This window comes from Pollicipes pollicipes, unplaced genomic scaffold (assembly GCF_011947565.3).
Source record: "Pollicipes pollicipes isolate AB1234 unplaced genomic scaffold, Ppol_2.1 Scaffold_5724;HRSCAF=6776_pilon_pilon_pilon, whole genome shotgun sequence".
Classification (NCBI taxonomy): Eukaryota; Metazoa; Arthropoda; class Thecostraca; order Pollicipedomorpha; family Pollicipedidae; genus Pollicipes; species Pollicipes pollicipes.
Genome location: NW_023596746.1, coordinates 49,038,834 through 49,144,916, shown reverse-complemented (window position 1 = coordinate 49,144,916; position 106,083 = coordinate 49,038,834). Strand labels below are relative to the sequence as shown.

Sequence of the window (106,083 nt, the reverse complement as noted above, 5' to 3'; positions counted from 1 at the left end):
TACCGAGATACAGAGAGCTTTAACCTTTTTCTCTTTTAAGCTGCCCCCCAGGCACTTGCGGCGGCGAAATTCCCCGGACACCACCGGGTTAATTAAGGCCGTAGTGGTTACATGCGTCGTAGACTAACCGAAAATTACCATTTATCAACGGCGGTGTGTGCACACCGACACCTATTGCGGCCGCCGCCGCGGTCGGGGGGACGCGGGCATGCTGCGTCTTGGCGGCTGGCGTCGCAGGCTCTGGGTCCCAGACGAGGTGCACCGGGGGACCCGACTCGCGCGCGGAGATCCCTATAGCACGAGACGGTTGTGTTGAGCAGCGCATGCACGGCACGGTGAAGTGGTTCCGTATAGCTGTCCAGCTGGGAGACCGAAGCATAAGAAGTCGGTTGAGCTGGGCGTGTATCGACTGCTTTGTCGTCTGTTGCTAACATGGAGAGTCAATTTTACCAGCGTGATACCAGCAACCAATAGTTTGCTAAGATCTGACCAGGTAGCGATGCTGGTCTTATCTTAAAACGATATGGCAAGTCCGTTATCACCTGTTTCTCCATGAGTGAGCTCTATGGGATGGTTGTAATGATCAAAGCAATACCACAGCTAAGCAAAAGACGGAGATGATGCGGATGTACTAGCTCGTGGATGGCCAGGTTACCATGGCGTCACACCAATGATGTGCACTCAACCGTTCCAGAAGACTTCTTGTATCCTGGATCTAGGTCTCTCGGCATTCATAGCGCACAACAAAAATCGTGCACCGGTCAGTGACGGATGAGCACGCAACCTCTTGTCCGGACCTCGCGCCGTTGAGCTCGGATTCCGGGAACGGTAGCACGCTCGGTAGTGAATTACAGCAAGCGCGTGCGATGGGTTTTGCCTCCTCCGACATCAGGTGGCGGTGCCAGTGTATGCCGCCTGGAGTCGGACGGATATGGAGCGGCTGGGCTCGCAGGACTGCGGTGCGCTGCGCTGCTACATCTGTTTCTCCGAGCCGCGCTCAGCCTGACGAGGGCTGGATCGACCCCTTCCCGGCCCCGTCCTGCCTCGCGCTGAGGTGGGCCCAGAGCCGGCAGTGGTGCAGACCGACGGTCGATACACGCAGCTCGGAAGTTCACGTGCTACCAACCGATACTTGTTATACATTTGTGGGGCCCTCACAAAGGCCGTGCATTGTACATGTTCTGCTGCCAGTTGGTCACCAAGGCAACCATCGAGCCCAACGATATTTGTTAACCGGCTTTGGAAGCTGCTATTTGATTGAAGTGACAGCTCACAGTGTAAACTAAGATCGCCACGGATAAGTGCTGTGCTCGTATTGTTTCCTTGTCGGTGTGATCGATTCTCCTTTGTTTGCTGCCCGACAACGGGACCTGCAAAGAGCAGAGCCAAACCCAGACGGAACGCTGGCCTCATGCATAGCCTCGGAGCTCTCTGGCGCCCCCTGCGATGCTAGCGAAATGCTCACTGACGTGGGAGTGACTGCAGCGGTCGTGGTGATAGATGACTTAAATGCCACGTAGAGCTGACAACCGTGATGTTCGCCTGCAAACTTATGCTAGCCTGCGTTACCCGCTTTCGTAAATAGTGATAGCGGAATGTCCCGTCAAGTTCCGTGTTCCGTGATGGCATGCACGTGCCCTGCTCCGGAGTCACATCTGATCCGTCACATCAGCACACCGTGACTTTGTTTGACGCGTCACCCTGATCCATGACAAACCAACCTTGACACTACTTGTATATCACTTCTAATCTGTCACTCAGCGATGCAACAGAGTCTGTGGGACGAGAGGGGCTCCTCCGGCTTTAACCCACCCGAAAGTTGTAGCATATGCCAAGTCGACTATATATATATATATATATTATATATATATATATATAATATACATAGATATATTATATATTATACAATGTTTTTTTATGTGTCGGGATATATAGGTCATACATAATATATGTCAGGGACCGATATGTCCCACCAGCTCCCGGGCAGTCTTATAACTGGGCCTTTTGTTCATGCTCCATTCTTCTCAGCATGTTTCCTGTAGGAACTTAGTGCTGTGATTTGCCAGCGCCAGTTCCAATGGTGTACAATCGGGCTATTGTTGTCAGGGTCGGTGCCTGTTTTCTTTGTGCGTACGTGTGCAGCCAAGATTCTAAACGTGGGGAGCACGTCAAGGTCATGTTGGGCACACATTTCCATTGAGACATCAGAAGTCTTGAGCATGGCTGCACAACGCGGGATATCAGCCGTTCGGCATTGAGGTCATCCATAAATTACTTTTCGCATTTAGGGGAGGGTTTGGAGTAGTGAGTCTGTGATGTAGGGGTAACGAAACCAGTAACAAGAAGGGGAGCGTTTGGACAGCATAGCGTCACGCTCAGGTAAGGCTACTAATCAAATACATGTAAACACAATTGAACTCTCAAAATCGGATACCGTGGTTTGGCTTCCTGACGACGAGAAGTAGCGTCCGACTTGACTACCTGATGAGAAATGCGGCCGTCATTTTTGTTCGCATCTCTAGCTCAATGGAGGGGCCAAACGGACATAACTTTTTGCGTCGTTACGTGTAACGCAGCGTAACCAGGGTTGTTTGTTTATACTTCTATACTTCGCCAAACGTTCTGGGGACGTGATGGGCAAGACTGCGTGCCGTGAGGCCTATCTGAATAATTCAGCTCTTCACGGAAGGGAGTGTGCCCCGGACGCGTGCGTATGCTGCCAACAATCTCAGCAGCCGTGTCGCACACAGCGGTGTTTGTCAGGATTTCGCCAAGGAGAGAGCCACCTTGGGTCAATTGGTACACGCCTAGCCAGGTAGCCCTTCTGGTGGTCGCTGGGGCCCCTGTTGCTGGATTCGGGGGGCTTTTCAGGCTGTGGTCCTATTTCAACGACTGGGAGCCTGTTTTATGCTTTAGAAGGCCTTCGAGCGACTTGAACTGTCAAAAAGGTACCAGGGCCTCCGGCTGTAGGTCGCCTTCTCCCCCTTGAGAAGGGGGGGGGAGGGAAGGACATGGCCTCAACCTCTCACCCTTGCGTAGGCCACGCAGCAGGGCATACATGACGTGCCGTTTGGTACGCAGCTATTTTTAATAAAAAATTGGCGTGTTGCAAAGAGGACCATTTTCAGCGGTGACAGCGCGGAGATGTCGACCTACTCCCACCTACTTGCCGATATCGGGGTGCGCCTGTGCGATGGTGTAAGGGCGTGTGCGTCGCACGGCGCAGTGCGAACATTCCATTTACCACTTACGTAGACTTCCAATGTCCACGAGATCCATCTGTTCAAAAAATAGGTGTTTTTGTTAGCTTCACAAATTTGTGAGAAAGGCAGATATGTTGGGTTGACTTCGATCGCAGTGAACTTCACTTCAGGAGTATATAGTTTTTGTCGTCTGTTCTTCCTCGGCTGAGGACAGAATACATTGACTTTCGGCTGGTTTTGAACAAATCTGGCGTTGGTCGGCAGCCCGGCCAAATACGGGCTCGCTGTGAGACAGGCAACTGTAAGCTCGCGCAGTATGTGTCCACAGCGCAGTCGGCTACACCACGCGGTTGGTTGGCGTCGCGTCTTTATTTGCTTTGATCGCCGATGCCTGACAACAGCCGTCAAGAAGTGCCCGGACCCCCGGGGATGTATGGCTTGCCCTCGAGTGACGTGGCTCATCCCACGCTCTGCCGAGGCGATAGATTGTCCTCTACATCCAAACACGGTGCTGCTCTCCCACCACTGCACCTCCAGGCTATTGAGATATGGGCACGCTCTCGCTCCCATGTTGGCGGCTTCCCGCACTTGGCAGATTCGTGATCTTGCCGGTGGTAATGGACTGTGGATGTTGCATTGTGGTGCGGCGGCACTGAAATTTCCAGGAAAAGCACGACTATCCAGACAGCTTAAGCGTTAATACTTCGAAGCTATTACAACACAACTTTCAAAGAATTGTCTCACCTGTTGCTGTGTAATGCTTCGCGGTGCCACTAATTTGCCCGCATTTGACAGATTTGTGGTATGTGAGGGGTTCACAAAATGATTTGTGGTCTGTAAGGGTTTCACAGAAAGATGTGTGGTATGGGGGTTTTGCAGAAAGATTTGTTGTCTGTGAAGGGTTCACAGAAAGGTGTATGGTCTGAGAGTTCCACAGAATATGTGTGGTCTGCGAGTGGTTCACAGAAAGATTTGTGGTGTGTGAGGGGTCCACAGAAAGCCGCCGGACCACTTCATCTTACGCCTCTCGACCTCCATTATTTGTGTGAGGCGCTCAGCAGTCTCCAATTTTGAAAGCGCCTTGGTCATGGGAGGTCAATGAGCCCATGTACGTCCCCGTCGAGCCCCATAGGCAGTTGTTTGTGTGTGCATGTTTACATTTTATGTTATCACTTCGACACCGATCGTCCACGTATAGCTGATATTGAATTGAGCTGGAGGGTACCGTTTGAAATTAAGCACGATTTGACGGCTCCTTTATCGAAGATAGGTACTGTTATGTTCAAAGTATCTAACGCTGTTGGAATCCTATTTTAAAGCATTGTGTATGTGCTCCCATTGTGTAACTATATTCACACACTGTGGAAAAGTCCAAGACATAAATAACGTCTGATCCCCCTCCCGAGTAAACAAGAGAACTTTGATGCAATGCCTCCAAAACGCTAAATGCTTTTCGTATGGGCTGCTTCCACACCTGTTTGGACTTCTCAAAGGCGGTTCCGAATTCCATGATAATTCGGATTTTACAAAAATGGCGTCCAAACCGAGCACGCTGTCGAAGACATCTTCAATTGAAGCCCTCAGTGAATCCACAGAGCGGGATGAACTTTACTGACATGACGGTATTGAGCACCTTCGTGCAATATGTGGCATGCGTGGCTAGCTTAACGCGAACCATTTGGAGCCGGATCTGGTTTGAGCGGAGCTCGCGGTGGTGAGCTCGCCACGGCGAATGTTACTGAGCGGGCGGTACGCCACGGGGCGTGTCACGGCCTTATGTTGAGCTGAGTAAGGCATGGCTCTACTGCTGTTACCAGGTCATGTTTTAAAGGTGTTACAGTTTGTTTTTAATTTGTGATGTTATAGCATATGATGGATAGTATATTACATATTATAAATATAATACTATATTACAAATCAGGAAGACCCAGCCCATGGACTGGGTTCTGCACTGTTCGCCGTTACCTGACGCCCTTCTCATGTTTGACATTTGTGCTCTGATCCGTCACTGTCCTGCGTGCCTCTGCCATGTGGCGTCTGTCGCCTGGCCTGTACTCAGCGACCGAAGCCCGCTGACCTGTGGCCTGACCAGTGCCTTGTGTGTACGTTACAGGCCAGTTCTTCGGGGGCGGCACGTGCCGGCCGTGCCACCACACGTGCGTCGCCTGCAGCGGCCCCATGTCGGTGGAGTGCAGCCGCTGCCAGCCGGCCACCTATCTGCACAACGTGAGCTCCAGGCCGCGGCCGGCACCACGCCGCCGACCGGGGCCGCTGGGGACGCGTACCCCCGCCGCTGACAGGCCTGACTGAACCCCGCGCTGGGATTGCTCTGGCTCCGGCGCGCCACCGTCGACCGACTCAAACACGCCACACGTGCGCGCGGGTGGCGTGTCCTAGTTTTTTAGTTGTCACTATTAATTTAACTAGCCTTTACTGTCCCTTGTAATTCTACTAGCTTTTACTCTTGCTGTTGTTCTTACTAGTTTTTAGCTGTTTCTTCTTTTTATTCATTATTGACTACACACGCTCCGGCTGAGCTTCGTCCGTTCATGGCACAAAACCCCGCGGCTTCTCCGGGTTCCCAGCCTGGCACCAGCTCTCTGGGTTCCCAGCCCGTCACTAAACCCGTCGTCGTGGGGCCTCACGGTCACCCGCGGAGAGCCCCAGGCTCGTGGTCGAGCTCTGCTCCTCCCCGTATGGACCCGACTCTTCCCACTCTGAGCAGCTGACCGGGCTGTCGCTGCACTCCCGGGAGCCCCAGGCTCGTGGTCGGGCTCTGCCCCTCCCCGTATGGACCCGACCCTTCCCACTCTTGAGCAGTTGATCGGGCCGTCGCTGCATCCCGGACGGTGGCGAGAGCCGGCGGCTGTTCCACGCGGCGGCTCTGCTCTGGCCCCTTCCAACTCGGACCATGGGATCGCCGCAGCGTGGCAATACATCAGAGCATTTACTTAAACGCAGGATCAGCGGCGCAACTTTATATCTTGAGCGAGCCGTGGCCAGCGTGTTATATCACGCTACCGCGGCCGGGCTGCGGCGGCAAACTTGGCGGTGGGCATGCGATGCCTTGATCCTGCTGGCTGTCTGACCCGAGCGCGACTGTTTGTGGATGCATCGGCTGACGACACGGCGCGGCTGCGTGGCTCGTGACACACAGCGAAGCGCCGTGGTCAAATGGAGTTTCGTACCTACGTCCGGCCGATAAGCGCGCTGCGACGGTAGGTGGGCTGCACTGCGGACAACTTTCGCCATTGCGTAGCCATTCAGATCGGGGTCTTTAAACTCTATCGCCATCGGGCCATCGGCGCACCGGCCCGATGCTTTTAGCGGGTGCTTTGTGGCGATGCGCCTCCTGAGAGCCGGCGGGTCGGTGCGCCGGCCGCTGTGCCGCGTGTTGCGACCCTCAGGTCGACCCGGTATTGATCTCCACTTACACCCCCAGCCGCGAACACTGGATGTCGATTACCACGCGCTGTGTGGGAGCGCAGGTGCGGATGGGGGTTGGCTCGCCGCGCGGCGGGGTCGGTCGGCTATTCACGCTTACGTGGGGAATCACCGGGTCATCCAGACGCTGCTAGCGCCGTGGACCCCCCACAGACTCGGCGGCCGCGGGGTGATCTCTGCTCAACACTGGCGCGAGGCCTCGCCGCTCAGGCCCGGCCGAGGTGACACGCCGACCGGCCGCGGGCAGCGCCAGCGTGTCGATCCTGGCCGCTGTCATGGCGTCCGGCCGCCCACGTCCGTCCGTCCGGTGCCGCCGCTGCCGGCAGCGCCCCACTCGCCCGTCGCACCGGCGCGCCGCCGCCATGATAAATGCATGCGGTTTTGCCCCCACCTCGGCTCCGGTCTATGAATTCTGTATCATACAATTAGCCCATGGCATGGAGACCGGCCTCGACTTACTATAATTGAGCGTGGCCCTGTCGTTCTGTCGGCCGGCCGCCATCCGCGCCGCGCTGAAATGACGAAACGTACAATTTGTCGGGAGTTGGGTAGGGTGCATCGGCGATGGAAACACGAGTGGCGGGGTGCCGACAAGTGTTGGGATCTGGAGTGAACGCGCACGTGCACTTCCATGAACGTGCTGATGTTTTACGCATGTTTGAGAAGCTAGTTTTGATTGTGTGAACGTTGAAATGACGCGTTCTGTTATCAAGGTGAGATTTTACTGACTTTTTCTTGGTTTTGTGCCGGACGGCAAACCATGCACAGTCTGTGCAACGAGTGAGACCGGCTGAAATGTACTGCATTGCAGGTCATGGCGTGGGTAATGCCCCAGAAACTTCCTTCTTGTCACTCAGTTTCCGCCCGTTTGCTACCACTCGTCCGTTGCGGTAGTTCCCTCTCCGTCCGTTTGTTCTACCCTTCTTGAGCCGTCGTTCCACCTCCGATCGTTGGTTTCCACTCGTCCGTAGCCATCGCTCCGTTTCTGTCCGTTCGTTTCCACTCGTCCGAATCCATCGCTCCGTTTCCGTCCGTTCGTTTCTTATCGACGCTCCATCCTATAGCAGTCTGCCACTGTGCGTGCTTCGGACCACATCTGTAATTTGATTTGCATGCCATATGGTGTGATACATTGCTGCTGATTGCGGCGTTGATGATTTCGCGCTTCCCAAATTGGGCTGGATTGTGGGTTAATAGCGATGTGAATGTCTAGGCCGGTGCTGACCTTCAATAACTAGGAGCGGACGGTAACGAACCACCAGAATAGACTATGGCAAGCTGGCCCATCCCAGCAGATGGGATTTGTGTAAATTTAGTTGTCAATGAGGCTGACTGTGGTGACCAAATTATTGGTTCGAGTTAGCTCGAGTGAGCTCGCTCTACAGCTCATCGGGCTTGCAAAATCTCCGAGAATGTTAACAAGACAGCCTCTCGTCGCAAACTGGTACCCGTTCTGCACGTTGCATGTTACAGTTATGATGGGGCGTTGTTGGATCGGCGCGTAGCTCGTGATTTTTGGCGGAGCTCGGACATCGCCAGCGTGCCAGCTGCGACATACTCACCACAGTGGCATCGCTAGCCATATCAGTGGCGAGGGTCGACGGGCCATGACCCATTGGCAGGCATTGGATGAACGTAATGTAGAACGAATTTATCCCTCGCTCCGATTCGCGCTTTTGCATAACGTGCACTGGTATGGGAAGTGGGCAGTGCGCGCCCCTCGTCCATGCTGTTTCCAAACTAAAATAGAGTCTCGCAAAAAGTTCACAGTGGATGATCTTAACGAGATCTAGTGATTGTTTAAAGCATATCTTGCTGGGTCATTAATGGACCCCTTTGTACACAGTCAAAGGTCAATTTGTCCTGAAAATTGCGCTGTTCCATCTTGCCACTATTTTGTCAATAGTTACAAAAATACGGCTGGTAGTAGTATAGCATGCATACAGACATGTTCCATGTTGAACTCTGAGCTCATTGATGTGTGGTTTTGTGTGTTTTGAGCATATTTTCATGATGCAGGACCCTGCTTATGTGAACGCGTCAGTCCGCCGCGGTCGGCGTATTCGTTGGCTGCCGCCCGCCGCCATTGATCTCGGTGCAATGGTCCTAAGAACCGTCACTTCTTGGAAACCAGGAATGCTGGAGACACATTTTTGGTGCCAAGACACACGGAATGAATGTCTCATAGGCCACCACAAATTTGGGCGTGATCACACCACATGGCGAAGAGCTATCCTCAGAAAACCTTAGAGGCAAGCGACCGCCCTCATCATGGCGAGGTTTGAAGTTTTGAAGAACATATGCTCATTTTTAGGTTACCCTGTTGTTTCTTTGACATGGCGTGGTTTTAGCGCGGTTCACCAGTTCCTCTCACGAGCACCTCGTCCGTGTGTCTGTTTCGTTGTCAGATCCTGTAACCACGTGGCCGCGGGATGGTTCACGACACGCCACCGACGTCAGGCATGCGTTTGTTCCGTTGTCAGGTCCGTGACCACGTGGCCGCGGATGGTTCACGACACGCCACCGACGTCAGGCATGCGTTTGTTCCGTTGTCAGGTCCGTGACCACTTGGCCGCGGGATGGTTCACGACACGCCACCGACGTCAGACATGCGTTTGTTCCGTTGTCAGGTCCGTGACCGCGTGGCTGCGGATGGTTCACGACACGCCAACTGTATCAGGCTTGTCGGGGGACTTTGCGACACCGCCCGAGCCCAAGGGCCAGATGGTATTGCATGCTAGAATGTCGCTTGTATGCCGATACCGAGTACAAACCCAGGGCGGCCCCAGATGCCGTGCTTGGGAAAGCAGACGCGCGATTCGTTATGGCCAGCTTTCTTGAAGTTTCGCACATCTCTTCGCCTAAATGTATCACTGTAGGTATCAGAGAATTTCACTGAAGCTGGTGGATTGGGTTTCTTCAGCCCTCAATGCGTCATCCCCAGCTCTTAAAGAAATTTCACCGCAAAATTTAGATCACGGTAAGAATTCTTACAAGGCCCATAAAACAGTGGTCCGTCAGAGCCGTCGCGAGCGGCCATTGGTGCGTGCCGACCGTCGCCAGTCCGGCCTAGGACCGACAACGTGCCTCGGCAGCCGCTCGGTGACCCCCTTCGTCTGGCGTCCAGGACGAGGTCAGCCAGGCCACTACTCTCGTGCGTATGGCAGCCCGTATGACTGTGATATTGTCCCCACATGTCCCTGATAGCGTGCCACATGTCGCCAACGGGGGGCAATGGAGGCACGGGTTCGTGCTTTGGTCGCGGGGACGTTCTCAGATCCAGAATTGTGGCAGCGAAGTAGCGTGGTGCAGTTCAGAAGACGGACTGCCTGCGTCAGAATATGCGTCTTTAGCCAAAGGACCAGACGTTGTGTAATGCTCTCCACACATATTGCATTTCCCTTATCGGTCAACATTTGTGATAAACCTGATCTACATGTTCTGTACGACCTATGGTGGCCCATTTGCGGTCCCATTTCCGGCCTGCGTGCACTCTGTTTGGGGACTTCCGGGGTTGATTATGAATTAATTCTGCCCCAGTCTTGCTCGCCCCCCCCCCTCCCCCTCCCCCTGCGCGTGGGGTCTGTGTTACGGGTACTAGTACTACCAGGAAGATCATTGCCAGCTGCGATTTCCGTCTCACACCGCCGCCTGTGCAGGGCCTGTATTACCGGGACTGTCGGGAGAGGGCCGTGGCTCCTCCCGTCCCCGTCTCACACCGCCGTCTGTGCAGGGCCTGTGTTACCGGGACTGTCCGGAGGGCTTCTCTGCGGTGGCTGGCGTCTGTCAGCCGTGCCTGCACACCTGCCAGGATTGCCGCTCGCAGGAGAGCTGCAGCTCGTGCCGGCCTGGCCTGCTCATGAACAACGGCACCTGCGTGGCCGCCTGTCCCCAAAGGTCAGTCGCCGTCGCCGCACCCCGCCTGTGTCACCAGGCCGTTCGAGTCGTCTTATGGAACGAGGACGGCGAGATGATAGGTAGCCGATCAAGATGTGCCATGGGGGCCACCCAACGGCCGGGTGGGAAACAAACTGCGTATATTGATACGGACGCACGGCATGCACATGGACAGGAAACGTGGAGGTCCTCTCCTCGTAGTTCCTTCCTTCCGTTGCAACACTCGCCGTCATGGCGCGTTCTCACCCTTTCTGTCCGGTGTCTGCTCCTCCCCGGTACCCCTCCTGCCCTGGCGACTGTTCCTCCCCGGTCCCGCTCCTCCTGCTTTGGTCCTGCCCCTCCTCCGCAGTCCCGCCCCTCCTGCATCGATGCCTGCTCCACTGTGTAACCCCCTCCCCCTGTCCCTGTCTGTCTGCGTTTCCCGCTCTTCCTTCACGGTCCCGGATCTCCTGCCTCGGTGCCGTCTCCTCTGCGGTACCCCTCCTGTCCCGGTGTCTCTCTCCTGTTTTGGTACCTGCCCCTCCCCCAGTGCCGCCGCCCGCTCTCCCGGCGCCCGCCCCTCGGCGGTGGAGCCCGCCCGCCCTCCCGGCGCTCGCCGCGCGGCGGTGGAGCCCGTCCGTGACGGCCGGCCCGGACGGCGTTGACAGTGTGACTGGCGAGCTGACGCCGTCGGCTAATGGCCGGGCCGGCAGCGGCGCTAATGCCAGCCGAGGCTGCCGCCGGTGGCCCGCTTTATCACGGGCTCTCTAAAAAGGCTCGGCGCTGCCGGCGGCCGGCGCCGCACCGCCACCCCGCCAACAGCCGGTGTTGCAGCGGCCTCCCCGCCAACAGCCGGTGTCGGAGCGGCCGCCCCGCCAACAGCCGGTGTTGTAGCGGCCTCCCCGCCAACAGCCGGTGTTGGAGCGGCCTCCCGCCAACAACCGGTGTTGGAGCGGCCTCCCCTCCAACAACCGGTGTTGGAGCGGCCTCCCCTCCAACAGCTGGTGTCGGGGCGGCCAACAGCCGGTGTTGGAGCGGCCGCCCCGCCTACAGCCGGTGTCGGAGCGGCCGCCGGCCGAGCGGCGAATGGCGCGAGTGCTGGACGTGGCCTGACCGGACGGTGAAAGGCACCACCCCATTGAGAGGTGAATGGGAGCGGGCTGGTGCCGGCAACCATTGCGGATGTACCGTCGGCGGGGGACGGCAGTAACCCGGTCGACGGCGCCGTGCCTCCCGACGGGTCATCGTTGCCCGCAACGGTGACACTGCGGGGTATGCTGGGAAGGGGGGGGGGGGGGTCAGAGCGCTCTGCCGGGTTCCAGCACAAATAGCAGTATGCGTGTGACGTGTTCGGGAAGTCGACTGGAAAACCCGTACATGAAGGGTTTGTTTTGCTGTACTGGAGGTATGTATTTATTCTAAGTGCTTCTAAGTGCCGGTGGCTGGTTATCCAGCGAGCGCTTATTGATATGTTCTGTTTTGGAAACGTTAATGTCATTCTCAGGAAACTAGCTGCTTGCCTATTTATCTCGTGATTTCGGTTTCACGTGTATCCATGACAAGCAGCAGATTGCTTGCTTACGTATGATTCACCACAAGTATCCGTCTGTTATGTTGACTCAAGCAATTTGAGTGTGCAGTAGCACATCATTCATGTATGCGGCACGAGACGTCCGCATATGACGTATCTCATCTATTATGTATTGCCAGGAAAGCGTAGTTGGCCTGTGATGACACACTCTAAGGAGATTAGGGTCTACCGTCTTTGGCATTGACTGCATAAAGCTCAGTGTATAGCATGTTCATTACCATACTGGAATCAGTAGGGTGCGTGGAATGGCGACGATACCGCATATTGAAGGGCAAACTCGCCATGTGCGCCAGCGCCCACGCCTTGATTATGACGCAAGCGATGGAATGTGAACACTACTTCTCCGAAAAGGTCTTGGTGCGCCCTTCAGAGGGCGCTGAAGTGCCTGGTCGGCTGCCAGTCTCCATTCCGGGGTGGTGTGGCGGAAAGGCCAGCGGCGCTCCAGGCGATGCCGTGGCCCACTAGCTCGCCGGTTACGAGATCAAAACCGAGGCCTGCGCCCTCCTGGCGATAAACCGGTGTTATACTGCCTCGGCTCCGGCTGGCCAAGGGTTTGAAACGCCAGTGGAACACGCCTGCGAAGTTCCCAGCGAGCTTTGATGCTGGCACCGCTATCTGCAGCAAAGCCGGGTGGTTAGCTGGGCCGTAAAGCCGGCCTGCTGGCGCTGCCATTTACCCGCCGCTCGCACCCCGGGCCTGGTCCGCAACAGGGGCTGGCGGTGCGGCCGGGCCGCCGGGCCCCAGCGGTCAGCGGGTACCGAGGCGAGTGACACCTGCCGCTGCCGTTGTCAGCCTCCATCGTCCGATCCCGCGCCGCCAGCTGACCGTGCTCCGTGCCCGGCCATGGTCCGCCAACTGACCCGACCAGTGCTAGGCAGCCAATCTTGTGAAAGCCGTCCCTCTGTGGTGCTGTGAGTACAGGTGTGGGAACAAATGGCCCGGGGCACTTCCCGCTCCCCCGCCCACACTCTGGTATTGTCCTGTCCTTGGAGTCTGGCTGGTCGCCCGTTCCGTCGCTCGCTCTCCTGTTCGCTGTCCCTGAGCGCGTTCTGTCCGTTGACTCGGAACCCCACCCACTCCCGGGGGTCGGGCGTCGTGCTGAGACATGATGGAGGCGTTCGTGCTGGTAGTTTTCCCGTTATTCAGATGGTCAGTTCAGCCAGCGCAGCGACACACCATGCTGTAATTCGTGCCTGGCTGTGCGCCGCGTCTCACGCCCCTCTCAATCGCCGGGAGCTGGGCCGGTTGTAATCACCCTCTTCCGTGCATCTTCAAACGCCTCTCTGCCAGTCGGCAGAGCCATCGAATCATTCGGGCATAAGTCAGGCTTAAAATGCGTTGGTCGTTATCACGGGTCGATGGACGTTGAAGGATGTGTTTCTCACTACCGCCCATTAAGCGGGGCATATTTCATCCTACTGATTGCTTTTAAGTCATTATTTCAGCTTTACGCCGTCAAACGAGGAGTCTATCTCACCTTCTCACGAAAATGTCAGTCACGATCCATACGGTGGGACGGTCTAATTTGTGTGCCGGGCGCTGCGTGTCCATCACGCGGGCTGGCTGACAAAGTGCCACCTAACGAGGTGTGGGCCAGCCGTCGCGGAGCCGCCGGGCCCCGTGGCGTGCCACACGGCCATCGCTGCCGGCACCGGCGCCCCCACCCCTCCCCGTCGACAGGCAGCGACGCCGGCTTCTTTTGCAGAGAATGACAGGCGACTGTGGTCCGATGCGGTCCGCCGTGTGGTATGATGAGCTGTCACGCATCTCCAACTCGCCGGCACTGTCGCGACATGCACTGTCGTCCTTGCAACGGTGGGGTTGGGGGGGGGGGGGGACGCCAGTGCGTGAGCTTAATGACAGACAGCAGAATACCATTTTTGATTGGCTTCATATTGATCCTCGTCTGTTATGAGACATTGGCAAGACTTACGAGAAGGCGTTCTATATCCGTGCGTACTTTAAGGGAAGTGATATCTGCGTATGCTGTATGGATACTTTCATCCCAAATGAGCGAAGCCGTGGCAAATGGAACACATAAAGACAATGTTGCTTTGCGTCGTTGCCATCCGGGATAGAGTGATTTTTATGTCGCCAGGCAACACGCCCATACAGGGGTGTGGGAACATTTCAAAAAGTGGATGGGTTAAACCAGGCCCTTGTCGCTCAATGCATTGTGTATCTTTTGAATGGAGGACGGCTGACACCGGGGTCCCCCCTCAGCGCCCCACCCGCTGTCGCCGTTTGCATTTTCATTTAAGGCCGAGGCACTGTGATAATCTGACGCTGTTGAATCTGATGCAGTTTTACGCGCGTTATCTCGTGCAGCTCTTCCCTGGGGTCCACCATTTCTAAGTTTCCAAGATAGCCAGGTACGTGTGAGGCCACCGGATCGGCGGTGGCGAGGAGCACGCCCGACATGCGTGAGCAGTACTAGGCGTGGTTGTTCGGCGTATCACTGAAAGTGTTTGACTAGATGATGCATGAAAATGGCATTGCTTTACGCATATGCAAACCAAACAGAAAGCATTGATCGAAAATCTGTCGAAATCGGTGTCTGGCACGGAGCCCCCTCTCGCTCCACCGATGTTGTCCACGTGCTTTTTGTTGTCAACGTTCGTTGTCAACGTTCAGTCGGCCCACAAAATATTTATTTATTCACTTTCCTCCCCCCCCCGTACTCCGTTTCCTTGACCTCGTTGCCTCGCTTCCATACATGACCCAATGACTGTGTGCGACTGACCTCATAGCATCAGATGGCCTCGATGACCTGACGGGTAATGCGTCTGCTGGTCTGTTCGTCCAAGGACTCGATGACTTGTTGACTTTGGTTGGAAAGCTCTCGACTGGAGTTATTGTGAGCTGAAACATCGCCCGTGAAAGGTCAACGCCCTTGCTAGCTTTGCTGGGTTACGTTGATGAAGGGAACGTGTCGCTTACGGCACTTACATAATGCGTAGGTGTGCTGGAAGTAGTGTGCCACTATGCCAAGGGTTCTTTGGCTGGGAAGAGCACAAGACCGTGTGGATCGGTCATGTCAATGGACTGTTAACACCTAACAGGAAATTTGTGCCGACCACATTGTGATGGTATTTTACCAAACTTACCCGGTCTTGAATCGATTGTTCCTGATGTTTATCGCCGTGGGTTGATCTTCCAACTCCTGGAGAAACGCGGTTGTGCTGTTGGCTGGCTCGGCTCGTTCGTCCTCCGCCGTCAGTCCGCTCTCACGTGGGACCGGCTCAGGACCGCCCCCCCCCAGGAGCTTGCTGTGCGCCTTGGCTCGGCTCGCCCGTCCTCCGCAGTCAGTCCGCTCACATGGGACCTGCTCAGGACGCCCCAGGAGCAGCTGTGGCTGGCTCGGGCTTCGCCGTCCCCGCCGTCAGTCCGCTCACACTGGGAGCGACTCAGGGACGCCCCAGGAGCTGCTGTGGCTTAGCTCGGGCTCGTCGTCCTCCGCCGTCAGCCCGCATCACATGGACCGGCTCAGGGAAGCCCCAGGAGCTGCTGTGGCTGGTTCGGCTCGTTCGCCCTCCGCCGTCAGTCCGCTCCACATGGGACCGGCTTTCCGGACGCCCCAGGAGCTGCTGTGGCTGGCTCGGCTCGCCGTCCTCCCGCCGTCAGTCCGCTCACATGGGACCGGCTCAGGACGCCCCAGGAGCTGCTGTGGGCTGGCTCGGCTCGCCCCGTCCTCCGCCGTCAGTCCGGCTATCGGTGGGACCGGCTTCAGGAAGGCCCCGGAGCTGCTGTGGCTTGGCTCGGCTCGGCCCGTCCTCCTCCGTCAGGTCCACTCACATGGACCGGCTCAGGACGCCCCCCAGGAGCTGCTTGTGGCTGGGCCCCCCCCCGGGCTCGCCGTCCTCCGCCGTCAGTCCGCTCACATGGGACCGGCTCAAGGACGCCCCAGGAGCTGCTGTGGCTGGCTCGGCTCGTCGTCTCCGCCGGTCAGTTCACTCACACGGGACCGGCTCAGGACCGCCCCAGGAGCTGCTGTGGCTGGCTTCGGCCTCGCCGTCCTCCGCCGTCAGTCCGCTCACATGGGAACGCGCTCAGGACGCCCCAGGAGCAGCTGCTGTGGCTGGCTCGCTCGCCGTCCTCCGGCCGTCATTCCGCTCACATGGGACCGGCTCAGACGGCCCCAGGAACTGCTGTGGCTGGCTCGGGCTCGTCGTCCTCCGCCGTCAGTCCGCTCACATGGGATCCGGCTCAGGACGCGCCCCAGGAGGGCCTTTACTGTGGCTGGCTCGGCTCGCCGGTCCTCCGCCGTCAGTCCACTCACATTGGGACGGCTCAGGACGCCCGAGGAACGTGCTCTGGCTGGGGACATGATAATTAACCGGGACCATGTCGGAAGTTGACGAAGGATGCCATCCACTGCAGTAATGTGGGCTTCTGCGGGCTGATTGATTGCTGGGATTTAGTCGTGGGCCTTGGTAATTTCAAATGTTCATTTTCGCGTGTGTGGATTATGCTCCATTGAGTTTGTTCTTTAAAAAAGGCCGAACCATGCGCTCGACTTGTGTGGGTATTGAATGCTTCTGGAGAGCGTTGATAGTTTTGTGGCGGTTGCAACGTGGCACATATTTTCTGTGTGGATATATCGGGTACACTTCGCCTCTCTTCGGTGACATGTGAACCGAATTTGGGTTAAGCGTCCTTCTATTTGGTACCGACGCCGTTTGTGTGACGCTTCCCCACAGCAGATCAAGCATTGTATCTGCGTAGGTGTATGCGTGCGTGCGTGCGCTGGAGCGCGCATGGTTGTGTGCGCGCGTGGGTGAGTGCGTGCATGCATACGTGGTGGATACGAATTTCAGTGGCTTCAATCAATTGTAAGACCCGTCCGTCGGCATCAGCACCGTTTTTACCCTCGAAAATGTCACTTTCCTTGCCCTGGATTCGTCTAAAAAGAGTGCGTATTCGGCGCTTCGCGGCGCGGTTTTATTTGAGTTTTAATATCCATCCACTTGAGCGTCGGCAAAAACCGACTTTAAAGGTTTTGCGAGAGCAGGCTTAATCGAAAGATCTAGAGTCTCTGCGACCGTCGTGCTTTTTATGCTAGGAGTCGACAGGGCGGTGGAGGAGGCTCAGCGGGGTCTCTGGCCTCCATTGTCGCCCGCGGGCCAGGCGACGCCATAACCACGGTGTTGGAGCGGCGCAGGGTCGCACCCAACGTACGATGGCGTCTCCCCCCCCCCCCCCAACTCCAGCCGGGGCCGTGTGGTTCCCTCGTCCCGCGCGAGGCGTTCCTGGCCGGGGCCATGTGGCTCCTTTCGTCCCGCGCGAGGCATCCCCGACCGAGGCCGTGCGGTTCTCCTCGTCGTTCGCTGGCCGTGCCCCGGCGCTGCACGCTGCTCTCCTACTGCCGCCGGGGGGGCGCCGGAGACAAATGTCGCCATCAGTCTGCGTCGCCGCTGACCATTCAGCGTGCTGCGTGAGAAGCAGCCGTGGCCGCAGCCGGCGGTGGCGGCTGCCGGCCTTGCCCCTCCCCCTCCCCCTCCTTCCTCGCATGCCGATCGTCGCCGCTGGCCAGGCGGAATTCGGCCTTCGTTGGGTCGGGCCCATAGACACTGGTGGGCCCCGCAATAGTGCACGGCAGATTGTGTTTTGGTTGATTTACACGCCCGTTTGCTGTTGGCACTTGACATCAGTTTCGGGACGTGCCTTTTAAATTATGTTCTCGCTCGGGTACCCACGCATTGCTAAGGTTGTCGTGTTTTCTGTGGTGTGGGATAAGGGGTCGTGATGCGGCGCACACTAAAATATAAACTTAAAGTGTCGAATTGCAAGTTGTATACATTTTAAGACTTCATTGGAGGGAAGTAGCCCGCCGGATTGTTACTGAGATCGAAGGGGAATCCAGCCCGCCTTAGGAGAATGGGTCTGATTGGGTCTGATTCAAATTATGATTCAGCTCGCAATGATATTGAGCCAGCATTTATTGGAATTCCCCCAAGTAGAACTAAGCTCGAGCTTGTCCGCAACCAATTCTGTGGCATTTCCAAAGCGCTTATTTCGCTTTCAAGACTCGAAGGAATCACGCGAGCAAGATCGGCGTCAGCCATTAGTCTCTGGTATCTCAGTCGTTGCTCATTCCCGATGCGACCGGCCCAATGCAGCGGCGGCCTCCGCTGTCAGCGGCCGTCGCCGCCTGCGCCCCGAGGCCTGTCGTCGACCCGGTCGCGCCGCGTCCCGTCCTTGAGGCGGCCGCTGCGCCTCGCCAGCTGCGGCTGCTCGCCGTGCCCCCCCGGCCCTCGCTCGATCCACCTGCCCCGGTCCGGCACCGGCTCCACTTGTCACGTGTGTGCGCTGGGCGGCGTCCGGCCCGGCCTGCGCGACGTCGCTGTGCGCTGGGCGGCGTCCGGCCCGGCCTGCGCGACGTCGCTGCTCCGGCACGGACGTGCGTGCCCCGAGCATCGGTCGGGTGTGAGCGACGCCACGGGAGGCGCCTGCTGTGGGCGGGTCGGGGCGCTCCCAATGTCGGCGGCGCAACAGGCAGGGCGTCGCCGACGCAGGTCTGTTACAGCGCTGCCGCAGGCCGAATGTCCCGCTTCAGAGGTAAGCTGCAGCGGCCGCGCCGTGGCTGCGCCGCTCCAGGGACGTGGGCCGCGGCCGGCGCCGCTCCGGGGCGTCGGCCGCGGCCGGCGCCGCTCCGGTGACGTCGGCCGCGGCCGGCGCCGCTCCGGGGACGTGGGCCGCGGCCGCGCCGCTCCGGCGACGTCGGCCGCGGCCGGCGCCGCTCCGGGGACGTGGGCTGCGGCCGGCGCCGCTCCGGGGACGTGGCCCGCCGCCGGCGGTGCGTGCGGGTGTCGTGCGGGGCTGCCGGACGCCGCGGGTGGCCGTCACCAGCGTGGCGGACTGGCCGCGCTCGGCGGATGGTCGGCACACCTGCGTCTGGCCGCCGGCGGGCGAGCTTCGGTCGTCGCCGCCGACGCGTCGGTCGTCGCCGCCGGCGCGTCGATCGTCGCCGTCGACAGGCGGCGGACAGCGGTGGCTTTGTGACCGGCGGCGGCGGCACCTCAGAAGGGCCTCGGCGCCGCGCGATGGTCGAGCCGGCGGACGTTACGTGACCGGGTGACGTGCGCGGTGCAGTCGATTGGACGCGGTCGGACGGCGTCCGGACTCGCGCCGCGGACGGCGACGCCGGCGCAGGCATCCGCCCTGCCCTGCCCCGTCTTGCTGGCATGCCCGTCCTGTTGAGCTGGGCCTCTTTGCTGATATGTTGCGTCCTGCTGGCGCGTCTGGCCCTGATGAGATGTCCCTCCCCGCTGAGATGTTCCTCCCGGCAGAGATGCACCTACCTGCTGTGATATCCCCTGCTGAGATATCCCCCTGCTGAGGTGTCCCTACGTTGAGATTCCCTCGCCCGGCAGAGGTGTCTCTCCCTACTGGATCTCCCTTCCCACTGAAAAATCCCTTTTCGCCTAGTCTGGCATACTTGTTTGCGTTGTTTTAACGACGCCTTTGGGTCGGCTGAGCGCAAACGTGACTCTCGTTTCCCCGTCGTTTCCTGCTCGTCTTTTCTATTTCTCTCCCCGCTCGGCGACGGTGATGGCGTCAGAGCGAAAGAAAACAGAAAGGGGATTTGGTGATGAAAAGGCAACAGATGAGCTGTAACGAATCACGAATAAATGGATTACCCTTGATTGATCTCCAAATTCGCGAGGATAACAAAGTGAGGAAACCGGAGCGCCACATCCACAAATGCGGGAGAATCGCGCACGTCCGAGTGTATAATGCTGGTGCGAGATCGGGCTGGGAGCGGCCATTTACTTAGCGCCAAAGCCAACATCCCGATGATATATCTGATATGCTCGGCTTGCGGATCTGCCCAGCTGCCTATCGGCGCCGCAACGCGCCGGCCTGTGCCCAGCTGCTTATCGGCGCCGGAATACGCCGGCCTGTGCCCAGCTGCCTATCGGCGCCGCAATGCGCCGGCCTGTGCCCAGCTGTCTATCGGCGCCGGAATACGCCGGCCCATGCCGACGCGCCGGCGCGGTGTGGTGTCGGCTCGTCACCCCCCACGGACCGGTCAGCCGTAGTCATGCTTCCGCTGTGAGCAACTCCCTGCCGCGACTGCCAGGGCAGGTGTGAAATGTCGACTGCCCGCTTAACTTTCCCTTCCAACGCGCGGAGTTGTGGCATATTCGGGCGCCGGCGATGCGTTGCCCCTTACAGCATGGTGGTCGCAAGAGACTTGAGCTTCACCGAACCACTGATGAAATGGTCATCGACAACTTGTATTTTCCTGCGTGCTCAGTAATGCTGGTAACATACGTATGCGTGTCACAGATGACGTTTTCCCGGACAGTTTTTGGCATGTGCGTGGGAACGGGGTTGCTGCGTGCAGTCCGTCTGAGCAGATATCACACGCCGCGCCCAAATGCACCGAATAACGTGCCGCCCAGTGACAACTAGTTTGCCCTGTGCGGTGGCTCAGTTGGTTAGAGCACTGGTCTTTGGGCCCATCCGTCCGTGTTGGGGCGGGTTCGAGATGCTTCGGACACTCGCTGTTTGCCCTGGCCGGGCTGCGGACTTCGGCCGGTGGTAGCGGCCGCGCTAAAGGTCAGGCAACGTCAGAGCACAGGACGGACCCAGCCGAGCATGGCTGCACATGAAGCTTTCGCCGATTCTGCCACATATCTACAATTTCAGGACCGGGCGGTGACCCCCGAGGTCACGCAACAAACACTGCTTAGTGTTGCGCTGATCCCAGAAATCCATCCAACCAAAAAGTTGTGGTTAAATATAAAAAACAATATACCACGTTACCCTGCTGGCGAAAGGTCGGCAGCGAGGAAAGGGCTCAAGCACCCTAAGATAAAACTAGAGAGCAGGTTGTGCAAGCCTTGTGCTTTCGGCAGCGATAATATGCATATGGCTGATGTCCCAATGCAGGAAGTGACGGTTGTTTCTGTCGATACGCATGCTCCTAAGAAAATGAGAGTGGAGGAACAGTAATAAGTGGGCGCACTGCAGGTAAAATCAAAACCGGGACGGACATATTAAGAAAGAGCAGGAAGGAAGAAGTGAGATAGGGCGAGGGGTATTGGAGGGGGTATATGCGATCGGAGAGTGGAGTGCTACCGGAGTGAGTGAGGAGTGAGGCAAGGCGGCTTAGTGAGAGATAAAAGTTAAGTAACGGAGGATGGCTGCGTAAGGCTTAGAGTGGGTGAGAGTGAGAAAGCAGTTGGAAAAAGAACAGCGGTAGCGGAAGATGGAAGTGAATGACAGAAGACAAAGGCGAATTAGCGGATGCAGTTATGAAGCGCTATACTGCGTGGATGTGGGGGGGGGGGGGGGGAGATGATGAGATAGGCCGAGAATTGAGACGAGCGAGTTTGAAATAGGCTGCATATCCCTGGACGGCCCAGGGGTGCCAGAACTAGGGGGGGGGGGACAGAAAGGCTGAGCTTCTGGACTTCCTGAAGATTTGAAAAAGGCTCTATATCAAATATGCGAGTGAACTGGAAAGAAATTACCAAAAAGGCGTATCCTCCAACTTGGGAACCTTTGTTGCACCTGGGAGAACCACTTCTGCGAAAGGTAATTCACGCCAGGCTTGGCACGCTCGGTGGTGTTGTGTGAAAGGTAGCTGACAATACTCGTAACGTCCAGAACCATAAGCACCTCATGTTGGAAAGGCCTGAATCCAATATTCTCAGCCGCATTGAACACGTACTTCGTCATACTTCACTGGTTATTGAAGTGTTTCGGCGAAATCCCGTAGTCAAAACAGAGAAGCATAGAACAAAAAACGTGTCGGATTCGTCGTGGCTTACCGCCATATGTGTTGCCCACTTCTCACAGAAGATGCCGTCGAATGATGTGTATTACAATGCAGCTGGAAGAAAGCGTGCTGTCCATTATCCACCGAATATCCAAGAATAGTTTTTCGTAACGCTCCATGTTAAAGAGGGACTAACCCAATATTTTCAGTGGCATTTGACAGTTCATTGGTCGCTTGTTTCTTGGGCAAAAGTCCGCTGGTGAACTATGAAGGAAAAACCGAAAATGCAGCAGGATGAAAAACTTGTTCGAGCTGCTCTGTTGAATCTGCCTTAAAGGAGCAATGCAATCAACAGGGCACGGCGATCGCGCTCGGCAGAGCTCGCCCGATGTCACGCTTTATAAAAGCAGAGGGGCAATGGCATACCTTTTTATAGGAAGTATTCCAGTAGTTGATTTGTATGCGCATGCAATGCACTTGGCAAGACTCCCGCCGTCGAATATCCACAGCCTCCCAAGTCGCCGTAGTGCTTACAAATCTGGTGTATCTGACATCTGACATCATCTGACAGCTTACATCTGACAGCTTACAGACCTCTTAATGGGATTGGGCGCAACCAATATTTGTCATATTTGTAACGAGTGTGCCATTATGCTTTCTGCTGTCTGTTTTTTTAGCCGACTTAACTCGAACACGTGAAGTATTTCAGCTTCCCGCACTGTTGCCGACAGAAACACTGTGGTACAAAACGTATTAGAAATGTTCCGTACGTGTAAACAGGGCCTTGGGCTGCTATTTTACCGGTGTTTGAGCTCTTACGCCGAAAATAACAGACCTTTGATATTCGGGGAGTTGCCAGTTAGAATAATATGTCAAGCTATCATTGGAACATGTTATCAAAGTAATCAACCTTTCAGCGGCGTCAGTTATCACGAATGGCAACGGACTTTGTCGGAAACGTCTGACTCTTGTGAATGCATTTCAACAATTGCCTGCTATTGTCTTTTAATCAGTGTTCGTCTGCCGTTGCGCCTGTGGTATGACAAAGACGTTGCAGTCACTGAGGCATAACGAGAAAGCTCGGCGAAAACAAGAGATACTGTATGCATCATACGAGCATACAGATTTTTCCACAAGTGTCCATGACGAGTACTTTTTGTGGGCTCAGCGCCTTAAATTCTTTAGCGAAAATCCATGGACAAAGCTCCAGTAAGAAATAACAATATCGTGTTGTTTAGCTACATTGTGAATGAGATATTAGACCCCCTGCGAGATACTCCTTGTAAACAGTGATATCGCACGATTCGATGTTCATTCGATGGCATGTCTCACAGGACGCACAGCAATGCCCCATAACTAAGCTGATCACGCGATATTTGTCACTCTGCCGCATTCTTTCTTTGCCCGTGTATTTCCCTGAGTAAATGAAGCGGCCAATGACCCGTCCCACATGTGCGACAATATTGGGTTAGTGCCTCTTCCGCATGGCTGGCTACGGATATTAGGGGTCGTAATGGCCGAGTGGTTAGCGCCATCGGCCCCACATGGGGACGCCTCGCTCAAACCCCGGTTGCGCCAGGGCCCCTGGGCGCCAATATGGCCCCAGCGGTCGCTGGCGCTCCATAACAAAAGGCGCGGGACGATGCGTGCCATGTTCCGTAAGCAAGGGGCTGCGGATACCGGGCAGCGCTAGCCCCGTCCGGCGCTCCCTGAGCTGACCGCTGCTGACCTGAGCTGACCGCTGCTGACCTGAGCTGACCGCTGCTGACCTGAGCTGACCGCTACTGACCTGAGATGACCGCTGCTGACCTGAGCTGACCGCTAGAGAAACGTAGGCAGGTGTAACTTGTGTGTTTTTTTCCATTCTGATAAACAATGCGTTCTATGAATTCGTTGATTTGACGTGCCTGTTAGCGATGTAGGCTTTCGCTCGCCAAGCTAATTGTTTCGGTAAGCTAGAGGGAGCATGCACAGTTAGTGTACCGCAGATGTTTGAAATCACAGAGACTAGTACTGTCAGCTTTTTAAAACGTTTCAAACCGGTCTGCGCTGAGTGCGTTCTTGCTCGATGCACGTGACCGGACCCAGTGTGCGTTTCCGGCGATTTCCCTGGTTCCCTACCTGACTGGTGCCGTCTCCCCATCTGACTGGCGCCATCTTCCCTCCTCACGTTTTATCAAATAAGCTGAAAGGGACGGTCTTCGCAGACATGCACGGTTATTTTGGTACAAACAATATCTCTCCTCCCTCGATGAAAATACCGTTGCAATTTTCATGAGCTGTTTAGGGCACATCTTTCATTGGTGTTTTGTGTGGTCTCGTAAATCAATGTTTCAAATAAGGCTGAGAAGTCAGAATGAATAATCTGGCAGAGGTAATATCATGTCAGAAATATTGCACAGAAACCTTACCATGAAAAGAAAGCGTTAGGTCCCAATAGGATGAACATAAAATCGTTCATTTAAGCCGGCCAGAGAACGAAAAGCATGTTTTTGGATTTGACCGGAATCCTAACCAATTGTGATCCATCTCAATGGCATGCAGATGGAGCAATCGCTGCAGTAACCGGGCGAGAAAAAAGCTACGAGTGGACACAACATTTAATATGCTCACGTGTGCTGCCGACGTCACAACATGCACATCTAACTAATGCATTTGAGTAATTTTGGTGGCTATGCGTCCCGACCCTCCTTGTTTATCGTATCGACCCCCCGCGCCGCGCCGCATTGTTGCACGCAGTCAGCCGCGGCGCGGGCCCGCCACCAGCTCGAGCCGCTGTCTCTCTGACTGTCCGACTCTGGCCTTCAGTAGTTCTCGGGTTGTCCGGCTCTGCCCTTCAGCAGTTCCCGGGCTGTCCGACTCTGGCCGTCAGCGGTTTCCGGGCTGTCCGACTCTGGCCTTCGGCAGTTCCCGGGCTGTCCGGCTCTGCTCTTCAGTAGTTCCCGAGCTGTCCGGCTCTGCCCTTCAGCAGTTCCCGGACTGTCCGACTCTGGCCTTCGGCAGTTCCCGGGCTGTCCGGCTCTGCTCTTCAGTAGTTCCCGAGCTGTCCGGTTCTGCCCTTCAGCAGTTCCCGGGCTGTCCGACTGTGGCCGTCAGCAGTTCCCGGGCTGTCCGATTCCGGCCGTCAGCTGCCGGACAGTCCGGCCGGCCGGGCTGTCCGGCTCTGCTCTTCAGCAGTTCTCGGGCTGTCCGGCTCTGCTCTTCAGCAGTTCTCGGGCTGTCCGACTCTGGCCGCCAGCGGTCCCCTGGGTGTGCGGCGCACGGTCTGAGCACCTGCCGCGGCTCGGAGAAGCCGCACCGGCCGGCTGTCTGTCTGGGCGCCGAGCGCGTGCCGCTCGGCGCCTAAACGTATTAGCCGCTGCGATCGGCCGGCGGCGTCCGCCCGTCAGAATCAGCCGTCACAGCGCTGCTGCCAGCCGCTGCACGCCCGCCCGACCGCTGACAGGGCCCGGATCGCTGGCGCGGCGATCCCGCCGCCCTCACTGACGCCTCCCGGCGCGGCTGGTCACCGTCCCGCAGCAGGACTGGTCCTGGGCGGGCGCTGGCTGCTGACACCTCCCGGCGCGGCTGGTCACCGTCCCGCAGCAGGACTGGTCGTGGGCGGGCGCGGCCATTCTGCACTTAGATGTCGCCTTTCTAAAACACGATGCGGCTCCAAGCCAGTGGGGAATGCTCCGCAAACAAAAGTATTGGAAATGATTTGTGCGTCTCCTCGCCATCCAGTTGCCGCAGTGGATTTGTCCTCGGATGAAAGTACCCGGAATTAATGCTGGGGCTGGTGGGAGCGTGTTTTGGCCTGTCAGACCGCGTTGTGCGACACCCATAGCGCACGTGTGGGTGCCTGAAGACTACGTTGCTGCTGCGTATGATCTTCAGCTGGAGGAGCTACAGCCCCTCCACCCAGCTTTCGGTCGAGCCCTCCTAACTTGATATCGAGACTTCCCGATCTAGACAGCATGCCCGCGGAAGGCTCCAAGAAATGCAAGAAGCAAAGAAATTCAGTATTACCTGTGAGGTTTCCTGTCTTCTGCTTCAGATGTCTTCCTATAGGCATCAAGTGAATATACGTTTAAGAATGCAGAACTTACGTTGTAAAGCAGTATTTGCTTTTCTCCCAACTGCAAGACGAAGTGAATCGAATCTGGTGAGAGCTTGACGTTTATGTCGACTGAGATCCGCCCGCGCTCCAGGATGTGTGTGAGGACACTCGTCTGACGTCACTGAGATCCGGTACGGTGGTGGCCTGTCCGCGAGCTGAACTCTAGTTGACCTATTACCCACACTTCGCCGTCCTGGTAATAAGTTTGATCGTTGCCATTCACAAACTTGCGAAAATTGTATGCTAATAAGCGCCGTAGAATATCAAAACAGTGCATAAATTACAGCGATCTCGCAAGCGGGTTTGAACTATGGCTTCGACAGTCACCTCATTTGTAAACGGAGCGGCAGCGGCTTGCTCCTGTCTGGGTGGTGGCAGCACTTTTAGCATGATTTTCTGACCAGTGGTTCATGTCTCCGTACTGGCATATGTTCGCCCTGGTCACTAATTGCGGTCTGGTTATCATCGCTGACCCCTGTCTTCCCGGGGCCGCCGGCTGACTCCCCAGCTAGCTGAGCTGGGTCCGTGTTGCTGAGCCGGCTGACCCCTGTCTCCTCGGCGCCGCAGACTGACTCCCCAGCGAGATGACCTGGGTCCTTGTGGCTGAGCCGTCTGACCCCTGTCTCCCCGACACCGCCGACTGACTCCCCAGCGGTGGACCTGGGTCCTTGTGGCTGAGCCGGCTGACCCCTGTCTCCCCGGCGCCGCCGACTGACTCCCCAGCGAGATGACCTGGGTCCTTGTGGCTGAGCCGGCTGGCCCCTGTCTCCCCGGCGCCGCCGACTGACTCCCCAACGGTGTGACCTGGGTCCGTGTGGCTCAGCCGGCTGACCCCTGTCTCCCCGAAGACGCCGAGTGACTCCCCAGCGGTGTGACCTGGGTCCGTGTGGCTCAGCCGGCTGACACGCTCGCGCCTCCCCCAGCACGTACCGCTCCCTGGACGACTGCCTGCCGTGCGCGCCCACATGCCTGACCTGCTTCGGGCCGCGGCCGGACGAGTGTGTGTCGTGCCACGCCAGCTGGCTGCTGGTGGCCGGCAGCTGCCACACCAGCTGTCCGAGCGGCTACTTCCAGACGCCTGCCGGCTGCCGCCGCTGCCACCGCACGTGTCGCACGTGCACAGGTCAGTCAGGGACGATACGTGCGCACATGTGAACACCGGGTGCCAGCGCCGATCCGCCTGTCCGGGAATTGACCTGATAATTGGCGGGAATTTTGGCGAATTGGGAGCGGACATGATGCTGACTTTAATAACGTGGCACGTGTTGCACCGAGGCACCATCCAAGCGGTAACTGTTCAGGTTCCGGTCCGTTGGTGATGTCGCACGAGGAGTCACCCGTGTACGACGGCCGGGTATGTAGCGATAGATATCTATTCCTCACGAGAAAGCCGAAAGTATGCAGTGTAACACACAGTTTCATTGTCAACGAATTGGTAAAGTATTGAGAGCGGCGCGGCAGGTGACATCCGGTGGCGGCGGTTCTGGGCCGCATCGCCACGATAGAACCGCTGGCGCTGCGGCCCGGCCAGCTGGGACGGTAGCAGTTTGCCGCCTTCAGTGGCGCTTCCCTGGTCTCCCACTGGTGCACTTGGGCTCTGGTGGTAAGGAGCGCTGGAAAAGATCCTGGGAATCGCTACTATTTATAGTTGTGTCAACAATGGGGCCGTCTCACTGGAGGATGAGGCGCCACGCGCCGCGCCTGCCTGGCTGCGCCGCCGAGGTGAGATGCCCACACGGGCCGGCCGTAGGTCAGCCGTGCTGCGATATATGGCGCCCTTTGAGCGCGCCATAATGAGGTGCCGAGACACGGTCCCCGGCTGCGATGTGGTGCAGTTTATGAGAGAAAACAGGAAATTTGAACCGGAAAACAGGAATCTATTGCGATTGAGGCTCCAGGCTGATCGAGTCTTGCATCAACACGTGATAAAGTATTCAACGTGGACGGGCCCGGCATCCACCGATCGCAGCTTAATACGGCTGTTTGTGGTAGGAAGCGTAATTCTTCATAAATGCGCTGTGCAGGCTTTAATATACGCGCCTGCGGTCGTATGTCCGGGCGCCGTTTACCGCCAACACTACAGCGTGACGAAAAATGTTCTTCCCATTCGTTCAACATCGGAGAGGTAAGCTTTGTTAACTACAAAAAACAATCCGTACGGATGAAACCGGACCCAGACATTGGCGTCGACAGCGACACGTGAACACCGTTGGCGCGGCGGGAAACTGACAATCGCTTTGTTCAGCGTGCATCGAGAGGTGCAGGCGGTCACGCTCGCTCGAAGCAGGCCATGGGTCCGCCCGTTTTGGGGGAGGGGCCTTCTTTAATGTTGATAACGGATATCAGCCACCAGAGCAATCAAAGACATGCCGTTCACAGTTGCCAAATGATCCTGATCTGACCCGACCTGAATGATCTTGAACTGACCCTACCGGACCCATCATAGCACAAACTGATGAATGGTATCAACACTACCTGACCCATCCTGGCACAGATTGTGAAATGATCTCAACACTACCTGACTCATCGTGGCACAGATTGCCAGATGATCTCAACACTACCGGACCCATCGTGATACCAGCAATGGACCGGAAGGCGGCCAGTGCCGCCCTTTTCAAAACCGTTCTCAAGCACAACGCGTTGCAGTCAAAACTGAGGGGGATCTCGATCTGAGTTGAGATCTCACAAACTTCAGACGTGCAGCCAACTTCACTGTGAGTTGTGACTGATATCCACCCAAAATGATCTCATGACCATGCATGGTGTTGACAAGGAAATGCTCTTTAGCTTCAATGGTATCAGTCTCCGCTTTATCCAAAGAACATTTAGGGTTATACCAACCCTAATTTGTAAGTGACGTTGGAATAGGCTAGTTAATGATGCTGTGGTGTAAATGGTGTATCGTGGCAATGGTATGGGCTGTCAGTTATCAATCTGCGCTGACTACATTCACTTATCTTTCCGTGTTTACGTAACACCTCCACTACCTACATGATAATGGTTACTAAAGAGGAAATGCTATTGTGTCTGTGTTATGTGCCATTTGCTTATCTAGCGCCCGTCACAGGGCTAGGAGAGAGAAATGGACTTCGAAGCTGTCGCTTCCTGATATGCTTGACCGTTTTTGCTGTAACTAGGTGGTCTCTAGATGTGCGTTTTAATTGCGGTTGCCAAGACACTGGCAGAACAAATCGGCCCCCTATATTAGCCCGCTCACGTGGGGTGTTTTAGGAGCGGACAAGAGCGCTGGTGGGCAGTGCCCAGCTCGCGCCAACGCTCCACGTACCCCTGCATGATCGGCCAGCGCTGTCGTCGGGCACATTAGGTCTCAGAGGAGAGGTTCAAGTTGAGCGGTCGTCTAATCCCAAGGGCGGTTGACTTCGGAAAGCGCGCCTGGCTGTTCCGGCAGCAAAAGCAGCATGTTGCTGCAGAGGTCTTACGCGTGGCCAGTGCTTTCCTGGCTGAACTGACAAGGGTGCTGACTCGAAAATGTCGCGTAATTGGCCATTGTGATGCAGATCTAACCGTTTGGCGAGAATGGAAGGTGACAGGGAGGGTGCTCGTAGCCTGAACTTAGTTGATGTGACGGGATCAAATCCACCAGAAACGCTGTCGGAATCAAGGCGTTCCGAAAACGTCTATATTTCAACAGATTTTGGTTGCATTTGCTAAACCACCGTCCGCCCAAATCAGGAATTTGTACGATGCTTCACGGACAAATGAAAAAAATACATAAAAACCAAGCTGTCATCATGTTGCAACGGAGAGATACCGAACTCAATTAGTGGAGGCTCAAAATTGGACGCAGCAATCAGGATAACAGAACATCACGTATTCAACAGTATTACGGCACTGTGGATCATACGTCAGTATCGCACTAACCCAAGTTCGTTATGGAGTTATCCTGTTCGTCTCCGCGTTTATAGCCATGAATGTTCCTACGTTTGTGGGTATAATGCAAAGTACAATCGTATAAAATCTGCAACAATCAACAGGAAATATCCGAAGAGCACGTGAATATACTATTCATGTTTCTTATATAACCCGCTGCTCGTCGGTATAGCGAGTGGCCAGCACAGTGCATATGGCGGTGCAAACGACACATTTGGCACCAGATCCTGGTTAGACGTGGGCAAGGGGAGAAAATACAGCGTGGCAGGTGTGGAAGTGGTCACACTACCTGCCCTGGCGAGCAAAGTATTGGAGATAATATGCACAAACGGATGACTGATTATCTGGTCACTTTACCGAAGCAATTCAACACCCGAACCACAGACCGAGCCATAAACGTCCTCAAATAGTGTATTGGCTCGCGCAGAGCATGGAACAGCAGTACGTTTATTTTTTCGTGGTTGCGAGCAACGTTTGGGCCGTGCTAGTCGTCAAATTGTTTTTGAGAAGCTGCTCAGGATGGGGCTGGCTGAATATGTGGTGCGCATGTCGACATTGACATTCGCGTGAGACCACGTCTGTGAACTGAGACTCGGTACTCCCAGATCGTTTTCTGTCTGGATGGAGTCAAGTGAGGAGGCACAGTGCCGCCATATCTGTTTAAGTTGTGTATGCGTGATATGAGCACACTGAGGATTTTGGTCGTACACAATATGTTTCAGTGTTTGTTGCTGCCGCTATACTTAAGAGCACGGGTACGGGTGAAGTACGCTCGATTTGCTCTGTACCTACTTGTGCCACTGTAATTCGAAATATGTGTAATTGCTTTATGTGACGTCCTCATCTTTCCAAAGCCAATTTGATATGTTCCATCCCACAATCCAGTCAGTTATGCACTTCTCGAATCTGATGGCTTTTGGGCTTCCAGAGCCGGAGAGTTTCAAGCCAAAACCCAAATCAAAACCAACCAAACTTAGATCATTACATAGAGCATATTTGTGAATCTAACTTTAAAGGGTATCAATGCTAATGATGTCTGAAATGGCCGAAGCCACAGGCCAAACAAATTAGCGGACGATATGGTCATTATGGGGGAATGATTCCAGACAGGCATTCAACGTATGGCATGTGGTGACAGTCGTGAACTGTCGAATGCTATACTGTATAAGAACTCATGTTCGTTCTATATACCTATGTATTTGACCGCGCTCTTCGTGTGATGTGTTTGTTGGCATACAATCACACCAGCTTATGGAATGCGCGGTGTCCATTAGCACTGCATGACTGTAGTAAAGAGGTGGTCGTTGTTGTCGCCTTGGACAACAGCCTTATCGAAGCAAGTCACTATAGAAAGATCCCTGTTTGTGTATTTCTGTCACGCAACTCATCTCAGCATTCTCCACGCGCGGACGTAGTGCTTCGCTTCAAGGATAAAGCTTCTCTGCCAAACATTGGCAACATCGAAGCAAATCCGACTTCTGAATATTTGAATAAATGCTTTTTAAAGATGGCTCGTGAGCGACGAAAAAAGCATGACGAATCTGTTATCCATAAATGGGCCGCCGGATTCACCAGCGTACGGGCTATTTTGTGAGCAATGCTGTTTTGCCGTATCAAGGCAGTTCAGCGTACTTTTTTACCAACTGCGAGAGTCCATGGGGTTTCTAAGTAAAGTCATGGCCTATGCGTACTTTTGATTTAGGAAAATGTTTCAGCAGTCGTTTTTACGATGGATTAATGCACTGAAAAGTTTCAAAAGTTTTTGAAATGTTTCGATGAAGGTTTAGTTAGTACATACTGCACACCCCGCCAAGGAAGATAGTTTTAATGCCATTGCATTAGCATGCAACAGGTAAACCACGTAAGTTGTTAAGTGCATTTGCGAGGAGCATAATTCACGTAGATAAGACAGTAGTAATAGCCGCATGCCTCGGAGAAAAACAAGTAGAATGGAGGTACAGATGTTATTTTGAATGATACCCTTCATGGACATTTCTTCAGCCCATACCGTAAGGTTACCCAAACTCTAGGAAAATACTAAGCCTGGTAAACAGCAATATGCGTCGGTCAAAGGCGATGGATGCCGACAACGCAGCAACAACCCTAAAGTCATCAGAGTATGATGTGTCCGTCGCTTTAATCGGCGCATCCGCACTCTGTGTTCGAGACCGTTGTGATATGACAACAGCCATTTTCACGTGGGAAGCACTGAAGCGTTTCGATGGACTGAAAACTTTTCATAACGTGCTTCAGCTGTTGCTAGAAAATGTTAGCATATACTCAACAGTCTGATAAAGAAAATATTATTTTCGTGTGATTTATCCAACATGCAATGGTTTAGCCGTGTGTATCCAGCAGATAAATGTTGTATATATTAAATGAGACCGATTATAGATATTCCTTCAGCCGATGCCTTTAGCTCATCCAAGTTCTAGGAAAATACTACACCTGGCAATCAGTGATATGAATCAGTCAAGGGTGTTCGATGCTGGCTGCGTCATTATTGTTTACATGGGTGCTGTGTGGAGCAAGGCGGGCTATGAGGATGATTTCATTTGAGGATCATTCACCTTGGACTATGTTAAGGTGTAACCCATGTAGGCCTTGTAGGTACTGTAAGTAAGCTCTGTAGGCACTGCATGCCTGTGAACGGGGGCGATGCAAGGTTATAGGAGCTCGTTTTGTCGCGTTCGCGCCAGACATGCTACCAAACGTTTTTTAATGAGATGAAAAGTTTCGGTACGAAGAGATCTGGCATCATATCCGTCTATAAAAGCGTGATCTTGCTTATAGCCAGCTAACCGCAATTGTATATTATGCGTCTTTGCAAACATTGTTTTGAAATATAGCCTACGCATTTCAATCGCTGGCAAAAGGTGCGCGATAGATTTTGCACCGTGATCATTCGTGAAAATTGCTACTTACAATTGCCGAACGCGTTTCACGCGCGCTAGAGGAATCGACGCATGGCTTCATCACGCACCCGGCAACCATTTCAACAGTGGACAGTGGTGCCGTTAAACAGGGCCAAGCTAACGCTGAGGTACTCAATGTCGCACGCACGCACGCACGCACGCACGCACGCACGCACGCACGCACGCACGCACACACACACGCGCGCGCGCGCACGCACGCCCACGCACGCACGCACGCACGCACGCACGCACACACGCACACACGCACACACGCACACACGCACACACCACACACACACACACACACACACACACACACACACACACACACACACACACACACACACACACACACACACACACACACACACACACACACACACACACACACACACACACACACACACGCTAGGCTCAAACTCGGTCCGCACCATATACTTTACCGCACCATGACTGGACCGATTCCGCCGACGCCGACCGCTGGCCGGAAGTGCACCGCCAGTCTGTGAAATATTTTCCGAGCGTTGAAGGTCGGCTCGAAGTGCTAATCGATGGCCTCCGTAGGCCGATCAGTGCCGGTTTTTGTGAGCTGGCATTGAAATAAAGGAGCGCTCAGGCGTCGTTGTGCGTGAGGACAACCTAAGCTTACGGGTTCGATTGGGTATGAAGGAAGCGTATTGCGATAATGCCGTTTCCAGTCTTGCTTCAGCCGTGCGTGGCCTGTGTAAGGGCGGCGGGTGCCGTGTCAGCATGCGCTTGACGCATCCCATCGAAGCCCAGCCAGGCCGCTTCCGTCCGGGGAGGATGGGACTCGGGCCACTGGAATATTGGTAACAATTGCTGTTAGGTACTCCAAGTGTTGTTCCCTTTTGTATTTCAGCGGTTTTGACATCGCCCTGACATATGTAACCAAAATAATTGTCTTGAATGCTTCTTTTACATATAACACTTTCGGTTCTTTCTACGACATGTTCCCACTACTCGCGCAAAAGCCAGTGATTCTCACTATGCATGTGTCGCAAGACAGCCTATTCTAAAAGGATTAGGTTTCGTTGAAACCCATCATCGCGCAGTCACCGGGCGGGGTCACCTTGTTTGAACTGTACCGCTGGTAAATTAGCTAGACATTGACTCCTTGAAGGCTCACAGCCTGATTAGACATGTTTTCTTTTCAAGCCTTTCCATAAACTGGTTAGGACATGGGTGAAGTTAAGGATGAAGAAGTGCGCTGTGTTCATACGGAACTCCGTTATTCGAAAATGCGTATAAACTCGACCTTTAAAGCTCATAAAGAGGTGGAACAGCCATAAGTTGGCCTTCAGATCTGAATTCTGAACAAGCCAGAATCCGCACGGCGATTTTGCAACCGTTTGTCGGCTTTGTTCTACGCAAGCTATGCTGTATGCATGCAATTAACTGGTGAAACCGTGCGTTATAACACGCGACATTGTGCGGACGAATAACAATGTCTCCAACATGTTAGTGAAAGAAAACTTGCCCGAGCTGCTTGGCGACATTCTGAGCATTAAGTCTAGTCACGGCTGTTTTTGTACTTCATCATAGTGATCGTCAAGGCTTAAGGAATTGGCTCGCCTGCATTTGCTTTCATTTATTTTGACCCGGCTGGCAGAAGAATTGAAGCTTGCAATTAACGCTGTGGTTCTTAGATTATAAAGCAATTTATAGAAGGTCATACGGCTCTTTGTGTTTCACACCAGGACAAGGCTGTTATTTCTTGTTGGTGCTGAATAATTGATGAAGCTATCAAACGGCGAAAATTACCCAATTCGCTCCTGTCGTGCTGCCCAACATGTTGTAGCAATTGAACAACCACTCATGGAACCATGACGTCAGAGTACCTGACTGGGAACCCTGGTAACACAGCAGCTTGAAAGATCAGCATGACATTGTGTTCCACTGTCGCGGAAGGGATCCAGATGCGTGCAAGCTTGACTTGCGACAGGCTGCGCTTAATTCGTGCGGGGGTCTCGAATGGCGACTCAAAAGCGCATACGGTATGCAATACATGTTAGCGTCCCTGCGGTTTGAGAATTCCACACGACGTGCCTGCTGGCTTCCACGTCACATTGCTTTGCGTATTTCCACCCCTCCATCCAAGACGTGAAGTCCCATTCAACATGTTAGGCAAGACGGACCAGATCGATGCTGGGAGTCGCTCAGCCCCCTCCTCTCTGCTTCAGGAATTGAGCTGACCAGCTGCAGTTCCTGCCACGAGGGGTACCAGCTACTAAGCGGTGCCAACACATGCGTTCCATGCGGCGGCCGCGAGTATTTTGAACCGCGCGCTAAGGTGTGCCGGCCGTGCTACGAGACGTGCGGCACGTGCCAGGGACCCGGCCCGCGCAACTGCACGTCGTGCGCTGGTGAGTGCTGGTGTCCTTCTCCCGGCCGTTCGTCCTTCTCCCGGCTGTTGGCCCTTCTCCCGGCTGTTGGTACTTATCCCGGCCGTTCGTCCCTCTCCCGGCCATTCGTCCCTCTCCCGGCTGTTGGTCCTTATCCCGGCCGTTCGTACTTTTCCCGGCTGTTGGCCCTTCTCCCGGCCGTTGGTCCTTATCCCGGCCATTCGTCCCTCTCCCGGCTGTTGGTCCTTATCCCGGCCGTTCGTCCCTCTCCCGGCTGTTGATCCTTCTCCCGGCGGTTCGTCCCTCTCCCGGGCATTCGTCCCCCTCCCGGCTGTTGGTCCATCTGCCGGCCGTTCGTACTTCTCCCGGCTGTTGGTCCTTCTCCCGGCCGTTCGTCCCTCTCCCGGCTATTGGTCCCTCTCTTGGCTGTTCGTCCCTCTCTCGGCTGTTCGTCCGGCGCCGAGTGTCGTGTCGCCGCTAATTGGCCCGAGATGGCGGCGTAAGCAGTGGGTTCGGTCGGAGCCGTGCTGCTGCGTCGCCGCCGCGGCCCCTTGCCCTGTGAGGCGAGCTGAGCAGGCGGCGCGTCTGCCGAGAGCGCTGCTAATCACAATGCTTTGTTTGCTGTGCGCCGCATGTGGCGGCTGTAATCATTAGGGTAGTCAGCTGGAACAAGCGGCCGACAGCAGGCCTCAGCCGCACACCGTGGCGTGTGGAGACCGAGCGTGTCAGTGGGGCCGCTGACCGGGCTCAACGCGTGTGCGGCAGGTGAGCTGCGACTCCAGCTGCCCCAGCACCGGTGTCTGCGCTGCTGCGACCAGCAGCGCCCGAGGACGGCGACGCCGGCCTCCTGCTGCCCGTGCGACCCCAGCCGCGGTTAGTGCCACTACAGCCATGGGCACAGGGGCCCCCACCCATAACTGTTGCAACACTAGCCATGGTCAGTGTGACACTGGACGGCACGGTCATTGCGACGGCAGACACCTTCACTGTATATCCACCTTCAGCTAGCGTGACTCAGTCCACAGTCGCTGCGAGTCCGGCTACGGCCGTTGGCTGACGGACTTGGTGGTCGCCTGCTGGCGACTCGCAGCCCTCGCAGCCCTGTGCGCACCACGTGGCCACACAAATGTAGAATCGCGTGCTCGTGCAATTGTGATTGCGTGGCCATCACTTTAAAAGCCCACACGAACTGTCGCTGCCGCTCCAGCCGTCGCGCCCGGTGGTTAAGTAGTGACTTAAAATCTACGCGAATCTCAGAAAACACCTGAGTGACATTTTCCCATGCAAATGACTGGCGGCGTCCCACTGGATGCTGCTGATGTCTGAACGGTGACGCGCCGTCAGACTACCCCGTCCCAAATGACCGCCGCAGTCGGCGCGCCCCTAAACTCCAGACTACCCCGTCGCAGCTCGTCGTCCGTTTAATTAGATCTCGGTATGGCCACAGGGGCGTTTTTCGGTTGGAGCCTCTGTGTGGCAATCCCACTCGTGTTTTGCTGCCGGGGAAGGGGAGGAGGCGAAGAAGCGAAGTTACGACCCGAAACCAGTTCGATGATTACAGAGCGTACTGCCACCCCGATTGTTGGTGTTGAGGTGTCTCGGGAAGTTTTCCAATTCGGATGTCTTGCCGCACCTGGCTGTCAGCCAGCTAGAGTTGCGTTCTGAGGCACGCTGCGCGCCTCGCGTGCCTCAGAACTTGGCGCACACTGCTGGCGGCGAATGGCTGCGGCGGCTGTAACTGCTGACCGGACCGAGCGCTCGGGTCGTGTCTGGGGCATTACCATGCATGGGCCGGGGCGAAAGGTCAGCACCCCTCCGCCGGTGACGGAGGGGGACCAGCCGCCGTCTGGAGACGTGACCGGACGCCGCTCGACGCTCGTGTTCGAGTCTGTTCTCCGGTGCTGCGCGGGGCGCACGCTGGCCGATGGTCGATGCCGCAGTCCCGCGCCACTTCTTGGCCCTCCTTTTTGCCGCACCGACTGGAGACGTGCGCGGCTGATCAGACGGAAGGTCACTGCAAATTGTGTACGTTTCGTGGGGGCTAGCTGGTCGTGCTGGCCAGCTAGCCCCGTTGTGTTGTTTAGTTGATTTACTGATCGATCAGGGGTCTTATGTGATTTTTTCTGGTTTTTTTTTGCCTCTGAGGGTGCACTCAGATGCGTGAAAAAAGCTAGTAGTCCCTTGACATGCTGCGATTCGCGAGCTGCCGGGCCTCATTTAAGGGCACGCGGCGACGCGAGCGTCTATGACCATCGTGCTTCTCGTATTGCTGCCCAGAACTCAGGCTGCGCCCGACATGACTGCTAAGAAGACCCAACCGGCGTCGCTAGCTGCGTGCTCGCCGACCACACGTTCCACTGCCGCAGGAAGCACCTGGACGGCGGCATGCTAGATGGTCCGTAAGCAGTGCATACCCACTGCTGGCATGAAACAGCCGGGCGTACAATGGACCTCCGGCACGCCACGTCCGCTCCGTCCCATGCGTTGTCTGACGTGGCCACCGCGAGCGTTGCCGGCGGTCACACCCGCTCGGCCACGGCCGCGACCCGCTGCGTGGCCGGTGACCTGTGGCCTGTGATCGACAGAGCACTGCGTGCGCGGCACCCGCCGGCGCACCGCAGACAGCTACTTCCTGGCGCCGGAGCCGGCCACCTCCTCTTTCAACTGGTTCTACGTGCAGGGCGCCGTCTGGTGCGTCGCCTCGCTCCTCCTGTTCGGCGTCGTGTTCACCGTGCTGCAGGTACGGGTGGCTGCGGGTCCGGGCCGGTGAGCTCGAACCGAGTCGGGCGCCGCTGAGCTAGCTCAGGTCAAGGCCGGTCAGCTCGAGCCGAGTAAGGACTCGAGTCGGGCGCCGCTGAGCTGGCTCAGGTCAAGGCCAGTCAGCTCGAGCCGAGTGTGGACCCGCGTCGGGCGCCGCTGAGCTGGCTCAGGTCAAGGTCGGTCAGCTCGAGCCGAGTAAGGACTCGAGTCGGGCGCCGCTGAGCTAGCTCAGGTCAAGGCCGGTCAGCTCGAGCCGAGTGTGGACCCGCGTCGGGCGCCGCTGAGCTGGCTCAGGTCAAGGCCGGTCAGCTCGAGTCGAGTATGGGTTCAAGTCTAGTTCCGAGCTCTTGCTCTAGCTCAGTTTCGCTGAGTCCGACTCGAGTCCGAGCCAGAGCTGACACGGACTCGGCGGAGTCGGAGCTGGCTCAGGCTGAAGCTGTGGGACATTGGTGGTCATTGCTCACCGCGCTAGTGACAGACTCTTTTGTGGTTAAGCGGCGGGCGGAAATTTATCGTCACAGTTTGACACTGCCGTATTAAAGCCGGTGTTTTTTCGGAGACAAGCTGCGAGCCATCCGACACGCTCAGCTGATCAAGTCAGCGACAGAAATTTATCGGTAGAAAGTTAGCAGTGGCTTTTAGCTGAGTTTAGAACGAAATTGTGATAATAAATATACTGATAACGATAGAAATGGTTCTAGCCAGTTTTGCTGAGAACCATTCTATTTTTAAAAGGTTTGCTGAAATTCAGTGTGTTGGAGGAGGAGGAAGGTCAAAGCCCCCTTTTTAGCTGAGTTGTCTCTGTGCTTTACTGCAGAGCTAGCCGTGTTTAATTTTTGACCTTGGAACGTCTCGAGAAGAAAAGACCAAACCCGCTTTTCAAGTCAATCCATGAACATTAGACGTAAATTGGAAGGATTATCATTTCTGTGCATCAACAAAGGGCCAGTGCTAAACTATCGTCCACGAGTGGAGACCCATTGGTCCCTCAGCCCCAACGCTTTGTCCGCCCTCAATAAAATTCCCCAATTCATCACTACAGTTGTGGCATATAGACCTGCCTGATATTTTCGTTCTGAGGGATCATTAAATAATACTACAAATTTGAGAGATGTTTGGGTCCCAGCAAAGTTTGGCGACTCGGGCAGCCACTTTGTTTTCCCAAACATGCTGTTTATGTGGTGCCGTTGCTGACATCCGCATGAAGACTTTCCGTTTTGTGTCCTTTTGACGTCCTAAGATAATACCCTCATTACCTCATACAATACCCATGGGCTCATTGGCGCTGCATTTTGACCCACATTATTTTGAGCTGGTTTTGTGCGGTTTGCATGGGTTGTCCTGGCTCCACAGCACTTGTTGAGCAGAGTTTATTGCGTGTGCCCTGCACCCACCACCCAGGGGAGGGCCGACTCTGTCCATCGGATCAGCTAGTCTCCGACCTTTTGGCTATAGGGCTCAGTGTAGCGTTACACGGGCCGTGCAGTGCCACAGCATGGCCTTCGTGGCTCAGCTGGGCTCTCTTTGGCCAATTAACTGCCTACCTTTCAGGCGGCCGGAGAGAGAGAGAGAGAGAGAGAGAGAGAGAGAGAGAGAGAGAGAGAGAGAGAGAGAGAGAGAGAGAGAGAGAGAGAGAGAGAGAGAGAGGAGAGAGAGAGAGAGAGAGAGAGAGATAGAGAGAGAGAGAGAGAGAGAGAGAGAGAGAGAGAAGAGAGAGAGAGAGATAGAGGGAGAGGAGAGAGAGAGAGAGAGAGAGGAGAGGAGAGAGAGAGAGAGAGAGAGAGAGAGAGAGAGAGAGAGGAGAGAGAGGAGAGAGGAGAGAGAGGAGAGAGAGAGAGAGAAAGAGAGAGACAGAGACAGGGAAAGAAAGAAAGAGGGGGAGCCCAAGGCTCTACTGTTTTACTTGAACTTGAGCCCGTATTACCACCTCAACTGCACCAGGCGTTTGGACTCGTCTTTTTTAAGAACAGTTCAAATGAGGTGCGCCTTAATTATGCATATCAATCAATGCCATGGCGTCAAAAGCGGCGTATTCTGCCTGTTTGAAGGGGACCGGTGTTTGCGATGCCTTAGTTCCGCATGCTGGATGCAGGCTGCTGCGCGAAGCACGTTATCGATTTGGGGTGGCTTATAAGGCCGTGTTGAACTCGGCGACCATGTTGAAGGCGCCAGTCACCATACGCCCCACAGGCCAGACTGTGATGGCTAGGCGCCGTATGTTTCGTGGTCCGTTGCTTTGCAATGCCGCCACAAAGAATGCGATGCCTACATGTTCGGTCATGTTTCATGGCTGACAGGTGTCACATGTCAGGTGCGGACATTGCAGTATGTTGGTCTCAGCTGTCACAGGAGGCACATGTTGACATGTCATTTGTTTCTGTCGTTGGTTGGTGGGAATGCTGACATTTGGTCGGTCCGCGGCATGGTTGCCGTTGCCGGACATATCATTTGCTAATGATCCTGATGACCACTCATTCTATGCGTCGTGAAATCATCTAATCGAATCATGCTGCCATGCAGCCTTGCACGCGATAGTAATGTTCGCGAGGACAATGACTTCCGTAATGAGTTGTGACAGATGTGACAATGGGGGACCGCGAACTGTCGGTGGGGGCCGGTCACGATTGCTGATAGTTGACCGCGTTAATGGATCGTCACAGTCGATGGCAGAGGTAAAGGGTGGCAGCGTAAGCGCCATGCCTTTCCAATGGTACTGGGCACGGTTAGCACCGCGTCGTTGGCTTCACCTGTGTCGGCGGACTTTACGAGCAGAATGGCGCATGGTGCGCGACGTTTATTCTGATGGATACGAAATCGTCCATCTTACTTGATTCATAGCCTGCTGGTGTGTTATCAGTGACGACGCTTCAGTGCTTTTTGGGCTTTAAGGTCGTACAGTTTGATGAAAATCCAACATTGTGCGCAAACCCGGTTGAAGCCGCATGCAGTTCCAGGAAAGAGCGCGATAGGTCAAGGCGGTCTGCCTTAGTGGGGGTCTTAGTGATGCTCTAGATCGATAATTATTGGTGGAACATTGTCATGGGATCTTGCATTATTGGCCCACCTCTTGTTTGGGACGTGGCGACCGAGCCCTGGCGAACAATATTGCTTTTTATCAATAAAAGTTCTTACGTAAGTTATTCAATTCTTTTGCGAGAAATGTTCCACACTTACATAAGACAGTAGTTTTAGCCTTATTCCTCGTCGAGTGACCAGGAGAGGTGAGAGATAGATGTGCTAATACTTCAGCTACACGTCTCTATCAAAACGGTTACGAGCAAAACATTCAAACTTGAAATTTGCCAGGCGATCCCACTCGAATTTGGATGTCTTTTAACAGCGAGTCACAGTCGTTGAGTTGTGAAAAGTGTGGCTCGCCTTTAAATAAACAAAAATTTGAAACATTGAGTATGATTGGTGGGCAATTTTGAGCTTTTACTTTGCTTTTCGTAGCTGTTTGATATAGACATGCATGTAGAAATATTAACGCATCTATCTCTTTTTTCTCCTGGTTATTCGACGAAGAATAAGCCGAAAAGTACTCTTTTATGTAATAAAAGGTCTTTACAGAAGGTCTTTACAGATTTTCGGGTACTTTAAAGCTGAAAACGTTGATCATGTCGTTATGCCCTTTGTTTTGGTTCTTGCTTTGCTTTGGCGACGAGTTACTCTTTGAATAATGTAAATGGTTCCTGCACAGCTCATTGCGGCTGAACACATTACGGCGAGTTCGACTTTAAAGCAGAAGCTTCTTGATATTATGCTTCAGGCGTCATACCACCTGCATTGTCATAGAGCGTACATAATCTGCGAAATGAAAGCCCGGGTGCATGCCGACCTATTATGAAGTGGTTTAGTTATATTATTAATTTAATATTGACTTGATTTCATTTGCATCGCGCGTAGTTAAACTATTGCATCGTGTTGGAAGAGGCGTGTAGTCCGCTTCCCGCGTTCCACTCTCGTGTCCGCCGCAAGACTTTGAAAATGTGTTGAACAATCCTGACAGGACGTGAGGGTGGTTAGGTTCCCCCCACCCCACCCTCACCCCCAACCCCCGTCAGGGGCTCCCAGGCGTCGTCGAGCACTCAGCTCATCCAACGTCATTTACACAACACCAGCAACCTCTTACTAAAGCCAAACTAATGCCACAAGTAATGATACCATTGACGAAGAGCCCCCAAGTCCAGCCTCCTGCTCATCCGTTATCGAGTCGGCTGCGGCGGGCGCGCCAATCGAGCCGAACGGAAGCGAAGCCGGACTGGCCGAAGCCGTGCTGTGACCGGGCGCCGGCTGATTAGCCCAGCTGCTCGCTGCGGAGCTCGCCACACCAAAAACGGCGGCGCCCGGTTCGACTGCACCTCGTGAGAGCTGTCCGACTGCACCTCGCCGCTCGGTCCGACTGCACCTCGCCGCCCGGTCCGACTGCACCTCGCCGTCCGGTCCGACCGCACCTCGCCGTCCGGTCCGACTGCACCTCGCCGCTCGGTCCGACTGCACCTCGCCGCCCGGTCCGACTGCACCTCGCCGTCCGGTCCGACTGCACCTCACCGCTCGGTCCGACTGCACCTCGCCGCCTGGTCAAACTGCATCTCGCCGCTCAGTCCGACTGCACCTCGCCGCCCGGTCAGACTGGATCTCGCCGCTCGGTCCGACTGCGCCTCGCCGTCCGCGGTCCGACTGCATATCGCCGACCGGACGGACTGCATATTTCCGCCCAGTCAGACTGCATATTGCCGACCGGACGGACTGCGCCTCGCCGCCGGGTCAGATTGCACCTCGCCACCCGGTCCGACTGCATGTCGCCACCCGACCAGACTGCATATTGCCGTCAGTCAGACTGTGTATCGTCACCCGGTCAGACTGCCCCTCGCCGCCGGGTCAGATTGCACCTCACCGTGTTATCGGACTGCATCTCACCGCCCGGTCAGGTCACAAGACTGTGAGCCCGGTCTGGGTGCACCTCGTGACCCCTGTCCGACAGCACCTCGTAATCCGCGTCAGACTGCACCTCGCCGTCTTGCCAGACCGCACCTCGTCGTGTTATCGGACTGCATCTAGTTGCCCCGTCCGACTGCACCTCGTGGTTTTGTTCCGACCGCACCTCGTGACCGCGAGGTGCGCCGACGCGGCCGCCGTCGCGGCGAGGCCTCCCAGCTCGCGGCGGTGCAGTCAGTGCTGCCGGTGAGACCTCCCAGCTGGCGGCAGTGTAGTCAGTACTGCCGGCGAGACCTCCCAGCTGGCGGCAGTGCAGTCAGCGCTGCCGGCGAGACCTCCCAGCTGGCGGCGGTGCAGTCAGTACTGCCGGCGTGGCCCAGCTGGCGGCAGTGCAGTCAATACTGCCGGCGAGACCTCCCAGCTGGCGGCGGTGCAGGCAGTACTGCCGGCGTGGCATTGGCCGGGGATTTGCGCCGACATACCCAGCCGGGACGTGGACCGGAGAGTGAAAGGCAGCGTGTCTGTTTGTGGCACAGCTGTCCCTTACGCCCAGGTGGTCACGCGGCTTCTGGTTAGCCGACTATCACGAACGCGCTGCGCGTGGTTTTACGGTGGCGGCGGTGATCCAGCTACCCGGGACGCAGTGGTGTCCAGTATCGCATCGCTGCGTTTGGGTCATGGCTGAATGTGATTTAGTCTTGTGCGTCTCAAGGCGCATTTGTCGGCGGTTATGGGAGGGATGCCCCGAGTCTTCTTAGTGTCTTCACAACAATGCTATATGTATATTGGTGCGGGTGCGGATGAGCGTGCGTGCGTGCGTATGTGCCTGCGGGCGGGCGGGTTCGGGTGTGTGTGCGTGCGTGCGTGTGTGTGTGCGCGAACACAAATACACATGCGCGTGCGCGCGCGCGAGCATGTGCGCTTGTGTTCGCGTTTCGTTAGGGAAGGGACTTTGGAGCGTCCCTTAGGATATGCGAACGTTTTACGTTGACAGCTCTCATCCTGTATGTATTTGGACGCAGTATGTTTTGTCGTTTTTCTCTGGCTTCTTCCTTTGCTTTTATTTGGCTTTTGGATGATATTTACGTCGGTGCTGACCAATTAGCTGGGTGACATGGAAACATCGGAGAAACGTCGCTGAACGTCCTCGCCTCTGTAACGTCCTCGCCTCTGTAACGTCCCCTTACGGAAGGAACTCGTCATGGGGCAGGTGGCGCGACGGTTGTGGTATTGTACTCCCGCCTGATAGTTGTATTATTTTTCGCGTTAGTCGTACATTGATGTTTTTCATGTTACGCGAATGCAGCCCCATGGCCGCGTTTTTGGATGCTGCCGGGCGGCTGTTGTTTGCGCCATCATTGCCGGTTCTGTAACCTTCGGCCTTCGTAGTTCCTGTGTTCTCGAGCACGTCGTGCTTGTACTGGCCTGACCTCGATGAGGCCCTCCGCCGCTGGCGAATCTGTCCCCTGACCCGAGCGAGACCGAAGGGCCTGCCGCGGCAGCCCACCACGCGCAGCGCCCACCGCGGATCACCCGAGGTGCGAGGTGCTCTGGTTCGTCAATGAACGTGATATTGCGATCTGTTGTCACGGCTGGTAGGTCGCCCACCAGATTTTATGTAATATTAAATGCCGGATATTTTTACGTACTGAGCGCTTTCCTGGCCATTTGTTGATTGCGTGCCCTAAGTTTAGTTGCAGCCACTCCCTTCCGGATTTGAAAACTTCGCCACGTTGAGGCATCAGTGGTTTAGTGCGGACGGCAGGTTTGGGTTTCTTCCTTCCGCCTCCCCCTGGCCTCAAACATGCCGCAGTCGACGCGCCGTTGACCCGCCGCGGCCCGCTCTCTGAAGATCCGTATGAAGTCACAGGGGAGTACGTGGCTCATCCGGGAAACCCGGCCGGCCGCCGCCTGTGAATGGCACCCCCCCCCCCCCCCTCCCTCTCCTCCCCCTCCCCTCCCCTCCCGGTGGTTGCGGTCGCCGGCCATGGGTCGGCAGGGGCTGCTGGACCGAGCAGTCGGCTGAATGACTGGACGCGTTCGTGCTGACCACAGCCGCGCGCGCGCGCGCGTGTGTGGGTGGGTGTAGGTGTGGGTGTGTGCTTGTGCGTGTGCGTGTGCGTCGGCTTCTTCAGTCGCCGACCGGTCTGCCTATATCCCTCTATCTCACGGTGCGGCGTGCTGAGCGGGTGGCAACACACCCCGGTGCTGGAGCTTACCTCCGACTTGACCTGACCTGACCTGACCCCTCTGGCCCTCAGTGTCGTGTGCTGAGTGGACGGCGTCACACCCCAGTGCTGGAGCTGGCCGATGGCGACGAGCATCTGGCGCTCACCGACTACCAGAACGAGGACCACATGGATGAGCTGAGCGACACGGACGAGGACCATCTGGTGGTGTTCGACTCGCGGACTTAGCGGCCGGCGGGCCGGGCGGAGCGCAGGCCGGCACCCGGCCCACCGCCGCCATCTATTTTTGTATCGATGGCATTATACGTGTGATCACAGTGATGTGGAGTCTGGTGATGATATGTGATGTTCTGACCACCGACGGCCGCTGATGTCGTCGGAGGTTGAGGCTTTCATTTCGATTTCCATCGCGTAAGGACGGGCCAATTTTACTTAGCACTGTCGGAGACGGGTGGGAACGGACACAAACAGAATGCAAGGGCTAGTGCGATTTCCTTGCTATAACGTCCGAACAGTTAACGACAAGGTGTACATCCACTGGCAGGCGCAGCCCATTATGAAGAGAGCACTGCGCCTCCGACAACTCACGCGGCTCGCGGCCACGACGGACCCCTACTTACCTAGGCCTGGTGGCGCCGCGGGGTGGCCCCGCCCGCCACCGCCGCCGCCGCCGGAGCCTGTAATTGTCGGCTCGCCGCTGACGGGCGGATGCGTGTGGACCAAGTTTGTCGTCGGCAGGGACTGGCGGTGGCGTTGCTGCCCGGTGGGACCGCTCGCGCTGCCTCCGGCGCCTTTCCTTGGGGGGGGGGGGGGGGAGCAACAGGGACGCGAGCGGTCGGGCTGCCCACTCGAGCCCGCGGCCAAACTGGCGTCAACGGCAGCGGTGAGCTGACTGGTTTCTGAGAGCGTCATACTGACGCCGACGTCGAAAGGCGAGAGACCGATGACCGCATTTTCGACGATCTAAATCGCCCTTTACACCCCGGATGGCGGTGTCGGCGCTGTGCCTGATGGCGCCGCAATGAATCTCACAGTGCGCTGGGGAGGGTTTGATGACAACGCTCAGAAGTCGTTTGTACTGCAGATAACTTGGTATGTCACTTTGCGTTGATATTAGACAGGCGTGGACAGGTGCTGTGATTGGTGCGCTGTGTTAATGCCCATCTGCTACCTGCGCCGTATCATGCTGGCATGCCTCTGGCAATGACTTGTGAAGCATTTACACTGCTCCGACAATACACCGTTGGCGTCGAACCCCCTTGCGTTTTCCGTATGTGTTTATGGCGTGTGCCCGCAAGGGACACGCAAGGGACTTGTCCCTTGATTATGCTTCCTCTTGACCCTCCCCAACCGATGTTTTCCGTCTCGTCGAAAATGGTTCTGTGCCGTGTCCATGCGGTCGTAGTCGCATGCATCACGCCACAGTGCTTTTTAAAACGTGTATGATAACGCCCTGCGGCGCTCAGAACGCCATTGCGAGGTCGTAAACGATGTTTGACGGTTTTGTATATGTATCATCCTTTAGGTTCATGCGTCATTGCTGCCGAACAAATAGGAATAAATCATAGATAATAATCCCTAAGCTGTGCCTTACAACAGCCCGTCCCTCACAATGACTGTTTTACGACCTCTCCAGCCATCCTGGCACAGGCTATGCGAAGGGCGCCGACCTGCTAGTCAATGTTGCCACCAGTGACGCAGACGTCAACCGCTTGCCCCACCGCAGCGTCTAAGATTACCGACGCTGCCCCAACGGGCATACACAGCACCGCACCGCTGTTGCTCGTTTTTCCGCGCCGGCGATCAGCGCCAAGCCCTGCTGTTTACGGCTCGTCTGTCGACGACCGGGTTTTTGCCGTGCTCCGGATATGCGCGGTCGGTGGGGCGGCCGGCCGGCGGCGCCGCCCCCGTGTTGACACGGCCCAAACGCGGCTCCGGCCACCGGTCGATCGCCGCCCGGATCCGCCGCCGGTAGACAATGCGCTAAGAAGATCGCAGCTAATAAGGCGGCGCAGCAGAGCGGAAGCGTGCAGGGTATACGGTTGTCAGCACTTTGTGATTGCCCGACCCGGACGGGCACCGGCGGTGGCCCAGCGGGGCTCGGGTGTCGCCCCGGTCGTCACCGCCAAGCGGCGGTAACCCAGCGGGGCTCGGGTGTCGCCCCTGTCGTCACCGCCCAGCGGCGGTGGCCCAGCGGGGCTCGGGTGTCGCCCCGGTCGTCACCGCCAAGCGGCGGTGGCCCAGCGGGGCTCGGGTGTCACCTCAGTCGTCACCGCCAAGCGGCGGTGGCCCAGCGGGGCTCGGGTGTCGCCCCGGTCGTCACCGCCAAGCGGCGGTGGCCTGGCGGGACTCTGGTACCGCCCTGGTCGGCGCCGTTCACCGGAGGTGGCCCCGGGTACCGCCCCGGTTGGCGCCAGTGACCGGGGGGGCCTCATAAAAATGACACTTCACCACGAGAGTTCCTCAGCTGTTCGTTGGAATGAATCTCACAATACGTGAATTCATTACAAATATTTACCGATAGGTCCAAGGGCTCAGCAAGAACGGGTTAAGCATTTGTTTGCGGTGATCACACCGCAGGTCTCTGCCTCCCGGCTCAAATGTCAGTTTTTTTCCTCAGATCTGTTTGTTGTTGTAGCAGCGCTTCAGTACCTTACTTGTCGCCCTGAAAGGGATGCAGTCATTTTGACCGACTCACTTAGTGCACTTTATCATTAGATCCGACGGCGATGTCGCGTGCCCTCTCATTTCTGATCCGCTCAATTTGGGAGAAACTAAAATGGTTGGGTAATATTTCCTCCCGTATCACATTTATGTGGATCCCCAGCCACATAGGGATAAAGGGAGATGAGAAAGCAGACACCGCAGCTAAAGCCGCGGCGTGTGAGAGGAAACCATACCAATTTATGTACCCGCTCGAGATCCGAAGTCGTTCATTTCCAAATGCGTCCGCAATATGTGGCAGAACAAATTCGACCAACATCCTCACGTTTTCAGAGAAATCAAGCCCCAACTGGGTGATTGGGAATCTTCCCATCGCCGAGGCCGCTTCCAAGAAGTCGCTCGTTGTAGTCCTCGGTTGGGTCATACATATGCAACACACCCGTTTTACTTGACGCGTGAGGATGTGCCACGGTGTGACAGATGCGGGGACCGGTTATCTGTAGAACATGTCCTCGTCTCATGCCGGCGCCTTGAGACGGAAAGGCGACGATTTTTTTCCTACAGCGCCCCTATCGGTTACTCGGCCGAGACGCATGTGGTGAACTTGGAGATATACTCGCATTTTTAGCACACATTGACTGACATTACTTTCACTCACCCCTCAGTGTAAGTATGCCAGTGATGCTGCCTGTTATTAGTTGACAACACACTTATCGCGCCGTCGCAGAGGTAGATAACCGTCATCGAGTGGGCGCAAAGTGGCCCCGATGCCGACGCGCACTTAAACACCAAGTCACCACCACCACTGGACCGGCGGAGCTCGGTTGCCCCTCCCCTCCCCTCCCCGGTCGGCACTGGTCAGGGCAGGAGCGGTGCAACTGTAGGGCCTTGAATCACAGTGCGCGTGCTCTCACGAGGAAAATGGCCCTGCGGAGACAAATCAACTTGGTTCGGTAGTTCACCTCAGAAATTCACTAGGTATATCAGCTCGTTTAGCGTGCACTGGCCTCTTGGCGTTCTACTGTGCTGTGTCGCTGCCATGTGTACGCTGGGGTGCGCTCTGAAGTTTTTGGTGGTAGCCTAGGAATAGCACCTGCTAAGATTCCCGTCGCTAGACCACACCGTTTTTTTTCCAAATGTCCGTATAATCAGGCGAAAGCTTAACGTGGAAACCTCCGTTCGGAGCTTCCCTCACTTGCCGTGCGCGGGCCGCATGCCTCTTTGGTATTTGAGGGCTGGTTCTCAAGCCCATATGCTAGTCATGACGGGGTCTGAGCGCTCATTTTCAAAGACAAAATTATTAACAAGTATCCGCTCCGTACCCTACGTGTGCTGGCGATTGGCAGACGGAAGCTGCCCTGCAGCCGGACTATGAATGAAGTCCGGGCTCGGAGTATGCAAGTGACACGGCTCACAGTCATTGGCCGAAGCGAATGTAGACTCGCTCAGTTGATTCCGAATCAAACCTAGGGTCGGAATAATCTTGATAGCAGGGGGCGGCTGCTATCGCGGCACATGCATCCGTACATGAAAAATGCGAGACGAACTAATCTGCCTAAGTTGTGGTCATGTTGGCTCGCTGTTTATGCTCTTACTATCCTGTTCTTGGCATGCCAAACGGAATGAAAGGCGGAAAAATCCCTGCGAAATTTTGGATGCTGAAGATAATGTGGAACTGTCGCGCGCCTCGGGTGACCAAAGCACTCGATATATCAAATTCAGATTAATTCAGTCGTTGGAGTGGCCGAGGCGCCCAGAGCCGGTTGTCGCGGCAGTCCTGTTCAATGTCACCAGCCGATGTCGTGCAGGAGTCAGCCATGCAAGACGGCCGAAGTTTTCAGACATGATGCTCAGGACGATCCCGGCGCCCGAGATGGTCTTCGTGCGGTTGGTCTCATCACGTGCGCTTTTTAACAACCCGTTCTCGGAAACATGCCATTCGAAAGTGGAGCTCGAGTCAACTTTGATGCCGGCTCTGAATGGAGGGTCGCAGATTCAGCGTGGAAATGGGGCCTAAATTTCAGCCCCCAGGTGGGCGGCGGTTAGCGGCGAGCCTGGAACAATAAACGGCGCAGCCGTGGGACTTCAACAAGGGACGCAACCCCTCGTTGCCCTATGATTGCTAAAGAAGCAGCCCTCACACACGCGTTCGCACGCGTACATACCCACAGCAGTGGCATTGGTGCTCGTATATTGCTGTATGCCTACAGACCAGACCACCCTCACAACAACAGGTGCAACTGCAACACCGCGTGAACTGCGCCATCTCGTGGCACGGTGCTGACGACGTACTCGCATGCCCTCGTCTCCGCCGGTGGCCGAGCCTGTGCAGCGGGATCCGGGGAACACTCGGAGGGTCCCGTCGCGTCACGAGCTCTCGATTCAGCCTCAGGCTCGGACAGCAGCACGGTTCCTGGTCAGGCAGAGCCGGTCCGCGCTCACTGCCGCCCCGACAGACGGCGTGGGCAGCGAGCCGGGCGTCACGGCTAGCCCAGCCCACACCAGTCGCAGGCGGCGGTCGGCCGCCGAGACAGACACCCGCGCCTCAGGACAAGCGTCGGCGCGACACAGCTCACGCCTGGGTGTCGGAGTGATCAGTCGTGGGCTCGGAGCAGTCGGGGTGCGTTGGTGGTAGTCAACGAAGCGCCAGGGTCAGACGGCTGGGTATCCGGTCAGACCGTGCGGTGTTGCGTGCTGTGGCGGAGTGGCGTCCGCGGCCGCTGGCCGGGCGCCCTGAGTGGCAGACGGGCGCTGGGGCCAGACAGCGCGGCGCGCGGTCCAGACAGCGCGGCGCCGGGCTGGCGGCGGCCGCTCCGGAGCGAGGCGCACCCCCACGCCGAGACGGCCGCTCGCCGGCTGATAGGCGTCGATCGATCAGCGGCGGACGGACGAGCGGCGCGGCGCGGCCGGCTCGGGCGCTCGTCCTCACAAGAACGAGCTGACGCCGGCGCAACAGCACGACGAGCCGGCCACCTTGTGCTCGCGCCGCCAGCGAGGCTTGCCCGGCAGCAGCGAACCCTCCACCGCCCACATGGTGTCGCGCGCTGCAACAGGTCATGGGGGTCAGAGCAGGCACGGCCAAGGGAGGCCGGGCTCATAGCCTGGAGAGGCCGGACTCACGACCAGGGGAGGCCGGGCTCACGGCCTGAAGGGCCGGGCTCACGGCCTGGAGAGGCCGAGCTCATGGCCTGAAGGGGCGGGCTCATAGCCTGGAGAGGCCGGGCTCACGGCCTGGAGAGGCCGGGTTCATGGCCTGAAGGGGCCGGGCTCACGGCCTGGAGAGGCCGGGTTCATGGCCTGAAGGGGCCGGGCTCATAGCCTGGAGAGGCCGGGCTCACGGCCTGGAGAGGCCGAGCTCATGGCCTGAAGGGGCGGGCTCATAGTCTGGAGAGGCCGGGCTCACGGCCTGAAGGGGCCGGGCTCACGGCCTGCAGAGGCCGGGCTCATGGCCTGAAGGGGCCGCGCTCACGGCCTGAAGGGTCCTGGTTCGCGGCAGGTAGTTTTCTGCGGCGGGGACGGTTATGCCACCCCAGGGGACGTCGACATTACTACTGGCAGGCTCTGAGTCACACCAGCAACGACCTCACACCCGATGTCGAGTTAGTTAACGACGTAGCAACTCAAAACAGGAGTGTAATCAGTGGCGATGGAAGGGTGCCGTTTTAACGCCCGCAGAGCCCCATTGATTCCTGTTGTCAGTTCGTAGTGTCAGCCGTTCTTGGTGATGACGTCAGCTGTCTCTATTGAGGCAATGGCCGCCTCGACGATAACAAAAGGCCTCTGCGTGGCGCCCTCGTCGTCTCTACCATGGTATCAGCTGTAACCCGGTGCACGAGTGTCACTTTCTAAAATCGGTTTGAGGGAAGCCAAAAAGGTTGGCCTAACCTGCCCCCAAAGCGTGGTTTCTCCTCGGATTTCGGCCCTTCGAATTTGTTTTCTTGATGTTAGAATTAAGAAATAAAATTTTGTAGATCCAACATTGTTCTCCTGCGAAGGAATGACTTCCCATTTCAAGCTAATGGAGTTGCTCTTCTGTGAATAGCTTGGAATGGGGTGTAATTCACGAAAGAAAAAAATTAGTAAATCTTAGTGAGGATCATTGATGATAACGCTGTCGCTGATTGTGTTATATAACCAACACAGCCACGATTATGCAACAAATGCACTTGTTACTGTAAGGTAAAACATGTATTAACATTTTTCTGGGTCACCATGAACTTTTAAAAGCTCCCGTATATTGCAGTCAGTTTTTCCTTGTACCAATCCAGGCACTGGCATTTGAAAAAAAGACATTCGCAGACTGGCTTAACATATGAAGGAGTGAGCATGAAAAAAGCATTAGGTACTCACAGGATACTGTTTGGTACAAAATTACCACGATACTAATGGTAGTTTGTTGAGGTACTCACTACCTAGCATGCCAAAAGTCAAGATAAATGCTCTGTATTATTTGGCCTAGTATTCCTTCTTTGCTCAGAGGACTATTGGGCGTGGGCTCGTGTCAGCATTGGTATGTGTGTGTGGGGGGGGGGGGGGGGGCTCAGGCTCCTCGGAAAATATCTTAAGTGGCGCGCCTGACGCGGTGGTTTACTTCATACCATTTTTGTATGTCATGCAATGCATCGAAACTTGGTGAAGCTCAAGGACAGAACTGCCGCTACAGTGACTGCAGCAACACCCACAGATGACAATTATATGCGCTTTTCCTATATACATCACAGACACAACGCCAGAAACAGAAGATTTACCCCAATAACGGTACCAAAAGGATACCTATGGCATGCGATGATATTCCCGCGTAGCGGTATTGCGCGAGCCCCGGGGAAAGAAAGTCGTCATAAACTCCCGGCCCACACTGGGGCTGAGTTCTGCCTGAGCGCACTCATATCAATGAATCAATAGCCAATAGCGCCGTCCGGAGGCGTGCCGGCTGTTGCACAGTGAGCTTGGCCGGCGCGCCGTGCGCCTCCCGTGCGGGACAGGTCCGCCTGAGAGGGGGGGAGGAAGGGGGGGGGGCTAGCGCTCACGAGCCCGTCAGTCGGCGAAGCGCCGGCAGCATGTGCCGATGACGGCTGCCACGAAATGAACCAGAGACTGCGCCCGGCCACCAAGGGACGGGTGTGGGGGGGGGGGGGGGAGGGCGGACAGGGAGGCGTCGAAATAAGACAGGGATGAGCGCCAGCAAAACTTACGGCCTCATATCGTGAATTCCAGCAACAGGAAGTGCGCACAGCTGGCTGCCTTGCCACGTTGGCGTTAAGTGGTTGGGCTGACGCCCCAAAATTTGCATTTTTTAGGTTGTCACTTTATGTTACAGGCGGTGTAATGCAAAACACTGTCATGACGAAAGTGCCGCAAGCTGCACTCGTCTCACGCGGTGTCCATGGTAAGGCCACAGTTTTGCAGAATTATAGCAACGTACAGGGAAGATTCTAGGCGAAGTAAACAAACCAGATTAAGCAGAAAGATATCGCCAGTAATGCTTGAACACGTATTTAATTAACAGCTGTTTTCCCCCTGCTCATCCCCTCTGCGCTTCCTATGACCCGGTGACAAACGAGGTGATGGCGTCGCGACGGTGTGTGTGTGTCGCGTGAGAGCGCGTCTCCAGCTCCTGCTACCGTCTGCCCAGCGTGCCTGCGGCTTTGGTCGGGGCGCCGGAGCGACGTCAGAGCCAGCACGGAGGTGTTTGTGATTTTTTAGTGTTTATCGCCAGATGACTCCGGGTTTGATGTGCCTGTCACGGGGCTCAGTGACAGCCGCAGATCTGTGGAGGAGCTCGGTGAGATAGCACATGACATGATGCCGCCCTGGTCATCCGCCTGCCGCCTTGACCCGGCGACTCGAGCCCACCACCAGATGGCCTCCGGACGCGTGCTCAACTAGACTCGTAACGTTACTGACACCACACCGTGACAGGTAATTTCATACAGACGATCAGCTACTTGCAGTTGTTTGCCCAGAATGTTTGCACGGTCTATTACGACAATTGCTACAGCTGTGGCCAGAGCACGTTTGATGACGCCGAGTTTGCCACCGCCTCAGGCGCCAACTCTCACTCAGGTAATCATCCGATCTTCAAAGCTCAGGTGGCAAACTAGTTTGGCAAACAGATTATCTGTCATTACAGCCAAAGATATTCCTAGTACTGCTATAATGGAGACCACGTTACACGCAAGCCTTGTCTCTGGCGGAGCATAATTCGTTGGTGCTATTTGTGTCCGAGATAATGTGCGAGCTTAATCTCGCTTGCTCTGGGCTTGCTGCCCCCGAGCAGAAAAAGGATAGTTCAGCGCCAAAGATAGATTGGCGACCGTAATAGACCGAACATGGGATTATCTCGCCTACGTGTGACACGCAAACCCACCATCGTCAGCACCTTGCATGTCCCAACTCCAGGACTGCGCGGTACGCAACCACGTGCGCCTGCCACCCGGACGTGCACTGAGGCACCATTCACGAGGTCATATCCGACCGACTGTTCATCACCACAGAGGTTGCCGCATGCGCCTCGTCATGAGGCAGCCTCGACACGTGATGTTGTGCCATGTAATCTGCAATCTGGACGCATTAGCACAAGCCTCAAACGAGCACCGGGCGTGTGGCGCCGGCCTGCAGCCTTCGTATTAGCGCTGCCACTTTTGGATATTTGAAATACCTGTGCCCCGCTCCCAAACTTGAAAACCCGCACTCGTCAGGCAAGCCTACCAAAAAAGCTCACATGGATCCGCCAACCTAATTTTTCGTTGCAGGTACACATACTTACCCTTATTATTATTGTATTCGGATAGCCACAAGAATCCACGAATATACAAACCTGAATTTCTTCAGCTACCTTTTATTAACCGAGTTTAGTTGTTTCATTTGATTCATTTCAAGATCTAGAACTATGGTTCATTTTGAAGAGCCTGTTCAGGGACCAACGCATGCAAAATCCCTTAGCCTCAGGTACACAATCCTCTTTCCCAAGGAAAAAATATTTGCGTTCTTCATAAGGCTCTTCAAAAGGAGCCACCATTTCGTATCTAAAAAGAAAATAAGTCAATCAACTAAAACCAGTATCATAATTCAGAAACCAAGAATAATTAACATTCATCTGCAGTCATATGAATAAATCAGCCAGGCCGCCAATTTTACAAGGAATCATTCGCATATGCCCTGAAAAATAGATAGCCTGACACATAAATACATGTGACGGAAGTGATATCAAGAGCAGGATTATCCATGGTCAACAGGCGCCACAATAACAACCTCTCCTACCAGCAGGTACCTGAATGTTGGCTGATTACGTTTTTCAATGTCCAATAATGAGGCTTCTTAGAGTTTGACAGCAAAGCCGTTCCTCTAATTCTGGATTTAGACTCCAAATGCTTTAAGTCCGGGTGGACACGCAGTCCCGGACAGGCTCGACATTTGCACGTCACATGTGCGTAGACGAACGACGCAGAACATAAGCATAGTGAATGGTAAAACCTGACTGCACCAGAACTAAATAAATGACCTCATGCCTTGCCGATGGACAGTTGATGACCCATTCAAACGTGACGAGCCAATACGAGCTCTTCACGTCACGTAAAGTCCATCTTTGGACGCATATCTCCAAGTTATCTCATATCGCAATCTGGCGAGCGCACTCCGCCCAACGCGCTGGGCATGGCGGTTACCGCTCTTTGGTGGCTTTGTATGTCAATCATTACATGCATCCAAGCTCTTTGAAGATTTGATGACATCTGTCAACATCTACCAAGGCTCATGGCCGATTTCGCCCTCCGGTGCGTTTGCCTTGAAACTTTGCCGCGATTGCGAGGGGTTTGGTGGTTGATGTTTTCCTGCATTTTTCTTTCTGACAAAACACCAAATCAGTGTTTGTCTAAAGTAGAAAACTTTTTTGTATAAAAATTCATAACTTGCCGACGAGGTCTGAGCTGCAGAAGACTGAATTGATACGCTGTTATGGATTTCACAGAAATGTGTGTAATTCCAATGCAGGGCCATGTTTTAATTCAACCCAGGTGTTATTTGCTGTTTTAGCATGCCCTGTGTAATTGCATTCATCAAATGTGCCTACTAAACATTTGGTATTTGCATGCGTTTGTGTTATCTGTGACATGTGATTTATGTGACGAATGCTCTGTAAAATCCAGCGGTGTAGTTAGTAAAACATGTTTGGGGTGGGCTGAGCAGAGCCATAGCTAACTTTGTTTTCTTGTGAGGGCCTGGACCTGCAGCCCATTACGTGAATAGGAAACTGCACCCATGGTGGAGCCTATCATTGGTGTCGAATTATTTCAGATTGGTTCTTGTGCTTATGTTTAGCTTTCGTCCTCTAAAAACGTAGCGTTTAATACATTGTACCTAATTGTAGGCTGGGCAATTATTGAGCTATGTTAGTATACTCCTGAAGCTACAGCATATCACGGATTATCTGTTGACGATCCATGACATATAGTTGACAATGAAATGCCATGCATTACGTAATTGGAAAAACCCTAATGAAAAGTAACTTCTTTATTCTGTAGTTTTTGTGAAAACATATAACTTATTTCTTCACCAGCACTTGTGACCAACTATTGCTGGTTAATTAGGTATAAATTTGTGGTTAAGTAAGCGCAACTGTGAGACTTTTATACGAAAAATACACGCCAACGCCCGCAATGTGGCCAGCAATACGCCCTGACAGCCCCGCGGGCTCTTTAAGCCCGCGCATTGCGGGCCTCCGGGCTCAAAAGTGGTCAAAAGTGGAGGGTCCCCTTCGTACCACCGCACCGCTGAGGGCGTCCGGCGGCTTCACGACCTGTCCTCGCGAGACTCATAACTCACGTGCGTGTGTGGGACCCGGGTCACCAGGGGTCCGTCTCCAATGACCCCTCTGCGAGGTCGGTCGGTCCAAGTGCCCGTTATGACGTGACATTTAAGTCCTGCGTGACAGTGGTGATGGCATCCGCCGCAGCAGTGTCACGGCACGCCGCCTTAAACCTGAACTCCCTGTCTGGGCCTAGTGCATATATGCCCAGGCGTATTTGACGCGTCAGAGACGAGCTGCTGATATAAACAAAGCAGATGTTTTTCCTTAATAATACAGGTCACTCGAAACCAAACCTGGGCTTGCGACGCACTTGCTTTTGGGGATAATGTGATTAGGCCGACTCGATAGGAGTGATGCACACTTTGACGTGACTGCTGACTAACCGGACTAGACACTAGGCATGCAATTCTGTTGGATTTGCGCGAGCGCTCACCTGATTCCGCCTTTGGCATAAACTCCTGCATGTCCGAGAGCAGCTGATCGATCTCCCGGCTATCCTTTGCTATGCTAATTAGTTCTTCACGTTGGAAATTGGGCGTGATCGGCACGTGCAGAATTATTTGAGATATGACGTTGCCGAGGCCGGAACTCGAGGGTCCTGGACGGTTTTCTGGAATCGAAATGGAAGACATGTTAAATGGATTGTAAAGAAGCGACGGCTGCAGTCAGTTATATGGCATTGAAGAACCTTGCACGTTGCAGTGGTACACAACTTCTTGTTCTTGCTAAACGGCGCCGATGCATCACCTTTCACTTATAAATATTCGCTGCATGTTTAAATATATATATATATATATATATATATATATATATATATATATATATACCTATCAACGATGGATGATTGGCACCAGATTCCGGTCTTAATTTCCTGCCACCTGCTTAGCTGGATGTTTGGTCCTGCTTTTGGTCCTGATGGGCGCCAAATCGTATTAACGCAAAGGAGTTGTGCCGGTGAGGTGCTCCAGTCAAAAATAATTCAAGGTAAATCAGCCCGAAATTTCTGAACTCGATCCGAACCAGACGTTTAATATTGCGTTGCAATAAAAGTACGCCGGCTTCATGCCCTACGGGATAAAGCCTTTCACGACATGAAAACAAGCCATGGAATGTAACGACCATCGCATTGCCGCGGGTTCTCCGAAACCGACCTTCTCCTCTTTGTAAACACAGGAAAGCGAGAGAGGTTCCTCTCTTAAGATGTTATAGCCGCTCCCCGGTCAGCAGGCCCACATCCCGCCGGGTGATCGTGACCTTTCGGCCAAGCCGTCTGTCTCGTGCAACCTAGAGAATGGTACCTTGTATCGGGCGCTAGGATCTGGCAACTTTAACAATTAATTAGTTCGGTATGTTTTATCTATTGGCTGTGTCTTCACAGATTCAATGCCTTTCTGTCTTCTGACGCATTAGGTTTTTGAACATTGATGTTACTAAACCTGGTAAAACCGTGACAGAGAGCACGGCTTTCAAAGTTCGAGTTTTCTCAAAATATGTAGCAAGCTATGATTAATGACGTCATTGAACCAGTATCTACTTGCATGCAGAAAGTCAGTCATCTTCAAGATATCAACTTATGGTGCCTAAGAACTGAGCGCCGAATGCCTATTTTTGTCTTAACAAGCATTCGGAGCGTCCAGTGCCGCGCTAACAAGGCTGCAAAGCGTCCACACTGTCGGTATCATCCGGGTGTCGCCGGCCGACACTGAACCGCTCACGCCAGCCAGCCAGGCGGCCGAGACAGAGCCGGTCACGCCAGCCAGCCGGCCGACACTGAACCGTTCATTTCAGCCAGTCAGACGACCGAGACAGAACCTCTTACGCCAGCCAGCCAACCGTCCGACACTGAACCGCTCACGCCAGCCAACCGTCCGACACTGAACCGCTCACGCCAGCCAGGCAGGCGGCCGACACTGAACCGCTCACGCCAGTCAGCCAGGCGGCCGACACTGAACCGCTCACGCCAGCCAGCCGGCCGACACTGAACCGCTCACGCCAGTCAGCCAGGCGGCCGAGACCGAACCGGTCACGCCAGCCAGCAGGCCGACGCTGATTCGCCCACGCCAGCTAGGTGGCCGAGACCAAACCGGTCACGCCAGTCAGGCAGGTGGCCGACGCTGAACCGCTCACGCCAGCCAGTCAAGGCGGTCGAGACCGAGTCGATCACGCCAGCCAGCCGGCCGATACTGAACCGCTCACGCCAGCCAGCCAAGGCGGTCGAGACTGAACCGATCATGCCAGCCAGCTGGTCGACACTGAACCGTTCACGCCAGCCAGCCAAGGCGGTCGAGACTGAACCGCTCAAGCCAGCCAGCCGGCCGAGACCGAACCGGACACGCCAGCCAGCCAGGCGGCCGACACTGAACCGGGCACGCCAGCCAGCCAGGCGCGCGGGCCGACCGCAGCCCGGCATTGCTTTCCGCTGTTGAAACTGTATGGCTAGATAAAGCATCACGATTTACACCCCATCCTGCTTCATTTAAATCATGGATTGTATGTCAACAGTGCGCAGTTTAGGGTGGGATCTTAGCATTTTACATGACAAAGCCAAAGCGTAAAACGTGAGAGCCAAGTACGCATATCGCGAGCGGTAGAAGATCGCAGTTTTTACGTCACATTTACAACTGACGTTAGAACCTTCGCAAACCTGCTCGGGCCAACTTTCTTTTCAGACCAGCCCTTTAGCGCATCACCATAAGGGTAAGGTAAATCCTACGGAAAGTTTGTCGCCTACCCCTCCCCCCCCCCCCCTTCTATGCCTTTTTACCCACACGACGCACATGATAGCCGGCACAATAAGCCCTTTGACTTCTTCCTGGCGTGTTGAAAAATCGTCTCTGAATTGCGCGCCTAATGGCGTTCAACTCCCAATGATCTGACGACAAAGGCGACGCGTTTGAGCTGGTTGGCATTCGATGAGCATTCTTGCCCCGGGGCGCGCCTCTGCCCACCCGCGGGCGGCGGCGTCGTCAGCTAGATTCAGCCGCTTCACAGGAAAGCCCAACCACTCGAAATTGCACGAGAGACAACTTTTTGACATTTTCAGTGCGCGCATTTTATCTGGCACATGTGACGCTGACTAAACTTCATGTTATTCTGATGCAGAAAACAAGAACTAGAAAGGCCCGTAGTGTCCCCGTTAATGTCAAGGTCGCTCGGGCGGCCACCAATGTGAGGTTTAGTGACGTTAGGATCGACACACAGATCTGCTGTCGAGTCTATGACAGCGGCGCGCCAGGATCCACACACGGATCTGCTGTCGAGTGTATTACAGCGGCGCGCCAGGATCCACACACGGATCTGCTGTTGTGTCTATGATAGCGGCGCGCCAGGATCCACACACGGATCTGCTGTCGAGTGTATTACAGCGACGCGCCGGCCGGTGCCGTCGGCCGATTTATTTTCCCCGCGGCTCAGCATCAGCTGCCCGTGACGTCTGTCCGATATCCAGGCACCAGAAAAACAAGGCAGAGATGACGTCACAACACTTTGCTCACCGTAGTATTGCGACATGTCCATGGGCATGGTGTCGATGAGTCGAGTGCTCTTCTGCAGCTCGCGGTACAGCAGCTGCGTACAGCTGAAGAGGAGCACCAAACACTGGCTGTCCACCAAGATCCCGCTCTCCATCTCCCTGCCCGGTCAGACAAACACCATCAGACGGGGACAAAGTCCAACTCTCCACGAAAATAACCAGAGTTGCCTTTGACCACATATCCACGTCGATCCAACAATGCGAGGATCAAGCTTCAGTGAAGGAAATTCTCAATGCTCAATCAATGCAATCTGGTCATGTGCGGTATAGCCACTCCCCCGTGCAGCTGGATACGCGCGTGGGCTGTTCTCTCGCACGTACCCTTTTGCCATAGTCATAGACATGCCCTCATAGTCATAGTTGGATCATAGAGGGTAGTTCTAGTCAAGGAGGTCCCTTTGCGTGGTTCAGTGCCCTGTTTTTTATTCGGTTGGCATTTTAGGCTTAGGATCTTATTGTGATAGCTCAGGGACACGTCTTTATGTTTTAAAAGCACTATGGGTGTCTTATACCGGCAAAACGTACAGAAGCATTCGGCCGCAGGAGAGTGCCCTCCACTTCCAGAGAAGATAGGCCAATGAGCCCAAAGACCCTGCCTTAACTATGCCACCGATCGCAAACTTCGTAAAAGGGAATATTTGTAGCGCATTCAAAACATATTGCGTCTAAACACTGATTACATCATCCCTTCGCGCAGACTTGAGTGCGGTGAAGCCTGAGTTTTAAAACGAATAAGAGGACCGGAGGTCAGAAGAGTGCGAGTTGCAAACCATTTTGCTCGTCAGCCCGCGTCCACCCGCACGACCTCCTCCAGAGGCATCAGCCGACATGGTCCGGTCATGGTGCCCGGCGTCGATGCACTGACTTGCGAATGTGCGGCAGCAGCAGGGACGCCGTCTGCTTGCAGGTGGTCATGCAGTCGATGCGCGTGCGTCTGATCCGCTCGCGCAGCTCGGGGGAGTCTCGGGCGCTGCCCATCGCCAGCAGGTGCTCGCGCAGCAGTGCCACGTGACCATTCAGCTCGAAGATCATCTGCGGACGAGGCGTGGTCCCGTGACGACAGCCGTCCCACAGCCGAACGGGCAGGACGGCTGCAATCCAAATATCGAACGCAGATGGTTGACTGCAAAATATCGAAAATTTGCACGCGTCGACAAGGTAAGTGCGGAAGGCGGATCTGAGTGACTGGAAAAGTATCGGCAGAACAAGTATTGACAGAGAAAAGATTGGAGACGTGAAATGATAGGATGACAAAATATCGGAGGCCTAATCTCGATAGGGACAATGATCGAAGGTAAAACTTAAATTGGCGGTGTGCTAATGGTCACCACTTGTTTTTTCGGTCACCGTAGCTCATCTGGTTGTAGTACCTTCCTTTTGACCCACTCACTCGTGGAAGACTGGGACCATGCCGCTCGTTACCTGCCCCTGGCTGGGATGGCGTGCGGCCGGTAGGAGGAGCCGCGCCATAGGTTGTTTGTTGGGGTTAGGACGGATCGGGCGGAGTGGTACCACACGTTGAAATTTTGCCGACAAATGTTGCCGCTGATCTGAAATTTCGTGATCGGATGGCGGGGTTATGGCGCAGGCGACAAACACTGCTGAGCGTGGGCTCTGATCCCAGAAATGCACCCTCAGGCGGCTTAAACATAATGTGATATGAAATTTACTTCATGCCCGCTAGTAGCATGACGGTTGTGCATACAAAGCTGCTGACTTAATTATCTTGACTTAAAATTGCCTCCGTACCTGGTAGTTATCACATATCACTGATCTCAAACATCTGTAATGCACCGCTCGTTGCGTTCGTTCGTCTAGCTGGCAACGAGCGCGGATGTGATCATCACGCACATGAACACTACGAAACTTCTACCATATGCGTGAATAGAGTCAGTCGGTCTATGCGGTATTCCCCTCAAAGCAGAAGATTAATCAAGATCTTTTAGGTCATTGACCTCCCTGACCTTCACCGTGTCAAAACAAGATGTTTGCTGATGTTGTTGTGATACAGGAATTCTTTAAAAAATTGTTTTATAAAGCATGTTTTCCAGTAACTACGAGGCATAGGTTTGACCCTGATCTGATTTGCATACCTGACCTAAGGTCAATGTAGTTAGTTGTAACCTGAATTCTAACACGCACTCGGGCGGGGATCAAATTAACCCACCCCCCGAAGGTTTTTCCAAAATGGTTTCCGAACGGCGTGGCGTAGCCGCGCCACATTTTGTATATCTGTAGACAATTGAATAGAGGATCGTTTGACATACAAAATTTAGATGTATCTCATAAGGTCGCTGACCTACGGCAGGTCAAAGTCAGGCCACGGTTTCGGCGAAGGCAAGTTCTAGGGAATCCTTCAATCTGATCCAACAACGGAGTGTTAGACGAAACCATACATCTCTGAGATGCTTTCTCAGGCAACACAACAGTTGAATGGGCAAATTACATTGACTTATGGTCAAGTATGAAGGTCACACCGAGGTTAAAACCAACCTGTTTTGTTACTCCAGGGCTTGCTGTATGGAATAGTTCCTGGTGCTCATTTCGAGTTTATTGACAGCAGGAACCGCATTATACATCTTCCACGGACTTCTTAAATGTCAGAATAGGTCATGGACCTAAAATAACCCAGGTCAACATTTTGTTTTAGGAACATACTGCCAAGCGTAGTCTTTGTCGTTTAGTCAAATGCAAAACTCAAAGCAATCTCGTATGGTTTTGGTCACCTTAACCTTCAAAAGGTCAAACAAGGTCACTGACCTAGAATAAGAATGTGACCTTTGGCTAAGAGACGGTTGTCCAGGTTCTGGGGGCACTTTGGAGACCAATCTGGAACTTGACCTTTTTTGACTTATTTTTTACCCGAGGGTCATAACCTAGGAACCTGAAACTTTGACTTAAGTGAGTTCATCTACAGGGCAAGATAACCTGTAAATTTGGGGTCTATAGCTTTCATAAATCCCGAGATCTCAGCTGTGATTCAAATTGCCTCCCCCCCCCCCCCACCCCCACCCGAGCGAAGGGTATCTAGCCGGCCACCCGGGCGCGTGTTAACTGCCTCCATCTCAACATTGTATGACAACGTTCAACACTGCGTTGTGGCATCATATTTAACGATTGCCTGGGAATTACGTTCACTAACAGCCATGACCTGAACTTGACCCGCTATAATTCAGCAACCTTACAGGTATATATTAATTTCGTGTGCCAAAAAATGTCTATTCAATAGTTTAGGGTAGAAAATCTTCGGCGAGGCTATGCCGCGCCGTTTAAAGTTATCGTGAAAGAATCTTCGGGTGGGGCAAACTGACCTCCACCCGATCACGTGTCTTTGCGCGTGGTCAGGTCTCAAATTTTCACGTAACGAGATGGACGAATAAAGGAAAATTTATGTACCCGACAATTGTAACCAAGGCCTTGCGAATGATACATTTTAGAATGGAATTTGACCGCAGCGAGCTGCATTATAACCCCATGCGGTTTCACTATCCATTATCTCCCACTTTAAGCCCAAGAGTGTGATATTCGAGGGCGGGTCTAAAATCAGCATTTGGACAATTTAACGGTCGATATCTGTCTCAGCTATGGGCAGGACGTTGTTAAGTCTGGGTACCAATCTGTAGACTGTACATTCACCCAAACCATGCACCTTGTTTTCGGCCTGGCCATACCTCTTTTGCCGAGTTCTCAGACCGTTTCTTTAAAGCGCCTCAGGGCCGGTGGGGGACCCGGGCATTGTGGTCAAGTGCGCATGACGAGTTGCACTACACGATTCACAATTCTGTCACTGCGCTTATTGGACTGATCGTTGTCAGCCGCTGTTGACCCTATATCTCTAAGACCAGATGACACGAGAAACGAGCCGTACAGTTTAGAGCATGGAATAGATCCGTGTTCTGCAGCCCTTTCGTTGTTTTCAATTTGTGTGTTCCCAATGTTAATTGAGCGGGAAAGAGTCAACTACGTAATAATGCAATGTTTTAGAAAACCACACCTGATCAACCCGTTGGCCTACAAATGCTTTGAACATATTGAATTACTACTCTTAAAGGTGAATGGCACTCGCAGCCGAGAGCTGAGCGGTGTTACGGTCAGTGACTGTGAGAATAGCGGGAGAAAAGCATGCCCGGTCGGCCAGGCCCTTAAAGGTAGTGTTCCACATCTGTGCGACGTTTTGAAGTGAAAAGCTACCTTGAAGGCCATAAAGTGCAGCTCACAGCCCTGTCTTTCTTAAGATCTAAATCCATTTTTATGAGGTACACGTCCTTGAAGATGTGCAGGATTTTTCGTGCCAACTATTTAAAGTCCCCCGGGAATCCGTGACGCCATAATAACGTCATTTAAACCCTATCATTTCATTTGCCATGCGGTGATCAAGGCCAAGAAAAATATAACTGTCGAGTCTTTCATATCTGGCGTTCTTGAGCACGCTTTCCAGGTATAACGGCCATCAGCTGGATATAAATCAATGTTGTGCATGATGCAATGACGCAACCAAATGATAACGTATTAAGAAACATTTAACTAAAAGGGAAATCTTGGTGTCTAGAATAGTTTTTTCATGTGAAAGTGTACCAACAGCTATACCCGAAATTGTTTCGTCATATCTGGTGCTTGATTCAATATTTTCATCTGCGGATCATTCCGTTTTAGCTACACAATTTTGTTATTCCGGAGCTGCAATAGTTACGGTTAGTTTACCTTAAGATAAGCTCGGCTCAACTCGCTCGCAATAACTGCCTTACAATAGATGGCGCGTTTCGACAATAAGCTTACAGTAGGCTTATTTCCACTATGATCAATGGTCTTTCTGCATCTATTTCGGGAGTTTGTTTTCAGCCATTTTTTCCCTGCCATTTACGTTTGGATATCTATCACTGTTTGGCTTTATCTCATCGGCATTTTCCCCTCGCAGATTGCGGTTTTTTCCTGCCGATCATCATCCTGTTATCTTAACGACAGTTTTAATTTGCCTTTTTCATTTGCATGTGCGTTCCTGTCAATAAACTCATACCTGCTAACAAATTTAAGCATGTAAGCAAGCTTGTTCCTGTCCATCACCTCCCCATGATCGGTTGCCTTCATTTAGCGGCGTTGGATGTTTTTTTTTCATTCGCTCATGTTTTGCTGCTGGGCACTTTGTGCGGCGACACTCGCGGCCGGCGCGAGCCGAACGCTGCGTGCCCGCGAGGCTCGGGTGTCTGCTGCGGAGAACACCCAGCCCCCGACAATAGACGGCGAGCTCCCACGCTGCCGCCTGGCCGATCCTGGCAACATAGCACGCTGTAGCGCAAACAGCTTAGAAACGTTGATGTTTGTTGATCCTGGTTTTTCGCCCTGTGGGGAATTGGCCGCGGGAGAACTGGTCCCAGGCCCATGCGAACAGAGCAAATACAACATGGTGTTTTGATGCTTGCCTTAAAGGGAGTGACCCACCTTTGGGGCATACTTAATAAGCATATCCCGTGGTGGAACCTAAGAACCAGTTACGTCCGGCAATAACACTGGGTAGTGCCACTGCAGCACCATCAAGATAAAATAAGGATACAAATCTGTTTTATTTTCGAGCCCATATTACGCTTTCAACACTTTGTAGCAGCAGTACGTTTTTTCCTGCAGCCGTGACAGCTGTCATCTCGACCACGGTTGACGACGTCGTCAGTTCGTTGAATTTGCAGTTACCGAGAAGCGCATTGGTAGGCAAGTTACTGAGAAGCGCACAGAAGCGCAAGTTCGAACCAGTGCGTCACTATACACCATGTTATAATCCGCTCCCCAAAACCGAAGTGCTCTTCGAGAAGAGGTGCTGTAGCGACTAGCTTCGCCATAACGGAGTGTAATGTGTTTTCATGCAGTCATTTTTCGCTGCTAGACGTGTGTAGTGTGTAGCGGAGTGTGTAGAAGTGCAGTTTTGCCATAGCGGGGAGATCAAAGCCATGGCATAACGTTTCGTTGAAGTTGCGAGGTAGGTTTAATGTTCGCATGTTTTTTTCTTATCAATGTATTTCAAGTTTTCATAGCGTTTGTTACGCAAACATTTCGATAAAAATAGTGTGCCGCAAACATCACAGATCTCATACGTTGGAAAAAGCAAGGCAAATGAAATGTATTTCTTTCAAAGTAGTGAGCGGGGAGTCCAATGGTATTTTTCTCGTAGGAGTGTCTGCTTTAAATCGACATTTTGAGCTATGTAAAATAATTTCTGGAACCTGGTATTACTGATAAAACATTACGCGTCTGATTTAACAATAAGTGAAAACTGCAAAAGATGGCATAGTTCAAAGATGGTACAGTGCTTGTGCAATGTAAGGCATAGCAAGTATGAAAAGGAAGTGAGATGTATTTCAAGTTTTCATAGCGTTTGTTACGCAAACATTTCGATAAAAATAGTGTGCCGCAAACATCACAGATCTCATACGTTGGAAAAAGCAAGGCAAATGAAATGTATTTCTTTCAAAGTAGTGAGCGGGGAGTCCAATGGTATTTTTCTCGTAGGAGTGTCTGCTTTAAATCGACATTTTGAGCTATGTAAAATAATTTCTGGAACCTGGTATTACTGATAAAACATTACGCGTCTGATTTAACAATAAGTGAAAACTGCAAAAGATGGCATAGTTCAAAGATGGTACAGTGCTTGTGCAATGTAAGGCATAGCAAGTATGAAAAGGAAGTGAGATGACCACCTTACAATAATTACATACGTGATCTGCGTTAAGTAAGTCGTATTTTTTGGTGAATTGTTGGTCACGGACCCTGCTCACAGAGTCAAAAATTCCAAAACAATGTTTGGTCCATGATCAAATTTAAATTTTTGACTCTGTGAGAAAAATTCGCGACCAAAAATTCACCACAAATGTAACTCGCTTAACGTTTATCGGGTATATAATTACTGCAAGAAGGTCATCTAAATTCTTTTTTAAAAGGTGGCATATTCGCTTAAAGCGAGTTCATGTCCCGAAAACGGCCAGCCGCCTCGACATATTTTTGGTGGACGTTTCTAGTAAAAGCGCCATATGCGTAGCGTGTATTATATTTGAGCCCGGTTCGAGGACGGGAGGCACTCTGAATGCCCAAGAAAACAACGAACGCTGGTAGCCTCATGCCAACATGCTCCACGCCCTCGTGGGTTTTGGTGTGATACGCGATATCTGCTAAATTTTGACAGCAGTGTTTTCATGCAGTCCTACTCCCCAAGCTGTATCAGAACAGTCTAAAGACTTTTGGAAAGCCATGCACGTATGTTAGGCCCACCCTGATTTGCGAATTTCGAGGGCACTCTCTCCTGCTGTGTGATAAGAAACAAAATCCAGCATAATGACGGTTGAGAACAACCAATTAATTCTTCGATCTGACCCACTCTTCTATGTCTTCAAAGTCATCTTCGAATTCATCGAAGTATCAGGTTGAAGTCCTTTCTTGACACAGGACATGGATCAGAGTTCATGTCTCCATCCTTTGAGGAACAGCTTGAACAGGTCCCTCCTTGCCACATGATAGCACAAGTCAGAACCTGTGAGCCCAATCCTTCGAATATCAGGTTGAGGTCCCTCTTTGACACAGGACATGAGTCAGATCTTAGTCAGTTAACAGCTCGGAAGTGCCGACCCAAATCCGAGTTTTTGGAGGCAGCTTGATGCGGATGGACATATGGATACAACCGTTTTATATGGAATCCCAAGGGGCAAAGATAATTCAATGTCATGTTTTTGGTAGAAGTCGTCAAGGGTAAATGTCGCAAAAGATTCTTAACTTTTACTTGATAGATCTTAAGACGAACCCGTACCAGCACATCTGCCGCGGAAGGTGGCCAATGCCGGGTGGCGGCGAGGACTAAGAGATTAAAGTCTTCCTGGCTGTGTCACTGTTTTTATTTGTAACTGGGTCAGCCCGGATATTGGTCAGATTTGTCCCATATCTGAAATAAAAGCCAAACGGTAAAGCAATTTGCCTGAAAGCAGTTTATCCTATTTCCAAGCGTGTAGTAGAAATCCCGCCCGGTCTGTGATGCGCGAGCTATCTTAATTGGGTTCCAGTTGTTTTCCAACAACTGCTTGAGAACATCCACGAGCAGATAAGCAGGCAAAACGCCCGACGTGAAATCTAGGGGAATTCCGGCGTAGTCCACAGAAAGCTATCTTTGTTGCACAATACAAGGCCAAATCGAGATGTTTCAAACACAGACTGACCGGTTGTGGGAATCCACGTAGATTGGCACAAATTCGCAACTCTTATCGGACACATACATTTTTAAAATGGCAGGAACAGTGACATTATTTCCCTTTCACCTCGCTTAGCGTTCATGTCTATGCATGTGTATAACGGGCAGTGGTTACGAGGCAGCGTTTTAGCTGATGGAGCTACCTGATTGACGGCCTAGACTAAAATGTTGTTGCTTGAAGATCGATGTCCAATAGACATGAAACAGAAATTGCAGCCCGGATCGGTCAGCATGAGGCTACATATTTCCGACTGCAATATTAGTTTTGTGTTCTTCGTAACATCGGCGTTCACCACGGGGCCAGTAATGCGAGACGGGCAACAATGCCTTGAACACGGCTTCCAGTTTCGGAAGGTGTTCTTGATACGGCAGGGAATGCTGTATTTATCCACGCTTGTCTCTGAAAACATTGTTTCATCTCTGTCTCTGGAAGAATTGGCCAGCTTCGAAGATTGGGTGTGCCATCGATAGTCCTGGATGCAACCGCTTACCAACAGGATTCTTTGTAGCCCCCAAGCTCATCGATGACATCGCAGGTTAGGTCATTTAGAACATCTTGACAGAGTTTAGATCACTTATTATTCGTAAGTAAGGGCTAGATTTTTGTTACCTCAAAGCTATTTATGCGTAGGCCGTATTTCACTTCGGTCTTTCATGTTTACAGTCTGCATCCTGGGCCACCGTAACTCCCGGCCGCAGCTGGCCATCCCTGCCCCAAGTCGGCGGCCGCTCTGACCCGCACACGTGACCTCGGCCAGGTCACGTGGTCAACGGCCCGGGGGCGCGGACACAGCCAACTGCGCCGGGTAAACGCTGACTAGGCTGGCTAAGTGCCGGCGCTGGAACCCATCGCCATTAGCCTACTACATATGCACCAGTAAGGTTCCTGGTCGTGTAAAATCCGGGAACTTCAATGCAAGAGCCGACATTATATCATAAAAGTCCAAAGTTGCGAGAGTTTAAGCGTTCTTTGGTCGGATCTGTGGCATTACGGTGTTTGGCGGTTGCATGCTGTCAAATACCGGTATCGTGTTCGACGCAGTCGCTGCATAACCTTGAGGTCAGGTCAGGCATAAAATCCAAGTTAGGTTAAACTGCTTACCTGGAAAATGTTGTTGAAATAAGTGTCTGTGGGTAGGAATGTTGACGGTCACCCAATAAATGGAACGATGTCCTCACAATTACTGCCTGTTATGACCCGCTTTACGTCATCGCGTAACCTGAAGAGGCTGAAAACACATTCTGTTCCTAGTTTTCAATTTGCATTGCCGTTCTTCAGTTGGCGTGTGAATTAACTATTTGTTGGTTATCCATTTACTCAGAATTTGTGAAGAAGCAATTCCACTATCAAACATATGATCATCCAAAACGCCATTTCAAGCGAAGGCCCATTTTCGGACATACTCGTAAGGCCGAAGGTCTTCAAACTGCGTGCAAAACAATGTACGTAGGCTTACTATTTCAGCCCCTTAATGAGAGTAAAGCAGGTCATAAAAGAAACATAGGCGGGCTTGGCGTACTGGTTTTCCACGGACGTGCTTCTTCTATCTCTTATGTCATAGACGTAGCCTTCGGGTTGGAGGCAAAATTGTCCCCATAAACGCTTCAGCGCTGCATCCTTAAGATGACAAAGCACAATATTTACCTGAGAAAACCGAGCAATGAAGAAGGGAACTCGGCCTAACCTCCGGTGACGTGCAACGTGTTCGCTCAAAACGGACCCATCGCATCTCAAACGCGCCCAATCTAACTCGCCCATCAATGCACCTCAAAACGTTACTGACGTAATCCTGCCATGATTGGGCGCGACAAATCCTTACAGATTGTAGAACAAGATAGCTTTGATATTCATTCAGGAAAGCTAAAATTTTCATTCGCTGCATGCGCGTATGATTGGCTCAGAAGCTATGCCAGAAATTATGCGAACCCAAAATGCCAGGTGTGGTTTCTAGTTAAAACACCCTGGAGACAGCCAAATTCATCCCTCCCCCCCCCCCCTTCTTTACTGTTATCCTTGTTCCTAGTGACGATAGAGCCATGAACATTTCAGATGCCTGGATGAAAATTTCTGAAAGTTTCAGTTAGGGTAAGCATAGGCTGGGTGTTGTAGGATTAAGTGGGGTAGACCCTCTAAAATCCGTGTCGGTCGGCAGGCATGAGCGGAAATGCGAAAACAATAAACACCTGTTATAAGCGGTCTATCAAGAATATGGACACCTGAATGCCACTTCATAATGAACAATCAGCGAGGCGATGCATTCAGTTTGATCGGTGCTGTATAATTTTCACTTTTTATGGCAACTGCTGAAGTGTTTGGTCCTATGGAGTCAAATCAGAACCTAATCGATGCCCAAATAAATGTGGAAGAAATGGTCAAATATATGACGCTGATATCGCAACGCAGCTAACCTTGATAACTAACGGAAGTTGCCGGATGCTCAAACATACATCTCAAATTACAGACGCATGGAATGCTCCGGTGCTCGCCGTGGCTGTGATTCTCGCCCGGGATCCGTTCCTGTGCGTCCTTCCACGACCGGCCGTACCAGCTCCCAGCGGACGGGTAATTACACAGAGTGAGTAGTCCAAGTTCGAATCAAGCGAGGCTCATTCAATAACAAACTCTGTTCCAAGAATAGCGTGAGAAATAGACCCTGCTACGCGCACGTCGTTGACCTGCCACGCAAATCGCGCCCGTTCGTCGGGGCGGCCGCGCGGTGGCTCCGGTCAGCAGGTATCCTGACCTTGCCAGGGGCAGCTAAGAAAACAACCGAACAACTCGCTGTTGCTGTTTGTTTGTTTGTTTTGTTTGTTTTGTTTTTTTTTTGCTGTTTTTATCCGTCACCTCGTTCTTTTATTATTAAGTACATTCACAAATATTTTTTTGGAAGAGCTAGTTTGAATGCGATTTAGGGAAAAACACATCAGCATAGTGAGGCAGATTTCAACGCACTCCTCGTGGTACGCATGTTAAGGTCATTATTCTTTACTAATTTAATGCGTAAAAAGTATCAGTTGATTAAAAGGACCTTAGCAAAAATAAGTAGATGTGACTTCTTGTAATGATCCCGAATCCCGAACTAATGCTTCAATGGCGAAAGGTATAAATTATATTGAAGTAATTCCCCACCCAAACCAAAGATAAATGGAAAAGCCAAGCCTGTAGCCAGCCGGCAGTGGAGCTGTTTCAATATTTGGCTTTCGCACAGATTGAACACATATTTGGATTCATTGTGAGCCGTTTACATAGCAAAACGTAAACAAAAACCGCTCTTTAATTTGTCGCACAGAGAAATACTTGGCATAGCAAGGTCGAGTGATTAAAGTAAGTGTGGTCAGGTCAACATGTTCAAATATGCCTCCTTCTAAATTACAGTTTAAACCAAGGCCCGTGGTGTGTCTTTTTGTGTCATGATCAATCATCAAGCGTGTATTGTTTCCCACATGAACAAACCTACAGCGTAGTAGTATCTGTTACCTAGCAATACTTAGTGTAGTTACCAAAGTACTAATTGCGCCAGTTAGTGTTATTTCTTTGGGATAGCCCAAACCCTTCGTCACAAAAAATGCTATTGATCTGGCATTTTCAGCTGTATGGCAAAGAAACGAATGAACTAGGAGCAGCAAACATTTTGCAGCGAATAAACATAAAGGAATGAAGTGAATTGCCGCACTTTAGCCTCACTTTCAGGCACGTGCAGTGCAGGACCAAGGGGAAGCTGAAGGTGGCATTTACGTGCAATGAAAATGCGAAAGTCAAGCGAATGTCAGCCTTAATAATTCAAAAGAGCGGGTTCAAGAGCTGTTGCAACTCGCTGCCAATAACATTTTAATGTCTGACAGCTGGTTGTACTTGTGAAATCATAAGGGTGACTTATATTTTCATAATACGGCACTATCTTGGCATTTCTCCTGTTCCGACGGCCAAGAGGCACGACTGACTGACCGCTCTACACACGATGTGTGGCAACAAACAACACAAGTGCAGAGGCAGTCCATCATGTGATCTACAGCTTAACACAGCTATTCTCGCAATATATCCTGCGCTTTGTTAGCCTTTTATCAGCTGTTAGCTTTGTGTTGGCAGTGTGAGGCTATAGACATGGCAATACTTACTTTCAGGAAGTGATTGGAGATCACCGGGAGTTCAGAGTCGTACAATGGGCACCACGTGAAAAGAGGACAGCGATGCATAAGCTATGATAACGGCTTAAAGTTATGGGAAAACGAGGTAAAATCAGGCTATGGCTAATGACCAAAATAAAATCGCTGTGTAAATGCAAGAATGAATGTAATGCATAAACGCATCAGCTGAAGACATGAAGTGATACGCAAGTGCTGATATCATATGAACTAGATGCCCGGTGATTTTGCATTGGTGGTAAGATTACTTTGAAACACTGTACGAGTTCTGCTAACAATGTTTTGGGGCGTTTTTGAGAGCTTAACCCGAAGTGATCTATACATAAATGACTCTCACACTTCCGGTGAGTCGTCTCAGTCACTTTGGCTATCGATAATACGAGTTTTGAAACTTACACGATGTAATTTGAAGACCTGGCCTAGCGTGACCTCGACCTCCAGTGATCTTAGGTCGTTATGTTGTTATGAGGTCTGATAGCATCCCTAATATAACCGTGCGACACCTGCAGAACTAACGGAAAAAAACTGTCGCGTACACATTGCTCATCATGAGTAGCGGAGCACTGGTTTTCATTCACTGTCACCCAAACGCTTTACAACAGTCATGAGAGAGCATCCCCACATATCTAAAACTTAACTTTGTACCTTGGACGAAGAAAAATTTTCAGTCTGGCTCTGATCGACGGGTCCATACACCCCCCAACCTCAACCCCTCTGAGGTTTTTCCAAAAGATATTTCTCCGGTGTGTCGTGCAATCACGCCCAAATTTTCAGCAGTATATAGGAAAGTTACTGCATGTGTTTTTGCCTCAAAGACGTGTCCCTAGAATTTCTGGCTCACAGAAGAAACGGTGTTTTTAGGAATATTATGCACGGTATCCACGGCCGGCGCGGGAGGCGGGCCGCAACCCACGGATCCGCTCATCGTGCACGGTGGGCCGACACTGCCACGTGAACGGAGCCCTGCATCATAGACGTATGCTCAAACGCACAAAATTACGCACCAACATGCTCAGAATTAAACAAGAAATACGTCCGCGTAAGCTGTTTACTGGTGTCTGGCATGCTTTTGCGAACATGGATATGCAAAGCTGATTAAGTACAATTTTCTTAAACGATTGACCTTTGGCCTAGCATAATGGAGTCAATCATTGACCTAGCAACAAACTTTTATCAACGATCGTGAGATCGGTCTTAGTTTGCAAACGGCGGGGGTCAAATTTGGTGCCTATCGCTCCTCGTTATGAAAACGGGAAAATCAGGGTAAAGGTTTAAACTAAGCCAGTCGAAATTTTACTGCTAAGTCATGAATTACTCAAGAAACACCTAAAAAGATTTGGATAGAGTTCGCACAAATTTGCAGCTGCGCCCATGGTCCATCTTCAATAGTCCGGATTTCTCTGTTAAAGGGTGTGTTCTACATTTAAAGATATTCAAACAAGCTTCGAATATGACGGAGAAAGCTCACTTGCAACTGGTGATATGCTGTTAAATGTGCGAAAGTGCGCTTCTTAACACAATGCCACTATTTAGTAAATATGCTTCTCAATACACCACCGTTTGATTACTCTGTTGAAGGTTTCATGATGCCAGAGTCACTGCCAGACTGGCTGTGTCAGAACTGACACAGTAGAGGACGTCATGACTTACTTGTGGTGCTTCTATGTGCCAAAAGATGTCATTAGTAGTCAAGGCGTTTACATTTTGTTAATACAAGGATGTGCCTGTGTTTGGCTTTTTCTCGTAACGTTCTTGTAAATATTTGGTGGCGGCATGTTATTTTACTTATATCTACATTCTCAGGTAAGGTGTTTTTCATGATTCATTAGATTCTCAGCCTCATGTCCGTCATAATTAGTAGACCTGCTCAAATACTTTGCCTTCTGTCGTTGGGACATGCGGTGCCGACGCACTCCAGACACGAGTGCGTCGGTAGTCATATTTTTCTTGACTATGGGCACAATACGGCCAATGAGGTGTGGGTTCCGCGTGACGCTTCTTTGGCGTCATACATGCTTCAATGGCTTTCAAACTGGCACTGAGAAAAAGGCTGCACAGGTTCGCGTGCGTCAAGATCAGAAATAAGTAGGTTTGAAGCCTTAACAAGGGCATAGCTGTGAGTTTATTTCAGTTAAAAACCCCATGCAGACGTGAAACAGTCTCTTTAGAATTCATCCACCCAGTGGATATTATAAATCTAGTCAAAGGTATACGCGAGTAATGAATTAAAAACAAAATTACAACGACAAGAGTTTCAAAGAAATACATATTGCGAAGAAAGGCAGGGGGGGGGGAACGAGGTAGAGATCTTCCTAAATTGAGATGTATGTGTCGACGCTGTTCCAGAGGATCTGTGGGGCAGCACTAAATCAAAGTGATTAGGACTGCGGTAACCAGGGCAGGCATGCAAGTTGGAGGGGAGAACCTTAGTTTAAAGACAGTAGCACCATGAAATTCGTGGTATAGAGACAGCTGGCCGGAGGTGAGTGAATCAGTAAAGGTGACTGACTGAGAGAAAATGAACGATGCAATCAAGAACTGAACTAAAGTCTGCGGTGCTCGAGGCTGTCTCTGTGTTGGCTCCGACCGTGATCCCACCCCAAGCTCGTGGCAGCTTATGTTCTCAGGCGTGCTTATTTGCTTGTGACACTACCAGGCTCATAGCTTTCAGGAAGTGAACAATTTCGCCTTAACTTTCAAAATGGTTTTGTGGGGCTACGCAAGCAAAGAACAACTTGAAAAATGGGACACTCGAAGAAAGAATATGCAACTTGATCGATGATTATAATGGCGTGGTTGCATGCTACCCTCAGAATGGGCTGAATAATGTTCGTCAAGCCTCCATTCCAGTTTCTCGAAGGGCGTAGGCGTCGGAGCTGTCACGTGATGCGGGGAACTTCGGGGGGGGGGGACACCTCCTCCAACATTTTGGCAAATCTAACACTCAGCTTATGGTAGCACATGCAAAGAAACCACTCAAAGTGCCTCTGGACTCTTGAATCCTTGACAAACTCCCGCGCTTTTACGATTGAACAGTGCTCGGTGGACTTAGCGCGAGTAAGAAAGGATGACGTGTTTATTTGCTTGAAAGGATGTGTGACCAAGCAAAATCAGTGCAAGTTTAATGAATATTTAAAGGAAGTGGTTCACATTTGTACGGGGCTTAGAGCTTGAATACCTATTTCAAAAGATCATTCGGTGCAATTCGCAGTCCTGCATTTCATCAGACCTAAAATTCTCTAGTTTATGAGATAAACACTCACGAAGAGGCCTAGACTATTTCAAGGTTACTCAGGCATGTATGACGCCATCGAAACAACATTCAAATGCTGCCATCCCATTGGCCACACGACGATCAAGGCCAAGAAGAATATAATCGTCGAGTCATTTGGCAATTGTGAGTAGGTAATGTACATATGTAACATATTTGAATTTGGATCTCATTCAATGTTATGCGAGCAACGCAAGTTCCAAACACTAATCACACGCTGTGACACACAATACAAAGTTGGGTCTGGGTACTAGTTGTTTCAAAATTAAGACTTGCAGCAGAACGACTTAAGAATAACGCCATAACCGAGTATGTGAATGCAAGTAAACAAGTTGAACTCACGGAAAAGTATGCAAAAGCATCACGAGGAAGGGCCAAAACACGGGCACAACGATATTTGCTTCAGCAAACACGTCCAGGACCGTCACTGCCACATCTCGGCAAGTTCAAGTGCGAGTGGGTAGTACGGAGGCAATTTTGCACGGCAAGTTTGGCCCCTCTAACATCCTATGTGCTTTCTATTACGCAATAAAACAAGAACGAATTGAGGAGCATTTTTACCAAAAAGAGAAACTGTGTGGCAGGGACCAGCCATTTCCGCTTAAAAATATATCAATTGTTTTAAGTGAGCTTATTTCATTAGACATGATCCTTGCTTAGCTATCCACAATGGAAAAACATTTCCTTTAAGATGGAATTAAGCTCCACGTACAATCTTCAGTTGCTTGACGGGAAAACGTGACAGAATATCATCCAAAAGATTCAACTGTACCTGAGTTTTTTTACAGCAGACATAGCCTTCCCGTCAAGAAAGCTATTGTTTCCAGTAAAATACAGAAAAACGCACCACGCTCTTGTGTTTCGGCAGCCTGTGTTCCTCTTGTTGTTTTAGCTACTAGTTTCCAAATGGCCAGGGACATTTTCCATTCCCAGTTATCCACGCAGTGGGACTGTGGTAAGGATCAAGAGATTTCACTACTATGATGCTGCAGAATAATACAAATTTGCGTCAGTGCATTTTGCAAAATCTTGTCACACAAGAGAGAGGTGCTTGACAGGTAAGGTAAGTATGGCGTCTGCATTAGCACAGCGGTGAACCTTTTTCCGCAATAAATCGGCTATCGGCTTAATGGTAAGGTTAGATACGCTCTAGTTCAGTCACAGTGAATTAAAGGTCAGCGCTTGGTGGAAGCGCCCGCAGTACCAACTTTCAGGCACATTATCGGATGAATAACATACGGTCACATCCCACTTATCGCCGAAAAAGCTCTAGATATCGCTGTGGTGCCGCGATGATGAGAGATCGGAGTGTCTGAAACTGATAATATGCTGAAGTAACGTAGTTTGCACCCATGTCAATGGCTGGCCCGAACGTGCAGCTCGAGTGAACATTCACCTCCATTCACCAAACTAAACGACTGCACAGGCACGGCCGAGTATACGGCACCCAGTAAAGAGTTGTCTGTCACGCTTCCTTACCTCCTGAATCTTGGCCGCGCTGTAGGTCGACTCGTGCGATTCATTCTCCCTGTGACTTGAGGACATCGTCATTATCCCGGCGGGATCGCCGCCCGCTCTGTCCACTCACACCGCGAAGCGCGCCAAGATCCGTCACTGCAGCATCGGTCCGCGGTCGCGACCGCCGCCGTGCGTCACACCGCTAGGCCCTGCCGGCTCCCCATGGGCGATGCGCGCCGAGCTGCCCCCGCCACCGCCCTCTCGACCTCACACTTGAGCGCGCCTGTGGAGGCTGTGCGGCGGGTGCGTCCACAGGCGGCAGTCGACCCGCTGCAGGGCGTCGGTCTGGCCCGGCACTGCTTCAAAAGGCACTGTGTCCGGCCCGTGGCGGCGACGCCCAGCCCGCTCGGCCAGCTGGAGCGGCCGCGCGGCTCGGCTCCGACTGACACCTGGCCGCCTGGCACGCGGGCCGTGCGACGGCGCACCGGCCGCGCGCACGGCCGGCCGGCCGCCCCGGCGCCCGGAGACGGCGGTGCGTCCGGCACGCGGCGTCAAACGTGGCTGGAGCTGTCGCCGGAGCCGGCCCCAGAGTCAGCACGGCACCGGGAACGCTGTGGGAATGGGAGCGGCAATACTGCCCCCGAACGGGAGCCGCTTCAGGGAACGCTGCCGGTTGCAGACTACGAACGGTTGCTGCGGGCGGAAACATCTCTGCGTCCGATCCTTAAAGAGACGCTGCGGTCGGAGGCATCCCTGGGTCTGATCCCTGAGGAGATGCTGTGAGCTGTCAGGATGTGGGCAGCAGGCGGGCATGTGCAGCCTTGCGGTGAACCTCATCACCAGCCGTGCACCGAGGCCTTACTTGCGTAGGTAGGCTGCCCCGCATCCCTGCGGTGTGCGGCGGGTCAGCCTAGTGCTGGAGGTCTGTCCTTAAAGTTCTGCAAACGTTCATTCCTGCAGCACAAGTAAGCGATCACAGCCGCAGTATAGCCGCTGTGACCAGAGGAATGTTTCGAGGGTTTCTCGAGTTAAATGGCTGAGAAATGAAATTAGCTTAGTTCTGGATAACGTGCAAACTTTCAAACAACAATCGGCTATTGCTTAAGAGATAACGGTAAGCACGATATTTATTCATGCTGCCTAAAATGACGTTAGCTTTCATACCAAGCATATGCCCTATGCCAGTGACTGAGTTTCATGCTTGCTGTTTATGAGCGCAAATCGATATCACTAATCGTATTAGACCTTTGAGCTCGTAATGCTTACGGTCATATAGCACCCAGTACAGTTTCACGGCCAAGCTCAAATGACGTTTAATAGCTAACGTCACAACAAATCATCCTTCCTTCATCAAGCAATTGCATTTGCATGGCATCTTGAATGGTTCCAGCAACGCCATCATCAATAAATACGGCTTATTTGTTTTCCAGTATAGCAATATCACCAAAACAACACTTCACTCGCATCCCTCATATGAGAAATGAAACATTGGTGGACGGCAAAACAGGCTCACAAGGCGAGTCAGCACCGAGCCCGGATATCAGGCACCTAGCGCCGCAGCAACAGCGTGAAACCAGCACCGCTAGATGGGGGGGGGGAGAGATTGACAAAAGAGTGGGTCAGATAGTGCAGCGAGTCACTCGCTCCGGGGCGCGCACCACGGGTGCGCCTGTTCTGGGCATTCCACGAATGGTGTCACATCTCGGCGACCAAAGCAGATCAAAGCTAGAAACTGGCTGTACGCTGGTGAAAAATGTACCGCCACCAAATCCATAGGCGATGTCGACACGGTTCTCACCATAGTTTCGTGAAATATTGACCGCGTGGTCGCCAATTCCACTATTTTATGAGGCAGTTTCGATTGCCGCTCCCCATGGACTAAGCCGAGAATGCTATGTCCGTTACGGCCGCCCAGGCGTGAACCCTACTGTAATGTGATCGTAGAAAAGACGGTAGTAATAACATTATTTCCCGGAAAAAAAAACAGGAAAGTGGAGATATAGATGCGATGCTATTTTGGCCTGCTGCCTTTATCGAAGCGATGTGCAGAAAGAATATTCACGTATCACTCATTTAATATTACGAATTATCTTTCGTGAAACTACGGCGAAAACCATGCTGACATTCCCTACGGATTTGGAGATTGATTAACTGAATGCGCCAATTCCACAGCGAATAAATATAAATTCATTTCTGCTATTAGTTTTAATAAACGCATTTATGTCTCCATTCTCTTGTTTTTTTTTCTCCGAGGAATAAGGCTTTTACCACTGTCTTATCTATGTGAATAATGTTCCTTACAATTTCAATCAACAACCCACGTAATGTGTTTTTCTTTTATCAAAACAAATTGCATCAACTAGAATGCTTTGGCCGCAGCTGCCAAAATGAAAGCTATTTAAAAAATCGTGCACTTGATCGACCGCATAATCGTACCTTATTGGATTCTGTCAACGGACTTCATTGGACAGCATCGACCGACCAAAGATTTGAGTGGCTTACACTCGGCCATTTTTTCCAGCCGACATAACCGTTGAATAACGGCCTTAACGTTACATCAACGATCTCATTCCTGCCAAACTTTCATGAGAGATGAGCATTAGAACGTATTGGAGCGAGTAGTTTGTGAGGGGTTCCGAATATGTCGGGTTCAGTTCGTTCGATCTTCGTATCACCTGAAGTGGTGTTTGCAATCTTTTAAGCTATGTTTTCCCCTGAGGATTAATCGCCTTATGATTCCTTCCAAACCAAACAACAAAACTCAGCCAGTTTTAAGCAAAGCGTATTCTCATTTCATATTGTGAACAGGATCATGTAAGCAACTGAGATATCCTCGGCAGTCTTATCCACAGCTATTACATTTGAAGGCACGAAACATCAACCATTCGAGCTCTTGAAATCTCGCCCACACTTGAACGCTCCAAATTCGCGAAAATGCTGTTCGTGTTGCTTCACTACTATAGCAAGCATTTTCGGCTCAGCGCGCGTGGTGCATGGCCGTGTATGTGCAATATCACCTTTCAGCCAGCGCCTACCTGTTGACACTGGCTGGACGGCTATCTTTTTGGAATAAGACATGATTTGACCATGTCAACATCCCTCGCCCCCATCCCGTGAGTCGAGAGCGCCTGATGTGCATGATAACCCTCACGTGTGTCCCAACGTAAAGGACGGTGAAAGAACTTGGGGTGTCATAGCTGATGAGGTGAGCATCCGTGTTAAGCCGAAATGCTAAAATTAAGTCAATTTCACTGACAGCGCCGCAGCTGCCACACCAACTGTCACTGGTGTTATTTGGCACAATCTGACGCAACATCACGTACTAATGCCACAATATGTGTCTCTGGTATTGTTTATTAGTAGCGTGGAATGAGCTAGCTCGTCACCACAATGTATACGATCAACAAATTGTGTGCAAAGCATGCCGTTTCTTTGGCAACATATATGGAGGAGACTTCCAATGCATTTGAATATTCCTTCATATGCTGCCGCATCAGTGAAGGGACCTGTGTACGATGTATCCATCAGAAGGCCTGCAGTCCGCAGGAACATGAGCCCCGGTCCCGTATCGTCAGAATGCCGGCCGCTAGTGACCCCGGGCTGTCACGGAAGAGCCCGGCTGCCGCTGGCCTATCATTTTGAAACAATGAGGGGACTCTTGTGCTGGTCAGGGGTCGGCAGTGCTTGACGCACCGTCTAGAAATCGTTTCCGTCTTCGCTCGCCTAAAGCGCACAGTTTGGTTACTCTTCTGTCACCGTTATGTCTGGTCGCCAAGATCCTGATCTGTTTCCGGCCTGCATTATTCGGCTTTTTCGAGAGTTCACTTTTACACTTCCAGCACTAGTCGAATAATATAGGAGTAAATAAAATGGAATAGCGATGTCATTGCGAGTCGGCCAAAGTACATTGGTAAAGTAAAAAGTACGCACGTAAAGTAAAAAAGCTTCCATTGAGGCATCCTGCAATCATGCCGATGCAACTTTCAAGGAACCGTGCTTGATGCTGCTGAAAGTTTTGTTGCGGCACAGCGAGTTCATGCGAATATCTGGGCGCCTAAAAAAGGCAAAAGTTTGGCCCGGCCTGGCCGGGGCGCTGAAGCATCAACCCTGGAAAAACGATCAAAGACGCTGCAGTCTGTTGCTTTTGCACGAGCGCGCGCGCGCGGTCGTACGCAGGTAAGGGATCCTTTTGCGTTATTGAATGCCCCACCGTCGATCCGTGACCACCTGTTCTGGTCAGAGCACCTCTACCTTCAGGCGGGGGGGAGGGGGGAGGGGGAGAGGGAACCGATGTATGACATATACTTTTGAGGGATGCATCGAACAACGCATTCATGGATTAAGATTCCGTCCCGCGGTAGTTCAGTTGAACGGAGCGCCGACCTTCCGACCCACTTACCTGTGACGGAGTGGGTTCGAGTAGCTTTTGGCGCTCGCTACTTGCCCTTGACTGGGATGGCCTGCAGCCGGTGACAGCAGTCGCGCTGAAGGTCAGGTGACGTCAGAGGGTTGAACTTTGTGGCGTTAAACTTTTGCTACCAAATTCTACCGCTGATCTGGAATTTCACGATCGGATGGATGGGGTCAGGGTTTGCGCGACAAGCACTGCGTAGCGTGGGGTTTAAACCCAGAAACTCATTCACTCAAAAGTTTCGGCCTAATTCCTAAAGAGCGGGCCTTCTGGTAGACCAGAGGGCCCCTGTCTTCAGAATGATAGTCGTTTGACACCCCAGGCTGGTACGGAGGGATCCTTCAGGTCCCAACCGGGAAAGGTAACGTGCCCCTGGTGTTCTACTCACAGATGGTGACGGTGCTGCTTGGAGACGGTGAGTTTTTTTGTTGTCTTTTTTTGTTCAATGAAGTGGATGGAAACGAAATCAAAAGATTGTATTGGCATCCTAGCATAAAATTGCGTGTAGATATCCACTCTTACACAAAATCTATCAATAAAGAACACATAAAATAGTTTTGAGCTCGCGCACTCGCAATCTTTGGAAGCAAAAACACGGATTTCCTGCGTACCAATCTCACTTGAACTTCGCAGCACCGGTTACCGCAGCGGCGGGCGGTGGGCACGCGATGGCTTGGGCACTGGTCGGTGAACACGGAAGGCTTGAGCAATGTTCGTGGTACCTGATAATCGTGGTAAGTGATATTCCAATACAATGATCGGTATGGGACACCGTAACCTTGCGGCTTAACCGCGCGCGTTTCGTGCAGCCTGTAGCGTGGCGTAGAACCAAGTACGTGGCGTACAACCGTGTGTCATGTTCGGATGTGGGAGCTCGCATTATTTGTTATCTTGGTCATCTTTTAGTGGTGGCGTCTGGATAGATTCGGAGATAGATTTTATATAGATAGATAGACATATTTTTAGATTTAGGTGTCTCAGTGCGGTCACCAGGGGTGCTCTGACCACGCCTCGCGCTGCTTCATGCGAGGTGTGGTCGGCACCCCGCTCCGACTCGCACGTGCTCGCCGTGTGCACCGAGGGCTGGAGTGTTTGGTGCTTCAGGTGCAACGACGAGGTCTCAGTCGGGTACATGTGAAGTTAATAGGCAACAAATATGGCATGTTGTGTTAGCCAGCCGCGTCGCCAAAAGAAGAGGATGCGGACCCCAAGTCTCCCAAGAATGAGACTGGCAGGAACACGCGGCCTGGGATGCGGTCACTCGGCTTTATCGATCTCCCAAATATTGGCAACGCGGGCTTCATGAGCACGGTGCTGCAATGCCCAAGCAGCACCCTCGCCCTGCACGACTGCATCCTGCGGAACGAGTGCTCAAGAGACATCAAGACCGCCATTTCCGCCATGGAGGGCGAACTCATCACATCATTTTCCACGCTCATGTGGGACCTAGGAAGAGCTCAGATGGGACCCACCGGGCACTGACCACCTCCACAATGTAGGCACAGTTCCAAAGGTTCGTGCCACATTGCACAGACCATCAGCAATAGGATACACAAAAGTTTCCCAGCAGCAACAGGATACACAAGACTTTCTCAGATACCTGCACGGGAACGGGAACCACAACAGTCAACCCAAGTCCGTGACAACTGGGTTTGATGATACCCCCAGGGCTAACCAGAAGCCACTGTTGCATGAAAGCGTTTCCTGTTCCTGAGGAACTCCAGGGTCGTTGATCTGTTTGTCGTGTGTCTCAAGCCCACGCTGCGACGCGCGATGTGCGGTCACGCGCGCATGACGTTCGCCCCGTTCTGGAACAGGACCCCGCCGATCCCGTCCAAAGCGAACCAGGTGTCATTATACGATTGCTTTGACCTTTTTATCAAGGAAAAGATGTTTGACAGAGATGAAAAGCCGACATACTTCATGTGCCAGAAGCGTAAAAATGAAACAAAAACTTCCTAGCCCGGAGGTTTCCACACATTGTTGTGCACCTGAAGCGGTTCTCGCTGCAGCAGGATCAAAACAGAGGCAAGCTCGACACCATTGTGGACCTATCCGCCAGTGGCCTCGGCCTGTCGCCCAACTGTGCCGTACAGGGGGCTGCAGGTACGACCTGTACAGCGTGACCAACCATCGCAGCGTGGTGTACTCGGGTCACCATACGACCCACTATAAGCGCCACTTTTTGAAAGAGTTTACCGGTGCAATGACTCCGGAGTCCAGTCCTTCGGTATGTACCGCGTCGACAGCAGCAAAGCATGCATGTTGTTCTTCGAGCTGACCAAACTCTGATCTGGTGCTGACCTAAGGGCCATAACTTGAGTTGACACGAGACTGCTGCCCCGCCCGTAGTCCCGCAGGCTGATCGCTCTTGCAGTGCCAGTTTGAACAGCGTTTCTGTTCCCTAGGGAAACTGCCAGCTTGTTCACAAAAAGGAAAGCTCCTGTTGTATTTAAGGTCGATACATTAGTATAAGAACTCTGAACCCATCCAAGTGCATTTCCTTCCTATGCGTGACCGCTTTCGACCTTCCTCTGGCGGCCATATGGTATTGGCTGCGGGGCCCACGACGTGTGGCCTGTGAAACTGCTACGCCAGATGTCAATGTTTTTACTCCAAACGATTCACGAACACGCCTGTTCAAAACTGGTTTTAGTATGCATGCTTCCCCGACTGGTTCTGAAGGCAGCATAAATGTCTTTAACGAGCACGGGTTGACGAGAACTACACTTATTATTGACGCTGTCTCGGTGTACACTGGTGATTAACCCACTCACTGGAGAACAGGGCCGATATCCCTTGTAGAGCGCCGAAAAATTCCGGTAACACCCTTGACTGTTCTCGGTTTGGAATGAGCAGAATGGACCGTGGCAAAACAATGTCACGGTGGTTTATTCCGTGCGTCATCCATTGCCCGGTTCCTCATTGCATTGACTTTTAAGTGGATGAAAATGGCACATTCTGCGACCTCTGGCTCACGTTCCAGTTAAAGGGAAGCGTCCCATCTGTAAAGCATGTCTCAAAAGCATACCCTAGCGAAACCGCAGGACCAATTACGTCTAGTGAGGGTACCGGGTAGCGCCACTACAGCATCGTTAAGACGCAGTAAGGATATTAGTTTTAATTATTTCGCGAGTCCACATTACGCCGTCAACGCTTTGTAACAAGGCTACGCTTCCTCTGCCGTCGAGCCCACCGTCGTCATGACAACCACCGTGCGCAACTCTACTGGTGCGAATAAAAGAACGTTTGTGATTAGCCCAAGTGGCGGCAAGGGTCTGTTACCGAGAGGAGAATTTATTGAAGTTTGAACCAGTGCGCCACTATGGACCATGTGATACTCCCATTCCCAAAGCGAAAGTATCGCTCGAAAAGAATACTTGTGGCAAACGCCATAGGGGGCAAGTCAAAGCCACAGTAAAGCGTTTCGTTGAATTTGAGGGATAACAGTTTCATGTTTGCTTATATTTTGTCTAGCCAGCGTATTTCAAGCTTTCGTAGAATTTCTTACACAAACATTTTGACAGATTGGTTTTGTGGTGCTGCAAGCACTACGGACGTTGCACTACAACTCACACGTTGGAAAAAGTCAAGCAAATTAAATGCATTACTTTCATGATGATAAACATGGAGTCCAATGAGATTTCTCTCGCAAGAGCGGATACTTCAGTTATAAATTTTGACCTGTTTAGAGGAATGTCGAAAAAATGATCTTTTTGATCAATATGTACACGTCTGATCTAACAAATAGCATGTGCAAAAAGGTGGTATGGTTCCTTTAAAGAACGGAGCAAATAAAAATCAGAATGGGATTAAACTTCCGAAAAATAAAGTGGGCGAAATCCGGTGAGTATTCGTTTGTGAGGTATCACGAGCAGATGGCCCGTCGTCAAATGACGTCCAGCCCCAGCCCCACCCGCACCCCTTACCAAGGCTCTGGCTTCCTTTCTGGGATCCTTTCGCAAAGGTTTGGTATGAACCACGTGAGGATAACGCCAACGACTCCGTCACGGCTTCGTTTTTACACGCCGCGCAAGGCGTCTTGTTCGTTCTTTTTTAGCTCTTAAAATGTTCCGGTGGCGCGCGCGGCCGCAGGCCCTAGAGTGAAGTGATTTCGATAGGTGGCCGGCAGCGACGGCATATCGATTCAGCGGGCGTAGCAGGCCCTGCCATCGGGAGAGTTATGGCAAGGATAACTTCCACTGCCATTGTCAAGCAAGCGTTGTAGACGCGCAGGCACTAACAAATCCTTTTGTTCCGTCCGTGGCGCCTTGATAAGCTGCGTTCAGCCTCTAGTCGGGGGCTCTGAAATGAAAGGAAAACCAGCAGAAACAGCGGTAAACGTATGCTGCACATAGAACTTGAGTAGAACAGATAGGGATTTGTTACAAAGCCACACCATGGCCTCCTCGTTATCGCACCAGCAACTGGATAATTCAGGCAGGAAGCGCAGACAGGCGGGCACAGGGGCACATGCGACCCGATAGGCTCCGAGGGGCCCGAAGGACCCCTTCGGAACCTACGATTAAGGGCCCGAAAAGCCCGACAGGGGTCACATTCAGGGGACCTGGCCAGTAGAGCTAGGCACTCAGATGCCAGCCTGAGGGTCCTGCGCGCTGATCAGGGGCTCGCTGAGTCGACAAGTGCCTATATTTTGGATAGACACCACCAGTAACTCACAGTCAGTTCCGTGGCGGCATGAGCTTGAGGGCCCATTTACCAAGCAGGGACAAAGTCGAAACCAGCGATTTACATTGCTCTGAGCTCCACAGCGCCTAAAAGGGATCCTTTGTTGTCAAGGGGCCCCATGCCGACCAGAGGCAGTGTTTGTGGAGGCCCGAAGAGCCTAGAGGGCCCAACGGGTCCGACAATCAAAGGCTCGGTTGGAGGGTCTAAGGGCATAAAGGGCGAGTCGGAGTCTTATTCAAGAGCCCAGACGTGCAAAGACGGACCCTCACATAACGGCCAGAGAGACCTTTACGCCGATCGGGAACCCCTGAGTCGATATAGGTCCATGTGTCGGTCAGGCACCGCGCGTACCGCACGGTCGGATCCGTGTCTGCATGGTCCTGATAGCCCACTTTCTAATTAGCTACAAAGCTGGGGCCAGTGATTTACATTGGTCGGGGCCTTGTATCTGGCAGGGCCCCACAGCGCCTAACAGGGGGTCTTGTACTCGCACGGACCCCGAGCCATCATAGGAAAGCATTCGATGAGGCCCGAAGAGGGTCTCGGGCGGTCCACCGGAACCGACGATCAAAGGCCCGCTTGGAGGGCATAAAAACCCGAAGGAGTGTAGGTCACGTAAAGAATCGCGGCCCGTAGGGTCGTGACCTGAAATATCAGTCAGAGGTCCTATTGCACCGTTTCCGGAACCCCTGAGACAATACGGGTGCCTGAGTCGGCCAGAGGCCACGAACAGCGAACAGTCGGCTCCATGTCCGTCTGAGTCCTTGAAACCCATTTCTTAAGCAGAAACGAGGCCGGGGTTCGTGATTTGTAATGTTCGGGGTCCCTGACACAATGAGGACCACAGTAACGAACAGGGCTCCTGTGGCGGCAAGTGACCCCGATTCGGAGCGGTGCCTGAAGGGGCCCGAAGGGTGGCCGAAGGAAGACCAAAGATCAATGGCCCCATGGGATGGTTGAATGCTCCGAGGGGCTGGCTGTACGTCCCATGAAGGACCCCCGCCCATAGGACCGTGACCTAAGGACCGTGACCTAAAATGTCAGTAAGATGAGCTCTGGCATCGATAAGGATGCATGAGACAAAGCGTTCCTCTATTTCGGTCAGAGATCGCGAACAACAAACAGTCACTTCGTGTTGGTCTGAGCTATGGGGGCCCATTTTGTAAGCAGGGACGAGGACAGGCCCGTGATTAACATCGGTCGGGCTCCTGCATCGTTCTGGGCCGCACAGTGCGGAACAGGGCATTCTGTGTCAACAACGGCCCTCGAATCGATCAGGGGAAAATTTGGTCAACAGGGATGGGGACGGGAGCACACATAGCAAAGGGTCTCTGGCGCTGGTCGGGGCCCTCTGGCAGTTGAAGGAAACACGAGCCTATGATGAGTGCTTACATTGAGGAAATAGAAGAGTTGTGTGCCAGTCAGGGCCCCCAGTACCAAATGGTAAGGCTATCCCATGTTTCCTGAGAACGTTCATTATTTTGCAGAATCGACTAGTGAAACAAATCCCATAAAATTGCTTCAGCCTGCGTGCCGGGTGCCGATAGTGTAGTGGTTAATGCGCCTGCGTTAACCACTTCGCATCTGGGAAACCACAGGTACGGGTTTCGTTTCCCTGTGCTGCCCACCCTTCCCGCCAGGGTGAGAGGCTGGCGGCGCCATATAGCCCCAGCAGTTGAGTGCGTCATGAAGCCCCAATGACACAGGGTAAAGATAGTCATGGCTTGGGTCAGGTTTTTCGTAAAACCTAACGGCGTTAGCCGATGCAAGTAACGCCAGGGAGCGGCCACAGAGCGCGCAACAATGACCATAGAAAAACAATGTTTCTGAATGCCTTTCAAAATTAATTCGCATAGCTCAAGGGTAACACTGGACGAATATGTTTTGCAAATTTGAGGATATCTTCTCGACAGAGTAATAGTAACAGCAACACGACAATTAGAAGTTCTACCCCTACACTTCCAGTTCCATGAACAGACTCGGCAGGTGGTCCCTGATACAACGAGGCGAGTGGTCCCTACACCCCTTCCAGCACCCCTTCGCGGTGCTGTTAACACCAAAAGGTTATTGTCGTCTATCTAAAAACCAAAAAATGTGCGATTTGATGTGCAAAAGCGCTCAAAGGTACTTCTTTCAGATGTGTCACTATTTTCGTCCACCTGCTGGCCACAGCCTAGCTAAAGCCGCAGGGCCAACGTTGTGCGGTCTCAGGAGACTGCGACGAGTGGCGTCCAGTGTGTTGTTTCTAAGATATGCGAGCACACACGCTCAAAACTACGCTGCATATTTTGTACCACGGGTCAATTCTGACTGAATGTTTAAGATACCCAGACAAACATAAATGGTCATGTTAATACAAATTGCTAATCCATTTAATCTTCGATCTACATTCACGGAATCCGTGCTATTTCTGTACTGTCCAACTAAAAATTCTGACAAGGTTTCTGAGTTCTTTCGATTTGAAAAGAGTCCAGTGAACCATTGTAAAATCAAGAGCGAGGGTGATTTAGTTCATACAGTCATTTAACTCGTGATTTTGTCATTTATTTGCTTTACATTTAAGGTAGAACTCATCTCGCGTTAGCGTCTGGGCTATCTTCTAGTTACAGAAGTAAAAGATGTTATATATATATATATATATATATATATATATACATATATAAGAAAAGTGAGTCCCAATTAACGAATGGGTCGTAGGCGGCGATTTCTTGGGGAGGGTCTTTACCATCGGGAGCCCTATGTCAATCCTGTGCCCCCTACCAAAGCTCTGGCAGCGCCTCTGTGTGGTACACACATCATCACTGTCAGATGGTCATTTTCCTTGAATGGGTGGAGACGTGCCCGTAAATGACGTCATGCGAAGTCCGTAGCGCAGCTCGCAATGCGGTGAGCTTCGCATCGCGCCGCTCGAGTTTGAAATTTTGCGCCATGTGTGATTTTTGCCAATCTATATTCCGAGATTCAGCGTAAGAGAAAGCACAGCTCCTGGAGAAAGTGTTTACATCTATCCATAACTAGCGCAGCGATATCATGGAAGCGTCTGTCATATCCACAGTAACACACATGCATGCTTAGGGCAACAGTTAAGTGTACCGCATTGACGTAACAGAGCCGGCCTCTGAGCCTCTGACCCTGATCCTCTAAAAAATACGCTACGTCACGTTAAGTACTCAAATTTACTACCTAATCTTACTGACATGTCACGAATTCTATGTTTCATAATCTCTAGTGCAGACAGTTTGTGAAATGTAGTATTTAGGAGAAGTGCATTGGAAATAAATATATCAATATTTTATTAAAAGTAGGTCTATAGAACTTTCAAAGTGAAATAGGTACGTACATCGACTCAGCTTGACTTTTGAACTTATTTTGTAGCAAACATAGTGCCTTCCATTTTTAAGACTGACATGCCCGTGAAAAACCAATGCTTTGCTGTTCCTACCTTACATGATGTCGATGAGATTCTCTTCTAGCTCGGGCGCCAAACAAATTTGAACATCGGTGGCCCGGCATGAGCCGACTGACCGGTGTCGGGTGGCCAAGAAAGATCCGTTCCGTGATGTCGGGAACCGTGACGTGATCTTGAAACCATTCATTCAGACTTTAAGCTAGTCATTCGGACATTTATCCGGAATTCCAAAACAAGGTCTGACTGACGAATATGTTCCAATCTATCGTAAGTACCAGTTGTATTTCAAGATTCGCGCAGATGGCAGCATCGGGCTCTCCGAGTTTTCACAGCACAATGATGACTATCACATAAAGCTCAGCTGGATCTCAACGTGAGAAGAAAAACTATTGCCCAAGTTTGCATAACTTTGTCCAATCAGCCCCCGGGTCGAAGCAAGATTTCCTTGCGTGCAGGTCCAGCACGCCTGGAGCATCACGCATGGTATTGATACAGCACGCATTTAATTCGAAGCCGGCTCCGAACAAACCACACCGGGCCACAAAATAGGCTCCGAGAATGTCGAGCCGTGTAACCTGGAAGGCGTGAAAATGCGGACCCACAGTTTAGTAGCTTCCACCAATTGCCATCAGAAAAGGCGCACGGAGAGAGTTATGTGAAATTAGAGGAGGAAAAACAGGAAGCAGTGTTTGCGTAGCGGAACCCTAATCGGTGAGTACGGCGCAAATATCATTACAAACGGGAGTTGTTGGCTTGTTGCATTGTTACAAATGTGCCAAGTTACGCCGCAAGCTCGTCATGTGAAAATTTATTTGAACTGAAGCACAGAGATGCAAGTAGGAGATTACGCAAATCCTCGACGTTTGTCGTGATCTAAACATTGTCGTTAAGTGTCGTCGTTGACACAACTGCCATCGACAATTTTGTCAGCGACATCTGGCACCGTAGATATCGGTGATAATCGTGTGCGGCTTGAAGGAAAAACATCATCGCCCGCCGTCTCAAAAACTGATGCAATCCCAGCTGGGAGTGGGTGTGCCATAGCTACATAGTCTATGGGCACAAGCTCCGGGTCAACGGCAAGATCGGCAAAGTGCGAGCCCCGATCGTCAGATTATCTTGGAACGGGGCTACGGTCGGCGAAAATTATTTCCCTTCAGGTGGAACAATTTCATTCCTTTTCCGCTCCGGTGAGAACAAGCTCATTCCTTTACCGTGCCGGTGAGAACAATTCCATTTCTTTTTCCATGCACATGCACAGCAGGCTTATCTGCTTGTTTAATTGGGTACAATGATAATATGGGTAGCATTTGTGTGCGGTACTTTGCGCAGAATAATTCAGCGCACACCTACAGGCAGAGTATTTTGCAGATATGCAGAGGCAGAATACACAGTCATGGATACGAGTGTGGCTGTTTTACTTTTTCAAATCCACATGAACCGACATGAACAAAAAAGATTGGTGATTCAACTCGACGGAAGCGACAACTTAAGAGCTCACGATAGATGACCGCACACAATGTCGTTGCGGTATGACTTAGCTCGATCTACGCCACCTACGATGGAAGACAGATCCGTAATGTCGATCAGAACGCATTATCCACATAAATGTTGTGCCAGTATTTCTGTTCTCAAGATCACGGACACAGCCCCCGATGACGTGAGCCGATCGCGCCTTGTTAGCCAATACCGATCGGTCAGTTCATGGCGCGCCGCTGTATGTGATCGGCTAATGTTCAAGATCACGGACACAGCCCCCGATGATGTGAGCCGATCGCGCCTTGTTAGCCGATACCGATTGGTCGGTTCATGGCGCGCCGCTGTATGTGATCGGCTAATGTTCAAGGTCACGTACACAGCCCTCGATGACGTGAGCCGATCGCGCCTTGTTAGCCGATACCGATCGGTCGGTTCATGGCGCGCCGCTGTATGTGATCGGCTAATGTTCAAGATCACGGCCACAGCTCCCGATGACGTGAGCCGATCGCGCCTTGTTAGCCGATACCGATCGGTCGGTTCATGGCGCGCCGCTGTATGTGATCGGCTAATGTTCAAGGTCACGTACACAGCCCCCGATGACGTGAGCCGATCGCGCCTTGTTAACTGATACCGATCGGTCGGTTCATGGCGTGCCGCTGTATGTGATCGGCTAATGTTCAAGATCACGGACACAGCCCCCGATGACGTGAGCCGATCACGCCTTGTTAGCCGATACCGATCGGTCGGTTCATCGCGCGCCGCTGTACGTGACCAGCCAATATTCAAATTATACTTGCAATCCGATGAAGAAGAGCCCCATCGATTTCTCTTTGTTGTCCGAACGGCAATACATTAGTCTACAATTGCACGTGGGTCATAGGAAATCGAAGCGGGCATTTCTTTCAGAAAATGAGGTCCCAGGTTAAACCAGATCGATAGTTGTAGGTACCAAATTGACCTTGAATGTTGTGTTAAACCGTGTCCAGAGAATATAGATATTTAGGCTTCCGGTGCACTCCTCCGAAGCATTATACTCCGCAAGCTGCCAAGATGAGGAGTAGAACTCGTGACGTCATCACGTATTTTCATCTGCACCTAGTTTCTCATCGGCGCACCGTGCGAACTTAAATTGGCAGAATCGTGTTTGGTCGTGTAGTTACATTTTAGGCACGTCCCTGTCCAAGTTGAGCCGGGTGCTGCGTTATTCTCCGGTCGACTTGCGGTGGTAGGATTCCGCTGAATGGTCAGAAGTAATCAGAATCGGAGGAAAGGAACACAACAGTCATTGGATGGGAGCTGCTGCACTTGTCACCATGTTTAAGTGCCCCGACGGTGAGCACGGACCTGGCGATCTCCCGGATCTGCTGCATCAGCCTGAGAATTCCGTGCCCTGCTCCTGCGTTCTCGGCGCCGCTCCGACACGCTGCTGCCGCTGCGACCGAAAGGCCCAATTATCATCGTCGATACAAGAATGCATCCAATGATTATGCCGCCATCTATCGATTCCTGTTCTTTTAGTGGGAGCACTGCAACATTCTGGTGTAATTTGTTATTGATTTATGACGGGCAGACAGGGAGAGAAAAACACAGCACGTGCCAGATGACGACGGAAATGTATTTCACTCTTGCCAAGGCTGTGTGTAGAGCATTGCAGCTTGGCGGAATAACGCTTGTTGCATATCCCTTATGTTTACTCCAAAAACGAAACGCTTGTGACATTTTGCAAGGAAAATAATGGCGTTGCTCGTTATCCGCATTTTAAGTTGATGCTTATGTCGGTAGGTGTTAGTTTTCTGCGAAACCTTTGATAGAGGCCGATGCTCAAACAAGGGCTGATAACTCTTTGACCATGCAAGACTTTGACAGGGCGGTGGATAAGCATTACAATGATTTGCCTGGTAAGAATGTTCTCCAGTTACAGTCCCATTGGAAAAGGAAAGCTCCGTACCGCTTCAGCGCTCACAACAAATGTACCTGCAGCCAGGGGCGTATCCAGGATTTCGTCAATGGGGGCACGGCACATTGTGGAGCCCTCTGGAGTTTGGGGTCCCCTTCCAAAAATATCCTTGTATTTCGGTCATTACATTTCGGGACAATTCGTATATAATATATATATATATATATATATATATATATATATATATATATATATATATATATATGTGTGTGTGTGTGTGTGTGTGTGTGTGTGTGTGTGTGTATTTATGTATGTATATATTTATGTCTTAATTTATTTAATAAATACAGAAACCCGTCTTACTGTGCACAGTCCTATAAAGCATAGGCGTGCTACGCATGCATATACATAGAGCTCACTCATTTTCTACAGATCATTGTAAATGCTGTCATTTTGAGGCTAAGTGTTTCGGAGCAACAGGCAAAACAAACTTGAGGTGGCTGCTAACAACCATCAAAACCGAGCGTGAACTTGATTCCTAGCTTATGTATATGCAGCTAGCCGGCTGGGCGATGTAATCAGCTGATGGCTGATGACTGATGCAGAATTTTGTTTTTATTATTGAGGAGTACAACGTATCAAAACATTCAAAATATGTTAAGAACATTATGCACAAGCATCATAACTGTTACACAATCGATAGCCAGTGAAACGATGTTGGTGACATATGAAATTACGTTCGGCAACCGCGCGTAAAAATTCCTCGGCTCATATTCGACTGCTGCTCTAAGACGAAGGCACCAAGGCTAATAGGCAAGGAAGGAACGGAAATGTAGAGGGCCCCCGAATGATCAAGTGTGGCCGAGCAGGTTAACAAATAGGGCTTCTAACAGGAGCGTATGGCCCTCCATTCGAATGGGAAGCACCAAAGATCCCATATCAATGGCCCAAGAATGATGGAATATGCCCGAGCAGCTTATCAGGACGGGTACAAGAACGTACAGCCCTCAACTGAAATAAGAAGGAGCCAAAACCCAGTGAGGAGGGCCCCCCGAAAGATGAAGTATACCCGAGCAGATTATCAGGTGGCCCAGACAGGAGCGTAGGGACCTAAGTTAACACCAAGTCCCAATAAATAGGCCCCGATCAATCCAGTGTGGCCGAAGCGGCGAACAGATGGGGTCCCCGACAGTCCGTAAGGCCCTCCATTTAGATAGGAAATACCCCGGGCACAATCTTGAGGGCCCCCGGATATTCGAGTGTGCCCGAGCAGGTTAACAGATGTGGCCCCGGCAATAGCGTAGGGCCTTCCGTTCGAATATGAAATGCCTACGATGCGATGAAGAGGGCCCCGAATAATCGAGTGCGCCAGAGCAGGCTGACAGATAGTCCCCCCGAAAAAGCGAAGGACCCTCCATTCAAAAAGAAAGTACCCAAAATCAGATATAGAGGTTCTCACGATCGAATGCGCCCGAGCATCCTGCCAGAAGGGGTCCTGACAAGAGCATAATGCCCTCCATTAAAATAGGAAGTGTCCAAAACCCGGTGCGGACGGCCCCCGAAAGATGGAGTGTACCCGAACAGGTTATCAGATGACCTGGATGGGAGCAGAGGGTCCTAAATTCAAAAACCAACAAACAATGTGCAGGGCCCCCGACCAACCCAGTGGGGCTGGGGATGCGAACAGAGGAGGCCCCCGACGAGTGCGTAGGGCCCCATTTAAACAGCACCTGCCCAAGGCCCAATGTAGAGGGCTCCCGAACAATCAAATGTGCCCGAGCAGGTTATCAGATGGGCCGCCGACAAGAGCGTAGCCTGCCCCCCCCCCCCGCCCCCTCACATTCAAATAAGAAGTACCCAAGACCCAATGTAGAGGGCTCCCGAATAATCGAGTATGCCAGAGCAGGTGACAGATCAGGTTCTCAAAAAGAGCGTAGGGCTCTTTTTTATTAAAAAGGAAGCATTAAAAAATAGGAAGTATTCAAAACCCAGCGCAGAGGACCCCCGAATGACCCAGTGCGTCAGAGCAGGTTAACATATAGGGCCCCCGTCAAGAGCGTAGGACCCTCCATTGAAATGGGAAGTACCCAACACCTAGTGTAGAAGGCACCCGAATAACCGAGTGTGCCCTAGCAGGTTAACAAACAGGGCCCCCCACAATCAGATGGGCCCCGGCAAGAGTGTAGGACCCTAAGCAAGTGACAGAGAATTGGAAATGCCTTGGACCAATGTAGAGGGCCCATCAGCATATCGCGAGTGTGTCGATAGGTTAACCGAGGTCTAAGTAAAGGGCCCCTGAGCAACCGAGAATATCCCGGCAGGATAAGCTATAGGACACCGGCAATGTCTCACAAAGCCTTTCTGGCGAATGGAAAAAAATCGTGGAAAGGCTCATGATTGACAAGAGTGCCGCGGCACGCTAACAGGAGGGGCCCCAACAACAGCGCAGGGCCCTCCGAGCAAATGTAAAGAAATAAAGGGCAACGTGGGATGCTCCTTAACGATCGAAATGATCCTGCAAGTGGGCGTATAGGTTCTCCGGAAATGGCATGAGGCCCCTAGACAGTGTAACGAGGCTTAACATTTCCAGCTCACGACTTTTCCAATCATTGATTTTTTGCTTTGATTTCTCATGGGCTACTTTTGCTTATAACTGTTCTTGGTCGCCTGAAAGTCCAGAGGTACCCAGTTGTGTTGCGTTTTGTGTTGAAAAAACTGCACCTGTTCGACCGTCCATAGGCCCCCTCGGACCCAATGGGCCCCTTCGGGGCCCAAGCGGGAGCCATGACTCCGTGCCCCCCCCCCCCCCCTCCCTTGGATCTGCCCCTGCCTGCAGCGGTGATGCAGGTACCGTACTTTTGACGTCATGCTGTGGACTCATGACATCAGTCGCCCACAGTGTCTACGACGTGAAACTACTGACGCGTCCACGAGGTACAGCAGAGCCACTGTCGCCATTTTTTCCACGAGATACAGCAGAGCCACTGTCGCCACTGTCTCCACGAGATACAGCAGAGCCACTGTCGCCAGTGTTTCCACAAGATACAGCAGAGCCACTGTCGCCAGTGTTTCCACGAGATACAGCAGATCCACTGTCGCCATTGTTTCCACGAGATACAGCAGAGCCATTGTCGCCAGTGTTTCCACAAGATACAGCAGAGCCACTGTCGCCGCTGTCTCCACGAGATACAGCGGAGCCACTGTCGCCACTGTCTCCACGAGATACAGCAGAGCCACTGTCGCCATTGTTTCCACAAGATACAGCAGAGCCACCGTCGCCACTGTCTCCACGAGATACAGCAGAGCCACTGTCGCCACTGTCTCCACGAGATACAGCAGAGCCACTGTCGCCATTGTTTCCACAAGATACAGCAGAGCCACCGTCGCCATTGTTTCCCTGCTCCAGCATTGATCTCGATGTGAGTTGCAGCAGGCGGGGCGCGCAGCGCCAATGCTCTTCACCTTTACATCCGTATACAGATTATGAGGTAAACGGTGGATTGGAAACCTTGGAAATGGATGACTCGGTCGGAACTCGACATGATTTGAACATTTGCGGGTTCGCTTGGGCTGGGCTATGTGTTTCGATATTTGTGCAAGTCGTGACGCAACGCTACGCAGAATTACCTTTCTGAGCCTCGTGTCAGATAATGCATAAAACGGTTGGTCATGTGGATAAGACTCGCAAACAACACAAAGCATACACGCGGCCATCCATGGCCAGATAAGCGCAGAAGTCAGTCATCTCATCGGTACTTAGCTGCCATGGTGTCATGTAGTTTCGGACCTCAACCTTGAATGTGTCGGATCCATTGCACGAATAGTTGTCGGCAGACCACTGACACCGCCCAGCCGGGAGGGGAGTTGACCTCCCTCAACGGTTTTTGAGCGTAGGTAAAAAAATGAATGCTTGCAAGAGCATAAAACTTTCTGTTGTTGTTAATCTATCAATATGGCATACTTCGTGCAAATTTGAGGCTTTGATCTACCTATTTGTAGTACCTGGGTCAGGTCAAAGAAGTCGACCTCTAAAAACCTTGACCGCATGCAACGTTTTTGTGGGTCATTTGATGTTGTTCAAGCTTGCTTTAGTAACAGAACGTGATAGTACCTACAGTTTGCATCTTCCAGGTTTTTCGAAACAGGTGAGGTCAGTGACCTGAAGTCAGGTAACTTTTTCCTACCCCTCGTAATTGATGCAACTTTGTGCGCATTTTTGTTAGTTTTAATGTTTATATCTGGGGTACACAGTATTAAATCACATGCACAACTATTACATAACTGCCGAGTACATGGCCTACCTTTATGAGTGCTCTCTGTAAAGCATTAACTGAGCTTTAAGTAGACAGTTTTGTTAGGTAATGTTGAGCAAATAATTTTTATACTGCACTAAAATCATGTCGTGAAATCATTCTAACACATCACTATGTCACGATAGGTCACATGAGGAAATGTAAGGTCATATCAGGTCATTCAAGGTAAGTTACTTACATTGCTAATACCGGAGAGGCAAGACGGACGAGTGCGATGCTTGTAACCACCTCCTTATCGTGTTTTTGAAGTTGATAGCGTATACTTTCATGTACCAACGTGTCTGTTCTCAGTCCATTACAAATGCATTGCCAAGCGCAGAGGGGACTATGCATAATGCCGACAATATTTATACGATCTTGAGTACCTGTATATGTACGGCATACTATCTCTGACTACAGAAAAAATATTGTCATATAGACCTGGTTAGCACTTCAATGTTTTTCATTTAGGTGTAAGGTTGATCTAAGTTAACCTAGGATTATCTCCACGTTTGAAATTATATTGTTGTATATGGAATACTTTTGTTCTACAGCTGCACGCAATAACATGAGCTTAGTCAGAAGCACATCACGAAAAAGCATCCAACTTGTAGACTTCCTGTAAACCAATTTTGAACGATGACCTGATCTGACCTGACCCTTGTGGAGGCGCAGCCATGGTCAGAATGGGCCTCCCACAGTCTTAACGCTCATTTCTGTGCCCCCGATATCCGTCTTGTCGTGTCAACATAGGTCTTAACTGCCTCTTTCGAAACGATCGTTTTTGGCCGCGGCCTCTGGTGACCTCACTCTTGGCCTGAGGCTAAAAATTTGGTGTGTACTCTTTACAGTGTAGTGAGAATTTCGTAGCGGTATATTTGCTTTTTTCATACAAGTCTGGAAGTTGGAGATTCCAGAGGGGAAGTCAACTTCCCCGGCCGGACGCGGTTTTCTCAGACCTCGAGCCCGGCGCAGCTTAAACCCAGTCACAACCGAGTAATTATGCCGCCGCCTTCCAGACTCGGAGCGTATCGGATGAGTCGTGAGCCGCTCACAGCGGTTTGGTGCGATGGTGGAAGTCATGCCTGGTAACAAAGTGCCTACTCGAGCTAGAATGTCGTCAAACAAAAGTTCTGAGAGAGGTGATGCCGTGGTACCAGCACATATTCATTGGTGAAAGACATTTAAGCTCTCGTAGTACTTCCCTATCAAATTTCCGTCGTCCGGAAATAGCTCTGGCTGCGAATTACAAAGCTTCTGCAGCTTCCTACGAAATTATAATCTTCCCCGAGTACAGCCCTCATTGATGCGTTGGGTTGAATAACCAGCAACTGATCGAGCGGTCTCATGTTATGCGCACGGGCCAGGGACGGTTGTATAACCAGCAGCTGACCGAACGGTCTCATATTATCCACACGGGCCAGGGACGATTGTACAACCAGCAACTGACCAAGTGGCCTCATGTTTTCCGCACCGGCCAGGGACGGGTGTATAACCAGCAACCGACCGAGCGGCCTCATGTTATCCACACGGACCGGGGATGGTTGTATAACCAGCAACTGACCGGGCGGCCTCATCTTATCCGCACCAGCCAGGGACGGTTATATAACCAATAACTGACCGAGCAGCCTCATGTTATCCGCCCCGCCCAGGGACGGTTGTATAACCAGCAACTGACTGAGCGGCCTCATCTTATCCGCACGGGCCAGGGACGGTTGTATGACCAACAACTGACTGAGCGGCCTCATCTTATCCGCACGGGCCAGGGACGGTTGTATGACCAACAACTGACCGGGCGGCCTCATGTTATCCGCACCGGCCAGTGACGGTTGTATAACCAATAACTGACTGAGCGGCCTCATCTTATCCGCACGGGCCAGGGACGGTTGTATAACCAGCAACTGACCGGGCGGCCTCATCTTATCCGCACGGGCCAGGGACGGTTGTATAACCAGCAACTGACTGGGCGGCCTCATGTTATCCGCACCGGCCAGTGACGGTTGTATAACCAATAACTGACTGAGCGGCCTCATCTTATCCGCACGGGCCAGGGACGGTTGCATAACCAGCAACTGACCGGGCGGCCTCATGTTATCCGCACGGGCCAGGGACGGTTGTATGACCAACAACTGACTGAGCGGCCTCATCTTATCCGCACCGGCCAGGGACGGTTGTATGACCAACAACTGACCGAGCGGTCTCATGTTATCCACACGGGCCAGAGAATACAGCAAGGTCTCCGATCGCTTGAAACCAGGCGAGGTACCGCCGCCGGCCCACCCTCCATCTGGTTCGTGAACGGCTGTTTTGCAATCTCGCACAAGGCCAATGTGTGCCGTGCGCAAATACCACCCCAATTCTTCAGCCAAATAGTTACATGTTACACAAACTATCGAATTTGGTATTACGTATTCAATTATTCCGCACCATAATGCTTGTGAACCTCTTTATTTCGGTTTTAATAGTATAAAGAGCGACGCAATGTTCCTACGTGTTCCGCATCAATGACTCGACGGACCATTGACTTTTAAAAAGGCACGCTTTCAAATGTCTGAGCGGACCATTATTTCTACGTTACGCCGGTAGTTTACTAAACGCAATTCATACGAAGAATCATGCACTTAATTTTCGTCTGCTTCACATATTAACAGCTCTTTCCCGCGGACGATACCGGGATATTAGAACAAAACACGTTGAATTTAATGTTGTTTAAATGCTACTATTGTTTAGAGGTTGTAGCTGCTTAAAGGTTATGCAGCGCATGTTGTCACGCAACCATTTACTGGGTACCAGCAACTATCGTGGTCACATCAGCGTCCAGAGACACCACAGCGTCAGCGGGCGAGCGAACCTGAACCCATCAAATGCGAGATGAGCTCTCTGCCATTGGAGTCACTTCGCATATTTAGAATGCAATAAAAGGCTGTCCTAGCGACCTGGACGAATGCCTGTAAAGCCAGACTCATTATGCCTACGTTTGTTCACGTTACCAATTTGCGGGAACATTGACATCCAAAGATCTCCCACCTCTGCACATTTCCGCACCAACTAGGCTGTAAAACATTTGAAGTGACACCCGTGCCAGGTACGTGGTGCTTTTGATCCGTTACATGCAGCTGCAAGATTTATAAATCCATCAAAAACCTGGGAAACATTAACGTATGGTGTGAATGTTTCTTCTTTACACCAGCCTGTTTACGAGTAGCGTCATCTATAGAGGTCAGCACCATCCCTGAACCTCCGAACTGGGCCATGGGGTCCGGGCCCTGCCTGCTCTCCGCTGCTGTCAGGTGGGGCCGCTCTGCACACGGCCCTGATCCCAGAATGCAGGACAACTCTGAATGCTGATTTCGCATGCTGGCAAAATCTGGACGCACCGATCAGGCAATTCAGCGAGTGTTGGCTTCGCTGGCTGGCTTCGAATCCTAATGCGCATGTGAATTCTGACCCCTGCTCAGAGCGGTAAAAGCGCAATTCTCAGTCGACGCAGATTTACATAAAAAATGCGTTTCAAGAGACAAATCTGTAGAATGACATGGTCCATGCAGAGAATGCGTTGCCCCAATAAATAATTATCCCAAAAGGTTCCGTGGCTTCGCGCACGGTGTTTTGGCATGCGTCCTGCGTGGCCTGTCAGATCCGCACACCTTGGGTGCCGAAATCTGCCCCTTCTTCTTGTAATGGTCATGCCACAAAATTGCCGGAGACTAGAGATTGCGTAACGACTTCTTTGGTATTGGTATTTAGTACCCAAAGACTATGTCGCTTAGCGTTAATCTAGACTGTTAATCGGAAAGCAAGTGTTAGTCGAAAACCACAGTCGACAAATTTAGGAGAAAGCCCATAGCAATTAGAAATGCCACGCACTGGACAAGTATCATGTGCAAGTGGGGGGGGGGGGGGAGGGAGATGGAGTAAGTTGTGTCATGTCTCGTGAAGATCAGGGTGATATATTTCTATTTTTCCGATGGACGGCAGTCTTGAGACACTCGGCTGATGCGCAGGAGCTCCCACTATTCTGCAGTAAACTTACGATCGCATACGAGCACGTGTCCTGGAATAGGTGCGACATATATTATTTTTGCATGCCTGTCATTGAAGACCTTACCAGTCAGTGTAAATGTAAGACTAGGAATTTCGGCATGACTAAGTCAATGTGAATGATATTCTGCGTGGTGGGAAAGCGCATGTGTTGTACATACATAAAAAAAAATTGGCGTCTGCTTGCCAAAGACTATGAAGTGGCACAAACTTTCTTCCAAGATGCCGGACGGTGTATATTGTATCAGCTGTGCATGGAGTAGTGGATCAGTCTTACCGTGTATCGCAACATGTCGTGGACTGGATTAGTCTCATTGATTGAGTGTCATGGCTGCTATGGCTCATTGTCATCCAGAAAACAAGCAGACATTTGCGTTACCTATGTAGACCCATGAATTCTACCTGATCGGCCGAAACCGAGGTGGCAGTGGTCGTAAAAACACTGACTGATGAAAGGGCACAAATTTGTCATGCTGTAATCACGACTAATCGCGAAGTAGCACAGACGAACGCACTTGGTTAAAATATCGTAGCACATCCAGCTTGCTGGCGGCACAACTTACTCCATGATAAAGAAGTACTAGCACAATTTCTCCACTGTGACAGATTTATCCCAGGGTGGTGGCGGGTTGTCTCATTTGAAAGGAGGTCATTCAGAAGTCATTTACCAAGACAAGAAGACGCGCTTTCCAACACTTTACCGCTAAATATGAAGTTGCATGCTTACCGGTCTGCAGATATAAGAACCTTAGTGATATCCTCACTTGTTATGACAGCAGGGAGCTCACAGGGTAAAAAGTGATGCAATTCTTCCTACTCTGCTACGCTGCTCCAAATGTGATGCAGTGTTTTCAGGCATCGACAGATGAAACGTAAACTGGGACGATTTTTAAAGAAAGCAAGAGATATGCGTGCATATGAAAGGAGTTGGGTACTTGAATATACACCCCCTCCCCCACTTGTGTGCGTTTTCACTCACAAGGAATCCAAATATGGAAACAGGCAACGATCGAAGGGCATGGCATGTCAATAGGATTACTAGGAAATGTGGCCTCAGCTTCAGCAGGCAGCGACATGTTACGCGGTGTTTAAGTCCGCACCATTGCCAGACCCTCCTCACATGTTCAGTATAGGTGGCAGCACCGGCTCAAGGCAGCGGCCAACGGTGAACGGTGTGCCTCAAAATCCAGACGCCTGCACAGCTTGATGGATGACCCGCAATCTTTTGAACGACTGAAAAGTATCTGTGTCATCCAAGTCTGCTGATTTCAAACGTATTTCAATAGTGGTTCCAGCAATGTTAACACCACTTTTGTTAGCCTGATTTCCTTCCAGGTTTAGAGGTCAAACGATTCTCGCATATTAATGTTAAGTTATTGGCGTACCCAAGCCCATCGTCCAATCTGTTTTTGACGGCTGCTAGGGCCCACGACATTTCGTTTTAATAGAATCACAGCCACAGTAGACCATAATGTGACTTTTCGGATGTTTTGGCCAAAATCGGGCAGCAAATAAGGACACGATCCATGCACTGTGGTGTCATGTTCCGATTGAACCAGGGTAATGGTTAGCCCTGGGTCGGCCCTGAGGTTTATTCTTGGCTCCGCCCACTGCTGGAGGCGGTGTGACCTTGAGCCGGACCGTTCAGCTTACCCCGCAGGCATGTCACCACTGCATGGGACGAACATGATCGGTGTGACCTTGGCCGCACTGCTCAGCCCACCCCGCAGGCATATCACCACTGCATGGGACGAACATGATCGGTGTGACCTTGGCTGGGCCGTTCAGCCCACCCCGCAGGCATATCACCACTGCATGGGACGAACATGATCGGTGTGACCTTGGCCGGGCCGTTCAGCCCACCCCGCAGGCATATCACCACTGCATGGGACGAATATGGCGCACGTCAGCACGATATCTATTAAGAGGATCTCGAGCTTCAGTTTGCTCATTCCCCGAAGATTTTTACCACACAATTTTTGGACGGCGCGGCGTAACCGCGCCAAACTTTGCATAGCTGTAGGCAGTTCCATAGCGGATATTTTGGTACAGAAACAGACGGGCCTTGCAAGGTTGCTGACCTATTTAGATTATATTAGATTATTAGATATATATATATATATATATATATATATATATATATATATATATATATCTAATAAAAATAATAATAAAAAATATAAAACAAAATAAAATATATTATTAGATATATATAGATAGATATATATAGATATATATATATTAGATTTATATTAGAAGCAGGTTTCAGGATTACAACAAGTTGATTTGACCTAGGGTCAGGCACGAAGGTCAGACCAAGTGCAAAACCAACCTGGTTTTTTACTGGGAAGTTCGCCTAGGGATAGTTTCTGATGTTCATTTCTAATTTATTGATAACAGATAATGCAACAAGCATCCTGCATTGAACTATTAAAGGTCTGAGTAGATCATTGACCCAGGGCGACCCAGATCAACGCTTGGTTTTTAGATCACACCGCCTAACATAATCCTTAGCTTTTATCAAATTCAAAAATGAGGTGGTAATTAAGTTTTATCTATAGGGTTTTGATCTAACAAGGTCTCATCTTTTTAATCTCGTAAGGTTTTCGGACATCATGACCATCTAAGATCATACAAGGTTGCTGACCTTTAATGGACAACGCTGCCATTTTGCTTAGAACAGATATGTAGATTCAAAGCAGAAAAGTTTAAAGCTTCAGGTTTGCTAGGTTCAAAAAGGAAGTTCCTTCGCGCTCCAGTGCGCGTTATCTCTCAGATATCAATCCTGAAATCGTAGACTGTAACGCAGCTTGAAACTGCCGTGCGGAACAGTCCTGATCCAGGCGCAAGCGCTCGGTGCCAGACAGGTCAGAGGGGGAGGGGGCAAGTGACTGATGGCCGGCCCGTTCGTTCGACGGTGCGGTAGTAGGGCTTGACGGGAATCGAAGTTAGCTAAAGAGGTTGCCGTGTGGTCCGTTCTTTTTGCGTATGGGGCGAGTAGGTGGTAGGCAACGATCATTGTTTGATCCTAATTCGGGACAATATGCGAACTAAAACCAAGGAACCAGTTACAGAATGTTTATTATCTTAAGATTGAGTCTCAACCTTTTGATAAGATAAATGTCTGGGATCAGTACCCATGGCTATTGGTGTTTGCTGCGTGAGCCCCGACACCCCCATTCGATGGCGGGACTCCGTTTCAGCGGTGTAATTTTATCATGAAAGCGTGACGAACCGCAATCCTTCCCTGCCCGTGCTAGCCTGGCGGTAGAGCCCTGTGCCGTTCCCCGACCTTTATGGTACCCGCTGCTACCAGCCGCGTGCCTTACCAGCCAGGGCCAAGTAATGAGCGCATAAAGCAGCTCGAAAACAAAAACGTGCTCATAGCTACAGTCAGGCTTATCACGCGCGCACAAGTAAATAAACCGCATTGCAGCTAGTCGACATAGAACATGGGAGTCAGTCCTGCTCTAAAGTGACAATTGTGATACGAAAAGTCTGGCAGTAACTCTGACTTTATAAAAACGCTCCATGGCGCTATCAAGCGATGACGTATTGCGAAGCATATTTACTAAATAGTGAAATGTTTTTATTGTAGAACAATCTTTTGAGCTTAAAAGCGCAAATAGTTGTGAGAGAGCTTTTCCATCATATTTGATTCTGGTCTCAATATCTTCAAATGTGGTGTTTTACCTTTAACCTTTTTACGTTTCATTGACCTACTCCCCAGTTCCCCCTTTTCATGGATATCATAAAATATGAACACAGATCACGAAATCATGAAAACACGGTGACCGTTTTTTCACTTCCATTTGTTGTCTTCCATCCAGCGCATTGAAATTCATGCAATGTCTATCGAAGCGAAAAATGTTGCTGGCTTGGAGCATGACTGACAATATTTTTGTCGACTTTGTCAACATTTTGTCAATCATTCAATACTTTTGTGCAGCAAAGTATCTTAAACGATAAATGAAATGATCGTTGTTCTCTCCGGACCCGACTCATGTGCAGCAATCCAGCGAATTCTTTTTTGGCCTGTGTCGTTTGCTTTGCCTTCTTGCCGAGAACGTAAACGTTGTGTTAACGTTCTCTGGCCGCTGCCCCTCGATGTGAGGACATGAAAAGTCTAGTCCGTCAGATGTGCAAATATTTGTCAGCTCCGTTTGTCAGTGTTGGTAAAAGCTGAAGCAGTCCGATTTGGTCGGACCGGGTCCAATACTAATGCAGCGGGACTAGTTCGTGTGACCTGTCATATTCATCAGATGCGGTCCTGTCACAGTGCCTTGCTGGGCACACCAACACCGACGCGGAGATTTGCCTTGTGTCATCTGGTCATCGCAGCACCAGATATACGCATTTGTTCTCCGGCAGGGGTGTGCTTCTCTATTCAGTTGGTGGAGGTCCAACCCCCTCCCCTAAGTTGAGTCCCCCCAAGACTGGGAAGAAATTAGGCTGAATCCGCGGAGAAACTCGTTAGTTGGCGTATTTTCGGCTGCGGCTCTTATGGCTGCATCTTTTTTACTCTTCATCCCCCCCCCCCCCCCGACTCATTTTGCGAAACTACGCTCCCGTTCCCCGTGCAACACTGTTGCAGACTGACTCAGCTGTTCTCCTCCTTTGCTGGCGCGAGATTGGTGCAGGATGACACCAGGATGCACTGGGGATGTCCAGTACCGGTTACCGATGCACCTGTGGAGTAGGCTGCGCCCGAGGGCTCGCCCAGTATTACACGTTCCGGGTTCCCCAGAGGAGAGCCTGGCACTGGAACTCACCT

General features: G+C 52.0%; 2 protein-coding genes across 2 annotated transcripts; one reads left to right on the top strand and one right to left on the bottom strand.

The window, feature by feature from the left end:
• Positions 1 to 5,316: 5,316 nt before the first annotated feature.
• On the top strand, positions 5,317 to 46,253 carry LOC119102613 (furin-like protease 2; the record flags this gene model as incomplete). The annotated part of the gene is given in 7 exon segments (XM_037226056.1): positions 5,317 to 5,429; positions 10,381 to 10,544; positions 26,867 to 27,066; positions 34,951 to 35,133; positions 35,878 to 35,985; positions 37,698 to 37,852; positions 45,072 to 46,253. Coding segments are annotated over 7 exon segments (1,014 nt in total). The 3' UTR covers positions 45,228 to 46,253.
• A 4,321-nt stretch (positions 46,254 to 50,574) lies between these two features.
• On the bottom strand, positions 50,575 to 77,516 carry LOC119103702 (uncharacterized). The gene is made up of 5 exons (XM_037227328.1): positions 77,113 to 77,516; positions 60,867 to 61,033; positions 59,964 to 60,100; positions 56,903 to 57,079; positions 50,575 to 50,707 (listed from the first exon to the last, which is right to left on the bottom strand). Exons 1-5 carry the CDS (start codon positions 77,182 to 77,184, stop codon positions 50,589 to 50,591), a joined length of 672 nt encoding a protein of 223 aa, XP_037083223.1. The 5' UTR covers positions 77,185 to 77,516; the 3' UTR covers positions 50,575 to 50,588.
• Positions 77,517 to 106,083: the final 28,567 nt, after the last annotated feature.

Coding starts and splice junctions, on each gene's coding strand:
- LOC119103702 (XM_037227328.1), bottom strand. CDS start 77,184: ATGACGATGTCCTCAAGTCACAGGGAGAATGAATCGCACGAGTCGACC. Junction 61,034..77,112: donor GCGCGGCCAAGATTCAGGAG/GTAAGGAAGCGT, acceptor CCTCGTCCGCAG/ATGATCTTCGAGCTGAATGG. Junction 50,708..56,902: donor TATGCCAAAGGCGGAATCAG/GTGAGCGCTCGC, acceptor GACCTGTTGCAG/CGCGCGACACCATGTGGGCG.